Source organism: Microcebus murinus, chromosome 7, assembly GCF_040939455.1.
Source record: "Microcebus murinus isolate Inina chromosome 7, M.murinus_Inina_mat1.0, whole genome shotgun sequence".
NCBI classification, from domain to species: Eukaryota; Metazoa; Chordata; class Mammalia; order Primates; family Cheirogaleidae; genus Microcebus; species Microcebus murinus.
Window position 1 is genome coordinate 757,337 of NC_134110.1, and position 143,281 is coordinate 900,617.

At 50.3% G+C, this 143,281-nt stretch overlaps 2 protein-coding genes and 1 long non-coding RNA gene across 5 annotated transcripts; all 3 read right to left on the reverse strand.

Annotated features, from left to right (window-relative positions):
• Window positions 1-49,126: 49,126 nt before the first annotated feature.
• On the reverse strand, window positions 49,127-92,970 carry MTHFS (methenyltetrahydrofolate synthetase). Of its 3 annotated transcripts, none has more exons than XM_076004686.1 (3): window positions 92,715-92,970; window positions 80,601-80,862; window positions 49,127-49,574 (listed from the first exon to the last, which is right to left on the reverse strand). In XM_076004686.1, exons 2-3 carry the CDS (start codon window positions 80,806-80,808, stop codon window positions 49,333-49,335), a joined length of 450 nt encoding a protein of 149 aa, XP_075860801.1. In that variant the 5' UTR covers window positions 80,809-80,862; window positions 92,715-92,970; the 3' UTR covers window positions 49,127-49,332. The 3 variants fall into 3 exon arrangements, with proteins under 3 accessions (XP_075860801.1, XP_012607693.2, XP_020144676.1); XM_012752239.3 differs by lacking the exon at window positions 92,715-92,970 and adding an exon at window positions 88,089-88,327; XM_020289087.2 differs by lacking the exon at window positions 92,715-92,970 and adding an exon at window positions 81,172-81,894.
• Window positions 92,971-98,648: 5,678 nt separating this feature from the next.
• LOC142871889 (uncharacterized) lies at window positions 98,649-100,013 on the reverse strand. The gene is made up of 2 exons (XR_012920061.1): window positions 99,094-100,013; window positions 98,649-98,980 (listed from the first exon to the last, which is right to left on the reverse strand). It is a non-coding gene; the product is annotated as an uncharacterized LOC142871889 (long non-coding RNA).
• Window positions 100,014-104,052: 4,039 nt separating this feature from the next.
• BCL2A1 (BCL2 related protein A1) lies at window positions 104,053-108,925 on the reverse strand. The gene is made up of 2 exons (XM_012752231.3): window positions 108,084-108,925; window positions 104,053-104,325 (listed from the first exon to the last, which is right to left on the reverse strand). The coding sequence occupies exons 1-2, from the start codon at window positions 108,882-108,884 to the stop codon at window positions 104,224-104,226; spliced, it is 903 nt and encodes a 300-aa protein (XP_012607685.2). The 5' UTR covers window positions 108,885-108,925; the 3' UTR covers window positions 104,053-104,223.
• Window positions 108,926-143,281: the final 34,356 nt, after the last annotated feature.

Here is a 143,281-nt window from a genome sequence, read left to right on the forward strand (position 1 = left end):
GCACACGCACGCACGCACACAGAGCTGCTAATCCGCCCTGCAAAGACTCGAAACTTCTTGCTGATGAGCTCAATCACGTACAGAAAAGTGCTTGTTCCTTCCTCGGATGGTAGTTTTCATGAGCGGCCAGGCAAAGCCGGATGCTCAGCTGTGGGGCTTCTTTGAAAAGAAAAAATTGGCTTCTGATTGTACATACATGAGAATGAACCAGGGATGTATATTCTATACGCCGCATTTGCATATGCAAATCAGAGCAGCGTCGATTAACTTCCCTCTCCCCAGCAAAAGCGTGGTTGGAGAGGCTCGGTCTGATTAAATTTAAATATCCACAAACACCCACAGCTGTCTCTCGGTAAGTTAACGGCTAGAGTGTCCGATTGCATCAGACAGAGAGCCGTCCTCACACCTATGTCCTAAAAGTGGACTATGCGTTCAATGAATTTATCTTCTCCTCCTAATGAACTTGAAGTGGGGGCTGGCTATCTCGTCGTTGAAATCCGCGTTCAGCCACGTACTCAACGCATTCTTCGTGGACTCACCCTGCGGGGACCGGGCCTGTGCTTTGTGTGCTTCTTGCCTAGTAATCAGGGCAACTGAGAACATACCTTTTGCTTCATGGTACCCAGCGGGGAGGGCAGGATCTCCATCCCACAAGGTAGGAATAAAAGAGGCTGCCTCTTTTCTGAGTTGAAGACAACAGACCTCTCACCTTGGAACCAACCTTGGGAGTTTGACCCCAAGCTCTCGGACTCTCCCTCTCTTTAACCGCTTCCCCCCAACCCTGCTGCACTCCACCTGCCACGGGGATAGCTAAGCCCACAGCAAAGAACCTGGGCTTCGGGAACAGGTCATCAGCGACAGATGTGTGGAGACCCGGGAGGAGAAGGCGCAGGTGACACCTCCCTGCTATCTCATGTACCGTGTTTCCAAAAAATAAGGCAGGGTCTTCTATTTATTTTCCCTCAAGAAGACACCCTAGGGCTTATTTTCAGGGGATGTGTCATTTTCCCCTCAAAGCCTCAGCTCGCGGCACGCACAGGACGGCTGGGACCCGACAGGGGGAGCCGACCTTGTTGGTGGGGCTGCCCGCACCTTTCCGGTCACCTCTGGGGCAGCAGCTGTCACGACGGGGCGGATGGGAAGGGCTGCTCGTGTTCTTTCCCGCTCTGAGACAACACGGACGGGTTGTGCAGACGCGCTGCGCAGCCACGCCCGTCACTGGGGCTGATTTTCGGGGTGGGGCTTCTATGGCGCACATGCTTGGACATCCCGCTGGGGCTTATGTTATGGGTAGGGCTTATTTTCGGGGAAACTCGGTAGCAAGCTAGGATTTCTGACTTAAGCGGCACCCACACAGGACCAGTCTAGCTCAACTTTCACGTAACAAAGCTGCGCGTTGTTTGTGGGTTGCCGTGGACCCCCAGGTTGAAGGCTAGGTGACCAGAGCGTGCCCAGACGGACCACGTGTGCGACCCCGGGCAGACCCTAAGAGCTCCAGGCCGGGAGCCGGGCCTGGATTGAGAAGTGGAGCCCGAGTGGCAGGGTCCAGGATCCCGTGAGATCCAGCCTGCGGTCGCCTCCTGGCAGGATCCAATCGGAGCACACCTCTCAGCATCCCCCTCATCGCAAGATCCAATCAGATCGCGCCTCGTTGCCCCGGGCTTAGAGAACCCCACAGCCCCCAGCTCCGGAGACAGACGTGAGCATTTCCTGCGTCTCCCTGCCAGCCGACGCCCAAGGCAGGCTGGTGCCGTGGCGCCGGCTCCTGGGCACTCTGGGCAGCCAGCCCCCCGACTGCCTGGAGGCAGAGACATGCAGCAGCAGGGCAGTGAGAGAACAGAGCCAAGCGGCCTTGGTGTGGGGTCGGGGAAGAACACCACACGGGTCTGACTGTGCAAACAGAGCTGCGGGTCCAGGTCCCCAGCCGGCTAGCCCCGAGCTGTCTCCAGGAAGCTGCCGAGGAGACGGAGGGACAGGTGTCCTCCTTGTTTGCCCGGCCGAGGCTGCCACGAGCCACAGTCCACGTGTCCGGCAAGGCCACGTCGGGCAAAGGGGAGGTGGTGGGGGAGGCGCTCACCAATCCCTCCAGACACACAAGAGCAGGAGAGGAGCCCAGTCCTCGCTCCTTGTCCCCCAGCCCTCCACCCCCGTGGGTGCTACCACGGAAACGTTCCGGGATCCGCCAGATCCGAGGGGACTTTTCCCGCCCTCGGGGCACACGCCCTCCTGGCAGCACCGGCAGTGTGGCCTCCCGGCCGTCTGCTTCTTCGCTCTCTCGCTCTCTCTCTCTCCAGCGTTCTCTCGTCTTTCGTTCCTTCCACATCGCTTCTTCAACAGGTGTCTCTGAGCACCCACGCCGTGCCGGGCACGGAGTGAGGCCCTGGGAGTGTGGTGGTGAGGAACGGCAGGCGGTATTCCAGTCCTCCTGGGACGCGCGCTCCGACGGGAAAGCCACCCACTCTCCGAATAACCACGCAAGTAAAGGCCAGACCGCAGCTGCAGCAACTGACTCACCAAACAGGGAAACTGCGCAGCTGGGTTGTCTACACCAGGGAATCCAACTTACTCAGGGAAGCCAAGTCTTCCCCCCCAAAACCTGGTGCTGTCCGCTGAGATCCGAAGGATGGGGGTGTTAACTAGGGGGACGGGGTGAGGAAGGGCGCTTCAGGCGAAGGGACCAGCCCCTACGAAGGCCAGTTAGCAGAGGAGATGTGGGGAGCCTAAAGGAAGACGTCTTGGGTCACTTTCCCCAGAAGCAGAGCCTGGACGTGGGTTCGGATGCATGCGATTTATCAAGGGGTGCTCCCAGGAGAAGGGGTGAGGGGACACGGAGGAGCTAAGCAAGGACGTGGTCTCAGCGGTGGCACCAGCCTGGCGCCAGCCCGACCCAGGGGGATCCTGAGCGGGACTTACAGCAGAGCTGAGGCAGGGGGAGCAGCCTCTGCCCTGCCTGGCTCCTGCATGAGCCGGCCGCTGGCTGCGGGCTCCCCGGGGGCAGGGGGAGGAGAAGACCGTCAGGCGAAGGAGCTCCCGTGACCAAGGGCAGGTCTCCAGAGAGGGGCGGCTGCCAGCCGTTAGCAGCTGACACCCACGGCGGCTGGCGCACAGGTGCCCCAGCCCTGCAAGGAGACTCTGAGCAGGACGCAGCGGCATGGAGCACCGGCCCGTGCAGCCAGACCCCGAGCGTAAGGAGGCTCTTCTGGGTCTGGGCCCTCAGTGTTCCCCTCCCTTGACCTACATCTTCTTCCCTGTAAAAGCTCTTCGTGCCTCTCTGGCCCATTCACACGCCGTGGTTATTTTTCCATCTTTCGGCTCCCGGGCTGGGGCTCACTTCAGATACAGCCCGGCCTCCGCCCAGCTGCAAGGCCCTGGGGCCACGTGTCACCACCGCTCCCAGCCTCCACCCAGAGAACCGCAGCAGCAGAAGTCGAACTCAGAGGACACCAGGTTGCCCGACGGGTCAAGAGAGAGACGCCGAGGCCAGGGGTCAAAATAAGGCCGATCGCTCACCCGGGTGCTAAGCCGGGGGCCACAGAATTGGGAAACAGAAGTGTCAGAGGGGAAGCCAAGGAAGGCCCAGGGGGAGTGAGGCTGGTCTGGGGACTAGCGGGACAGGGAAGCGTGGCGTGGGGTGGGGTGTGGCGAGGCAGGGGCAGCCCTGGAGAAGCAGGTCCCGGGAGCCCCTGGCGCCGTCCACACGCCAGGACCCAGGGGCTACGGCCGGGCACGCGGAGGCTTCACCTTCTCCACGGGCTTTTCACGGCGACTCCCACGGAGCTCACACTCAGTTCCGGGAAACAGGTTAAACATAAAAATTCATCAGAGAATGGAGCAGGCACCAAAACGGGGGCGGGGGGGGGGGGGACAAAGAAATGTTAGGACTTTTAGCTTCTTAGAAAAACCACTGCACATATATTAATACGTAGAAGGCACGGTACAGGTGATCAGACTGCTCACGGTGATCTGTGTACCGGAATAGAGAGCCCCAACGTCTCAGCCCTGTCGCCATTCAGTCTGACTCTCAAACCAATTTCCTAGTGCCGCATGTACGGAGCAGGACAAATATAGCAGCCCTGTTGTTGAAGGGCTGTGCTCAGCTTTGCAGACTTTATTTAAACAGTGCTCTCACATAGATCTTCTCTCTAATCCTCCCAACAGCCCATGGGAAAGTATAATTATCTCCATTTTACAGATGAACAAACTAAAATCTACCGAGTTCACCCACGGGCACCTGGCAGGCTCTGAATATAAACTCAGATCTTCCTTCTGACCACAAAGGAGCGTCTGCAACAGAAACATCGGATCGCGCATGTGCAGATGGAGTTTGCTCCATTCAGATATTCCCTCTGGAGACAGCAAAGCCCTCTTCCTTAGAGACAGCTTAGTGAACCTGACGCACCGTCTTCTGAGTATTCCCGTTGTGGCGGGCAAGGTCTCACGTGGAAGGGTGGAGCTGATTGCACGCTCAGTCCCTGGGAGGAGGGCCGGCTGGCGCAGGGGTCAGGGTGGGTCACGGAGCACGCTGTCTTTTCATGTCTGCCCAGCGCCTCTCTCTGTGGAGGCTCAGACCCTCCCCACCTGCACAGGTGCACCTGCTGGGCCCCGAGCGCAAGGTGGTCGCCCACTCAACGCTGCCTCATCTTTCTGTCTGGTGTGTTCGGCCCCCAACGTGGGTACCATGGCCCAGGCAAAGCAATCTAGAACACCTCTATGAGATTCAGCGTATGGGTGTTAGAGAAAAAGGTCTCTCTTCTTTTGGACCGTGGATCAGCTTCCTATAGGTCCTGTGACAAATCCAACCAGCTTTGTGGCTCGAAACAACTTGAACTTACTTTGCTAACAGTCCTGGAGGCCAGAGGTCCGAAATCAGTCTCACTGGGCTGCAGTCACAGTACGGACAGGGTGGTTCCTTCACAAGGCTCTAGGGTGGACTCTGTTTCCTTGCCTTTTCGGGCTTCCAGAGGCTGCCCATGTTGCGTGGCCTGTGGCCCTTTGCTCCACACCAGGCGTCCTCAAACTACGGCCCACAGGCCACATGCGCCCAGCTGAGGACATTTATCCGGCCCGCCGGGTGTGTTTGCCGCCGCTGCCTGTCCTGCTTAGCGGCCGACTCGTCCCGGGCCCACGGTGCGCATGTGTGGAATGTGCACCGCTCTCTCCAACGGCCCTCCAGCGGTCTGGGGGACGGTGAACCGGCCCCCTGTCTAAAAAGTTTGAGGACCCCTGGTCCATACCTTCAAAGCGCCTCACTCCACCTTCTGCTTGGTCCTCCCGTCCCCTCCGTGCACCTTGGACTGTCCTGCCTCCCTCTTCCAAGGGCCTTTAGGGTGACGCTGGGCCCAGCCAGACAAGCCAGGACAATCTCCCCGGCCCAAGACCCTCAGCCACACCTGCAAAGGTTATTTTGCCAGGCAAGGCGACATGCATTCACAGGGGCCAGGGATGTCCGGGACACGGACACGCTTCGGACACTCCAGACACGGACATGACTCTGGCTGCACAGACCGCAGGTGTGGGGGCTGCCTGTGGCTACAACAGCCATGCTAAGAGCGCTTGACTGTGGCGTATGGGAGGGACGGGAAGGACAACAAATAAGAGAGATGGAGAGAAGAGCAGAGAGACAAAGCTGACAGCATCTTCAATCTTCTAGATTCAGCTGTCCCCCGCAGAACGACAGAATGGGAATTCTGGGCTGCAATACAGAGACAGTCTGGGTGGGGAACGGTGTGTTTAACGCCCCTGAACCCAGCTGAACCCACGGCCACCTGCACTCTCGGAAATCCAGGTGTGTTTTCGGCGTTTTGGTAATTTGTAATCATTTTATGGGCACATATCTTTATAGGGTGCATGTGATGTTTTGATTCAGGCGCACAATGCGCATTAACCAAATCAGGGTCATTGGGGTATCTGTCCCAGTTGTGTTTTTGTCACTAAGCAATTAAAGGTGAAAAAAACACCACGTTCTGGTGGAGAGGGTGTTGTGATACCAAGAATAGACACTGATTTTCTTTAAAGGAACGTGCCCTGACCCCAAAGCTTGTCCTCAGAGACAAGCGCAGGGGTGAGCACTAAAATAGCCACTCGGGTTTTGGAAAAGGGCACCTGGCATCCCAAGGTAAGCACGGGAAAATGATACTCATTTGGAAAGTTCCGTGTACTTGTGATTTTTCAAGCCATTTACTGTTCCGTGGAACTGATGCTCATTGTTTCTCCCCTCGCCCTTTAATTCATCCCTAGAAAATGCGTCCGTGATGTGTTCTCAGGGACCCACTGCAAGGTCACCGCTGATCAGACCAGGGCCATGCCCACCCGCCTGAGCAGACTGAATTCTCCTGCAGGCACTTGCGACTGGGCTCAGAGCTGCAGGCGGGAATGAGATGGTGCTCAGAGAGAGAGCCGGAGAAAGCTGGCCTGTGAGGAGAGGGACGATGGGAACACACAGAGAAACACAGGTCTGGAGGCCAAAGAGCGAGAAAGAGAGAAAGAGAAAGCAAGCAAGTGAAATCACATTTTAAGATTTGGGAAATCTGGGCGAAGTGTATCTTAGAATTATTTGCACTATTCTTGCAATTTTTGTATAATTTTGAAATTGTTTTAAAAATTTTTGTTTTTTTGAGACAAGAGTTTTACTCTGTTTCCCAGGCTAGAGTAAGTGCCGTGGCGTCAGCCTAGCTCACAGCAACCTCAAACTCCTGGGCTCAAGCGATCCTCCTGCCTCAGCCTCCCGAGTAGCTGGGACTACAGGCACACACCACCATGCCTGGCTAATTTTTTCTATATATTTTTAGTCGGCCAATTAGTTTCTTTCTATTTTTATTAGAGACGGGGTCTCGCTCTTGCTCAGGCTGGTCTCCAACTCCAGACATTGAGCGATCCTCCCGCCTCGGCCTCCCAGAGTGCTGGGATGACAGGCGTGAGCTGCCGCGCCCTGCCAAAATTTTTTAAGTTTCAAAAAATAGCGTAAGCAATGTAAACACCGCAAGTAAAATGCATTGTTGAGAAAAAGAAAAGGGGAGCAGACCAGAAGAAAATATTTTCACACCGTCTACCTGGAGGGGTGGGGGATGGCTATCTAGAGATGCCCTTGCCAGATGAATGGTGGGAAAGGAAGGGTCTGGGCTCCGGGTACAGGAGGGACGGGCGCAGCTCAGCTGTGGTTTGGAGGGAAGGTGCAGAGCACCCCCGAGACCAAGAAAACTGTGACGCAGAACAGGAGAAAAAAAAAACACATCAGCAAAGACCAACCCCGGGAAGCTCAGAGCCCAGCGAAGGGCCGGCGGGGCTCGTTCCTCCTCCCCACACCCTCCGTCATCAGCGGGGCAGCTGCTTGGAGGCTTTTCCACCCCCAGGAGCCCAAGCCTGCTGCAGCCACCGAGCTGGGACCTTCCTGAAAGCAAAGCATCGGGCTCCCAGCGCGCCGCCCCCGCCCCTGTGGCATGCGCCCAGCCCACGCGCCCCACCAGCCCACCCGTGACCACAGCCCGAGCGGACAAGGCGTCACCATGCGGCTCCCCTGCCGGTGGGGACCCCTGACCATGCCAGGGAGCTCAAGCCCTTTGGCGTTGGCATCACCCATCGCACGCAGATGGCCCCCTGCCTGCCCAGCCCGCCGGAGGCCCCGGAGCGTGTGCGGTCCAGAGTCGAACGTCCCCTGCGTCCAGGGAGCGGACCGTGGAGTGGGGCGTGGTCCGTCCTCCTCCCAGACTCTCCTCCCCGCCGCTGCTGCGCCCACGGCACCCACCAAGGCTTCCGCAGAGAGGGGCTCACACCTTTGCCCTCGCGCACCTGCAGTGGCCAGGGCGCTTGGTCTGGGGGTGCCCCTCCCCCGGCTGACACTTCCCAGGGACGTCTGCGGGGTAGAGCAGGGGGAGGTACAGACACCAAGGATCCCACACCCCAGCACTCAAGGGGGTGCCAGGGCGCACGAGGGGACACTGGGCCGGGGACCCAGGAGGCGAGGGGGCCCACGTGGGTGGACCTGGCGGGAGAGCGCAGTGTGGTCCGAGCTGCCAGCAGCCCGGTGGGCGCCCATCCCCTCCAGGAAAGCCCGCTTTCGGACTGGGGCGGGAAGTCCGCAGTCCGTGGCACCATTGCTCAGCGAGTGACCAGACACTGGAGGGAGATTCTGGGGGCAGAGGTGCCCAAAACTAAGCTTCACAGTTGATGGAGAAATTAAGTCTTTTCTGGACAAGCAAACACTGAGGGAAATTGCCATGCCCAGACCTACATGCAGGACATACTCAGAACTGCGATATACGTGAATCAGCACAGCAGATACCCAACCAGGGTAAAATCACCTTAAAAACAAAAAACCCTAAAACTCACATCTCTTATAAAACAATAGCACAAGAGGGAAAACAAAGCAACGAGGCCCTACTCAACATGATGAACAGATAAACATCCCACATATCAATTCTATCCCTCAATGTTAATGGTCTGAATGTTCCTCTCGAAAGACACAGGCTGCCTGAGCGGATGAAAAAACACAAGCCAAGTATCTGCTGTCTCCAGGAAACACATCTAGACCACAAGGACACACACAGACTCGACATGAAAGGATGAAGAAAACATTCCATGCAAGTGGAAATCAAAAGACAGCAGGCGTAGCCATTCTCGTATCAGATAAAATTAACGTTAAACCAACAAAGGTAGAGAAAGACAAAGAGTTTAATTATATAATGGCAAAGAGAGCAATTCAACAAGAAGACATACAGTCCTAAATACATATGCACCTAACACACAAGCTCCAAGATATGTAGAGCAAATTTTACTAGACCAAAGAAATAAATAGCATCATCATAATTGTTGGGGATCTCAAGACACCACTGTCAGAGTTGGAAAAAATCATGAAAGTGGAAAATAAATAGACAAACAATGGACTTAAACTGGAATCAAATAGACCTAACAGACAGTCACAGAACATTCTACATGAAAACTACTGGATATACATTCTTTTCAGCACATGGGACATTCTCCAAGACAGATCATACCTTAGGCCGCAAAACAAGTCTCAACAAACTAAAAAAAAAAAAAAAAAAAAAAATTAAAAACATACCATGTGTCTTATCAGACCACACAGGAATAAAACTAGAAATCAATCATAATAGAAACACTCAAACCTACACAAAATCATGGAAATTAAACAACATGTTGCTGAATGATTACTGAGTCAAGAATGAAATTAAGATGTAAATCAATAGATTCTTTGAACTAAATGACAAAGGAGACACAAGCTATCAAAATCTTTGGGACACAGCAAAAGCATTCCTCAGGGAAAATTCATAGCCTTAAATGCCTACATCAAAAAAGACAGAAAGATCACAAACCCTCAACAAACTAGGCATAGAAGGAAAATATTTCAAAATTATATAACAAACCCAAAGCCAACATCATACTGAATGGGGAAAAGTTGAAAACATTCCCCCTAAGAACTGGAACAAGACAAGCATGCCCACTGTCACCACTTCTATGCGACATAGTGCTGGAAGCCCTAGCCAGAGCAATCAGGCCAGAAAAAGAAATAAAGGGCATCCAAATCAGGAAAGAGGATGTCAAACTATTGCTTTTCACTGACACTATGATCTTGTATCTAGAAAACCCCAAAGACTGCATCAAGAGACTCCTGGAATTCATAAATAAATTCATCAAAGTCTCAGGTTACAAAATCAATGTACACAAATCAATAGCATTTCTATATACCAATAACAGTCAAGCTGAGAGTCAAATCAAAGACTCAATGCCATTCACAATAGCTACAAAGAAAATAAAGTACCTAGGAACATACTTAACCAAGAAGGTAAAAGGAAGAACAAACCAAACCAAAGCCAGCAGAAGAAATAACAAAGGTCAGAGCAGAACTAAATAAAATGGAAACAAAAAAATAGAAAGGATCAAGGAAACAAAAAGTTGATTCTTTCATAAGATAAACAAAATCAACAGACCTCTTGCTAAATTAACCAGGAATAAAAGAGAAAGGAACCAAATAAGCTCCATCAGAAATGAAAAAGGAGACATGATGACTAATACAACAGAGATACAAAACATCATCAGTAAATACTATGAAAATTTCTACACACATAAACTATAAAACATAGAGGAAATGAACAAATTCCTGGAAACACAAAACCTTCCAAGACTCAATAAGGAATAAATAGAACTCCTGAACAGACCAGTAATGAACAGTGAGATTGCTATAGTAATAAAAAAAAAAACCTCCTGACAAAAAAAAAAAAAAAATCCCCAGACCAGATAGATTTATATGCAAATTCTACCAGAATTACAAATAAGAGCTGGTAATTCTACCAGAAATTGTGCCATAATTTTGAGAAGGAAGGAATCCTCCCCAACTCATTCTATGAAGCCAGCAGCACCTTGATACCAAAGCCAGGAAAGGACACAACAAAAAAGAAAACTACAGACCAATATTCCTTACGAATGAAGATGCAAAAATCCTCAACAAAATATTAGCAAATAAAATTCAACAGCACATCAAAGAAATTATCCACCATGACCAAGTCGGCTTCATCCCAGGGATATAAGGATGGTTCAACATACATAAATCAATAAATGTGTTTCACCACATAAACAGAAGCAAAAGCAAAGACCACATGATCATCTTAATAGATGCAGAAAAAGCATTTGACAAAATCCAGCACCCTTTCATGATAAAAACCCTCAACAAACTAGGCATAGAAGGAAAACATTTCAAAATTATATAACAAACCCAAAGCCAACATCATACTGAATGGGGAAAAGTTGAAAACATTCCCCCTAAGAACTGGAACAAGAAGGTAAAATATCTCTACAAGGAGAACTATGAAACACTGACAAAAGAAATTGCAGAGGACAAAAACAAATGGAAAAATACATCATGCTCATGGGCCAGTAAAGTCAACATTGTTAAAATGTCTATATCACTACCCAAAGTGATTTACACATTCAATGCAATCCCCATCAAAATATCAAAATCATACTTCACAGATCTATAAAAAATAATACTATGCTTTGTTTTTGAGCAGAAAAGAGCCCAAATAGCCAGAGCTATCTTAAGCAGAAAGAATAAATCTGGAGACATCACATTTGAACTATATAACAAGGCTGTAGTAACCAAAACAGCATGGTATTGGTACTAATGTAGAGACATAGACCAATGGAACAGAATAGAGAACCCAGATATAAAACCATTTACCTAAAGCCAACTGATCTTTGACAAAGCAGACAACAACATACACTGGGGAAAAGAAGCCCTATTCAATAGATGGTGCTGGGAAAATTGGATACCCACAAGCAGAAGAATGAAACAGGAGCCCTATCTGTCACCACTCACAAAATTAATTAATTCAAGATGGATAAAAGACTTAAATGTAAGGCATGAAACCATAAGAATTATAGAACAAGATGTAGAAAAAAGTCTTCTAAATATCGGCCCATGCAAAGATTTTATGACTAAGACCCCCAGTGGCAATCACAGCAACAAGAAAAATAAATAAATGGGATTAAACTAAAAAGCTTTCGCACAGCTAAGGAAATAATCAACAGAGCAAACAGGCAACCTACAGAATGAGAGAAAATATTAGCAAACTATACAACTAATAAAGGGCTAATGTCCAGCATCTACAGAGAACTCAAGCGAATCAGCAAGAAAACATCAAACAACCCATTAAAAAGTGGGAAAAGGACATGAAAAGAAGCTTTTCAAAAGAATACCCAGACATTGGTCCCATAAACATATGAAAAAATGTTCCATTTCACTAACCATCAGGCAGCTGCAAATTAAAACCACAATGAGATATCACCTCACCCCTGTTAGAATGACTTTCATTAAGTCCAAAAACAATAGATGCTGGCGTGGATGCAGAGAGAAAGGAACCGTTATACACTGTTGGTGGGACTGCAAATTCGTACCACCTCTGTGGAAAACAGAATGGAGATTCCTCAGAGAACTAAAAGTAGACCCACCATTCAATCCAGCAATCCCACTACTGGGTATCTACCCAAAGGAAAAGAAGTGTTTTTATCAAAAAGACATCTGCACTCGAGTGTTTATCGCAGCACAATTTACAATTTCAAGGATGTGGCATCAACCCAAGTGCCCATCAATTCATGAGTGGATCAATAAAATGTGGTGTATGTACACCATGGAATACTACTCTGTCATGACAAAGGATGAATGAATGCCTTTTGCAACAATCTGGATAGAACTAGAAACCATTGTCTCTAACCAAGTGAAGTATCTAAAGAATGGAAAAACAAACACCTCAGGTACTCGCTATTAAATTGGAGCTAACGGACGAGCACACATGTGCACAGAGGGAAGTAAAGCTCAGTGGAAATCAAGCAGGGAGTGGGGAGGAAGGGAGGGACAAAGACCCTCCTAACAGGTACAATAAACACTATTTAGGTGATGGGCACGCTTACAGCCATGACTAAAGCATGACAAAAGTGACCCATATAACCAAACACATTTATACCACCTTTATATTTTGAAATTTTAAAAAACCCATAAAACTGATAAAGGACTTATATCCAAAATATATAAAGAATACTTATTTAAATGATAGGAAGAGAATCAATCCCAATTTTTAAAATGGACAAATAATTTTACTAGTCACCTCACCAAAGAAGATAAACAAGTGGTAAGTACATGAAAAGATTCATTAGAGACATGTGAATTAGAACCACATTGAGGCCGGGCACGGTGGCTCACGCCTGTAATCCTAGCACTCTGGGAGGCTGAGGTGGGCAGATCACTCAAGGTCAAGAGTCCAAAACCAGCCTGAGAGAGACCCTGGCTCTACTAAAAAAAAAAAATAAAAATAGAAATAAATTAATTGACCAACTAAAATATATATATACAAAAAATCAGCTGGGCATGGTGGCACATGCCTGTAGTCCCAGCTACTCGGGAGGCTGAGGCAGGAGGATCGCTTAAGCCCAGGAGTCTGAGGTTGCTGTGAGCGAGGCTGACACCACAGCACTCACTCTAGCCTGGGCCACAGAGTGAGACTCTGTCTCAAAAAAGAAAAAAAAAAAAAAGTGACCCATGTAACCAAACACATTTATACCACCTTTATATTTTGAAATTTTAAAAAACCCATAAAACTGACAAAGAACTTATATCCAAAATATATAAAGAACACTTATCCAAATAATAGGAAGAGAATCAATCCCAACCTTTTAAAATGGACAAATAATTTTATTAGTCACCACACCAAAGAAGACAAACAAGTGGTGAGTACATGAGAAGATTCACTAGAGACATGGATTCACTAGAGACACTGGACACACGGCCCAGTGTCGACTGTAGTGGACAGCCACAGATGAACCCGCACAGCCCAGTGTTGACTGTAGTGGACAGCCACAGATGAACCCGCACAGCCCAGTGTTGACTGTAGTGGACAGCCACAGATGGACACACACAGCCCAGTGTTGACTGTAGTGGACAGCCACAGATGAACCCACACAGCCCAGTGTCGACTGTAGTGGACAGCCACAGATGGACACACACAGCCCAGTGTTGACTGTAGTGGACAGCCACAGATGAACCCGCACAGCCCAGTGTTGACTGTAGTGGACAGCCACAGATGGACACACACAGCCCAGTGTTGACTGTAGTGGACAGCCACAGATGAACCCGCACAGCCCAGTGTCGACTGTAGTGGACAGCCACAGATGGACACACACAGCCCAGTGTTGACTGTAGTGGACAGCCACAGATGAACCCGCACAGCCCAGTGTTGACTGTAGTGGACAGCCACAGATGAACCCACACAGCCCAGTGTCGACTGTAGTGGACAGCCACAGATGGACACACACAGCCCAGTGTTGACTGTAGTGGACAGCCACAGATGAACCCGCACAGCCCAGTGTCGACTGTAGTGGACAGCCACAGATGGACACACACAGCCCAGCGTTGACTGTAGTGGACAGCCACAGATGAACCCACACAGCCCAGTGTCGACTGTAGTGGACAGCCACAGATGGACACACACAGCCCAGTGTTGACTGTAGTGGACAGCCACAGATGAACCCGCACAGCCCAGTGTCGACTGTAGTGGACAGCCACAGATGGACACACACAGCCCAGTGTTGACTGTAGTGGACAGCCACAGATGAACCCGCACAGCCCAGTGTCGACTGTAGTGGACAGCCACAGATGGACACACACAGCCCAGTGTTGACTGTAGTGGACAGCCACAGATGAACCCGCACAGCCCAGTGTCGACTGTAGTGGACAGCCACAGATGGACACACACAGCCCAGTGTTGACTGTAGTGGACAGCCACAGATGAACCCGCACAGCCCGGCGTCAACTGAGGTGAACTAGAACCACGTCGAGATACACCCTACATGCTCAACAGAACGGGCTAAAATTAAAGACTGGCAATACCAAGTGTTGCTGAGGACACGGGATACTCGAAACTGTCCTACGCTGACGGCAGGAATGCAAAACGGCACAGCCACTTAGGAAAAGTCTTAAAGCCTCTTATAAAATTAACCATGCGCTCACTCTATGGCCCAGCGGTCCTGCTCCTAGACGTCGACCCATGAGGTAGGGAGACCTAAGTTCACACAAAGGCGGGAACTTTATTCAGAAACGAAGCCCAGATACCTATCACCTGCCGAACAGATAAACGAATCCTGTCTGTGCGAGGGAATACTACTCAGCAATGAAAAGGAGGGATCGCTGACGCGTACGAGAGCATGGGCGGCTCTCAACAGCACAACGCTAAGTCAAAGAAGTCGCACGCCAACAGATATGTAGAATCGACTTACATGGACTCTACACAAAGCAAAGCCATGACGGAAAGCAGATCGGTGATACCAGGGACCGTGACGGGGGGACCGGCTGCCAAGGGGATGTGGGGGTGACGTAATCGTTCAGCATCGTGATCGTGGTGGATGCACACCGTGTGTCCTTGTGAGAGCTCATCAGATGGCAGTGTTTGAACTGATGTATTTTACTGTATGCAAATCATTCAAATAAACTGACGTTTAAAACTGACTTTTAAAAATCCTCTTCTCCCACAGTGCAAAGAAAACATCCAGCCCCCAACACAGAGAAACTAGCCGTTTTCTAGCCCTTTGAGAGAAGGAAGGAGAAAATACCTAACTTCTCTACTAGGCCATCCTGCCTCACTTATAAAACAAACATCCCCCTTCAGCTTTGTAAGTGCACTGACTTCTCTCGCGTGTGACCCGGAGAGCTCTAACATATTTTTTATGGGAAAAGAAAGTTTCTTGAGTAACTGAGGAAGCCGACACTACCTGGACACATGATGCCATGAGACGTTCCGACACTGCGCGCGGATGGCCGCGCAGATTTTCAGCCCGCCGTCTTCCCAACACCGTCCCACGCATGCCCGGCGCGGCCCGCCACCTGGCCTGCACAGAGGCTACGCGAGGATGCCCAGACCCAGCCTCCCGGCAGGATGGTCTCAACATCCACTCTGCGGTGAGATGGAACAAGTTAACCACTTCGGTACCAGCATCGACTGTAGTGGACAGCCGCAGATGAACACGCACAGCCCGGCGTCGACTATAGCTGACAGCCGCAGATGAACGCGCACAGCCCAGTGTCGACTGGAGTGGACAGCCACAGATGAACACACACAGCCCAGCATCGACTATAGTGGACAGCCACAGATGAACCCGCACAGCCCAGTGTTGACTGTAGTGGACAGCCACAGATGAACACACACAGCCCAGTGTCGACTGTAGTGGACAGCCACATATGAACCCACACAGCCCAGTGTCGACTGTAGTAGACAGCCACATATGAACCCACACAGCCCAGTGTCGACTGTAGTGGACAGCCACAGATGAACCCACACAGCCCAGTGTCGACTATAGTGGACAGCCACAGATGAACCCACACAGCCCAGTGTCGACTATAGTGGACAGCCACAGATGAATGCACACAGCCCGGCGTCAACTGTAGTCAGCAGCCACAGACAAATGCTCACAGCCCAGTGTCGACTGTAGCGGACAGCCACAGATGAACACACACAGCCTAGCATCAACTATAGTGGACAGCCACAGATAAACATGCACAGCCCGGCATTGACTATAGTGGACAGCCACATATGAACCCACACAGCCCAGTGTCGACTGTAGTGGACAGCCACAGATGAACACGCACAGCCCAGTGTCGACTGTAGTGGACAGCCACAGATGAACCCGCACAGCCCGGCGTCGACTGTAGTGGACAGCCACAGATGAACCCGCACAGCCCGGTGTCAACTGAGGTCAATAGCCACAGATGAATGCACACAGCCCGGCGTCAACTGTAGTCAGCAGCCACAGACGAATGCGTACAGCCCAGTGTTGACTGTAGTCAACAGCCACAGACAAATGTGCAGAGCCCGGCGTCAACTGTAGTCGACAGCCACAGACGAACACGCACAGCCCGGCATCGACTACAGTCGACAGCCACAGACGAACGTGCATAGCCCAGCCACAGATAAACGCGCACAGCGACTTTAGCCGACAGCTGTGATATGACTTTTCTAATTTTTCATTTATCAAAATAAAAGTGTGAACATTTAAAAATAACGTCATGAAAACATGTATGCACATGTTACCTGTTCTGATTCACATGACAAGCAAAGCCGCCTGTAAAGGAAAACACGCTCCCAGGGCTCTCAAGCTTTCCCCGTCACACGAGAGCAAGACGGACGCGCCGTCAACGCGCAGCGCAGACCGCCGTGCGGACCGTGAGTGCGGCTGTGGGCGAGGCTTCGCGGCGGTGGGCGCCGGGCCCGAGTGGTCAAGCTCGACTCTCTGGGACGGCTCCACTGAAGGAGCAGCCAGGACCCCGTGCGGTGAGGTCACCGCGGGGCGGCCCGTCCTTGGGCTGCGGCACTCGGCCGGCTCTGCGTGTTTCCAGCGAAGGCACAAACAGCAGAGCCCGGTGCCCGCCTGACTCCCAAGGGCCGCTGAGCCGGCGGCCGCTGCGTCCCAGTGCCCGGCGCGTGTGACAGCTCCGGGGGAGCACAGCCCTCCTCCCCACGGTGAGCCCACGCCGTGCGTGCTCAGAGCAGCGGCACAGCCAGCCACCGCGCCTGGGCCTCGGCGTGACGGCTGTCACGGCGTCACGGTTCCCCTGGACGCTGGGAGTTGCCTCCAAGACCACGGCCAAACGTGTAAGGGTCTGTATGGTGACAGACATAATGACCAGACAGAAAGGGCCTAGCAGCTCCACCGTGCAATTTTAAACCTCAAAGTGTCAAACACAAATAAATAAATGAACCTCCTCGTCTTACTTGGAGAAGCTGTCACTACCCCAGCCTCCCTCGCGGCCCCCTCGGTGGCTGGGCAAGTGGCCCTTCTTGGCTGACAGGGCCTCATTCTGTGCCGGTGCAGGGGTCTGGACGGCTTGGACAGGAGGCTGGTCCAGGTGACCAGAGTCTGCAAGCTTGAGGGTGTGGAGCCGGGTAGAACATGCCTCACTTACCGCTAGTTTTTGTTGTGTTTTTTTTTTTTTGAGATAGAGTCTCACTCTGTTGCCCAGGCTAGAGTGAGTGCCGTGGCGTCAGCCTAGCTCACAGCAACCTCAGACTCCTGGGCTCAAGCGATCCTCCTGCCTCAGCCTCCCGAGTAGCTGGGACTACAGGCATGCGCCACCACGCTCGGCTAATTTTTTCTCTATATATATATATATTAGTTGGCCAATTAATTTCTTTCTATTTATAGTAGAGATGGGGTCTCGCTCTTGCTCAGGCTGGTTTTGAACTCCTGACCTTGAGCGATCCACCCGCCTGGGCCTCCCAGAGTGCTAGGATTCGTTAGTTTTTAATTAGGAAATTGCACTTGCCCGTATCAGGTTTCTGCCTGCCTGGGTCTAAGCGTGCACCTGGCACTCGAGAGTCCGCGTGAGTCTCTCAGGACGTGTGTGAACACTCATGCCCGACTGTCCGCACACTTCTGTCTAAGTGCGGGTGGTCCCAGGGTGTGACCACGTCCTTCGCAACCCGGGACCTCCCGTCAGAGTTGTCCCTGCACCTCCACCTGCGTGGTACTGCGTGGGCAAGGCCGCGTGGGGCACGGCGACAGAAAGGAAAGTGCTCTGGGCAGCAGACCAGGGCTCCGGCTGAGTAGCTGTTCACCATGAGACAACTTGCTTTACCTCTCTGATACACCTCTATTTCCTTCTCTGTAAAATAAAGATAAGCATATTTAATCCACCAGGTTCATAGGAAGACTGGATGAGCAGACTTGTGCAGAAGCATTTTCAGAGTGTTTATTACGTAGCAATAACAATAATAATGGGATAGTGCAGTATTAGGTACCGTGTTTCCCCGAAAATAAGACCCACCCATAAAATAAGCCCCGGCAGGATGTCTAAGCATGTGCGCCATAGAAGCCCCACCCCGAAAATCAGCCCTGGTGACGGGCGTGGCTGCGCAGCGTCTGCACAACCCGTGCGTGTCGTCGCGGAGCGGAAAAGAACACGAGCAGCCCTTCCCATCCGCCCCGTCGTGACAGCTGCTGTCCCAGAGGTGACCGGAAAGGTGCGGGCAGCCCCACCAGCAAGGCCGGCTCCCCCTGTCGGGTCCCGGCCGTCCTGTGCGTGCTGCGAGCTGAGGCTTTGAGGGGAAAATAACACATCCCCCGAAAATAAGCCCTAGGGTGACTTCTTGAGGAAAAATAAATATAAGACCCCGTCTTATTTTCGGGGAGACATGGTAGCAATAGTGCTTTAGTTTGCATTGCTCCAAAAGCAGAACCTGAAACAAGGCTTCAAGGTCCAGAGGTGTGTTTGGGAGTGAAGGAGACGGGGAAGGGAAGTCCCTCGGTGAAGGGTGGCTTATCAAACCCGCTACTTCATGGGTGACAGGAGCTTCACCCCCACGGGACACTCTGGGAAATGGAGTGGAATGCACTCTCTGGGGTGACCCACCCCTGAGGGAGTAGACGGAGGCACGCACAGCGAGGGGCTGGCGGTGAGCCATTAGTCTCGGCGCTCGCAGCCTGCTGTATACACGGTCCAAGAGCCGCAGACCTCGTGTCTGGAACGTGGCCAGCTGGCGCCGAACCCCAGGCACGAGGGCTCCGAGCGGGGGGCCTGCCAGCAGCCGCTTCGGGGCCAAGACCCGAAGCACCAAAAAGCTGTGCTCCACGAGCAGAGAACTCCACTCCGGGCCCGGCCTGCCCTCCAAAGCAGGAAGCGCAAAAAGGGCAACCCCAGGAGGAAGGTGAGCCAAGAAGGGAAATCTTGGAGGCCTGGCTGCATGCTCCTCTCTCCCATCGTGTCACGGAGATGACGACTTGCGAGGAGCTGCTCTCTCTAGACCTCGCGCTCAGTGCTGCAGACACAGTGTCAGACAAGACGGGCTCCACCGGCCCTCCCGGGGTTCTCGCGGGGACGCTCAGCTCACACCAGCACAAAACAAACAGGCAATTAAAACAGCAATGCACGGCGAGTCCCTGTTAGTCCACGGTGAATGGGGGTTAAGGGGACGTCAGAGAAGACTTCCCTGAGTGACACTGGAGCTCAGCCCTGCACTCTGAGGATGGGGGGTGGCCAGGTGAAGGGCGGGGAAATTCCGAGCAGATGGCCTTGCAGGTGCGAGGGCCCCGGGGCGGGAATGGGCCCGGCACCCTCGCCCCCCTGCGCTGGGGAGCAGGGAGGCTGGAGAGCCAAGGCGGGGTCACCCCACGCCGTCGAGAGACAGGAGAAAGACAACGGATCTCATCCCACCGTGTCTCCCCGAAAATAAGACCGGGTCTTATATTTGTTTTTCCTTGAGAAGACACCCTAGGACTTACTTTCAGGGGATGTGTTATTTTTTTTTTTTTTTAGGGATGATACAACCATCTACATTTATTCAAATAGAGTGAAGTCGTCTTGTTCTGGAACATCACCCTCACTCTCCAGACCCCGAATCCCATCCTGCATTTCTTGCGACTCTATTTCCTTTAGAGCCGTTGATCCCAGTCTCTCATGTTGAGCACTAGAGCTCTCACGGGGCGGATGGGAAGGGCTGCTCGTGTTCTTTCCCGCTCTGCGACGACACGCACGGGTTGTGCAGACGCTGCGCAGACACGCCCCCGTCACCAGGGCTGATTTTCAGGGTGGGGCTTCTATTGTGCAAATGCTTAGACATCCTGCTGGGGCTTATTTTATGGGTAGGGCTTATTTTTGGGGAAACACGGTAAGTGCCAAGTGTGCCACGGAAGGGGTTAAAGCAATGGAGTGACGTGACCCGATCAAACTTGAATTCGGGAGAGCTGCGTGTGGAGCCCGGGTTCCCGGGCAGCTCTGTTGCCAGAGTTCTCTGAGCCTCGCCTGGTGCGGAGCTCTGTGACCAGCAGGCTCCTGCGGGAGCTGTGAGGGGCAACGCAGGGCACGGGCCACGCTCCGGGAGGCTCATACAGGGAGGCTCAGAAGAGGTGAGCAGGGACCCAAAAGTCTTCCGGGAGGAAATAGCGTCTGAGCCAGGCCTTGGAGCAGGGGTGGTGCTAGAGCGAAGGGCTGGTGTGGAGAGGGTCCTCCAGGCCTGGGCCGGCAGAGCAGAGGCAGAGCGGACCAGCCAGGTGTCCTCTCTGCCTCCCCAGGTGGCGGTGCCGGGCAGGAGGCGCTGAGGGGCACGGCTCCTCTACCCGTGCTGCCGCCACATTCCGCTTCTGGCTGCCAGGGCCAGGCCCGGTGACGGCTCGCACACCTGGACCAGCAGGGCCCAGTAACTGGTCGAGTGCCTGGACTGCCTGCCCAATGCCACTGGGGCAACGTGGTCACTCCGGCTGAAGAGCAGCCACACCCGAGAGGCAGCAGGAAGCCGCCGAGGGCACAGCCGGGCACGTGCTGGGGGAGCTGGGTGGTGTCACCTGCCCTCCAGTCAGTCTCACCCCGGCCCCACTCAGACCCAAATGCAAACACACACACACACACACACACACACACACACACACACACACACACACACACACCTAAAACTAGTTTTCTGTTTGGGAATCACAGCAAACCTGTGTGTGTGTGTGTGTGTGCACGCACACGCATGCACATACATGCATACATGTGTCTGTGTGAATATGCATCTGAAGTGTCCCTAACTGCGCCCCATGTCAACATGCACGTGAATGACCACAGCTCACATCCCCTGAGTTCTCGCCACATGCTCTGCTGGCACTTGAATGGCCTTATTTGATCTCCAGCTTATCACTAAGAGTATATTGTTGTCCTGCTTTACAGATGGGGAGAGCGTGTGTTTGAATAGTGTCCTCAGTGGATGTGAGCTAGACACCTGCCTGTGTGCAGAGTGACCTTTCGTTCCTAGAATCCCAAGCCAGGCACTGACTCTTAGAAAGATTTTCACCTTTGCTCCGGTCACGTGGCAGAGACGAGAAGCCAGGACTCCCAGCGTGAGCGTGCACCCGCCCCGCCCAGCACCCAACCCCCTCGCTCTCGCGGTGGGACGAGCGTGGCATTTATCTCTGGAAATCTCCCTGTCCGAGGACCGGCACGGATTCTCATTATTCATTCCTGAAGTTCCCCCCCGGAACACCCTTTTCTGGAGCCGCTCGCTGCCCGTGAGCTCCGCGGCTGAGCCTCATAAAAAGGAGAGTGCAACGCAGCTGTTTCCAACCCCTCAGCTACTCTAAATCTTACTTTCCGTCTCCCTCTGTCTGCTTTGCCTCTTGTAGAGTGTGTAATTAAGCCAAAAGAGGCCGGAAAAACCCCCTTCTAATCAATAATTCACAATGTTGGTCTCCCGTGCCTTTTTTAAAATATTACAACTCTCTAAGTCAGGCATTCATGAATTTTCCGGGATGGAGTTCTATGCAGGACCACCAAAGTAGAATTAAGTAGTCTTTGGGTAATTATGTGTTTTTTAATTATCCCCCTTTTTTTCCTAAATAATTTTTTCCTAAAAAATTTTTCCCCTTTTTTTTCTCCCCCCAAAAAAAAAACAGCCAGAAAGAATTCTTTATAAATAAAGAAAAATGCTACGGCCTCATGAGTTGGTTATTTGTAAAGCAGATTCAAATGAAGGTACAAATTAGAGGAGCAGAAAACATTTTCGGTATTTGCTGACTCAAGAAACACCTATTTAGAAAGAGGTGAAAATAGTTCAAGCACCATTTAAAAACTCCTGACGTGGCATTTCAGCTTTATAATGAGCGCTACTGAGGTATGGTCTCTCCCTCCCCCTCTCCCCCTCTCCTCCCTCCCCCTCTCCCCCTCTCTCCCTCCCTCTACCCCCTCCCTCTCCCTCTCCCCCTCCCTCTTCCTCTCCCCCTCCCTCTCCCCTCCCTCTTCCCCTCCCTCTTCCCCTCCCTCTCCCTCTCCCCCTCCCTCTCCTTCGCTCCCCTTCTCCCCCTCTCTCCCTCCCTCTCCCCCTCTCTCCCCTCCCTCTTCTTCCCTTTCCCCCCTCCCCTCCCTCTCCCGCTCCCCCCTCCCCTCCCTCCCCCTCCCTCTCCCGCTCCCCCTCCCCTCCCTCTCCTTCCCTCTCCCCCTCCCCTCCCTCTCCTTCCCTCTCCCTCCCTCTCCCGCTCCCACTCCCCTCCCCTCCCTCTCCATCTCTCTCATGCCGGCCTCCTCCTTTCCCCAGCCCCTGCCCCGCATCTCTTTCTTCCAAGCGGCTGCAGAGCACCAGCTCCTTCCTAGTGGCTCAGCTACACCGTTCTCTCCACCTCTCCATATTCTACTCCAGCAGGAGCACCCTGGTTTCGTTCAGCATGGCCATGTGTCCAGCTAAAAATACCTCCCCAGTTCCACTGCAGCCAGAGGTGACCAAGGGGACCCATCTGGCCAATGAGATGTAAACAGAAATCCACCCTGCGGGAATTTACAGAAAACAAAACTTATTCAGCTGGCATAGGCTGGTGCCTTTGCCGTTCTGTCTTATTCCTGCCTGGAATGTGGAAGTGACGACTGGAGGAAGAGCAGCCATCTTGCAACCATGAAGATAGCACCCGCATGTTAAGAATGGCAAAACGGAGAGCCACTCCTCACCCTCCAGAAGAACCTGGACTCCTGGGCTCCTAGTTTCTCCCGTAAGTAGCTGCACCAGTCCTGAATAGGCTTCTTTAGGGTGCTCGCCACCTGTGAAAACTAACTCGAATGTGTGTTCAAGCCGTTGTTAGGTGAGTTTCCTGTTACATACAGCCAATGCAAGTCCTAAACGACAGGCATTGCTACATATCAGGACACTCATGGAGCCAACCGAATCATCCCAGTTTGCATGAGCACCCCTCTTTCCGACCCAGTGATTTGCTGACTCACTGTTCTGCGGGGAGGCTTCAGGAGGACCTAAGTGGGAGCCTCACAGAGAGCCTGCCCTGCACCCACTTAAAACAGGAAAGCACAATGGGTGCTCCTGCAGGCTGTGAAAACGGAATTGAATAACACGGTTCCTAAAAGCCATCAGCTCAGTGGCTACAGTGAAAACCTTCTGTGTGGCTCGAGCCCCAGCTCCTCAAATCCTTGCTGCACCAGCAGGTCTAGGTGACCCAGCCCCCCTGAGCTCACCTGACCTCATAGCTCCTGACACGGATGATGGCCGCTCCTTTGCAAAGCCGCTTCAGCACGGACTTCCTGCTTCTTCCTCGTTGCACTGGCTCTTCCACCCCAGGCACCTACTACCTGTCCCTCTCCTACCCCACCTGTTTGGTTGATTTCCACAGGACACAGGCTGGGTGCCCTCTTTTTAACTCTCTCAGTGACCTCCCCACGGCTGCATGCTCACCTGCGTTCTGGTGACTCAAGCGTTAACCTCTAACCCCCCTCCCTTCAGAACTCCAGCCTCTGACACCCAACTGCCTGCTGACATCTCCACTGGATGTCTCGTAGTAATCCCAAGCCTGGCATGTCAAAACTTAAATTTTTATTGAAATAAAATTGCAAATTAAAACTACAATGAGGTACCACTTCACACCTATTAAGATGGCTATATAAAAAAAAAAAAAAAAAAAAGGGAAAATACCAGAGCAGTCAGGCAAGAAAAGGAAATCGAGCGTATCCAAATGGGGAAAGAAGAGGTCAAACTATCACTCTCTATTGATGATATGATCTTATAGCTGGAAAACCCCAAAGATTCTGCCAAGAGACTCCTGGAATTGATAAATGAATTCAGCAATATCTCAGGTTTACAAAATCAATGTACACAAATCAGTAGCATTCCTATATGCCAACAACAGTCAAACTGAGAAGCAAATCAAAGACTCAGTACCTTTCATAGTAGCTCCAAAGAAAATAAAACACCTAGGAATATATTTAACCAAGGAGGTGAAAGACCGCTACGGTGAGAACTACAAAAGCCTAAGGAAAGAAATCACAGAGGATGTAAACAAATGGAAAAACATATCATGCTCATGGATTGGCAGAATCAACATTGTTAAAATGTCGATATTACCCTAAATGATTTACAGATTCAATGCAATCCCCATTAAAATACTAACAGTAATTTTTACAGATCTAGACAAAATAATTCTATGCTTTGTATGGAACCAGAAAAGACTCTGTTGTAGCCAAAGCAACCTTATGCAAAGAGAACAAATTGGGAGGCATCACTTTACCAGACTTCAAGCTATACTACAAGGTTGTAGTCACCAAAACAGCATGGTATTTGCACAAGAACAGAGACATAGACTGATGGCTCAGAACAGAGAACCCACATATAAAACAATCCTCATATAGGCATCTGATCTTTGACCAAGCAGACAAAAACATATACTGGGGAGAAGAATCCCTATTCAATAAATGGTGTTGGGAGAATTGGATAGCCACATGTAGAAGACTGAAACAGGATCCACTCTTCTCGCCACTCACAAAAACTAATTCATGATAAATAACAGACTAAGGCATGAAACCATAAGAATTCTAGAAGAAAATGTTGGAAAAACTCATAGATATCAGTCTAGGCAAAGAATTTGTGAAGACCACCCCAAAAGTAACCACAGCAACAATAAAAATAAATAAATGGGACTTGACCAAATTAAAAAGCTTCGGCACAGCCAAGTAAACAATTAATAAAGTGAATAGACAACCTACAGAATGGGAGAAAATATTTGCATGCTACATATCTGATAAATGGCTGATAACCAAACTTTACAAAGAACTCAAGCAAAATAAAAAAAAACATTAAAAAGTGGGCAAAAGACATGAACAGAAACTTTTCAAAAGAAGATAGAATACTGGCCAATAAACATGAAAAAATGCTCAACATCTCTAATCATCAGGGAAATGCAAATCAAAACCACAATGAGTTACCACATAACCCCAGTGAGAATGGCTTTTATCAAAAAGTCCCAAAGCAAGAAATACTGGCATGGATGTGGAGAGATAGGAACACTTACACACTGTTGGTGCAAACTAGTACAACATTTTTGGAAAGTAGTACAGACATACCTCAACAAACTAAAGGTAGAACTACCATTTGATCCAGCAATCCCACTATTGGGTATTTACCCAAAGGAAAAAAACGTCATTTTTTCAAAAAGACACCTGCACCCGAATGTTTATAGCAGCACAATTCACAATCACAAAGATGTGGAATCAACCCAAGGGCCCATCAATACATGAGTGGATTAATAAAATGTGGTCTATGTATACCATGGAATATTACTCAACCATAAAAAACGGTGAACTGATACCTTTTGTAATAACCTCTACGGAACAGAAGACCATTGTTCTAAGTGAAGTATCGCAAGAACGGAAAAACAAACACCACGTGTACTCACTACTAAATTGGGAACTAATTGATCAAAACTTAGGTGCACATTTGGAAGTAAAACTCCTGTTTCAGTCAGGGGCCAGCAGTCTCTACGCAAGGACAAAGTGGATCCTCCTCCTGTTACCCTCAGTCACCCACCGACAGAAGTTGTGCTTTTCACCCCGTGACTTGAGGCTCCTGGTCTGGAGGTCTTAGAGCCAAAGGGGGGGGAATGCTTCTCCAGGGCATGCCATGGTGACTGGACTGATCTGAGGCTGAGCCCACCACCCCGACACTCTGGGCTCTTCCTGCCCCAAGTCAACAAGCAACAGGGCTTACTGCACGGGCTGGAATGACGGGTCCTGGTTCCTACGGGTAAAATGGATTGGTCCTATGCAATAGGATGCGGAGGAGCATGTCTGGAATTCAGGAGATCCTCTGGGGTGCCACTTAATACTCCTAGGTCCCCTGGTTAAAGTTAGTGGGGAAGTACACCACCACAATGCAGGCAGGACTGCCAATGGCCTAAGCCAGCGGTCAGCAAACTGCAGCCCACAGGCCGAGTCTGGCCCTCCACTTATTTTTGTAAATAAGGTTTCACTGTAACACTGCAACACCCAGGTGAGTAGTTGAAACAGAGAATAAACGGCCCTCAAAGCCTACATTTTAATGTCTGACCCTTTACAAAAAAGTTTGCTGATTCCTGCTCTAGTGAGACCTACCACCTGGGGTGCTTGCGGAAAGCAAAGGAAATACCGAATGAGTAATGGGTAAAAGTAGTTGTAAATACCAGCTATGACCACGTGACCAGTTTGCAGAAATGAGGGTTATAGTATTTACGAGTATTTCTTTCTCACGTGGATGAAAATGCTTGTATGTTGGAACCACAAATGTATATCCCCTTATCTGCGCAGCTGGGTTAGTAGCAGTTACCCTGGTGCCTCACAGCATTTTAACTCCCAGGTATCAAAGGGGAGGTGGGAAGCAGCTAAGAGAAAAGTAAACATTACCCCCAAGACAGAAAGGGATTGTACATCCTCTTCTGGAGAAAGGGCTAGCTGTGTTTGGTCGTGTGCGGCTTGGCCGTGTCACATGAAGTTGCTGCATTTATCTGGACACTAAGCGTGGTTGACAGTGGTACGTGTGGGTGCCAAGTCGACAGCAGTGGACCACAGTGACTTTCTGACGTGCCGACTACATTTCCCAGAGCCCCCTGCCCGCAGACTTCTGGTGGGGCAAGGCACAGGCAGATCACGGAGAGAGATCACACACACGGCCTCTGGTCTGACTCACAGCCAGGCCTGCGGCAGCTCCGCCTCCCACAGTCCTGCACCAGGTGCTCCCACCCCTGCACCAGGTGCTCCCACCCCTGCGCCAGGTGCTCCCACCCCTGCGCCAGGTGCAGCTGCGTAGCTCCAGGAGGAAGGGCCCAGCCTCTGCAGAACCCCACACCGCCAAGGCCAGAGGCTAAAGAACTGACACCCCTCTTACCTTCCCAGCCGCCCGGGCTGCGGGCTTCGCGCTCCAGCACCAGACGCAGAACGTCCAATTCCTCTAAGGAGTCCTGTGACAAACCCAGGTGTACCTGTGCCGGACTCCCGGCCCTCCCACGCCCCTGAGCCAGACTGACGCCCCAAGTGTCCACCACCTGCAGAGCGCGCTTGAAGTGGGGGCGGACGAGGAAGAGACTAGAACTATACCTGTGTTACATTCGAGATCCACAGGGCCGCAGGACAGAGAGACAGAGTCACCGAGGCTGTGATTATCAAAAGGAGTTTTACCGTCTAGCTCGAGCTAGGGTCCGAGCCCCCAGGGTGCCAGCGCAGTGGCCTCTTCTCCGGGCAGGGACCCCTCTTTGTGTGATAGCCCCTTTTATAACTTAGTTGTTTACACACTGGTCATGCATCTGCCCCCGATAGGCCCTAACCTGTTCCAGGTCCTCGCTGAGAGACTCCGGTTTCTGCTCTCTTTGTCTTTTTCCTCTGCATCCCATAATGTACCCATAATGCCTTGCGGTTAGCAGACAAGCAGTAAACAGAAGCTGGAAGGTGTCTATTGTCCTAATAGCCCAGTATCTTACACCTGCAGCTCACGTTATGACGCAAGGAAAAGGGGCTCAAACAGCTCAAACAGAAGGGAAAGGACGGTGAGGGCTGCAAACAGGCGTACACGCCGTGCTCCAGGGGCGTGGAAGAGCCAAAGGCTTTGGAGACAGCCAGGCCCGAGTTACGATCCTGGCACGGTCCCCACCAGCGTGTGACCTGGGCAAATGTCACCCGGGGACTGTCTGAGCTCCTGCCTCTGCCCTTCCTGACAGGGAATTCTGGGGAAGGGAGATGGCTGTCGGCGGTGGGGAAACGTATCAGGAGAGGGTTCTCATGCCACGCCGTGACGTCTCAGCTGGGCCTGGCGGGAGCCTGGCTCCGCACGGCAGTTTCCACCTGTGCAGAAGGAGTTAATGCATTCCGGCGGGGTACGGTGGGAAAAGGTCAGCCGCAAATGCTCCAAAGCAGTCTCATGGAACAGCGGGCTCCGCCCGTCTGCTGGAACAAACTGGCTGGGCGCTGTGAGCCTTAAGCACCGCACATTCGGCGAAATTATGACTCCCACGGGGCATATATTGCATTTTTCTCAAGGCCGAAATGAAAAGATATACAGTACACTGTATACATAGACTTATTAAGCCGGGGAAAATATCAGAGCAAGTTTTGCTGTTTATGGAAGATCAGTGATAAATCAAGCTGTATAATCTGCAACTGACTGTTTCATTTGTTCCTTAATGTTCCACTGATCTTTTGGAAATGAAGGAACTTCACATAAAACAAGTAGTTTGATGAACTTTAATCTTACCCATAATTGGATAATAAAATTGGGTATGTTCAGTAATTAAAAGGATTGTGATAAAAGAGTCGATCTGTAGTTTCACATTGAGCCTCTTCCATAAATAAACCAAGGAGTTCAGTTCAGGACACATTAGGAATCAGAAAACAGCCCGGCGGGCAGGAAAGCTACTTCTTTGTTGTTGTTGTTGTTGTTGTTAGAAGAAAAAGTATGTATGGAGGAGACAGACCATGTCAGTGAGGGTTAATAGTACCACCTGGGGAGCTTTGAGATAAAGGCATCAGTTTTAAAGATTAGGCTTCGACCTGTTCGTGAGCAGGAAATAAACTGCTCAATTTTTTACTTAAGTGAGTTCATTTTTCCAGGTTATTTCTAGACGGGTCCATCTATTACACGTTCTCCTTTGCTGCTCCTTTTACATAAATGCAGACATGCCACTTGCACGACAGTCTGCATGTGCCCAATCTTTGTTTCTGGCCTTTCCAGTAATGCCTGCCATGCCTGCTTCTAGCCTTAAAAAAAAAAAAAAAAAATCAGGTCTCTCTTTTGCTCGGCGAAGGCCTGCTGACGGGCTCCCGCTCTTTCTCGGGGCCTCCACGCCCCAGAGTCCGACTGCCAGGGCCCTGAGCTGAGCCTCAGCAAAGCCACCGCTCCCAGGACACCCCTCGGGCTCCAGCGGCGCTGCAGTCACTGTTTTCTGGCTTCCCCACTGCTTCTCTTGGGCCTGTCCCAGGCCTGGCCCTGCTCTGCTACCAACCTCCCCATCTGCAATTGCCAGCTGCCCCCCAGACTCAGCCACTACGCCAGGTCCCTGGCCAGACCACTCCGGTTCCCTCAATCCTCTCGGGCCAGCGGCCCTCAGGAAGCTTTCCTCTGCAGCGCAGCTCATGAAAGCACGGGGAGTTTCTCGATTACCAGCTGATGACAAAATAGCCAACAGCCTGCAGAGCACCGATCCACAAGGTGCAGGTACAAGGCCAGCAGAGGGACCGGCAAGCACGGAGCAGGCACGCGTGCCCTCACAGGGCAAGGGCCGCCTGGGGTTACCGGTGAGGCAGCGGCCCCCACAGAGCGGAAGCGGCCTGCCCAAAGCCTCGCAGAGAACTCGAGGCGCCTCCGGGACCAGACCGCAGGCCGGTCTTCCTACATGCGCACGGTCAGTATTCATGCTTTTCTTCTTTTTTAATAGTCATGTTTCTTAGATTTTCGTGTGTGATAAAACACACAGAGACAGCCACGGTAGCATTTTGGTATGTATTCTTCCACTGATTCTTTTTTTCTATGCTGTTTTTCCTTAACCCACAAAATGCAATTATTGTGATCTACTGCTTTGTAACCTAGTTTTTTAAGACCTTGTACGTTCCTCCTCTTTAAACATTTGTAAATGATTTTTTAAATGGCAACAGAACATACAATTGGCATAAATGTGCCAGTCCCCTTATTGGATGGCTGTACTTCACTGGGTAGCAGCAGTTATCGCTTTTTTTTTTTTTTTTTGAGACAAGGTCTCTGTCACCCAGTCTAGAGTACAGTGACACCATCACAGCTCACAGCAACCTCAAACTCCTGGGCTCAAGCCATCCTCCTGCCTCGGCTTCCTGAGTACCTGGGACTACAAGCATGTGCCATCACACCCTGCTGATTTTTTTATTTTTTTGATGGGTTCTTGCCATGTTGCTCAGGCTGGTCTTGAACTTCTGGCCTCAAGTGACCCTCCTGTCTTGGCCCCACAAAATGTCAGGATTACAGGCATGAGGCACTGCGCCTGGCCCAGTTATCACTATTAAAACAGCCCCGTGCTGAACATAGTTGTACACAACTTTTTGCAAACAGCTTACGTTATTTTATTGGGATAAATGCCTGAAAGTAGAGTTGCAGGGCCAAAGGTCATGGAAAATTATAAGATTTTTGTTACATTTTGCCAATTTGCTCTCCAGAAAGACTGAAAACTTACACCCTCCCAGCAGCGGATGACTGTCCATTTCCCTGCATCAGAGCCTAAACTTGACATTGTTGTTCTGATTATTTGTATCACTCACATGGTTTGAATTTACGTTTATGAAACGTGAAATTAAATATTTCTCATATACATTTATGGCGACTGTGTCTTATCTCCTCCGGATCACCTGCTTATGTCCTTTGCCCCTTTCCACTGGGCATGCGTCACTGTTTTCCTGCTGATGTGGGGGGCGTCTACTGGGCGGCCCGTGGGTTAGGTCAATCAGAGACCTCCGGAGTGAGCCAGAGAGGGCGAGGGGAACTGGTCTTGCCAAATGGCCCGGAGTGAGGAGTCTGACCACTCTGCCCTCTCGTCTGAGCCCCACATCTGCTGAGAGGCGGCCCCGGAGACGGCTGTGGCAGTGAGCCGTTGAGAGACAGCGTGTGAGAAGAGTTAACGGCAGCCTCTGCTCTGATTCTGCAACGGGGAGAGAGACGCCAGTGGGGGGGGGGGGTGAGGTGAGGAGGAGACGAGTAAGAGACAGGAAGTTAGTGCAGGAAGTCTCAGCAGGGGACTCAGCAGGACAGCGGGGTGGAGCCCGCAAGGGTGAGAAAGGGTATCCTGATGAGGTTCAAAAGTACACTCTGGTCCTACCACTGGTGGTTGGCATCGAACCTAATTTAGACATATGCTCAAGCAGGCAAAGCAAACCTGCATTAGAGGAGGAAGGAAGGGAGGTGGCAAGTGACTTCCTACGACTCCTGGGCCACACAAGTCCCTGATCCCCGGGTCCCTCCCACAATATTCCTCTGCCTTCTATGCCGAGAAAGCCATTGCAAATTAATGCGCCTCTAAGAAGCAAATCACTTCCTCTTAGACCGAACTGTTGGCAAAAGACCAATCGTTTTTCATCTCTGATTAAAATGTCTATGGAAGAAATGGGAAATTAATTCAGCAAAGGAAGCTACCACTCATGGAGCTGCAGAATGCAAAATAATAAATTTGGAGGCAGCGGTAAGAGGCAGCGTGCCCGCCCTCTGTCGGAACGACGGGCTCTTTCCCGCCTGTCGGTTCACTGGGGACGTGGGGTCACTGGGAATGTGCTCAGGCAACCAGAGCAAGAAGATCCTAAAACAGGCGTCCTCAAACTACGGCCGAGGGCCATATGTGGCCCGCCAAGGACATTTATCCAGCCCGCCGGGTGTTTTTGCCGCCGCTGCCTGTCCTGCTTAGCAGCCGGCTCGTCCGGGGCCCACAGCGTGCATGTGTGGAATGTGCCCACACTCTCCAACAGCCCTCCAACCGTCTGAGTGACAGTGAACTGGCCCCCTGTTTAAAAAGTTTGAGGACCCCTGCCCTGAAGAGCCACCTGCTCAACACTCCTCATGTGCACCTCTGTCAGATGCACTTGCTGGAGCTGAAAATCACCAGCCTTTTTTCTGGAAAGTCTGGTTCAGTACATCTTGGGTAGGACCAGAAAAATCAACATTTTTAAACAAGGGCCTTGGGTGGTTCTTATGATATGGCAAGGAATTGATTTTGTCCAGCGCATCTCACATTAAAATAACCTGAGGATGGCCAGTTGCGGTGGCTCACACCTGTAATCCTAGCACTCCGGGAGGTCGAGGCAGGAGGATCGCTTGAGGTCAGGAGTTCGAGATCAGCCTGAACAAGAACGAGACTCCATCTCTACTAACCATAGAAAAATTATCCGGGCGTGGTGGCGTGTGCCTGTGGTCCCAGCTACTCAGGAGGCTGAGGCAGGAGGGTCACTGGAGCCCAGGAGTTTCAGGCTACAGTGAGCTACGATGACACCATGGCACTCTAGCCTGGGTGACAGAGCAAGACTCTGTCTCAAACAAACAAACAACAACAACAAAAAACCCAATTACCTGATGAGATTTAAGAGACATTATCAAAGAGCTCCATTTCTGCCTTTGACAGACTAATGTGTACAGATCGACTCTACTACCAAGAACAAACAGAAATGCTGAACAAAATATTTTTTTAAAAAAACAAACGGCTGGAAAGCCTCAGAGAGCGATCACATGCAGTGTGGTCTTCGGGCACTGAGATCCCAAAGAGAAAGAAAACACAAAAGTGAACCTGGTGCTGGGCATAGCTTCTTGCCTTGAAGTATCTGCTGAATCTTAAGAAACCGTAAAAGCCGAGCAGGGTGCCTTGCAGAAACCGAGCGGTGCGGCAGCCGAGGGGAGGAGAAGTGAGGCAGAAACTGGCTTCGGGAGGCTGACGGGAGCTCCGGCTTCCCCGAGGAGGAGGGCCTGTGCACACCCCCAGCTTTCGGAAGGAACTCCGGAAGCCTGGGAATGAGGACGGAGCAGAAGCAGACCAGTGTTTACAGAGAGGAGAGCCTGGCTTCAGCCCTGCTCAACCCCAGACTGGCTACAATAACCTCCCCACCCCAACTTCCAAAAGCAAAAGTAAATCCTCTCGGGAGCAAGACAGCATCATCCAAAGCCTTAAATTCTCTCTTCGATTTTTCATACACAATATCTGAATTCACTCACACCTGCAATCCTAGCCACTCTGGGAGGCCGCGGTGGGCAGATTGCTCAAGATCAGGAGTTCGAGACCAGCCTGAGCAAGAGCGAGACCCCCGTCGCTACTAAAAATAGAAAGAAATCAATTGGCCAACTAAAAATACATAGAGAAAAAATTAGCCGGGTATGGTGGCGCATGCCTGTAGTCCCAGCTACTCGGGAGGCTGAGGCAGGAGGATCGCTTGAGCCCAGGAGTTTGAGGTTGCTGTGAGCTAGGCTGACGCCACGGCACTCTAGCCCAGACAACCGAGGGAGACTCTGTCTCAAAAAAGTAAAAAAATTTTTAAAAATCTGAATTCAACAAAAAATTACAATTTTAACTTTAAACAAATTACAAAGTAGGAGATGTGAAAGGCCAGTAATAACCAAGAGAAAAAACAGACACAGAAAGAGATCCAAAAAACTGATGTTGGAATCTCACACAGAGACTTTCAAAATAACTGCGCTTTATATATGTCCAAGAAAATGAATTTTAGCAAAGAATTAAATTCTATTTTAGAAAAATCAAATGAAAATTCTAGAACTGAAAAAAATATAGAAATTAAAACTAAGAGCTTGAGAGACGGGCTAATAGCAAAGGCGGCACGGCTGAAGACAGGATGGACGGTTCAGAGCCGGGGCGGCACACGCTGGAAGAGTGGAGGGGACAACGGATGGAAACACGGCCGGGGGGACAGCGTCCAGGACACCACGGGACAGGGCCTCAGGCCGTCACTCTCCACAGGTGCGCTCCCGAGTGTGCTGGCCCGGGCGGGGGCGGGTTTCCGTCCTGCTGTCCTTGGGAAGACTGTCCTGGGCACTGTCCGCAGGGCGCCGGCCGCACCGGGCAGGGCCCCCGGGCAGCTGTGAGGCTCAGTCTGCAGGCGACCCCGTGCTGGGGCCTGCAGCTCCTCCGTGTTTACCTCCGCCAGCCCCCGCCCGCCCAGGCGAGCGCATCCTCCGTCCACCATCCCCACGGCCGACAAGCCCCACTTTATTAAACGGCTCACCTGGCTGCACTTGTTTTTTTTTTAAAGAGCATGAGCAGCCGTGCAGTTATCTATAGGTTTTTCAATAAACTTGGAAATCTGATCATCTCATTCTATGAAATTTCCCTTCTGGTGGCTGATGTTGATGGAATTTTTTTCCCCCGCTCTTATCTAAGCTTTAATAAAAGCCTGATGGATTAAATGGTAGAAAAAAAAACCCCTCTTACAGGTGATAATAACGGAGGGAGGACAAATTCTGGGCGAAGCTGTCAAGAGACTGAATTGCGGTGCAGAAGCCTCCCCTGTCCCTGAGCCACCTTCCCCCTCACCGAGACGTGGGGGTGCTACCCGCCGTCACCCCTGCAGCAGCTGCCCTCAGCCCAGCGTCCTCAGGTGGCTTTCTGTAACGTGCAGGAATGTTTTGCAGCCCCTTATCCCCTGGAAGAAAGTTCCTATTGTGCTGCCTTCTACCAGGCGACATCTTGGGGATCTAATAATCACGTGGGAAAGAACTTCTTTTGCAGACAGGCCTCTCTCTCTGCTCAAGGTGGAATGGGGGTGGGGAGACCAGAGGGGAGGGGAGGGGAACAGGGGTGGGAGAACAAGACAGGGGTGGAGGGAATAGAGAGAGAGAGAGAGAAGGGCAGAGAGACACAAGGATAAAGGGGAGAGGAAGGGGGATAAATGGGGAGAATGGGCATGTCCGGTGATTGGACCATCTGCAGAGCCCGAAAAGCAAGAAATGCAGCCACGTGGTGAATGACAGGAAGACCTATAAGGAAGCCAGGAGACACCTCTGGTTTTGGAGAGTGGTCAGAGTCCAGCAGAACAGACTAGGACAGGTTGAGTCTTGTAGCTTCACAACCAGAGAGAGTTGACCCTAAAGGGCATTCCTGAGTTGAAAAAGAAACCCCGGCTGGCCCAGCCTTGGTTAGAAGGTGCTGATTCCTGCAGACCGGACCAGAGGGGCAGAGCCAAAGCAGCTGTCCTTACCCCGGCCTGGGCTCCCCGGTGGGTGGCCTGGTGGGACCTCAATGGCAGCCTCTCTGGCCCTGTGAGGACAGCCTGGCGTGCAAGCAGGCACAGGTCCTGAAGGAGAAACCAAGGCCCAGCACCACAGGAAGGGCATCCTCTCCCCAGCTTTCCGTCTTGGGCCCCTCCAAATCTGCCACATACCCAGTGAGACCTGTGTGGGCTCGGGCACTTGAGGGAACTCAAGCAACCAGGCCCAAATGGAGCTGGTGGCTCCAGGACCCAGGAGAGCCCACTGTGAGGGTGCCAGAGCCAGTCTCCCCTTCCCCAGCACTCAAATTAAGGGGCATATGCAGGGCATCAAAAATAACATGGGCTTTACAATCAGAGAAGACTTGGTTCAAATCCTGAACCACCACTCACCTGGAATATGACCGTAGCCTCAGTTTCCTCTTCTGTAAAATGGGTATAGTAATATCTCAGTGTTGAAACAGCTGGATATGGTAATATATATAAATATAGGAAGTAGCTATTCCATGCTTCCGCTTTCCTGGCCCTCTCGCTCATGCGAAGGACTTTGGCGAAAGTCACACTCCCGTCCCCTTCCCCCTCTCCCCTCCTCCTCTCACTCCCCCTGCGCAGGCTGGTGGTGAGTTCTACAGAAGGGACGGAGCGTGTTGGAGTTGGCCCCCTCTGGCTCCTCTCCTTTGGCTCTGACTCCCCACAGGAGGAGCGCTCCGTGCCACGGCTGAGCTCCCGCCCATGGGAGGGCCAGCGGGTGCCGGGCCAGCTGTGCTCACGAACAGTTAGGGGATGGGTGCGTCTGATGCAGGAGTCTGGCACCAGGAAGCCGTGTATCTAAGCCACAGCCACCAGTCCATTAGTGACCCTCCCGATCTTCTGCCCTAACCCCATCTGACCCCTCTCTGTCTGTCTCTCTGGCGGCTCTGAACTCAGAGGAGGAAGAGAGTGATATTTGGCGGCTCCTGGTACACAAAAAGCACGCGCTTGAAGCCTACTACCATTTCCCTGAAAATAAGACAGGGTCTTCTATTTATTTTTCCTCAAGAAGATACCACCCTAGGGCTTATTTTCAGGGGATGTGTGATTTTCCCCTCAAAGCCTCAGCTTGCAGCATGCACAGGACGGCCGGGACCCGACAGGTGGAGCCGGCCTTGTTGGTGGGGCCGACCACACCTTTCCGGTCACCTCTGGGATAGTAGCTGTCACGACGGGGCAGATGAGAAGGGCTGCTCGTCTTCACCACTGCGCCACGGAACGCACGGGTTGTGCAGATGCGCTGCGTAGCCACGCCCGTCACTAGGGCTGATTTTCGGGGTAGGGCTTCTATTGTGCAAATGCTTAGAAATCCTGCTAGGGCTTATTTTGTGGGTAGGTCTTATTTCCAGGGAAACACGGTAGGTATGCATCCCCCACGGGCAGGGTCCTTCCACCAAACCTGGCAGAGCTGTGGTTACCTGCGGCCTAGCTGAAGGCACCTACCCCTGTACAAAGCAACCCCAAATGAACAAGAATGGTCAGCAGGCCACAGACTCCCATGTCAGTGAGCACCCTGGCGGACCTTGGAAAAAATGTGGAGGGTTTTGTTTCCAACTTGCCTCTGTCCCAGGGTCTTGATGCCATCCTCTTCTTTGTCAATGCGTGACCTTAGGTGGGCCACCACATCCGCTGCTTAGAGCCCCCGCCCCCAGCCAGCACATTCGACTTCTTCCTCCAAGGAAACTCGGGATCCATGGTCTAGAAGACACACACGTTGCTTCTCCGTCCCGTCCACTGCTCCAGGTAGTTGTAATCGCACGGCCCTGGCGCCCAGTCTCCGTTCCCTCCTAGGAATCTGCATGTTGACCAGAGACCCCTCGGCAGCACCATGGAAGGTTCACCAGTCTCCACCACTGAGATCTCTGGGGCTCCCTGCTCTTTGTCCTTCCTGAGGCCTATGCTTAGTTCAATTCTGCCAACTCCCCGGAATCATTCTGCCATAGTTCAAGTTCCCCAGGAAACAGACTGAGCTGGAGATTTGCCTGCAGAAAGTTTGTTGGGGAGTGTTCTCAAGGACAACTCCTGGGAGGGAGGGAGGGAAGCAGGACTGGGCAGAGAGAGGCTGGGAACTGAAATGCAGTTGTGCATCATACACAGGCCTGAGTCAGTTCCCCGAGGGAGCTGGAGCTGCGGGGCCCTTCAGAGGCGCCCTGCCTTCGAGCATCGGGGCCAGGCCTTTGTATCTCCACAGTGAGCCCAGGTATTGGGTGTAGGCTGCGACCAAGAAGGGGCTGTAACCTTGGGCGAGGTTGCTCTCTTTAGCCAAGGGCAAATGCAGGGAAGGCCTCAGCTCTGAGCTCCCAGCAGCCCATATCCTGGCAGCTGGGAGAAAACACACCTCGGTCCTAACGAGGGTCAAACACACGGTCATAAAGTAATCTCGGGCTGCAGACTCAACTTACCTCCTGCTCTTAGAGAGCCCCCTTCAACATCTGAACAATGCTTACCTGTCCATCTCTTATCACCCCTCACTCAAAAACCAGAACAAGAACACGGACCCTCATCAACGGGACTCCCGTGCAGGCCGTTAGCAGCTCGGGGTTCTGCAGGCGGCCTGTGCCTGTCAGCTTTCACTTCCAATAACGACGTGTAGAGAGGTGTCATGTGACACTTTTTCCTTTTGCTGGAGTGTTTTCAGTGTCTCCGAGGCGGGGACAAGGGAGGATAAGTATCCCTACATTCTAAAGAGAAGTATGTACGTGTTATTTTCAGACTGTGGCCCCCAGAAAGGCAGCACCTGGGAAAAGGAATTGCATGCAGAATGTCTGTCTTGGGACGTGATCCCAAGACACAGGAGAGAGGGACGGAAAGAAGGACACAGGAGGGAAGGCCAATCCGAGGGGGATTACCCAGCTGGTCACCGCCATGGGCCCAGGGCTACCAGCCTGGTGACCCTCCTAGGATCACAATGCAGAATTTAGCTCAGAGCCTTCTGCCCAAGCGTTGGAAGAGGAGAGAGTTGATCCACTGGCTCCTGATCTGCACTGGTCAGGCACTGCCCCTGGGGGTGTTAACCCCTCACACTGCCAGGGCTGCTGTGCACCAGTATGACTAGGAACGTGCCTGCAAGGGTCTCACTCAGACACAACATGCCCGGGGGGAAAGGTGTGGAGGTGAGGAGAGGTGCTGTCTGGCTTCACCTGGATACAGCCAGTTTGCTGCACCAATGACTGGAAATTAAAAAAAAAAAAAAAGGATGTAGGTGCAGGACAAGAGGCGTCCAACACACACATCCAAGCATGATTTACCAACAGGTAGCCAGAATGGTTCTCTGACTAGCCACCACTGCCATCCTTCTTCAGGCTGTATTAGAAAAGGAAAGAGATTAAGCAGATTCTTTGAAGAGGGAACTTTTAAGAGTGCTGTGTCATCTTCCTTCCCTCCCCACGATTTCCTGCCACCACTTCAAGACAAGTAAAGTTGCTTCAGAGCATGAATGTGTTTGCCAGAAGAGATATTTACCCCCTGGTGGAATCAGACACGCTGGTGCTACCATGGGGTCTGGCAAGAGGGCAGCAAGAATTCCTGGGAGGACCTGACACGTGACTTCTGGCATCTGGGGAGGCAGCAGAAGTCTGAAGTTGTGGGCTGCCTGGAGAAGCCCTCAGGAGCGAGGACGGACAGCCAGGCAGCAGGTGACACTTCCGGTTTGGTGGGGCAAGCATGCAGCCAACTAGCCAAGTGGTCACCCCGAATGGAAACCAGACTCAGCTCATCCTTACAGGACCCTGGCCAAGAGCACTGCCAGGGAACTCCAGGGGTGTACTTCCAGAGGGCAGGACCTGAGCAGGGGCAGGCGGAGAACAGCTGGGGAGTGGTGCGGTCTATGCAGTCCCAGCGGAGGTTCTCCAAAAACCCACAAAGCAGCTCCATGAAAACCCGCTGGGCACTTGGCACACCAAGAGCACTGATTCAAGCCAGCTCTGCCCTTTTCTGCACCTGTCAGGGCAAGACAAGTGTCCACACCAAGATAGAAGAAAGGTGTAGCCCAGGGGAAGTGAAATACTACACGAGACCCCTGCCCACTGCTGAGCTGGGAGAGGAGGGAGCATAAAAGAAAGAAACACGCACAAACTGGATGGGAGAGTGGAATTTTTATTTAAGACTGAGCTGAACATTTTGATCCCTGAAAATGCAACTTCTTTTTATAGCTGAAAGGTGATCGAAAATGAAAGGATCTTCCCAAAACACGTTCTTGGGCAACGAAGGGAGATCCAAAAGATGTGAAGAATAGAGTTAGTTATTTCCTGATCGTACCTTCCAGGATTGAGCGTCGACCCTGAAACTGGATGTTAGCACCTGGAGGACACGAGGCCTGTGGGGCCTGAAGACACTCCTCGAACCTGCCACACACCTGCAGTAAGCCACCGGCTTGAGGGCTTACAGCTGCTCCACCCTGCGCAGCTGTGGTGTCCGAAGCCAGCTCCGCCGGCCAGAGAGAACCTGCGCACCTGTAGACAACTGGATGTGTGTGATCTTCATGGCTGGCAAGAAGGCGGCTCCAATTTAAGCTGGGCTGCGGCACATCTGCCTCTGGCACTGGCCTACTCTCACATTAGACCGACCTCCGGGCCTCGGACTTTAGATCCCCTGTAGAAGTGTTCCTCTCACTTTAGCATACATAAGAACACCCTGGAGTGTTTGCTTAAAATGCGAATTTCCAGTTCCCTACTCCCAGAGATTCCGATTTAATAGCTGGTCTGTAGAAAACAGTCTGAAAAATAGTGCCTTAGAAAACACTGCTGTCCAATAGAATTTTCTGCAATGATGGAAATGTTCTATCTCTGCACTATCCGATACAGTAGGCACTAGCAAAATGGGGCCATGGTGCAGTTAAAATATGGCAACTGGGACCAAGGAAGTGAGTTTTAAATTTATTTAATTTTAATCGATTTAAATTTAAATAGCCAGTGTGACTAGGGCTACCACAGGGGACAGTACAGCTTAGAACCTCGCTCCTCAAATGGGCAGCAAACCACCAGCGGCAGCAGCAGCAGCAGCAGCATTACTTAGACATTTGCTGGAAATGCAGAATTTCAGATCCCACCTCTTAGACCTACTGAACCAGCACCCGCATTTTAACAAGATCCCCAGGAGGTGATCCATAGGACAATAAAGTTGATACTCAGTTTCTCGAGAATTTTAGTACATCATTGAGATTTCCCATTCCTGAACCATCCAGTATCTGTTAACACTCTCCTCTTGTATAGACCAATTTTCATATTCAATTACATAAATTGAAGGTAATACCTAGCATTACTGGTAACTAGCATTATTGGTCTGAAGGACATAAAAGCTGTACGTGTGTGTGTTTACCTGTGTGTGTGGGAGAGAGAGACGGCAGCAGGGAGGGACTTGAGCGAGGCTGTGGCTAGGATGGAAAAGGTCCTACGTGCAAGCTAAAGTTCTAGACCCTGCTCTTTTTGAGCAACAGAGAACCATCAAAGGCTGTTCAGCGGGGAGGTGGAACCAGAAGAGTTATGCTTTATGAAGACAACACGTGGAAGTATGAGGCGGGCCTGGAGGAGCCGGCCACACAGATAACTAGTCTCCACAGTCCACTGGTGCTTATGTTAAGTACACCTACAGGGAGTGGAACTTGCTGTCTTACCTTACCCCTAGATTTGAGGAATAGCAAGTATTTAGAACTTACAGCAATGTGTCTGTTTATGTGGTCAATAGCCACAGTATCCCAACTCAGATCTTCAGAATAATACAATATTCTTTATCTCTAAGCTTGCGAGGAAATGAGACTTTTTGCATTTCAATCCTGAAGAGATTATTTCTTGGTGGTAAACCAAGTGTTAGCCATAGACTGTACCAAGCTCTTTGGGACCTGACTCACCATGGAAACAGCTGTTTGCATTGAAAGTATACTTTTTAGACACACCGTTTTAAGACTGGAAGTGTAAGTAGGACAGTCACAGGGCACATAACAATCAAAACAATGAAATACAATGGATTTTCCTTCAGAGATCTTGCTCACTGGTATTGATGTCGTCTGTTGTCATAAGCCACCACAATGTTAAAATGAAAAACAGCTACAATTGGTGGTAGGAAGCAGGAGAAAAGTAGGAGACTTAAAAGCATTTCTAGGCTGGGCGCGGTGGCTCACGCCTGTAATCCTAGCACTCTGGGAGGCCGAGGCGGGCGGATTGCTCGAGGTCAGGAGTTCGAAACCAGCCTGAGCAAGAGCGAGACCCTGTCTCTACTATCAATAGAAAGAAATTAATTGGCCAACTAATATATATATAGTGGTGCATGCCTGTAGTCCCAGCTACTCGGGAGGCTGAGGCAGAAGGATCACTTGAGCCCAGGAGTCTGAGGTTGCTGTGAGCTAGGCTGACGCCACGGCACTCACTCTAGCCTGGGCAACAGAGTGAGACTGTCTCAAAAAAAAAAAAAAAAAAAAGCATTTCTAGTTTGTTGTGGAGCCTTGGAAATCCTTTCATATACTCAGAGGATAGGTCTAGGTCAGCCAGGGGATGTCTGAAAAGAAAAGATCGAAAAGAAAGGAATCTGTTTGTTGTTTCCTAGGTGATGGGTTCTTAAAAGCACCCTATTCCTAAAAGAACAGCGGGCTGGGTGTGGTGGCTCATACCTGTAATCCCAGCACTTTGGGAGGCCCAGGCAAGAAGATCACCAGAGGCCGAGACTTGGGAACAGGCCTCGGCAATATAGTGAGACGCCTGTCTCAACAAAAAACAAACCAGGCATGGTGGTGCACGCCTGTAGTCACAGTTGCTCAGGAGGCTGAAGAAGGAGGACCACTGGGCCTGGCACGGTGGCTCACGCCTGTAATCCTAGCACTCTGGGAGGCCGAGGCAGGCGGATTGCTCGAGGTCAGGAGTTCAAAACCAGCCTGAGCAAGAGCGAGACCCCGTCTCTACTATAAATAGAAACAAATTAATTGGCCAACTAATATATATAGAAAAAATTAGCCGGGCATGGTGGTGCATGCCTGTAGTCCCAGCTACTCAGGAGGCTGAGGCAGGAGGATCGCTTGAGCCCAGGAGTTTGAGGTTGCTGTGAGCGAGGCTGACGCCACAGCACTCACTCTAGCCTGGGCAACAGAGTGAGACTCTGTCTCAAAAAAAAAAAAAAAAAAGAAGGAGGACCACTGGAGCACTGGAGTTCGAGGCTGCAGGGAGCTGTGATGGTGCCACTGCTCTCCAGCCTGGGCAACAAAGCAAGACACTGTCTCTAAAAAAATAAATAAAAATTATAAAAAAAATAAAACTTAAAGAATAGCACTTGACCCAAACACTGTGGGCAAGATAAAAGCCTCAGCCAGAAGACAAGAAGGCTCGTCCTGGGACAGTGGGGCCAGGAAGATGAGGGGCCGGGGGGACCAGCACCAGCAACAAGCTAGACACACGCACAGTCTGTGCAAGCTGTGCACAGTCAGCACAGCCCAAGAGGGGCCTGAGGAAGTCCGGGGCCCTGCAGCTCACGAACAGTCTCCAAGCAAAGTGACCAGGGAACCTCACCCTCTCTCTGTACTGCTAGGAGTACGAGCTCTTAAAGCAATGGTCTCCAAACAGGATGACACACCCCAGAGACGGGGTCAGGTGATCCACTGGGGTTTGGGAAAGAGAAATTAGAACCTCAGTTTATATTTACCTTTTATCTTTAAAAGACAAGAAATTGTGTTTTTGCTAAAAGTTAAAACTCAGATCGACATCGGCCCCTCACCCCATCTGCATGTCCGCAGGCCTCAGGCCAGGCACAGTCTGCGAGCTGTGCTCGAGGGGACAGGAGTGGGATAGCACTGGGGGGATGAATGCTGTCAGCATACTGGGACGCACTGTAGGTCTTTGCATAGTCCCAGGCACAGGGACCTGTTCTAGCAGTTTTTACTAAACTAACCCTCTTACACGGGACAAGTCGCTGAAAAAGGTTCTTGCAAAGAACAGCAGACCAAGGATCATTCTAACACAGGCCAAACATCTCAAAGTAAAAAGCCGAAATCCAAAATGCTCTGAAGTCCGAAACTTTTTGAGGATCAACGTGATGCTCAAAAGAAATGTTCACTGGAGGATTTCAGATTTCAGATGTTTGCATCTGGGATGGTTAACCAGTAAGCATATAATTCAAATACAGGCAGTCCCCAGGTTACAGACGAGATACGCTCCTGAGAATGTCTTTAGGTCAGATTTGTATGTAGCTCAGATCCCTGATGAACAGTGCACATACAGTAATAATAATAACAACAGCACTATAATGGCTTATATGTGGCAATAATAATATAGTGTACTGTAATAATTATGCTTTTAATTCGAACAAACGGTACATAAACTCATATAAAAAGTTCAGATAGGAGATAGGAGAAACTTCAATAAAAGAATATTAAAAGTTAACACTCACCTAACGCTGCATCAGTGTCTTTCTTATTGGAAGGGGCACCTTCAGGTAAGAAGGTGGCTAACGTTCATCGGAAGACGAAGATGGAGATGGTGCCAGGGAGGATGAGGTGGGTGCTGGAGAATCGAGATTTGATTCTGTTGTGGGGGGAGAGGAACTTACCACTGAAATTGGTTTCTTGGAAATGGTATCTAGGGTTGTTTGCACAGCCTTTTTCTTTTTTCATCATAAATGGCCCTGTAGCAGCTAATGTTCTCACTAACTACATGGTAAACCTTTGTAAACTACTCATTGTTAACCTCTGAAGCTTAGCAAATCCTGCTTCAATGAGAAGAAAAGCTTTGGCTAATTCTTTTATAGTGAACTCTCTGGGATGGATTTTCTGATTCTTTGTGTTCTTGTGTTTCTATCAGATGCTTCTCTATGAGACTAGCGGCTGGGTAAAGATGCAATGACAGCTTACGCTATGCAGGTTTGTTTATATGCGCAGAAGAAGCTAGTTCCCAAATTATTAACTTAATTATATGATTATAAATGATCTTGTGGGGAGCCTTGAGAGCCCATTCATAAGTATGGAATGCCTTAAGTCAGGTTGTCTGCAACCCAGGGACTGCCTGCATTCAAAAATCAAAAACAAACAAACAAACAAAAAAGGGCCGGGCGCAGTGGCTCACACCTGTAATCTTAGCACTCTGGGAGGCCGAGGCGGGCGGATCGCTCAAGGTCAGGAGTTCGAAACCAGCCTGAGCAAGAGCCAGACTGTCTCTACTAGAAATAGAAAGAAATTACTTAGCCAACTAAAAAAATATATAGAAAAAAAAATAGCTGGGCATGGTGGCTCGTGCCTGTAGTCCCAGCTACTTGGGAGGCTGAGGCAGGAGGATTGCCTGAGCCCAGGAGTTTGAGGTTGCTGTGAGCTAGGCTGATGCCACAGTACTCTAGCCCAGGCAACAGAGTGAGACTCTGTCTCAAAAATAAATAAATAAATAAATAAAAATTTTTAAAAAATCTGAAATCCAAAACACATCTGGACCCAAGATATCAGACGAAGGATACTCAGCCTGTAATGCAAGCAAAAGTGAGCACTGATAGCAGATACTTCTGTTCTTGGTGCAAGCTACTCATCAGCCATACGACAAGGAAAACACATTAAGATTTGCCAAGAAGTCAGCCAAAAAATTTGAAATTATCACAAAGACTTTCTGAAGTAGGTATCTGTGCCCAGTGTGGTTAGTGATGAACCTCACCCCTTACCATACTCAGTGAGAAGGGTGACGCCATCCCTCTGAGCAGGGGCCGTAGATCCAGGCAAAGATGAACCTCCACGCTGCGCTCAGCAACAGCAAATACCACGAGACGCTAACTCGAACACGTGTCACAAGTAGTGTTCACTACATATAATCATAAATGTTTATACACCTTTTACACTTTTATAAACCTTTTCTCAATAGCAAAAAACAAAAAGGAATATACCTTTAAAAAATACTTGTTCTTCATGCCACGGAAATATGGATTAAATACTAGTAAAACAATTTAGAAAAAACAAATCCTGATGCATCTTTTTGTCAGGAAGTACCATTAGATGACAAGTAGGAAATACTGCTGACAATCCGAAGAAGTGCAGGAATAAGTTTTCACGTGGGAAGTTGGCTAAAAGAAGAGATGTTTCCAACATATTCCATCTTATAGTAAGACTACAGGAAGATATTTAAGCAGAGATGAAGTTGAGAGAACATATTTCGCAAAATAGATTTACCTTAAAAACTCCTCAGCATTTTATGTGCAAACTACTTAAGTCCAACCCCTGATGGAATGGCTACTTTGACTGGAATTTTTTTAAAAAAGGTAAGTGAGGGGTGGATTCCACATTAAGAATTCAGCAATAGCATTGCTACATAATTCATAGGCAAGAAATGCCCCAAGTGCTGAGGGCATCACTAATGTGAATTTTATAAAATTAAGACCTTTAGTATATAGTATAATAGAGTATTTATAATTCTTTGGGATGTAATAGGAAATACTCATGAAAAATACTTTGATTTACCTAAATTTCTCTGATTATCCCAAGGCACATACTTTTAAAACATCTGTAAACCTAAAGATGAGTTTTGCATATATTTTTTACACAAAGGCAAGTGTTTCAAATTTTCAGACCTTTCTGAGGCTTTAAATGGCCACCAGCAAATTGCTACTTAAGCAGATACAGTCAAAAAAATAAACACACATAATTTGAATCTTCAGGGTGAAAGTTATGTTTCATCAATGAGACAGGAAGGAACTACTTTCAGAAAGAGACTCGTGACATAGAAAAAACATACTGAAAATGGCTATTTGGAAATGTTCTCATCATTACATGATTATGTTGGCAGAAACTATGCGTGACACCAACAAACGCTTTCACATCTACAAAACTAAAAAACTTGCAAGCAGAATTTTTCTAACTTGGTTTAAAAGCTTTCGAAGAATTTCAATAAGTTTGAAGCTATTTGTTAACAAAGTAAATGTGCAGCATCTTCAGATTAATACGTAAAAATGACAGATTCACATCAAGAAAACAGATACTTACTAGCCAGATTTCGATGGAAAATAGCTTTGCAAAATTGTTAAACAGGATTGAAAATTTCAGTAAGACAGTGGCACTTCCCCTGGGCCTGCTGTCTCTGGAAAGGCTCTTTCTCACTACAAAAGCCCTTCAAACCAAATATTGAAACAAACTGAAGTTAGAACCAGAGTTCTGAATCATTCAAAAAATATTAAAATAACGTTTTCAAAAACAATAAATTTCAAAAAAATTTCAATACATTGCTGTCTTTTAAAAAAAATTAAGTATATTATAAATTCACATAATATATTCTATTTCAACAGTATATAGTGTCATCCTTTTTGTGTATATAACGCATACATTCTTATGTAGCATTTATACTATTCAAGCACATAAATAAACCTGTATTTGGGATGGGTGCTTACAGGGATTGGCAACCACCCTTGAAAGGGCAGGAAAGAAGATGACCAAAAAGCAGCAAAGAAAGAAAACACTAAGAAGTTAACGTGACACACACACACGGAGCAGCAGTTAACGCGACACACGTGTACAGAGGAGCACAGCTTACACGACACATTTAGGGACTGGCGGAGACCACTCGACTCAGTCACAGAAGACTTGTTCTGGAATAACCCCACGCTGGGACAATGCTGAGGGACAGGACTCAGCAGCACACAGCCGACACAGAGACAAGCACGGGCACGGAGCAGCAGGCAACACTCACACTGGTTCATTCCTTCATCAGGAATTCATCGGCTATTCGTTTTGTGCGTCCGCGGTGGGCATGAGAGTAAGCCATGAATTTGGCCCAGAATCCGCCTCTGAGGAGGTTGTAGGCTAGTAGAGGAATTAAGCATGTAAACATATGATTAAAATGCAACAGGAGCAACTGAATTTCAATGATCTCTGCAAGAAAAAAAAAAAAAAAAGCTGGGACCAGGAACTGAGCTTCTGCAACAAGCCACCCATGCCTGGACATACCTACCAATCTCTCTCTTAGCCACTAGGACTTTGTGATTAACCGACTAACTATTCCTACCGATAGCTGGACTAGAACCGTATACACTTTACTTTCTAGTTAAACTAAGCACAGTTCTACAGAAGGCACAGCAAACAGACCTATGTTGGGCTCTGATATATTTTCAATCCCCCAATACTAACAATTGTTTTCGTTCAGATCTAGTTGCTATTTCTTTTCTCCCCAGGTTGCCCCCCGACCCGAGACCCTCGTCATTCTCGCTTCGTGTTGGCATGCACGGACGTGCTTGACTCCCGGTCCCAGGCCTTGTCCTCGGCCTCAGCTTGTGCCCTGATCGCAGTTACGGCGCTGTTGTCACTTTCACTGCCAGGGCATTTTCCCCCTTGCACAAAGACCATTGCACAAAGACCATTCTGCACTACTGACCACTGGGGAGTGGTTCCCTCCAGGTCAGAGACCCTGTGGCCTTCTGACACTCCTGGACCTCGGGACCCTGCGTTTCCTGGCCACTCAACTCTGCATTCTGTCTGCACTTGAGGAGCTGGGAAGAGTGGTTTTTAAATGTTCTCCTTACACCGAGTTCCACAGTGCTAAACTTCCCAGACCTACAGCAGTGCAGAAATTTTGCTGTTTAACCATTTCAGACCGACAGTCGTGTCAGCTATGCCAACATCCACCCTAACCTTATGGCTGAAGTAACACCTAACGAGAGTTGTAATGAGTACAACAGTGTGACTTCATAGCTTGTAGGAATTCCATTTCTTGTTGTCTATATTATAGTGTACAAATCCATTTTTAGCCCAATTGGTATTTTTAAAGTGTTTTTTTGTGCATAAAACATCAAACCATATGCTATTCTCCAAAAAAAAAATGACAGATCTGTGTTTTAAATAAAACACTTCTTGAATGTATTCAATTAACTAAAAAAAAAAAAATTATCAAACACCCACTGTTATGTCTAGCTGTCTGTAAGTATGGAAAGTATAAACATGACCCCTGCGCTTCAGGGTGCAGAGTCCAGGGAAGGGAACAGACGTGACGACTAATAACTGACACGCAGGACAACACGGGGAGGTCAGGGCAGGAACGAGGGAAGGGACACTAACCCGCCAGGGAACACAGAGGGAGACGACCTCACCGAAGAGGTAATGCGGGAGCTGACCTTGAAGGACAAACAGAAGTTTTCCAAAAGAAAAAAGCGCATTTCAGACAGAGGGAAACGCAGGCCTACAAACTGCAAAAAGCAGAGAAGCCTGCAACGCTCAGTCAGCGGCACAGAAGGAGAACACGGGAGCGGGCACGGAAGAGGCTGGAAAAAGACAGGTGGGGCCTCTTTTCAGGGGCTCCGTACACACAGAAAGCATCTGGCTGTTGCCCAGGGGGGCTCTGAACAGCTGGAAGATTCCAGTCGGGCGCTTCGTGATCAGACTTGTACTTTACGAGATCACTTTGCAGCTTGAGAAACAAATCTGAGGGCAAGACAGAAGGCAAGGGAGGCCAGGCAGGAGATTCTTGCCTGGCTCGGCTTAGAAATGCCGAGGAGCTAGACAGACAAGGAGCCACAGGACGACGGAGAGGAGAGGACAGTTGTAAGAGGCTTTTCGGAGGCAGAATCAAGGGGACCCGTGACGGGCTGGGTGGGGGTGTGAGGAGGAGCGCCGTGTCAAGGAGACTCCTGGCTTTCCGGTGATAGCCACGTCCTCCCCCCACAAAATTACTGCTCCCTAGCTGCGATGCCATCTGCCAGCTTTCAGCCCACAGCAAATCTCATTTCCAAAGCAGAGCCACAAGTAAACAGAAATAATTCCCAACTTATACGATATCAGATCTTAAACTCATAAGGGGCTGACACACGGAACAGCAGCTATGGGAACCAATCAGCTGGGTGAAAGTATTTGAATCATAAAAGGTTTCCGTCCATTAACCACCAAAAGCCACCAAGTGTCAAACATAAAATTTCAGGGTAAGTAAATGAAGTCGGATGAAGTGGGATAATGTTCTCAGGGAACTTTGTACCCAAGGCAAACACTAACAAATCAATTAATAATCACTGAGTCTCCTACACCTGCCAGAGACGGACCAGGTCATGACGGGACACATGAAATACAGTGCCCACTCCCAGGGAGTTTACCTTCCTGTCGCACCCTGAGTCAGAGCACAGCTCCTCATAAATATTTAACTTGAACTGCAAAGCAGAAAGATCAACTTGTCACATTAACACCAGGAAGTGCAACTGAAAATCATATGGTGATAGCTTCTATTTTAATTAATATTCTACTGTTCACACTTCTATTAATTTTTAAAGATAGCTTTCTGTTAGGTATTTTATAATCACATTTTAAAATCACAGTCCATTTCACATTAATGTGCAATTTCAACTCATTTTTGACAAGGCAAAAATGCACATATTTTGTTTTGCTCTCGTATGAAATACTGATTATTCAGCTGCAGTCATCTGATGTAACACGTTGAGGAGTCTTCATAAAGGACTTCATCTACCTTCATGTCATTTTCATCCACGGGGACCTGGGGGCAAATCTGTTCTTTGAAAGCCAGGGCCAGGGTATAGGGCTTCACGTCCTGGTGCTGCCCACAGCGCTTCAGGTAGGTGTCGTAGTAGCCCTTGCCCCTCCCTAGCCGGTTGCCGTGTGCGTCAAAGCCCAGACCCGGCACGAAGATGAGATCAAGTCCCCCTGCAGAAAATAGGAACACATTGAAGAGGATTAAAGGCTTTTGAAAGATCACTTCAGGATGCAGTGTTTGTTTTTTAATGACATCTATTCTTTCTCTGATTTCTAAAGAAATATATGATCGCTGTAGAAAATCCAAAAAGCATAGAGTTGGGCAGAAAAGGAAATAAAACTTACTCAGTAAGCCCTTCATGACATTCTTCCAGCACTTCTTATATATCTATATCTGTATCTGTGTATGCAGATAGACAGATACATAGATAGATAGATATCTGTACAAAAATGCCAGATTCCAAGGCCCCACCCCTGCCTGGTTAAACACAATCTCCAGGGATAGGGCCTCTGCTTCTTTCTGAGCACCCAGGTGATGATTCTACATACCTGCCGGGTGTGGGAATCAATGCCCCAGGGTAAGGATGGTTGGAGGAGTAGAAGATCAGAGAGGAGCCAGAAAAGACAGAGCTGTTCTCAGTGTCAGGGAACAGGGCGGGAGGCTGCTCTTGGGAGTACCAAGCAGTTCACTTCCCTCCCACTGGACAGGCCAGGCCAGGCTGTGGGGATTTCCAGATTGACACCAGAGCAGGATGTGAACTACTGAGGGACAGTCCCATGGTACAAGGTGGGGCCCCATAACTCGTCCTATAGATGGAACCCTCTCAAGTAATGCAGGGACCAAAACTGGCCCTGGCATCACCAGGGCAGAACAGGCTGCTGGTGCTCAGGGTACAAGGCAGGGTCTTAGAGACTATAAAAACCCAACCATAGGCTGGGCGCGGGGACTCATGCCCGTAATCTTAGCACTCTGGCTGAGGCTGGAGGATTGTTTGAGGCCAGAAGTACGAGACCAGCCTGAGCAAGAGTGAGACACTGAATCTACTAAAAATAGAATTAGCTGGGTGTGGTGGTGCACATCTGTAGTCCCAGCTACTCAGGAGGCTGAGGCAGGAGGCTTGATTGAGCCCAGTAATTTGAGGTTGCTGTGAGCTACGCTAACGCCACAGCACTCTAGCACTCTAGACAGATTGAGACTGTCTCAACAAAACAAAACAAAAACAAAAAATGCCACCACAGTGAGGGTGTGTGGAGATCCCAATAAAGGAGGCAATACAGCTCACCAGATGAAGAACCCCCATGATGTTACGAGCCCAGAGAAGGGTCCTCCAGCCTCAGCAAGGAGCATGAGGTGCCAGTTCCAGCACAAGAGCCACATTACAAGTCCTACCCAGTGGCCTGCCCCGTGGCCCTCCTGACTGGGCCTTGGCCTCCTGATGTCTGTTCTAGGGGTCTCTGGGTGACCCACAACTTACCCATGGACTAACCACTCATGCAGCATTGCTGGCAAGAGTAGGAAGCCACGAATTCTCGGGAACAGTGTCCTCAGCAGAGATGTTTACACTGCCCAGCCCCCACTGTCAGCAGCTGTGCGGACTGCCTACAGAAATGTAAGGAGAGCTCAGCTTCTCTCTGGCTCCTAGCGTACACTTGTCAACCCCTGCCTGCCAAAACCCAGCAGAGTATGTCTCAGATTACAGCAATGACCTTCCCATGTAAACCTGCTCGTCTATTCCAATGCCAACTTGCTAAAAGGTGCTAGTCACCGGCCTCTGTCCTTCCTCCTCGTCTCTGTCTGGCTCACTTGTCTCTCTTGGGGCTGACAGTGGCCTGCGCGCTTGGGTTTTGCTCCCTCGTGTCCTCTGTTGCCAGAGCACTGTCAGGCTTGGAGTCCTCCTCGGTCTTCCATAGCGAGAGCACACACACACACACCCTCCCTAGCATTCCTGCCTCTTTACAGTATGGCAAGGCGTTTCGTAAGGTCCCCTGGGGCACACACAGTCTCCTCCCTTCAGGAGATGGCAGTTCACTTAACATAAAATTACACGCCACACGTAATATCCATTCCAATGCCAGGCAGCAGTCTCCGCCAACTGCCCACAGAGCAACAGGGACAAGTACTGGAGCCCTGAGCAGAGGGACGGCAATTCTCGCTGGGTGGTCGGGGAAGAGTTCAGAGGGAACTTGTACGTGACCTGCATTTCAAAGATCTGCCCGAGCTGGGTCTGGGTATTTTTCAGGAACCAAAGGGAGAGTGGCAGGAGCAGAGCAAGGAGAAGGGAGTGGGAGCCGCTCACTCACTGGGGCAGAGGCTCACGCCGAGCAACAGTAGAAGATGTGAGCCGAGTGTTCCCCAGGGAGGGGCACGGGGCTCAGAGACCCCCTAAAAACACGATAGCTAAAAAGCAAATAAGCCAATTTAAAAATGGGCAGAGGGCTTCAACAGACATTTCTCCAAAGTAGATATACAAATGGCCAACAGGCATGTGAAAAGATACTCAACATCCCCAGTCATCAGGGAAATGACAACAAAACCTCACCTTGCACGCATTGGGGTGGCCAGTATCTAAAAAAAGAGAAAATAACAAATTTGGGGGAAGATGTGGAAAAACTAGAACCCTTGTGCACTGTTGGTGGGAATGTATGAATAAAATGGTGCAACCACTTTGGAAAACAATATGCAGGCTTCTCCAAAGGTTAAAAATAGAACTACCATACAATCTAGCAATCCCACTTCTGGGTACTTACCCAAAAGAATCGAAATCAGGGGCTCAAAGAGATGCTGCGTACTCATATTCTGTATTACTCAGATTCTGTATTCCAAGACACAGAAACGACCTAAGTGTCCCCTGATGGACACCTGGCAAACGCAACGTGGAACATACACGCGATGGAGTGCGGCTCAGCCGTGGGGAAGACAATTCTGCACACGCAGCGCATGGATGCATCTTGAGGATACACCAAGTGAAGTAAGTCACAAAAAGACAAACACTGTGTGATTCAAAAGTAGCCAAACTCTCGGAAACAGAGAGCAGCACAGTGGCTTCCGGGGGCAGGAGGTGGAGGCAACGGGGGGCTGCTGTTCACCAGGTGGAGAGTTTCAGTCACGCAAGACGAAAAGTTCTAGAGATCTGCTGTACAAATTGTGCTTTTACTTCAGTACAAGTGTCGACTACAGTCAACAGCCACCGATGAACCGAGCGTCGACTTTAGCCGACAGCTGTGATACGACTTTTCAAATTTTTCATTTATCAAAATGAAATTGTGAACATTTAAAAAAAAGTCATGAAAACATATATATATATATATATATATATATATATATATATATATGTTACCTATTCTGATTTACATGAGAAGCAAAGCTGCCTGTAAAGTAAAACAAGCTTTCAGTGCTTTCAAGCTTTCCTCATTATGCAAGAGCAAGACGGACTCGTCGTCAATGCGCAGCACAAGCTGTCGTGCGGACTGTGAGTGCCGGCTGTGGGCGAGGTGCCGCGGCCGGTGTGCACCGTACCAAAGTGGTTAAAATCTTTTAGGAGGGTAGAACTCACATTACATGTTATTTGCCACAATAAAAAACAAGGCCAAAAGAGAAGGCAGGAAAAGAGTCAGGATTTCACAGGAATCAGTGCACAGGAAAGAGAAGGCAGAATTCAGGGAACATACACATTTAGGCAGTTAGAGGAAGACAATGAAGGAAGGAAACAGAAAGGTAAGAAAATAACATTCTCAAATCCCTTGTTAAAATCAATCCTGCTCCCTGTAGTCCTGGTACTCCCTGTGCTCTGACCACAGCTCTCCCTGCAGTCTGCCCTGCACTGCAGCAGACTGTATGTCTCCGTCCGCCCTGCCAGAAAGAAAGTTTCATAGAGGGTCATAATTTTTTACCAAGTCATCCTTCATGCTTGAATTGTAATAGAATTCGAGGCCAAAGTAACCCTGAAAAGTAAAGTATTTTATCTGCAGAATGGATCAATACTGGCATGTATCCCTATTTTAGTAACTCCAAAGAATACAGCTTCGGATCAAGGAGGCAACATTATGGGGCAAGAAAACAATAAAAGCATAACCTTATGTGACTATGTGTTCAAAGTGAGCTCTACAACTGCTAAGCAAGAAAGAGAATGGCTGCGGGTTCTCAGGTAGCAAAGACTCTGAAATGGTCCCCCCAGATGGGCTCCTGACATGCTGTCTGGGGTGTTGCTGGCAGACCCCTGTCCACAGCTTGCTACCCCTGCTCCCTTCAACCACACGGTCCCCTGCCGGCACTGCACTCAGGTCCTCAGGATACCCTTCTCGTCTGCCCGGGCTTCTGCTATTCGGCGAATTCCAGTGTCTTCCTGAGACGCACGGTGTACGCCTTGCTTAACTTCACCCATTTGCTGTCAGCCTTGACGTTCTTCCCGTGCCTTGCTACCATTGCCGCACGCTTCCCCCACCCCACCCCACACACCTGGGGCTGTCCACGCCTCAGCAGCACCACGCCCGGTGCTCTTCCTCCCCAAAGCTGAAGGGCCAGCGGGGCGTGAACGTCACGTATGGGCTCAGCAAGTTTCCCTTGCACATGCTGGTCCCACTAACAGAAGTAAGCCCCGGATCCACGCTCACACGTCACAAGGTCAGAACTCAGTAGAGGAAACAGGAGGAAAACCCTCAATCCACACGCACGTTCTTTACTGGCTTCTAGCAGGGCTCTACTTTCAAATCACTGAGGGCTCGCTAAGAGAACACTGACATCAGCACAAGTGCAAGAAGAGCCGACCCCCTTGGTCGCGTTTGCTCCTGTGCACACTCCTTCACGGGCGCGGGCCAGCACAGAACGAGGCCAGCAGAGTCAGGGCGCCCAGCTGCACCAGGATCACCCCACGGCATTCAGAAAGAGCTCTCTGGGAGTCGCAGGACTGTTCTGCAGAGTCGTGGCTTGCGGGTGTTTTTCTCCATGCTCCACTAGCTTCCTAATGCACTCCTGCACTCCAAAACGCCAAAGCTAACCTTTAAAACTCACCCGGCCCCACACGCTGTATCTGCTCACAAACATCTTCTGTCTTTTCGTCGGTGCTGGCTCTGAAACAGCAGCCCCATGGGGAGGCAGTCTGGCGTGATGATTGGGGGCATGGACCCTGAGGCTACCTATCTCTTAGCTGTGTGACCATGGGTAAGTCACCACCCTCTCTGTGCTTCAATTTTCTCAACTGTAAGTGAAGCTGATCATGAAAATTAAATTACATAATGTTTATAAACTCCTCAGCAAAGTATCTGTTTATGTTAATTACAATTATTATGCTAGCTTTTCTTTTTTAAAGAAATGTCAAGTACTATTTCTTGAACCAGCTGCCAGGGAAAGAGGTGCAGTTTCTTCAGTACCTCAAGTATCTCTGACCAGAGCTTTTACCTTACCTTAAAACTGGCTTTTACACATTCTCTCAGCTTTAGGGTTCAGCAGAGCCAAAGAGGGAAGAAGAAAACTAGGGGAGAAGGGGTTAGAGAATAGAGGTTAGCAAATTTTTCCTGTAACACATTGACTGCCACACCAGAAATTTTTTCCTTGTGGGCCATGGTGTTTTATTATGAAAATAGAATAAAAACTTTGAAAACAAAACAATCCTTTCTAATTTAATGAAAAAATTGTTTTTTACTGTTTTCTGTCAGTTATATGCAACTTGAAAAACAGTTCTTGCAGCTCCCAAGGTGAAGAGACATGAGTTACATATGCTTCACGAAAGTCCCGGACTCAAAACTAGCATGAGTTAAATACAACTCACATGGCAGTTAATGTGTTAAAGGGCCAGAGAGGAAATAACTTAGGCTTTGTGGGCCTTAGGGTCTCTGTTACAACATAACTGCTGAGTAGGGTGAAAGCAGCCACAGAGCTATACTCATAAACAAGTGAGTATAACTGTGTCCCAATAAAATATTATTCACAAAAACAGGTAGGGGGCCAGATGTGGCCCATGGGCTGCAGTTTGATGAATATAAGGAAAGAGTATTTCAGGAAGAGAGGAGCAGGAACAGTGTCGAATATGACAGAATGGACAAGAAACATCTACTAGATTTAGCAGCCAGGGAACCAGCGGGGCAAGGACAGTTTCAGTGTGGTGATGGGGGCAGGTGCTGAGCTGCAGGATCTTCACTGAGTGGAAAAAAAAGCATAGGAAGCCGGCCTTGAGAGAAAAAGAGGAAAGAAGAGTCTGCAAATGCCTCACTCCTCAGCCCGAAGTCCGAGGCACCTTCACAAACCATCTCATTAACCCGCACGGAGTCAGCAGCTGAGCCACCAGCACCTGCAACAATGCCCTGATCCCCGAGTACAGTCGGTACCGTCCAGACGACTGTCTTTGCCCCAGTGCTAAGAGAAGGCTGAAAATAACAAGCGTCAGAGCCCAGGAGATACATACAGCTTTCCACTCCACTTCCAACTCGTACAGTTCTCACACTTCTTTTTCCTTCTTTTCAACTTCTGTGTCATGGCCGTGTCTCCCAGAAGCTCTTCTTCAGGAACTTCATGACTCAGTAACTCTTTCCCCAGTTACCCCCTTGCACTGCCGCCAGAGCTCTGAATGTGTCATTCTGAATGTGTCCTTTCTCCTCACAGTCCACCTGGGCATCCCATGCCTGGTCCCAATCCATCCTAAAACGCAGCGTTCATCCTGACTCCCCAGGCTCAAAAACTTTTAGTCGCTCACCACCTATTTGCACCTTAAAGATAAGGTGCACATTCCCCATTGCACATTCCCCGTAGCTGGTTATGCAGCACCTGCTGCAGCCCCCGCCCCCACCCCGCTGCCTCTCCACACCTCTCCCACTACGCTCCAGCAGTCCCAGGGAAATGGATCGCTCCTTTCTCCCACAAACCCACCCTGTGATTACCCACCTGCGTACCTTTGCTGCTGCTGTCTGTGCTGTTCTCCACGCCTGTGAGGCCCTCCTACGCTTTCTGTTAACTTACCTAATTGTGACAGCCACAACATAACAACCCCAGATAAACTTCCATCGAGCCCTCCCATGTGTGCAGTCTGGTGCGACCAGCTCTCATCCTATACCTCAAGAATGCCTGTGGTCCACTGAGTAGTCAGAATCCTTCTCCTTTCCTTTTGGGAGCAGAGTTTTTGTCTTTCCCCAGAGAGATGCTGAGCTTAGTTCTATTTACTATGAAAAAAACTGAGAGTAAAGGATATAATGAGTGGTCCCTCGCCATACTTATCTTAGTTTCCTGACTATATCCAAGTAGTGACCTGTTCAGACCATCCCGTGGGACATCTAATTCTTAACCAAGGTCTAGCTTCTAGGAGAGAAGAAACTAGCACAGAAACTAACATTTAAGTGCCTATAATGTGCCAAGCACTATGCTATATCCTAGGGATAGAAGGATGAATAAAATCAGCTGGTCAGTATATCTACCTGGTGAGACAGGAGGGTGGGAATTATTGTCCCCATTTCACAGATAAAGAAACTGATGCCCAGGGAGGTCAAATTACACCCCAAGGTCATTCAGCTGGTAAAACATGAAGCTTCTTGAAGCCTTGCTGTCTCAGGTGAATAATGACTCAACAATATACTGCTCCTACTGCCAAAGACACACCTGAGATTAAGCAGAGAGGTGGATGAAACACAAGGCCATGCACCTTCGAGGCAGTTAAGGAGTGGGGTTGAGCGTGCAGCTTCTAGACAGGTGGCCTGGGTCTGAATCCCAGCACTCCCACATATTAGCTATAAAATACCAGTCACAGTTGCCTTCACCTAGATCTAGGATGGATAAGCATATTGCGATGTAAACAGTCTCTGAGCTATTAATATCAAATGTCAGCTTAATCAATCTCTGTGCGCCTACTCCTCAGGCCACGCAGCTGACTGCAGAGAGACACAGGCACTTCCACCCAACACGCTTCAAAAGCACGAAGAAGCTGAAATCCTAAAATAAAACACAGAACCAATAATTCATGATAGCTCTGTGGCAGAACTCTCAAAAATCAATACCATATGCTTTGAACTCATTATGGTTGCCTTAGAAAGAACAGATTGAAGCACAACCCTCTTGAATCACTATTGATAGTAAAACAGTACAGAGCATACAAGGTAATAAACAAAACCCTTTATGTGACTGCAGTAATAAAATATATTCAACTTCTGATTATATACAAAATTGGGTTTTTAAAAAATGTATTTCCCTACAAATCCATAACATGCTTAAGGAGCAGTCAACTAACGGTGTAACACAGACTGCTAATTTTTTTTTTTAATTACATTGCTGATGCACCTTCACTCTTTCTGCTGTGTTTGGTCACAACATATTTTGGCCATTTTAGAATATCCATACCGAATCAAACACACAATAGTAAGAATCATCTAGTAAAGACATGATTATCACATAACTGATCACTTCTGCATCTGTACTATAAAATCCTTTCTTTTAATACAGATATTAATGTTTGCACCAAATTACAGCGGCAGTGCTTGTTGTCATAGGAGCGTCGAAGATGAGTAACCAACGCCACAACCACGTAAGGCAGCCCTTCTCCTAGTGTCCCTGGGTGTGACGGGTCGTTCTGCTAATCAGTTAACAAGGCATTCAGAATATAAGACAATCTCTGGGTGCCTTATACTTAAAACACAGGTGTATTATGAGTTCAAGGTTTTCATTCAACCCACGAACACTAACTATGTGTTTAAATGCAGAAGTAGGAGGTGACAGGAATTTAGACTCTTCCAGGTGAAGCCGAAAGCAAAGAAATAACCTGAACCCTATGTAGTGACCTGGCTGCTGAGGCTCTCCCCCACAGCCTCTCCTCCCACCTAATCCAGAGCCCAGAAAAACATCCAGGACAACAGGCCAGAGGTGCAGCTAAGAGGGGTGATGAGGACCAGTAATCCTTCCTTCTGCAATGCTGCTAACAGCCCTCTAAGGCAGGGGTCCTCAAACTGGGGCCCGAGGGCCTCATGCGGCCCACTGAGGACATTTATCCAGCCTGTCGGGCGTTTTTGCCGCCACTGCCTGTCCTGCTTATTAGCAGCCGACTCGTCCCGGGCCCACAGTGCGCATGTGTGGAATGTGCACCGCACTCTCCAACGGCCCTCCAACGGTCTGGGGGACAGTGAACTGGCCCCCTGTTTAAAAAGTTTGAGGACCCCTGCTGTAAGGAGTCCTCTAGAAGGACACAAAAGGGGAGTGGTTGCCTCTGGAGCAAGGGATTGGGGAACAAGGACTTAGATGGGGATAATTCCAATTTTCACACTATTCTTTTGTATGGTTTAAATTTTTACCAGGTGCACATAGAACCAGGTTTTTTAAATTATCAGCCTTCTAGCATGTCAAGGACAAGAGCCTTGGAGACAGCCAAGCACAGCAGGTGAGTGTGCAGGCTTCTAGAGAGAATGCCTGGGTGTGCATCCCATAAATACCACTATTAGCTAGGAAACATTAGTCAAGTCACTGAGCTTCTCTTTAAAATCCAATTTCTTCTCCTTAAAATGGGAATAATGCAACCTTCTTTTAGGGACTAAATAAATAAAGGAGGTGTAAGTGTGAAATAATTGCTAGCCATATTAATTAACCTGAGGAATATGAATAATGCCTATTCTCTTTCTGCTGGCTCTGAAAGTTATTTCTTTACTCATAACACTAACGCTCCAACAGAGTCATGTAGATTTCCTATTAGCCCAAACCATCCAGGGGTGGCCTAGCTTTCCACTGCCACCTGCCTCCTGCCGTCACTAGAATCAGGCAGGCGAGAGCTGTCCATGAGAGACCGCCCAAGCCCTGATCAGGGCAGCAGCCACGAAGGCTCTCTGAAGTATGCAGTCTCTGAAACAGGTGTGATAGGAAAGCATTCCTCCATTACAAATGGCCTTTTCAGCTGGACACAGTGACTCACGCCTGTAATCCCAGCACTCCGGGAGGCCGAGGCAGGAGGATTGCTCAAGGTCAGGAGTTGGAAACCAGCCTGAGCAAGAGCGAGACCCCGTCTCTACTATAAATAGAAAGAAATTAATTGTGCAACTAATATATACAGAAAAAATTAGCCGGACATGGTGGTGCGTGCCTGTAGTCCCAGCTACTCGGGAGGCTGAGGCAGGAGGATCGCTTGAGCCCAGGAGTTTGAGGTTGCTGTGAGCTGGGCTGACGCCACGGCACTCACTCTAGCCTGGGCAACAGAGTGAGACTCTGTCTCAAAAAAAAAAAAAAAAAACAAATGGCCTTTTCCTTTACAAAAGATCCTTTGAGGAGTATCTATTTATAAACCAAAAAATGGAGTGTTTTTATGACCGTTTCAGCACTTTCAGCCAAGCGCCAGGCACCATGCTGAGCACGTCACAGACACGACTTCATTCGATCTGCCCAACAGTTCCGAGAGACAGACATTATTATCCCCTTTATTCGAATGGGGAAACCCGAGGCTCAAAGAGATGATATAATTCCCCCAAAGTCATGCAGCCAGTAAATGCAGGGGCAGGGTTTGAGCTCTGGTGCCCTGCCTCCAGTGGGATGTGGAAGCTCTCTGTTCCTTGCCTGCAGAAGCAGGGCAGACGGGGAAAGTTCTGCGGGTCTGCCTTGGTGGTGGAGTGCGTCGAACTGGACGCAGCATTTCTATCAGTCAGGTCAGAGCCACAGTGAGGGACAGACGGCGCACTCAAACTGGGGAAGTGAGAGAAGCTCAATGAAGGGATAACTCCAAGGGCAGGCAGGGCTCAGAGGAAGCAGGAGAGGTGGAGCACACCCCTGCAGTCCTCGACCACCACTAAGCCTGAGGTGCAAGGGGGGAGGTGGGGAAGGCAAGGTTACAGGCGCCCAAAGAGCTGCAGTAGGAGGGGTCGCCTGGCAGGAGTGTGGACAGCACAGTGGGGGTGGGGGTGGGGTGGGGGGTAAACACCCGCCCCCTTGCTCTCCGGCACACTTTGGCCGTCACTGGTGCCTGCTGATACAGTCCACAGAGGTTGACCTTCCTGAGCAAGTGGAAAAACAGACAGTGGGTCTGGAGGAGGACAAAAAAGGTCAAATAAAGGCATCCAACAAAAAACTAAAATATCACTATTATCAGTGGTTACTCCTGGGTTTGGGGATTTGGGTTTATTTTTAATTTCTTCTTTATGTCTTATCTTTATTATGAGACTAAAGCTATTTTCCTTTAGAAAAAGAAATTTGTTTACGAATACTCAGAAAAACTCAGAAAAATCTCCAGTCTTCTTTTTGAAGACATACTTCACACTTGTTAGCTATTTTCTTAAGTGTGCTTTTTATTATGTCTTAAGGCTAGCATGTTGTCTAGAAAATAACACCGAAATTGTAAGTTGGAAGGCAGTAATACTTTGATTTACGTTATTTTCTCAGTCACCACCACCCTCACCACCAACTGTAACTGTGTACGAAGGACAGCAAGCTACGGTGCTGAGAACCAAAGGACCCACTTTATTGCAGGGGCTTGCAAACTATAGCCTGTGGGCCAAACCTGGCCACCCCCTGCTTTTGCAAATAACATTCCACTGGGACACAGCCACGCTCCGCTCCGTTTCACACTGAGACAGAGAGTTAAATCATTACAACAAGACTCAGTATTTACTACCTGGCCCTTTACAGAAAAAGCTTGCCAACTCCTACTTTAGAGCATTTAACATAAGGTTTTAAAAAAAAATCTATACATCAGCTTACGCTATAGCAGCAGATATTGACCAAAATAAATCTTACTGGAAAAAAATAATCTGTCTTTACAGCAGACACGTAAAAATGTTTTGCAGAAAATGGGACCAGTAGCAGCAGCATCAGCTTAATCCAAAGGCATTTTCTAAATGTTATATTTATTTTTGCTCTGAGTTTGGGATACTTTCACTGTTTTTAATAATCAGATGGACCTAAAAAGTAAAACAAAACAGAGAACTACAGAACTTAAGATTTTTCAATAACCACAGGCAACTTCTGGTTGTCAATTTTCCTCATCTGTGAAATGGATGGACATAACTCTTCCAACTTCTCAGATCTCCTTAGAATCAAAGCTTAGTGGCTCTGAGAATTTTAAGGACAATTCCCTGTTTATGTGTGTGACACAATCAAGAAATAAATTAAGCCAGGCACAAAAAGACAAACACGGTATGATTCCAATTATATGAGGGCTCTAGAGTAGTCAAATTCACAGAAACAGAAAGTAGAATGGTGGGCGCCAGGAGCTGGAGAAAGGGGGAAAAGAGAAATTATTCAATGTGTATAGAGAGTTTCGGGTCTGCAATATGAAAATTTCTGGAGATCTCCTATATAACAGTGTAAATATACTCAACACTACTGAACTGTACACTTAGAAATGGTTAATATGGTCAATACTATGTTATATGCTTCTTCACCTCAATTAAAAAGAAAGAAAGAAAGAAAGAAAGAAAGAAAGAAAGAAAGAAAGAAAGAAAGAAAGAAAGAAAGAAAGAAAGAAAGAAAGAAAGAAAGAAAGAAAGAAAGAAAATTAGGCACTGGGGGGAGAGTTTCAGGGACAGTCCATCCCATGTCACAGGTTCATGTGAAAATGTACTCATGAAAGAAGGAAAAGCCGGCTTTACTCTTGAAAGCAATTGTTTTTCAACAATTGAGACACAGAAATATAAGGGTACTCTTGGAGCTATTTCTATTTTTCTCACTTTTTGAAGATGAGCTGTGAAAGTCATTATTCTAAATAATTATAGCACTGCATGATTCCTAAGCATTGAGAGTTTAGCAAAATGGAAACTTCTCCCTGGCTTCCGCCATTTGTTTTACTGAGACATTAAATGAGCACTTGAAAATCCTGCAGCCCTTCTGGTTCAGTACATTTGACTAAAATAAAATTACACAGTACATTATATTTCTTCTGCTTGCTCTCTTCTTCCACGCCTAGGAGAGTGCATAGTTCGGCTAATATGAGCCTTTGCCGTCTAGAACAAATTCTATTACCACAAGCCTATGATAAAGTAACCTATTACGCTGAAATAACAGTACCTGGATTTTACATAACGTCCTTTTCCAATGAGTTCTAAGTGCCTTTTCCACTCCAACTAGCCTTGTTATCTGCTTCAATAAGTCTCCTTCTGTTGAATGAGAAACTTACTCTTGAAACCTGTAATGCTCCCTAAAACCTGCTGGAGAAGCCTGACAGGTAAAAGGAAGCAGAAAAAAAATCCCTGGAGATTTGCACCTCAATTGAAATGTAATGGAATCAAATCAATAAATAGCTATTACTAATAACTCACTACATGGAAAGCCCTATCCAAGGGACCACCGAGAACACAAGAGGTAAGTAACAATCCATGCCCTCCGGGGCTAATAATAACCTGGGCAGCTAAAAATGCACCTAATAAGCTGTATGTAGGGAGATGATCAGATAACTGTGATAAGGGGTAGAGTCATGTAAGTGCCAAGGTGCTAAGTAAAAAGGGAGAGAGCTGTATTCCTTTGAGAAGGAGGTTAGGCCCAAGGATCCTCACTAAGGAGGTAGCCTATTGCAGGGGCAATGCATGAGCAGGGTCCTTGCAGGTTGAGCCAGGGAACCCACCTATCAGCTTCTTAGAGGAAAACTCCAGTGGCTACAGGGAGCCAAGCGGAGTCTCTGAGAAAATCAGAACCCACCAGCATGTGGGAAGTCACAGGATGAAGCTGAGATTCCAGGAGAATCAGTGAGTAGGGTCTTTTCTGCCATTTTTAAAAACTCTACGTAAAATATTCCTGTCCCGGTTAAAACAGTTTCGTTCCTTATAAAATTTGTTACAAAATTGTTTGCCATTCCCACATTCTGCCAACAATATGTAAAGAGGCCTCCTAAGGGAGCCCTACTGGCCAGGCCTCCCGGCTGCAAACAAGCCCCTCGGCTCCAGACACCAGTGGGTTATGCCCACCACCACCCCCACAACGTACCCAGCTAGAACCCTGGATTGCCTTTAAAGCTTTTAAAAATCTTTAGAAGGAGCAGCGTGAGGAAGTTCCTTTGCAGAAATGGAGCTGCTCTGTACCTTCATTGTTGCAGTGATTACGCAAGTATACACGTGTAATAAAACTGCACAGAAATGTACACACACATATGTATACATACATGAGTACATATAAAAACCGGTGCAATCTGAATAAGTTTGGGAAAGTGAACCCAGGACAATTTCCTGGTTTTGATATTGTCTGCAACTTTTATAAGATGTTACTATAGAGACAAGCTGCATGAAGGGTACACAGGACCCCTCTGTACTTTTTTTTAATAACTTATTACTGTATTTCTAAATAAAAAGCTTTAAAAAAACCTATAGAAAAACATCTCATACTCTGACCTCCAACTCAAAAAGTCTAAACCCAAACCAACCCCAGTCTACCCTTAATCTTGCCTTCCTTTGATTGCCCTTAAACTCTACACTTAATAACCCGCCCCTGCTTACCCTCACGAGGAATCCAGCCCCACAGTGTCCCACCGTTGCAGTCTCTGTCCATGTAAGTCCCACCCTTCCTTCAAGGCCCGGCTCACAGTCTCTCCTTCACCATCACGGCAGTCGCCACGGGATCTCCCACACCCAGATCCAGTGAGCCTGGCGTCAGGCGTGTGGTGGTGCTCACCACACGCACTCCGGGAGGGTCCCGCCTCCCCGCTAACAACCAAGTGGCCCACGCCCCTTTCCTATGAGAAGATTTTGATAGGGTGGAGTCGGCTGGTTAAAGGAAAGATATCTCTTTGAAACTGATATTTCGTCCACTTTATAGTTTTGTCAGAAGCTACCCCTAACATCCCCCTGGCTCCTTTGCTCTGGTTTGTCTATTAATCATAACATAGAACAAAAAAAAATTTTTTTTTGCATTACTTGATTATTTATTGGAAAAGATTATAGATTCCTTGATAGCATTTTTGACACAGGTGGAACTGAATGGTCTATATATATAGTTTCTCTGAAACACGCCCAACTTGGGTGTGCAGAGAGGGCATGGGAGCTGCCCCGCTGGTATCATACGAGCACTGAAACGTACGACGACATCAAGGACCACAGTCAGGGTGGAGAACAGGACACTGTATCTATCAAAGGTCACTTTCACATCCAAGAATTCTACATTCGGGCAACAAAAGTCAGCTGTTTTCAGTGCATTTTATTCAATTACTATTGCAATCCAAGAATCTAACATCCTTATTAATAAAAATTTTTAAACACATACCTACCCAAACAAATTGAACAGCTTGTGCTTCCCTTTTTCCAAGATATAACTTCTACATCAGACAATATATCTTTATTCTCTGTGATTTTGGTGACTATCTTTAATCAGTCTCTTAGGGAGAGAGTGTCCTTTGGAAACAAGAACACCTAGGTTTTCACCTAACTCTGCTGACTGTGTGGCTTTGGACAAGTCATTTCCCATCCATGCATGCTGCCTTATCTACAAAACGAATGATTAATTCAGATGACCTCCACATTCCTTCTAGTTCAAATAATCCCCGGCGTGCTGATTAAATGACTCAAGGACACATAAATTCAGGAGACTGCAGACAAAACCACCACCACAGACCAATAAATCTGTAAAACACTGGCCTCTGCTGGAAACTCAGAATATTACTCAACCATCCAAGAAAGAGCAGTCTTCAAAAACCTATTATTCTTGGATACATCATTCTGAAAACATGTTATCAAGGACGCGTGTTTCTTATGAAACTGAATTTTCTAATATTTGATTTTATCAAACTTAAGAACGTTTGAAGAAACTAACTTTAAAATTACCTCAGACACTTCTGGCTCCATTTGGAAATTGAGCCTGTGTTCCCACGCTATGCTGTACAACAAACACCAACTTGGAAATATAATGGAAAAAATTCCACCCCCAATAACAAAAACAGATATAAATCGATTAGGAATACATTTAGCAAGAACTGGGCAGAAACAACACAACTAAAAGCAAAAATATTTACAAAGGAACACAGGAAAGGCTCTGAATACATGGGGAGGCACAGCATGTTCCTGAGGAAGACTGACTATTCCAAAGAACTCCATTTCCCCCAAATTAATCTACAAATTAACACAATTCCAATCAAGATGTCACAGGGATTTGGGGGAAGAAGCTAACAAAATTATTTTAAAGTTAGTGTTAAAAATGAATATTTAAGAAATTGCCAGCTAAATTTTTCAAAATAAGAATATTGAGGCAGGACTCATCCTACCAGGTATTAAAATCCATTAAAGAGCCATTACACAGCGATATTAATCAAAATACTGTGGCACTAGTTTTAAAACATGCAAATGGAACAGTGGAAAAGACAAAAACATTCAGAAACAAACCCAAACATATACAAGAATTTAGTTCATGAAAATGGTGACATTTCAGACTAGCAGGGAAAGGACAGATTATTCACTAAATGGTGTTTGGACACCTGGCAATCACTTATAAAAGGTACATTCCCTTCCTGTACATCAATATAAAGGATTAAGATTTTAATATTAAAAGACATAAAATACTAGGATAAAATGAGGATTTATATAATCTCAAGAGTGAAGAAAGATCTCCTAAAAATGAAGCCAAAGGCAAAAATCTCAAAGGAAAATATTAACAGATTTTACTAATAACATTTTAAAACATCTGTATCCCCCAAAACAAAGACAGACACAAAATAAAGAAGAAAATCTTAAAGATGGACAAAAATCATTTGCAACATTTATTAAAGACTAATGGCTAATGTTTTAATATATTAATAATTGTTACCAACCAGAAAGAAAATACCAAAAAAAAAGATAAATTCCCCAAAAGAAATGAGGCAAAAAATAGCACTTTATAAAAGATGAATTAGAAAGGTTAAAAAACATATAAAAGCTTATATATTTTTACATTTTCCACAATGAGCACATTTTAACCACTTTAATTTTTAAAAGAAACAAGGAGGAAATTAAAACAGAATCGAAGAATTATCCTTTGATTGGTGCTTTAAAACAAAACCAGAAACAGTGATAAAACTAAGTTTTATGTTGAAAATTAAGCAGCAGGGTCATAAGATGCCTCCGTGAATTTCCTCTGAGAATGTCTTTTTAATATAATGGTGAGGTTCCCTGTTACAGTGTACCTTTTTTGAGAAACTATTTTTAAAATATCGTATTTCCTCCTGATACAACCTCATGGCAAACTACTGTGTGTAATTAAAGACTTGGCTCAGCCACAGCTGCCCTTCCCAGGCCTCCCAGACACTGCCAGGCAGACAGCTCCCCGCCTGGGCCCAGCGCACTCCGGGCACATCCCCCTGTGTGATCCTCGGGACTGAAATCGCCAGTTTATGTGTGACAGTCACCGACACTCTCATCATCATCATCATCAAGCGTTTATTCTTCGGTACGTATTGGACTAAAATCTTTATGTAAATTTCTTATTTAATCTTCAAAAACATCCAGTGAAGCAGCTATGATTACCCTCATTTTCCAATGAAGGACGAGAGGCTTAGACGGAGGGATTTACTCATGTCCAGATGGTACGCAGCAGAGTCAGTAACTAAACCCAGCTCCATCGGAACCCAAAACCTGCACCTGAACCCCTCCTCCCCGTCCCTCACCATACCCCATCAAACCCCGAGCCCCTCTGGCCAGAGACCACTGTCCCTTAGCCATCTTTCTGTTTCCAGAGCACCACAGGGGGCCTGGCACATCACAGTTGGTCATTAGTGCATGGTCATTCGTATTTTGATCATTCATTCATTCAGGGAAAGGTCAACACACTCTCGTATGTTGGCGATGAGTACATAAAGTGGCATAGCTTTTTTTTGTAAAGGAATAGGAAGACATCTATAAAAATTTAGAATCCATAGCCATTCCACTAACAGCCATTCCACTGTCCGCTTGTGCGGACATCCTTCCTTCCCACCACCAGAAACACATAATGTAAGTAACATCGTCCTTTCCCTCACAGCATTTTTCATTTTATCTGTTCAACCTACAAAGCGTACATGAGAGAAGCAAGTCTTATCTGGAGACAAATTAAATCTGCTTTTACTGATGGTTTATCACTAACCGAACCTGCAGCTAAAAATACGTAGTTAATTACTAGTCTGGAAAGGGGAGACTGGGAACGCTGACATGTGAGCAAGTGGCAGGGCAATCCTTACATTTCTAATGTCCTACCCTCATGGAGCATATCAGCCCTCCGGACAGACTGCCATGCCCGAAGGCACCACTCCTTGTTCCAGCCTCCCTTCCGCATTTTTCCCTGCCCTTCCTACAGCAAAAGCACAGGCACGAAAAACTGCCTTCATCTGTAGTCTCTTAATTCTAGCACCTCGTTAATACCTATTTCCCTATACTTAAAGATTCTGTTTTCTCCTTTTAGCTAACCCTTTCCAAAGTTATATTTATGGTTCCTTTCTACTTTTATAAATTAGGCTAGTCTAGAAAATAATTTCAAAGACATTCAACCTAGAAATGCTGAATGTTTGTCCAACCTCATCTGGAAGGGAAATGAATATGGGTCTGCCCCATATTGGCCAGAAGTTAACTACTTCTACAAACAAACCAGGCTCCCTGTTTGTAATCATGGGGCTCACTTCATGACCATGCTCTGATGACTCCTGAATCGCATGCCCTACGTCCTGACCTCCAGATCTACACAGCCAACTAGCTGCCCACCAGCATGTGCTGGAGGCCCCAGAGCCACCTCCAGCAGGATCTATCATCTGCCCCCAGCCCCCACCACTACCTGCTCTCCCTCCTGCATTCTCTGCCCCCGTTAGCATCCGCCCAGAGGGCAAAGCCAGACTGTCCCTCGACAGCCTCAAATGGTCAGTCACCAAGGCCTGGGGACTCCACATCCTGCCTGCGTCAGAACTCATTCCATCCTCTCCGTGTCTAAAAGTGGCCATCACTTCTCATCCGTTCTAACCCATCAGGTTCCCAGAGGATGCCCCGCTCCCCGCCTCTCTGGCCTTCATCCTCCCCAGCCTGTCCTCCTTCCTGCAGGCACAACACAGAACAACCTGTCCAAAATACAGAGCTGGTCATGTCCCTCCCTAGTTGAAGCCTTTCAATGATTCCCAGCACCTACAGAATGAAGTTCAAACCCCAGGGGGCGCGACCTCCGGCCCCAGCTCAGCCCATGGCATCCACCAAACCGCAGCCTGCCTTGAGCTAAGTGCAGTGAGGCTGCTGGCCGCCCACCTGAACATCGCTTCCCTTTTCCTCCTTAGTAGCAGAACCAGGACTTTATTCAGGAGGCCACGAATCCCACTGCAGGACTACATTTCTCACCTTCCTTGGCAGCTACGTGTGGCTTTGTGCCCAAGTTCTGCCAAGGGAGACTTACAAGGTGAGGGATGCTCTCTTCCCCCATCACTCTATTTTCCTCCTGCTGCCTGGAATTTGGAGCTGAGAGCTGAAGCTTGAGATGCCACGCTGGACCACAGGGCAGATGTGCCAAGATTTGTCCCTGATGACCACGGGGCCTTCACAACAGCCACAGACTATTAATACTACTCCCCGACTTCTTTCCCGAGTACCCTACTGTTACTTTGGGTTTTTCTGCCATATGCAGCCAGATCTAACTGATCAGTGCGGCAAGCCCCCGTTACCCACACCCACTGCACAAGGTGGCAGCACAGAGGGACAGTGTGCCCTCCCGCACGGGCATGCCTTTGGGGAGAGCAGACCTGGCAGGAACTCCCGTCTCTGCCTTTTACTGCGGCATACCCATAAATAATGCTCTCTCTGAGCCTCACATTCCACATCTGTGAAACCGGAATAACAATACGTAGTCACCATGAGTAATAAGCTTACATATGTAAAAGCTTAATGCTTAGTACTTAGTACACTCAAAGGGTAGCTACTAATAATTTATCTGTGTCATTGCCTCTGTACAAAAAGTTCCTCGGGAGACTACTGCCTCACTTTCTAATCCCATCAGGATTAATGTCTAGAAACTGAGCTTTTCATAGTTCTTTGCATACTTCATGATGCTTCTTTCAACAGAGCACAACAAACTTGACTCTTATAAACAGGACCAAGGATTATGACAACTTAGTGTCCCTGTTCCTGGCACAGTGTCACACATAGTAGGACTCACAGACTGTATCTTGTACAAATGAGTGAACCCATAAAACACTGTAGAAAGGACAAGAAAAAGGCAAAGTGTATAATAAAATTGATTACTTGGGCTCAGTTGCTGATTTTCACTTACCTAATTCTGTTTTCTTTTTGGTAGATGGAATACAGGGTATTTTTATGTCTGGCATTTACAATTTTCTAAAGTAAAAACAAAACAAACAAATAAAAAAAAAAAAAAAAACCACCCAAAAAAGTTAACAGTTTATTCCAGGCAAATTTCCAAATGTTGTGATGTGTTTTCTGTTTGTTTCAGGGGGAAGGGTTCATAGTGAAAGAAAATACTGCAGCAACCATTTGCAGATAAATCCAAAATGTTATCAGTAATGTAACTCCCACCATTACAAAGAAAATCTTGATTTTTAAAAATACATCATTTCTATTACAAGAAGACTAAGTGCAAATGTACCTGAACTTGTACAACTGTCATTATTAAAAAATAAATCTTAAAATTCAAGAGAAGGACCTCAGCACACATATTTGACTTCCTACATTCCCAATGAAATGAACAAAGGAAAATAAATCCGGGGAAAATATCTACTTACTATTAGAAACCAGAGAAGGATGCCATATCCATGTCAGAAACTTTGAGGTATTTCTACAAGATATAATTTACAAAAAAAGGGAAGATGATAATGAGTCACATGCTAAAGAACAGTCTGCCTTGGGAACAGCCAGAAGAAACCGACTGCAAGAACTTCCATCAAGAACTTCCTCCTCAGCCAGGAGGAGCAGGTGTATACATAACAAATGGTCTCTGGGCAGCAAGCAGCCAAGAAGCAGACCCTTCTAGGGCCTTGGACATCTAGTGCAAAGTCGATTTAATGGACGAGGCCGGCTCAGCACTCATCCCAGCTTACCTGCAGTGCAGTGTGCTCAGCAGAATGTGAGCGTGGCCACGACTCCTAGCAAAGGCTCCACTCTATGGAGCTTCTGCCCCTGAAAATCTGGGTCTATGCAGCAAACAAACAACTATGCAGAAAACAAACTCTTCATGCCGTGGTGAAGTTCCCTCCAGCAGCTGCTGATAACAATCCCTTGCTCCCTTCTCCCCTCAGTTTACCAAAGCTTTCATCAAGCCAAATAAACTGCAGCAAACTCATATCCTTCCCTTCTTTCTCTCTCTGGGCCTGCACACCAACCACATAATCTCTTCTTTCTCTCTCTGGGCCTGCACACAACCACATAATCTCTTCTTTCTCTCTCTGGGCCTGCACACCAACCACATAATCTCTTCTTTCTCTCTCTGGGCCTGCACACAACCACATAATCTCTTCTTTCTCTCTCTGGGCCTGCACACAACCACATAATCTCTTCTTTCTCTCTCTGGGCCTGCACACAACCACATAATCTCTTCTTTCTCTCTCTGGGCCTGCACACCAACCACATAATCTCTTCTTTCTCTCTCTGGGCCTGCACACCAACCACATAATCTTTAACAGAGCCCATCAGAAGCATCAATACAGGACAAACCTAAACTTCTTTCAGATGAGTGAAGAGAGAAAAATCACTATAGTCTGAAGTTTTAGAAGTTTAAAAAAGGATGAGGAACAGGAGTAGTTTTGCTTGTGTGAGCTATGATGGCATCTAAGAAGCTAAAGGCTAAGAACAAATCCAGCAGGAGAAATACGTACAGCCCTTATGCACAAAGGGATCTGTGTTTTCTTCCTGAGAGGCCCTGACCATGGGTGCAGACCACTGTTTTGAGCCCAAGGGTTTCCTTTTATCATAAGTTTCCCCCCTCCCCTGACTGTCTCTTACATCTTCCTAAGATTTTTGTCCAAACAGTCACTCTGAAGGAAGAGTTTAAATCTATCCTTCCCAGAGATAACCCAGTGGCATTTGAAAACAGCACTGAGAAAGAGAGTCCTGCAGAGCGCGTAAGGTGAAACCTCTTGCCAGGAGCTAGGATCTGGGCAGAGCCCAAGGACAAAAAGGGAGCTGATGGGGACGCTTCTCATGGGAGGATGGCAGACAGCAACTTCATGCCAGAGCCACGCAGGCTCCAGAAAGACTCCAGGCGTGCAGGGCCTCTGCAGCGGGAAAGACCCGGACCGCGACCTCGTCAATGAACACGCACACACAGGAACCTGAGGGCTCACCTACAACCTTCAAGACTTATATTCTCAAGAATTGCTAGCGATAGAAATATACTCTTTTGGCCGGGCGCGGTGGCTCACACCTGTAATCCTAGCACTCTGGGAGGCTGAGGCGGGCAGATTGCTCGAGGTCAGGAGTTCAAAACCAGCCTGAGCAAGAGTGAGACCCTGTCTCTACTAAAAATAGAAAGAAATTAATTGGCCAACTGATATATATAGAAAAAATTAGCCGGGCATGGTGGCGCATGCCTGTAGTCCCAGCCACTCGGGAGGCTGAGGCAGGAGGATCACTTGAACCCAGGAGTTGGAGGTTGCTGTGAGCTAGGCTGACGCCATGGCACTCACTCTAGCCTGGGCAACAGAGTGAGACTCTGTCTCAAAAAAAATAAAAATAAAAAATAAAAATATATATATATATATACTCTTTTGATATCAAAAAGGCAAATTTTCAAAACTACATACATCAACAATTTATGTTACTTCCCATAGTTTACTCCATCCCTCAGCCTGTACCTAACTCTCCTCTCCTATGAAATACAGTTTCTGCAGGATAAAGATAGTGTAATATATCTTTTAGATATTCCTATTCAAGGTAGCTTAGGTATATTATCAGGGCTACCATCACTATGTTTGTCTTCTTTATTTATTTACTTTTTTCTTTAAGACAGGGTCTCACTCTGTCACCCAGGCTAGAGTGCAGTGATGTTATCTCATTATAGCTCACTGTAGCCTCAAACTCCTGGGCTCAAGCGATCCTCCTGCCTCAGCCTCCCAAGTAGTTAGACTATAGGTGTGCACCACCACGCCTAGCTAATTTTTTATTTTGGTACAGATGGGGTCTCACTGTACTGCCCAACTGGTCTTGAACTGCTGGCCTCAAGTGATCCTCCCCCCACCTCAACCTCCCAGAGTGCTGGGATTATAGGAGTGAGCCACTGAGCCAAGCCTATTACCTTTCTCAAATTAATAAGAACTTGAAAGTTAGCAAATTATATAAATGAAATACAATTCTTGGTTGATTGCCATCATCAATTAACTATTGAGGTGATTTTAGAAAACCAAACTCTCAATGGCTCTTCCCAAAGAAATAAAATTGTGTAGCAAAAATTTAAAAATAAAGAGCCATTGAAGTTTTCTGTATGCCTCTATATGTATATTTCCATATGTCACATGTGACAAATTTATAAATCATTTTTATCCCTTATTGTTTAATTAGATATTTTTCTTATAATCCATCTAAATCTTTTTTTCTCTTATAGCATGTTATAGCCACCAAATTCAGAAATACTTCCAAACATTTTTTAAATGTAGATAAATGAAGAGTGCAAATAAAAAAAATGTAATATTGGTCATAAAAACCAAGAGAAGTTTTCCAATCAAATTTATTAAAGATGCCTAGTCATTAATGAATTATTAGAGCTAGTGTGTATGTGAGGCATAAATTTCTAAGTAGAGTTCTAAGAAAATTTAGCTTGTTCTGCTTGTTCTTACTTATGGACAATTAATCAATACAAAACTGATTTTGCAGTCATAATTAGCATAAAAAACAAACATTGATGGATTACGTGCTATTATATTTGCATTTTGTTGCAGTTATTATCAGTCATTCATTCATCATACGATTATCAGGCATGTACTTTTTTTTTTTTTTTTTTTTTTTTTGAGACAGAGTCTCGCTTTCTTGCCCAGGCTAGAGTGAGTGCCGTGGCGTCAGCCTCGCTCACAGCAACCTCAGACTCCTGGGCTCAAGCAATCCTCCTGCCTCAGCCTCCCGAGTAGCTGGGACTACAGGCACGAGCCACCATGCCCGGCTGATTTTATATTATATATATTAGTTGGCCAATTAATTTCTTTCTATTTTTATGGTAGAGACGGGGTCTCGCTCAGGCTGGTTTTGAACTCCTGACCTTGAGCAATCCGCCCGCCTCGGCCTCTCAGAGTGCTAGGATTACAGGCGTGAGCCACCGCGCCCGGCCAGGCATGTACTTTTAAAAAGATACTTAACTTAATGAAGAAAAAGATGGTAATTCACGTTCCCTGGTGTACTGCTCTGAGCCCAAACACACCAAGGAAAATGTCTGCCGACTATGTACGTGTTCCTCCAAAGGGCAGGAGGGCTGCCGGGTGAAAGTCACATGAAGGCATAAGCATAATACAGAGAGTAACTTTCTAACGTTTTATAAAATGGTCTATAATGTAAAGCGTTTGTTTCCCTGTTAAGTGGTGAGCTCCTAATCCCTGAAAACAGTAAAGCAGGCGTCCTCACACTACGGCCCGCGGGCCACGTGCACTGTTTTTGCCTATTTGTTTTTTTACTTCAAAATAAGATATGTGCAGTGTGTATAGGAATTTGTTCATAGTTTTTCTTAAACTATGGTTCGGCCCTCCAACGGTCTGAGGGACAATGAACTGGCCCCCTGTTTAAAAAGTTTGAGGACCCCTGCAGTAAAGTTTTTAAAAAAACCAAACCTTTCAAATTACGTATGTGGGGCGGAATAAAGTACTCCAATGACACGAAGCACACTGAGGTGTCATAACACAGGAAGAAATGCAAAGGAAGGAGAGCTTAAATCTGACTAAGAAATCTAAGACTTCTGGAGGAGGCCACATTGAAGCTGGACCTTAAGGGATGATTACGATTCCAACAGGCAGAGGAAAAAGACGGAAATTTAGGGTTGAGGAAACTAAAAGAGTAAAAGGCAAAGAGACCATCCCAAAAAGAAAAGGGGGTGGGAAAATATCTTCTCCTCTTCCTTGAACCTTGCTACAGAATCGGGGCCTATTTTCCAGGCAATGAAGGCAGAGTGTCCAAGTGGCGGAGTCATGCCATCTAGCTGAGTTTTAAGGTCGCTCTGGCAGGAATCTGAGGCTGAGAAGGTAAGTGTTTGAAGACAGATGACCTGTTCGGAGGTCACTGCAACAACCCAGGACAGAGAATTCAACCCCAGCGTTTGCCAGAGTCACTCGAAGCAAAGGCAGAATTTCATCTACTGGCACGGCTTCCCTGAAATCGTCTCTTGTCCTGATTTTTCAAAGGCAAAAACGCTCTAACTCATTTGTCTGGAAAGAAGAACATGTTATATACTCACTTTACCCCTCAAAAGTGAAAACACAGGATTTATTTTGAGGAAGGAACATCCGTCCTGTGGCCTTTCGGAATGCTACAATGAAGAAGTTTAAAGGGGTGTTTTCACTGCAAAGGGATTCAAAGAAACAGATGCCCCTGGCTCTTGCCCACAGAACAGATGAACGTGTTTGAGGCTCCTCCAGTCTGGGGGTTAGAAGTTCCCTGAGCCCGCCGCAGGGCTGCTCCTTAACTCCTGTGGACAGAGAGACAGAGACAGGGACTGACGCAGAGAGTCAGAAGACAGGGAATGACAGAGCTTCTGGGGAGGGGAAAAGGCAGTGAGGAAGAAAAAGCATATAAACCCACAGTGGCATTTATTCACACACAGGTTTCCAGCATCCTAGCTTGAGATTTAAGGTTAAGAATGAACTTAAAAAGAATTTATTTTTTCTAATTCAAATTCCCCTTAAAAATTCTGCCCTTTCTCTGAATTGAATGTATGTAGAAACATTCATAAACCTAATAGACATTTTAATGTCTCAATTAAAAGTAATAAAATAAAAATTGAAATGGAAAAGTAGTTTAAACACCTGAAGTTCTGTAAGTAGAGAATTTTAAGTCACCTGGGTTAGTCCCTTTAAAGATTCTTAAGTGTTCAATAGTACTTTCAATGAGTCATTATGCTTGAATAGAACATTTAGCAGGATGGCCCATCTTGGCAAGAACAACAGGCCATAACCCCTAAGGAAGCATCTTTTAATCTTAATGGGCTGGGAGTTAACAAGAAGTAAATTACCACTCTCTGTAATGAGGATATATATTCTAAAGTTGCTGCTGCAAAAGATGAAACAGACAATTCTGGAAAAGGTCCAAGGAAGCCTATCATGGGTGCACTTATCATTCAAACGAAAGGCCCTGTTATAAATGAAAGCAGTAACTGTTCTTCCTGTGTATTTGGTGGAAAGCAAAATAACTGAAAAAAAGCTTAACTTCACAACCAGTGTACTTTTAGATATACGGGACTCAGTACAATCTCTTCCTTGGGAAAATATGACAATGTTCCCATGAATACAATTACCAAGAGCACCTGTTTCGTGAATAATGGCTTTAATGCAGCATGCTGTCAGGACAAAGAAAGAAAACCCGGGTGGCAAAGCAGTCTTAATGAACGAGGTGTTAAGAAAAGAAATGGCACTTCAAAGGGCACTGGAGTGGAAAACAGAACTGGGTGACCTTGCATCACCAACTGCCTGCGTGTCCCTGGGGAAGTCACCTCATGGGCCGCAGTTATCCCATTGGAAGACAAGGAAGATGAAATGAGGATGCGGAGGGTAAGGGTTTGCTCTACCTCCCACAGTGCCTAACACAGGAGGCAACATTCCCAACTGTCCGGAGATGAAGGTCACCCCAAATTCTTGCAATGCCACGCCAATGGAACAGATACGAAGAATCTCACAACCACAGACAAAGGACTGCCCTGAAACTGGAATCAGAAAAGACAGGTGATAAAAACATTACAAACAAAAATCTGGTAACACCTGATAACTGGACAGGTGGAAAAGAGGCAAGGATAATTCCACGCTCACAAAGTGGATACTAACAGAAATGTGGAAAGCACAAAGAGAATGGGGTAAGAATGAATTTAGACATGTTGAAATAAAAAGACAGTGGGACATCCAAGTGTTCAACAAAAGCTGAAAAAAGGTAAGAGTTCAACAAAAACCTGAACAGGACAGCACACGAGAGAGAGCCCTGCAGCCCCCTGCACAGACCTGCCCCCGTGAGGACAGCAGGCTGGTAACTCCACGGGGCTGAGGACCAGGCTGCACCATTTCCTGCTATGTCCTCCTTGCACGTCGCACAGACTAGGTGCCCAACGAATATCTTCTGGATAAAGTGTTCTCATCCAATCCAGATTTCTTCAGCCTGTCCTTAAGGATATTACGACTCCGTCAAATACCTTGAGGAAATCCAGACCCACTACCTTTACTCTGTCCTTACAGATGCCGTGCAACCCTAGCACAGAAAGAAATGAGGTCAGCGTGAATTACGTACAGTGAGCCCGTCGTCGCTCCCACAAAAGTACTGACCGTGAACAACCTGGAAGGGTTACGGACTCTGTCCTTGAAAGTGCCCCATTCAATTACTTTAAAATGTTTTGGCTGGGGACTAGAAAGTCTTCATTATCATCATTTATTTAAGCTACCCACACATAAATTCCCAAAAAGCCTCCAGAAAGGTCAGAAATTAAAAATCAGCACTGACAAAGCTATGACTGCAAAGTGCCTGCTATATTCTATGAATTTCAGAAATGATTGACAGCACAGGTGAATTTGATTTTTCACTCTCTCAGGATCCATTCCCCCCTTGCTCTGGAAACAGCATCTATTTTTCCTGTGGTGAGTCACTCCCACCCTGCTCTCAGCTCAGTGGTTTGAGTATGGCCACAGAGGCAGACATATGACCTGGTCTAAGTCAGTCAGCACATCCTTCCTCCTGGTCACAGAGAATGGGTCAGGGGGTGGGAATATAAGCCCCAGGCCTGAGTCAGCCAACCTATTCCATGCCCCTGGCCACAGAGATTAATTTTAGGACGGCCACTTGGGTCAATGAGAGTCAGGAAAAGCATTTTACTGGGACTGTGAGAGAACAGACTTGCTTTTTTTCCTGGGACTGCTAGCTTTAAGGGTGCCATGGAACCTGAAGCTGCCATGGGCCACCGTGTAGCACCAAGAAAAGAAGCCAACATAGACAGAGGCAGAGTCAAAAGGCAGAGATAGACTGGCTCCTAATGACACTGATCCAGCCATATCTAAAGCTAGCCCTTTTGTGGCCTTTTCAGCCTCTGAGCTAATAAAATCCTGTTTTTGTTTAAGCCAGGCTGAATGAGATTATATACTTGCAACAGAAAAATTCCTGGCTGATCTAATTGCCCAAGCATCCCTCACTTTGAGGATAAATTCAATAAAGAGACAGATCCTCTGTTTCATTTACCAATTTGTTTTTTTGTTGTTGTTGTTGTTGCACATATAATATAAGAATAGCCCATGTGAAATTTTTGCTTAGGAACTTATAACTGCAGCCGAGGACACCAAAGCTCAGTCTTTTCTAAGCTGCGATAACGTAAGCAAACCAGAAAGATAAACAGACTTCAAAGGCTACACCAAGGACAATCTGAGCTCTGATCAGCTTGTCCCAAACACGGTGAAGCTAGATCTATGCTTTCGCACTGAAATTGCCACACTCTAAGCTGCTGATGCAGGCAGAAATCCACAGTGCAGAGGGCGGTGCTACGAGACAACAAACAGCAGAGACTGCCCACTCGAACATTTCCATAAGCAACGGCAGAGGCCCTTGGCCCCTAGACCGCAGGTTTGAGGACTGTGGGTATGATCCCCTATTTCCTCTGCAGCCCAGGTTGCAAGCATCTACGAAGAAAAACACATGGGGGAAAAGCCACTTGCACCACAAATACAGCATGAATAAATGCTATGGCGGAGATAAAAATGAACAATCAGGTTTTTTTGGTAGACTGTTTTTCTATTCAGGACCAGCCCCTGAACTTTTGTTTTTAATATTCGGTATCTTTTCATTTGACACTTACATTTGCCATGTACTACAGGTTGGGACGTTATTTTTACATACATTTCCCCAGCCAGAGTGTGAGTCCCTTGAAGTCAGACTCTTATCTTCCCAGAGCTAAAACAGTGTCTGACACAAAGTAGACATGTGATAACATCTGCCGAAAACTATCAGAAAATTATCAAAACGTTAAAAACTTGGCTAGCAGGAGTTTGAGGTTGCTGTGAGCTAGGCTGACGCCACGGCACTCACTCTAGCCTGGGCAACAAGCGAGACTCTGTCTCAAAAAAAAAAAAAAAAAAAAAAAAAAAACCTTGGCTAGCAATGAGTTTATCATACAATGCCTTCATAATTCTGCCTTCCTTGCTTAAAATTAGTAACAATTACCATTTACTGAATAGCTCATATACGCCAAATGGTGTGCTAAAAAACATACATAAATGATTTAGCTCACTTACTTGGACTGAGTTTACCCTAACCTGGAAGCGCAACTAAGTTAAGGAGGTCGTGCTTCTTCTTACCCTCCCTTTCCACTGCTGTCCTTGAGTAAAAACAGCACAAATGCCATGGAGGTTCCAAGTGACACATTTTAGCTCAACCTAAGGAAGACATTCCAGAAGGGACAGCGCCCTTTTAAAAGGCATGGGCTGCCTCTAAGGAACTGATTACCAGAGGACATCAATCACCAGGCTTGTTATGGAGACAATGCGAGCATGGGAGGAGCTGTTGACATACAGTCACCAGAAGTAGGGAAGTGTCCTGGCCTCCACCCTTAAGCCTGCCAGGCTGGAGAAGTAGCTGCATTAAATCTGAACAATGCCTGAGCCTACAATGTCCTGTTTTTTCTTATCTATAAGCCATGGCTACTCCTCAAAACATTCTGTACTCCCTTATTGTCTCACTGTCTTAAAATGCTCACAATTTGAAGCAAAATGAAGGAGCTCTATCATGCCGACATCCATATGGTCTGCTGAAGCAGGACACGAAGGAGGCAGGTCTGAACCTACTTTTGGTGCCTAAACTCTAGCAAAGCCCGGATTGGATTCCATAGGGGAAGTGAAAGTAACAAGGTAGAGACTCCCTCTACTACTATGATTCCTTGACCCTGATCCTTCCCACTCCACCATACTGATTTTAGGGTCTGTGCCGCCAAAGCGAGTATAATCGTATTGATTGTATAGGTTATGGTGTTACACTGAAAGGAGCAGAAATTGGAAGAAGGCCACAAAAAGTGGTGCTGGGGCTTCTTTGCAATCATATAAATCTTAGTCAAAAATATATGCCTCTAAGACAGGTCTGAGGTATTACATTAAAAAATAGTAACCTTAGCTAGTTTTGCTTTCACCTCTTTGCTTGATAATGAAAAAAATCTCCCAAGCAGCTATCGGCTGGAGAAAAAAGCATGCATAAAGATCAAGTAGTAGAAAAAAGCAAAACAGGGTTGGGAAACAGCTATTCAGAGCGGCTGGAACTTAGACTATGAAGTAGGGGAATAGAAAGATGTGAAAATGGAAAGGAGGAGGACCAGGGTCAGGAAGAGCCGTGTTAGGGCGTGTTTACTTCAACCTAAGGGCACGAGGAAGTCACTGAAGGGAAGGGGGAAAGCACAGAAGTAGCAGGTTTTGCGTTTTAGAAATCTTGTTTCAATTACTGTTAGACACTGGATTGAGAGGGAGGAGAAGATGCAAGATGTGGACAGGAAGAACAGTTAGGAGGCTGTTATGGTAACCCAGGCGAGAGAAGATGGCAGCTTAGAATGCAGCAGTAGCAGCGGGCTGGAGAGAAGTAGACAGGTGCAATAAATATTCAATAAATACAATCATCGGGACTTGGCAGTAGACCACACATGGGGCATGACAGAAAGAGAAGCGTCCAGGAAGATCGGGAGATTCCTGGCACGGTCAACATGCTGGTGATGCCAGGCACTGAGATGAACACATGGTAGTTGGGGCCGAGGGGAACGTGATTCAGTTTGGAACTTGTTGAGTTTGAAATGCGTGTGTGGTATCCTAGCAAGGATATCCAGAAGGTAGTTGTTAGGTCTGAAATGGAAATACAAATGTTCGCTGGCATTACTAGCAGTACACTCACTGGCACACAGACCATAGTTGAAACCACTGAAAATAATTACGTTATTCAGGGAAAATGTATAATTCAACTCACAAGGTCAGGGCAAGAGTCTAAGAAGTCAACGATACCGTGATACCTGAGTGTTACAGCTTACACCTCCCAGCTTGCAAGAAGGCATCACATCCCAAGCCAGGGAATGTGGGTGTCTTGGCATGTAAGTGAAATTCAAGTCCATCCCTGTAGGAAATGCGACTCCCACTGGCCCAAACCTAACAAGTGGATCAGAGATCTAACAACTGGTCACAGTCTGACACCCTCAGAAGCCAATTCTAACACCGTGACACTCACCTGTGGACAAGGCCTCCTCCCGCATGTCACCCTCACCGGGCTGATGAATATTCCAGGACGTTTTGGGAAGTGAAGAGATCTCCTCGGGGGATGCTAACCTCACCATGTCCATGTGATTGCTCTGGAACCGGTACCGAGGGATAAAGCAGGTCTTGCCTTGTTGGAAAATGTCCCTGATGATATCTTCTGTCTCGATTTCATCTTGCATGCTCAGAAAGATGGAAATTCTTTTGGACTTTTGATACTGACTGTGGGCAATCACCTAAAAGGGAAAGGGTGGCAATCATATTCTCCAAGATCACACTTTTAAAAACGGAGCGATTCCCCTGAACAGTCCCTCCTTTCTCTCAGCCTCCCCCAACTTCTTTAACTACCAAAACAAAGCAGAGTGACAACAGTGGGTCGGACAGCGCTGCGTCCGGAAGCCCGACTTTGAGCTTGGGACCCAATGCTGACCTCCCTGACTCCTTTACCCCTTTCTGGCGTGTCCACCTGGTAGGCTTGAGAATTCACTGTAATCATGGTGGAGACCAGGTGTCTGTCTTGAGAACCAGGCTTGACCCCCACCTACCCATTTCAGTAATCTTCAGTCATTCTACTTGCTTCTCCTGGAGTCCTTGCTTCATCTCTGAACGTTGGCTCCCACAAGCTTCTCCACGCCTCAGACTGTCAGGCTTCTTACTCCTCAACTAGACATTTGAAGCCCAGCGCAAGCCCTCACTTCTCCTAATTGGTGCAGAGCCCTTACTACATTTAGAGTTAACATACAACCTAACAATTCCGCATCGCATGAGTTGATCACTGATTGTTTCACGTGCTCTAAATGTAGCATCCCCGACCGGTCCACAAACTCCCTGAGGCAGAGAGCATGGCTTACAGTTTTCTCTTAGCTCTATCATTCCCATCCTGTTTCCTAAAATTCTTCTGTTTGAATGAATGTTAAAATGTCCACAAAGATGCCAGGTGGGAAGAGAGGATCCTGGTGAAAGAAACCACTGTTCGCTAGGCTGAATCACTCAGGCAGGAGGCTGAGATGTGCGTACCACAGAAAAGTTAGCAATCTCAGCACCTTACCCAGACTCAGACGTCAGCCCTTTAGCTTTGTTTTAAGCCCCTCCTTTTCTGTTCTTCCCTATTCTCTAAGTTAAGAAGAAAAACAAAATACTGCAAATCAGCTTACAAATATGACTGGCAGAAAGATACAGGTACAGAAGGTCAAGTTATTCCTAATGAAAAAGGAAACACAGAAATTAAGCAGATGAGAGCCATCAAACCAGTGCTAAGGAAGGAAGTGAACTACTGCTTTCTGTGAAGTTACAAAGCTGTTAGGAGGCCTGAAACAGGCAAAGGAAATGCAAGACCCAGAACTTGGGCAGGCCTGGGGCTTTTGGTATTCAAGTTAAGTAAAAGTTATATAAGAAAGTTAAGTGTCTTTCTTGTTTTCTTTAAAGCAGAATACAGAAAATCAAGAGCTGAATAAGCAGTAATAAACACCCGTTAAAATTCAGTGTGAGACTGTGCATACACATTACCTTCCTCAAATCCCATTTATATGAAAGTAAAGAAGCCCCAAAAAAGAAAATCCATTATAGCACTGAGGAGAAGACAGCAAGAGATGTAATTTATGTAAGGCAGACAGTGGATGGGACAGTATTTATAGATAAAACAGCAGCAGACCACAACACTCAGAGAACAAGGACAGGTTCAGGCAGAGTCCATTCCAAGCAACAGAGGAAACCCCACTGGCTACCAAGCCTTCATTCATAAATATGTATACACAATAAAGGGTCATCAAATATTTTGGAAAGCCAAAATACAAAATAGAAGGAGTAAAAAAAAAGGGGGGGGGGAGAGGGGAATGACCCAGCAGGAAACTGAGATAATCAAAGAATTTTTTGAAATTGTAATTAGTTTTCTCAGATAAATCTAAGAAGATAATTACACCTATAAAACAACAACAGACTGCTATGGAAAGGGAGCAATCAGAGGAGTAAGAAATAATCATTGGAAATTAAAATTGTGATTAGCAAAATTAAAACAATTTAAGAGAAAGACGTGGAGTAGGTGAAAAGGACAAAAATAGGGAAAATGAGAAAAAAAAAGTTAAGAGATACAGAAAACCAATTGAGGATTTTTTACTATCTCATTAACAAGAATTCCAGAAAGGCACAAAGGAAAAGAAATAATAAAAGATATTGTAAGGATGGTGGCGCCCGCCCCCCAGATCAAAAAGAAAAGACTCATGATATCAGACCCCGCTGAGAACCACCACACCTAGATGTCCACCCAGATAAGAAGTTTTTTTCCGATCCTGGATTCTGCAAATACCGCCAGTCCCTCCTATTTCTCTATGACCACCCAAGGTCATAATGGAAAATCCCCAGCTCTTCCCGCCAAAAGTCCCTAGCCAGGCCCAAACAGTATAAAAGGCCTCACCTGCTTCAAACGGATGCAACTTCTCAGGTCCCCCTCTATTGGGACCCAAGAACCTCGTCTAGGAGCACATAATAAAGCCACATTGTTTGGCCCCACTCTTTCTCTCTCTCTGTTTCTTTCGCTGCTTGAAAACTTTACAGACATACTAATAGATAAATAAAAAACATCAATCTCCATATTGAACGGGGACCATAGGTGCTAAGCAGAACAAGGAAAAATAATTAGAAATTAAAACTATCCATCAAATATGAGGGTAAAATACTTTCTATTGAATAAAAATTTAAAAGGGTGCCCACACCCACAGATATTTTCTCAAAAAAAAAAAAAAAAACTGAAGTTATACTCTAATAAGACAGAGGAGAAAAAAAAGAATCGCAGAAAGAGGAAGCCATTGGACTTAAGAAAAGCCCTAACTCAGAAGTGGAATGAGGAGGACCCCAGGCAATGCTGTGTAATGGGCCAGAAGGCAACCAGACCAGAGGGAGCAGTGGCTGGAGTGCTTTCAAAAAGAAGTGCATTTATTTTAACAGATAAAATGAAAAGGAATCAATTGATAAAATAAAGGCATATTCTTGTTTTGCCAAAAAAGAAAAATGAAGGCAATCAAAAACTCCTGGAAAAACACACAAATTGGAAATATGCTCCAAATAGGAATGAAGTAAGTAAAACATGCCATGATTTTGAGCAATTCTAGGGTAAAAGAAAAAATATTTGGTATTGACACTTGAAACATTCCCCTCCTAGCCACATATCCAGTGACATAAAATGATATATCCTTTCTTACCTATTTAATCCCACAAGTTGGTTCTACAGAGTATACTACTGATATAAAAAACTGTAAATGCAGTTTTCTGAAATTTCAAATTTGGAAATCAGCCACAAACACTGCTCAGTAGACTCACTGTGGTTACAGAACAGAGTTTAAATATTGTAAAGTTTGACAACGTAAGTATCATAATATAGGTGTCAGAAACTGGCAGATGCAGTAAAAAACAAAGTGAGTAAAGGCACACTAATTTACTCATCTTAATTATTTAAGGAGTCAAGATATGGCATAAAGCTGAATTTCTTTACCACATATTACTTGTCTGATAAATTCCTAAGTTATATAAAAGGTGCTGTGCCAACAAGAAGAAATATTCTTTTTTAACGAAACACATCATGTAATGCCTTTATTGAGCATTCAGTATGGCAAAACATGGCTCTACTCACAGTACGCTGATGTTTTGGGCCATGATCCATTGGTCATAAAATCAATAGCAGGTTATAATCAGCATTTTTTTTTTTTTTTTTTTTTTTTTAAAAGAAGTGAACAGGCTGATATAATCAGCATTTTTAAATGAACTATAAAATATTAAAGTACACTGTATATGGTAAGAATTGTAAAACACAGTCCTTGTATGTATATATGTTTATGTGGAGCAAAACTGTAGTTATTACTGAGTAAAAATTATTCCAATTTTTCTCCCTCCTCCTTTGATGCCAGCTCTCAGTTGTCATTCTATTGCAGTCAGCAATTCTGCCTCTACATAACCACTATTCACACCTGGAGTTTATGAATTCTAATTTTCTATGGGCAAAGAAACCAAACAGAATTCACCTTTATTTTCCCCATGCCCCTCCAAAATCTGTCCCAACTCCTACATTCCTTATGCCTCTTAATGCTAGACAGCACAGCCCCAAACTCTAAATTTTGGAATCACATGTGACTCCCTTTGCCTTCCAATATTCTCAACCTCTATCCAATCAGTTGCCAAGTCCTGCTGATTCTCATCCCACGGTCTCCCATTCACCTCTTCCCCCCCCTTCCCTGTCCATGCTCCAGTTTGCATATTTATAGCCTCTCACCTGAATTATCAGAACAGCCCCTTACTGGTCTCCCTATTTTTTTTCTTATCACAACCCATTATCCAAATGCTGCAAATATACTACTTCTTAAGGATATATCGAAAATACGAACGTAAAGCACTGAACACAACCCTCCTTTCCACCTCTCTTTAACTCTCACAATAAACCTACCAAGATATCATCCCTTCTATAGATAAGGAACCAGAGAGATTAGAAGACTTGTTCAAGGCCACACACAATTAAAAAATAATGGAGGCCAGTAGGGTGGCTCACACCTGTAATCCCAGCTCTTTAGTAGGTTGAGGCAGGAAGACTGCTTTAAGCCAGGAGTTTGAGACCAGCCTGGGCAACAGGGTAAGAACCTGTCTCTACAAAAATTAAAAAATGGGAAAATTAGCTGGATATAGTGGTGCATGCCTATAGTCCCAGCTACTCTGGAGGCTGAGGCAGGAGGAGCACCAGAAGAGGTTACAGTGAGCTACGATCATACCACCACTGCACTCCAGCCTGGGTGACAGAGCGACCCTGTCTCTGGAAAACAGGACTGAAGCCAAAATTAAATCCAGATCTGTGTAGTTCCAAAGCCGGTTATTATAAAATGTATTCTTGCCTCTGTTGCCTAAATACCCCTGCACAGGCTCCCTCGCCCCATCGCTCCCTTCGTGTAACAAAATCCATCCCATTTTCTTATAGGAAGCCTTCCAACTCCCCTCCCCCGTCACATTTCCACAACACAGGTACGTCCACCTGTGCCGTGTGTCTGGCTGCTCCGCACGGCTGTGGTCACGCGTCTGTTCCCTCTTCTAGGCTCTCCGCCTCTTTAGGGCAACAACCACCACCGTCCCTTTTTCCTCTCCACAACCCAGGCCGTGGCAAAGTGCAAACCACAGCAGGTGCTTAACACACGTGAAAGACTTAAATCGCAAACAAGAGTACGAGTCCGTGTTCGCTACGTCTGCTAGGGCACCCAAGAGTGCCTTCCTCGGGACAGCTCAAACAGCTCGGTCCGAACGGAAGCGTGGCCCTAACCCTAGCCCTAACCCTAACCCTAGCCCTAACCCTAGCCCTAACCCTAACCCTAGCCCTAACCCTAACCCTAACCCTAACCCTAACCCTAGCCCTAACCCCACGCAGACGCGTCCTCACGCACTCCGCGCAGCCGGGAGGAGCGCAGAGAGAGGCGCGCGTCTGCCACGTGGCTTCAACCCGCAGGAAGCCCGAATCCCAGAAAGTAACCGGTAGCGTGTTCCCCGAAAATAAGCCCTCCCCATAAAACAAGCCCGGTGGGATTTCTAAGCATGCGTGCCATAGAAGCCCCACCCCGAAAATAAGCCCTAGTGGTGGGCGTGGCTATGTAAATAAGCCCTAGTGGTAGGCATGGCTATGTAAATAAGTCCTGGCAGTGGGCGTGGCTATGAAAATAAGCCCTAGTGGTGGGCGTGGCTCTGGAAATGAGCCCCCAGTGCTGGGCGTGGCTATGAAAATGAGCCCCAGTGCTGGGCGTGGCTATGAAAATGAGCCCCAGTGCTGGGCGTGGCTATGAAAATCAGCCCTGGTGACGGGCGTGGCTGCGCAGCGTCTGCACAACCCGTGCGTGTCGTCGCGGAGCGGGAAAGAACACGAGCAGCCCTTCCCATCCCCGTGAGAGCTCTGTGGCTCCACAGGAGAGATCGGGCCGGTGGCTCTAAGGGAAACAGAGTCACAAGACATCCAGGACGGGACTCGGGGTCTGGAGAGTGAGGATGGTGCTCCAGAAGAAGACGGCTGCACTGTATTCGGATAAATGTAGATGGTTGTCCATACTTAAAACAGTAACACGCCCCCGAAACAAGCCCGGCGCCCTCTCGAGGGAAGACCAGCACAGGCCCCGGCCCGTCTGGGGAGACGCGGGAGCGGCGCAGTCGCGGGTAGCCGGGGAGGTTCGTGTCCCGCCGGTTCCAGGGGACACCAGGTCTGGGGGCCGCAGGGCGCCCCACGGCAGACGCGACCCTGGGAGGCCGAGCAGCGCCAGCGCCGCTCACGGAATCGCCCACACGCGGCCCGTCTTTCCCGCCGGCGCCGACAGAATCGCGTCCCGGCGCCTTCCGGGGGTGCCTCGCCACAGGCCGCGGCCGCCCCTGCCCTCCGCTGAGGAGAACGCTGACACCGCGTGGACGGACGGCCCAGGGCGGGGCCCTCGGTGACTGGGAGCCCGCGGGCCGCCTCACTCCTGCCCTTCCTTACTTCAGGGGGGCGACAGCGCCCCGGCCTGCGGCCCGAAAGTGCCCGCCCTGGGCACCCGCACCGCTCCCAGCCCCCCGTCGGAGCTCTGCGTCGCCGTCCTGACGCCGGGACTGCTCACGCCCAGCGAGGGGGCCCGGTCCGGTCCGCCCGCCTCCCGCCTGGAGCCTCCCTCGGCGCCCCACTGCCCACTGAGGCGCCCGCGACCACGGGGCCGCCCGGGAGCAGTCCGCGACGCCCGCCTGTCGTCGCCCTCGCGCCTCCTCAGCCTCGCCCTCTCAGCCTCTCGCCCCCTCAGCCTCTCGCCCTCAGCCTCTCGCCCCCTCAGCCTCGTTCCTTCACCCTTTCAGCCTTGCCCTCTCAGCCTCTCGCCCCCTCTGCCTCTCGCCCTCTCAGCCTCTCGCCCCCTCAGCCTCTCGCCCCCTTAGCCTCTCGCCCTCTCAGCCTCGTTCCTTCACCCTTTCAGCCTTGCCCTCTCAGCCTCTCGCCCCCTCAGCCTCTCGCCCTCTCAGCCTCGTTCCTTCACCCTTTCAGCCTTGCCCTCTCGGCCTCTCGCCCTCTCAGCCTCTCGCCCCCCCAGCCTCTCGCCCCCTCAGCCTCTCGCCCCCTCAGCCTCTCGCCCCCTCAGCCTCTCGCCCTCTCAGCCTCTCGCCCCCTCAGCCTCGCCCCCTCAGCCTCGCCCCCTCAGCCTCTCGCCCCCTCAGCCTCTCGCCCCCTCAGCCTCGTTCCTTCACCCTTTCAGCCTCGCCCCCTCAGCCTCGCCTTCTCGCCCCTTCGCCCTCTCAGCCCGGTCCTCGCCAGCCCCGCCCCTCCCTCCGCCGGGGCACCCAGGGCGTCCCCACATCCGCCACAGCACGTGCGCGCGCCCCGGGGGACGAGCGCGCGCCGAGGGCCTGGCCTGCGCCTGCGCGGACCCTCGGCCGCAGCCCCGGGGCGTTCAGGCGGGCGTGGGTCCGCCGTGGCCCGGCCGCCGGCGTCGCGCACCTGCTGCGTCAGCAGGCGGGACTGGCGTAGCCGCTCCTCGGCGCTGAGCGCCCGCAGACGCTGCTTCAGCTCGGCCCGCAGGCTCTGCTTGGCGCCTCGCACCGCTGCCGCCGCCATCGCTCGCCGGAACCGCCCCGGCCCCGCCCCCGGCTCGGCCCCCTCCGGGCCGCGCCTGCCGGGTCCGCCGAGCCGGGGTCGGGCCGGGCGAAGGGCGCCCGCTTCCGGGTCGCGGAGCCCGCCACGCCCCCGGGCACGCCCCCGCCGCGCCACGCCCCCGCTTTCCCGCCACGGCCCTGGCCCCGCCCCCGCCCCTGGGCCCCGCCCCTTCCCGCCGCGCCACGCCCCCGCTTTCCCACCACGGCCCTGGCCCCGCCCCTGGGCCCCGCCCCTTCCCGCCACGCCCCCGTCCCGGCGGCAAATGGAGACGCAGCGTCCGCCCTGGGCTCCCGCGGCGGGAACTCGGAGGCCGGGCCCTGCCGGGAGGGTCACGTGACGGGCGCCGAAGCCGCGTGCGCGCGGGCTCACAGGCGCTCGGGAGGAAGGGGGCGGCGGCGAGGGGGGAGGTCGCGGACGCGGGGACCGGTCCGGGAGCGCCGCGGTCTCCCCGGGCGTCCGGCCGGGCGCGCGCACCTGGATGGCCTGCGCGGCCAGGTGTCTGCCGGGCTGCGTCCCTGTGCCGGCCCGTCCGGCGTTTACCTCAGCAGGTGACGCGTGCGGCCGCGTCGCGCGTGTGGGCGCCGTCTGCGCGCCGTCCTTTGGGCACGGGGCCCGGCGAGGCGCGGGCCGCGGTGCCTGGTCTGGAACGCGCCCGCCGGCGTGGGGGACCCCCGCTTCCCGCGGGCGCCTTCCTCTCGCGGTTGCGGGGGTCCCCGGCCCGGACGCCGGGGTGACTGGCCCGCCCCAGGCCGGCCACCGCCTCACCTGTGGGGCGCCGAGTCCTCAGGTGAGTCGCCCTGCGCCCCGCAGGCCCGGAGTCCGACCCGCCGCGCCGTCCCCGCGGGTCCCGGGGCTCCCCGCTGCTGCAAAGGCTCTTCGGAAACGCATGGCGAGGAAGTGGGGGCGCGGACAGAGCGTTTGACCTGGACGGCAAGGAGAGAAGAGCAGAGCTCGTGTGCCTCGACTTACCCCCACAGGCTGCCACCCAGCAATCCAGTGAAAAGGAGAGAGGGTTGATTTTTCAATGGCCCCAGGTACTAGACTTTTAAATAATTTCAGGCTGGAACTTAAGAGAAAAATGTAGCGCGTTTATGGGAAAATGTAGTGAGTTTTATGTTATAAATTTTACAGTGGTTTGTGTAGAGAAGCAAGCGTTCAAGAATAGCTAGGGAAACACTGAGAGACCACGAGAGACCGCCCGCCCGTCCAGATACTGAAACAAGCTGGAAACCCTGTAAAATTAAAACAGTGTGGTGACGGCACTGGAGCACACACGTGGGCCAGTGGAAGAGAGCAGAAAACACAGAAATAGACCCAAAGCCGCATGGGAATGTAGTGTATGCTAAAGATGTTTTCTCAGATCACTGGGGCAAATGTGAGCTTTTTAGTAAATGATTCTGGGACAACTGGATAGACATTTAAAAAAAAATAAGTTCATGTCCATTCATCACACCATTCATAAGAACTACAAATGGATTAAGGATCTAGTGTAAAATTTGAGACTATACATGTAAAAAGAAAACAGGACAATTCCTTTTTAACTTCAATTAGGGGACAGAATTCTATGACTCAAAATTCAGAGGCAATAAAAGATTGATAAATTTGATGACATAAAAGTATTTTAAATTTTGGTGGCCAAAACAATACACAAAGCAAAAAAACAGTTGACAAACTGGGAGAAAATACTTGCAACATATACCAAAGGACTAATCTTGCTCATATATAAATGTTTTAGTCCATTTTTGCTACTATATCAATGCCTGAGACTAGGTAAGTTATAATGAACAGAAATATTAATATATTGGCCATGGTTCTAAGGGCTGGGAAGTCCAAAATCAAGGGGTTAACATTTGTCAAGGACCTTCTTGTTGCGTAATATTATGGTGGAAAGTAGAAGGGTAAGAGACAGAAAGAAAAGGGAGCCAAACTTGCCCTTTTATAATAAAACCACTCCTGAGATAATAGCATTAATTAATTCATGAGAGCAGAGCTGTAATGGCCTAATTACTTCTTCAAAGTCTTGCCTCTTAATACTGTTACAATGGCAATTGAATTTCAACATGAAATTTGAAGGGGACAAACATTCAAACCATAGCAATAAGAACTCTACAAATTGAGATGCAGGACAATTAGATAACAAAAACAAAAAAAGGCACCCAGACAGGAATGAAAAGTAAAACTATATTCACAGATGGCATGATCTTGCATATAAAAATCCTAAGGAATCCACAAAAAATATTAGAACTAATAAGTGAGTTCAGCAAAGTTGCAGGGTGCATGATCAGTATACAAGTATAGCTCTTCCTGCCTGTCCTCAAACTGGGACATCAGCTCTTCCTGATTCTGCAGCAGCTGCCAGTGTTCAGACTAATACTGGGACATTGGCTGAACAGATTTTGTGCTTGCTAACCTCTCTAACTGTATGAGCCAACTCCTTATTCTATAAAAAAGAAAAATTTCATTTGCAATAGCATCAAAAAATAATTAGGAATAAATTTCACAAAAGAAGCATTAAACTTATACTATGAAAACTGCGAGGCACTGTTGAAAATAATTAAAGAAAACCCATATAAGTAGAAGGACATCCCATGTTTGTGAATTAGAAAACCTAATATTGTTAAGATGGTAAGGCTCCCAAAATTGATCTACAGAGTCAACACAGTCCCTATCAAATCTGGCTTTTTTGCAGAAATTAATAAATGGATCATAAAATTCATATGGAAATGCAAGGAATCCAGAATAACCAAAACAATCTTGAAAAGAATAGAGTTGGAGAATTCACTTTCCAACTTCAAAAGTTGCAACAAAGCTACAGTAATCAAGACAGTGTGGTCCTGGCTTAAGAATTTTCAAATAGATAAGTAACTGGAATAGAATTGAGAGTTCAGAAATAAACCCTTACATTTAAAGTCAATTGATTTTTTTTTTTTTTTACAAGAATGCCCTAGACGATTCTATAGGGAAAAAAAAAATAGTCTTTTTCAACAAATATTGGTGGGACAACTGAATGTCCACATGCAAAAAAAGGTACTTCAAAATTTAACTAAATTCAAAATTTAGCTCAAAATAAATAAAAGGCCTAAATATAAGTGCTAAAACAATAAAACTCTTAGAAGAAAACATGGGCTTAAATCTTTATCACCTTGGATTGGGTAATGGTTTATTAGTTACAGCACCAAAAACACAAGCAATAGAAGAAAAAAACAGGTAAATTGGACTTCATCAAGTTTTAGTACACTTATGCATCAAAGGATACTATCAAGAGAATGAGAATGCAACCTCTAGAATAGGAGAAAATATTTGTAAATTATGTAACTGATAAGATACTTATTTCTAGAATATATAAAGAACTGTTGTAACTCAGCAATAAAAAGACAATTCGATTTTAAACCATGCAAAAGAATTGAATAGACATTTCTTCATACAAACTGTATAAATGACCATTAAGCACATAAAAATATCCTCAACATCATTAATCATTACAGAAATGCACATCAAAGCTACAAAGAGATAACACTTCACACCCACTACAATGGCTAGTTTTTAAAAATTGGAAATAATAAGGATGCAGAGAAATCGAAACCCTCATACTCATGGGAATGTAAAAGGATGTGGCCACTTTGGAAAACAATCTGACAGTTCCTCAAAAAGTGAAATATAGAGTTACCATATGACCCAGTGATTTCACTCCTGTCTATATACATAAGGCAGGGGTCCTCAAACTACAGCCCGAGGGCCACATGCGGCCCACCGAGGACATTTATCTGGCCCACCGGGTGTTTTTGCCTCGGCTGCCTGTCCTGCTTATCAGCCAACTCATGCCAGGCCCACAGTGCGCATGTGTGGAATGTGCGCTGTGCTCTCCAACGGCCCTCCAACGGTCTGAGGGACAGTGAACTGGCCCCCTGTTTAAAAAGTTTGAGGACCCCTGACCTAAGGGAATAGAAAACATGTTCACACAAAAACTTGTCCATGAGTGTTCATAGCAGCATTATTCACAACAACCAGAAAGTGGAAACAACCCAAATTTCTCTCAATTGATGACTGTACAAACGAAATGTGGCATATCCATACACTGGAATATTACTCAGCCATAGAAAGGAATGAAGAACTGGCATATACTCCAACATGGATGGACCTTGAAAATAGTATACTAAATGCAAGGAGCCAGACACAAAGCCCGCATAATTGTGTGATTCCATTTGCAGGAAATGTCCAGAACAGGCAAATCCATGGAAACAGAAAGTCTATTGGTGGCTGTCTGGGGCCGGAGGCACCTGGCATGGGATACAAGGTTTCATTTTGAGATGATGAAAATGTTCTGGAGTTAGATTGTGGTGGCAGTTGCACAACACTGTGAATATACTAGAAAAACAACAAACTGTACATTGTTGAGAGGGTGAGTTTAATGGTATGTGAATTGTATCTTCATAAAATGGAAGAATGGGATAAAAGAAAACATACACATACCTGCTCAGTTTGGGGGGAAGTGCAGTGAGCACAAGCCAGGTGGCCAGAGGGCTCCAGTAGACATTTCCTATTCCAATGAGTGGGTGAGAAAGAGTAGAAGGGGTGGGAGAACAGGAATGCAGTGACAGTGAGGACGGGAGCGACGTTTTTCTGAGTGTGCCTTTGTGTGTCACGCTGACTCTCATGGCATACACGTAGTGCACGGCCAGCCAGGACGTGGCAGCCAGCCCGAGTAGAGCACCGGCAGGCAACACGCCAAGTGAACCACATCACGAAAGCTAGCAACCACAGCGAAGTGGGTGGGGAAGAAAAGAACTCACTTACGTAATTTCGGAAAATTGCATTTTCACTATATAGCATGAGGCTAAAAATAAAAAGAACTGTATTACAAATGTTTTATTCTGATTAGCACATTTATTTTTCACAGGGGTATAAATTAGCAATTGTGAAACTACTTTGTCTGTGTATGTACTTTATCTGTGTTCTATAATTTAACAAATAGGTAAATTTATTGTGGATAATGACAGCTAGGTTTCTCCCTGTTGGAAAAACAAGTTATAAATAAGGAAGGGGAAGGCTAGGAGGACTCCGGTGGTGTGAGACTGGAATCAGAGGTGTCAGTATGAACTCATGGCACTTAGTACACACACACACAAACACACACAAATGGATTGATACAGAAATACATAATTTTTTTTACTAGCTTTGTTTGTGAGAGGACCTAGAAATAATGGCACCCCAGTAGCTATGAAATCCAGCATTGAGATCAGGTTTCTAAATATCATTCTCCAATTTAAAAAAAAAAAAAAAAAAGACTGGGCTTCTTGGAGAAATGGTTGATTCTAGAGTTGGGGCAGGGAAAATATGAGATGCACCCGGAGCATCTTGGTGCCACAAAGTAAGGACACACTCGCGAAGGAAGGGAGCCAGGCGCCAAATCAGAGTTCCCGACGGCTGGTACTGGGACAAGTTGAACAATGAAATAATGATCATCTTACAGTATAACCCACAGAATAAAACAGATATCCATTAGTCCACACTGATATGAATAAATAAACAGGAGAAAAGAGACATGCTTCCAATTAATATGGAAGGAATAATGGAAATAGAAAAATCACCATTGGACAAGCACTGCAATGGTAACTGCTTCAGGCAAGAACTGCTGATAGAGGCTGAAATTCATGGGTGGAAGAATGGTGAGAAACGGACATCTTCACAATCTCAAAAATATTTCCCCACAAGATACTTAATGGTGAAGAAACCTAGCAGGTACCGCCTTACCCAAGTCATCAATGTTAGCATTACCAATAAGGAGACATGTTTCCTCTGATGTATGCGCTGGAACGGAGACAACTTTATTTCTGTTGTCCTCTTGCCAGAAATGCATAACCTCAATCTAATCACGAAAAGCCGTCTAACCCAAATTGAGGGACATTCTACAAAACACCAGACTAGGCTGAGCACAGTGGCTCATGCCTATAATCCTAGCACTCTGGGAGGCTGACGCAGAAAGATTGCTGGAGCTCAGGAGTTCAAGACCAGCCTGAGCAAGAGACCCCGTCTCTACCAAAATAGAAAAAAATTAGCCAGGCATGGCGGCACCTATAGTCCCAGCTACTCAGGAGGCTGAGGCAGGAGAATTGCCTGAGGCCAGGAGTTGGAGGTCACAGTGAGCTATGAAGATGCCACTGCATTGTAGCTAGATGACAGGGCAGGACTCTGTTTCAAAAAAAAAAGAAAAAAAAAATCAGAGTAGTGCTCAAAGGTCTCAAGGTCTTGAAAGACAAAGACTGAGAAAATGTCATCAATTGAAGGAGACATGACAGCTAAATGCAATTTACTTGTCCCCTGTTAGCTCCTGGATCAGAAAAAAAAATCTGAATAAAGTGTGCAGATCGATTAATAGTGTTACATCAGTGTGAATTTCCTTATTTGGATAATTGTACTATAATTATGTGAGTTGTTAATGTTGGTGGAAGCTATATGAAGTATACTATTTTTACACTTTTTCTGTAAAACTAAAATTAGTTCAAAATAAAAGGTCAAAACATTAAAAAAAAAACTGTTAACAAAATAAATAAACTTTGTGAAAGCATGTGACAGGAGAAATTATCCTGTGAAAAACTGACAAATTTTAGTTGACCCCAAGTGTAAGTCAAGAAACATTCATCTGCCCATGACGGCAGGCTGCTCCCTGGTCTCCTGCAACCTGGTCACACCACTGCCAGACCTCGCTCCTTGCAAAGACACACTCCGGTCTTATCACCACCTCTTTAACACATCAACTGACACAATAGAAAACATTTTTTTTCCCTTGGGGCCATGGTGTTTTATTATAAAATAGAATAAAAACATCAAAAACAAAATGATCCTCTCTAATGAAAAAATCTGTTGTTTTTTTATTGTTTTCTGTGTGTGAGTTACATGCATTTAAATTGTCAATAACTATTATAATAATAAGAACATCAACAAGTAAGATTTTCAGGAACCGACAGCAGTGTTTTGCCCACTGGACCACGTAATGTGTATGTTACATCGTGTCAGCGTGAGTTCCCTGCACACCTCGCAGCTCCCAAAGTGAAGAGATGTGTGAGTTATGTATGCTTCACGAGGCCCCAGGATCAAAACTAGCGTGAATTAAATACAAGTCACATGGCAGTTAATGTGCTAAAAATTGCTGTCAGTCAAAACTCATCATGGGTTAGGCTAGGCTCTGCTCAGCCTGGATCCAGACCACTTTTGCAGCTCTGCCTCTTACCGCTCGTGACTCTGGGAATCCGTTTTGGTCACCAGAATCCCTCCTAGGAAAGCACCATGGGTGTGACTTTTTTTTTTTTTTAGAAGAAACACTTCCATAAGCCACATGAGATGAAAGAAACACTTCCATAAGCCAATGTGGCTTTTTGTAGAAGGCCCCCTGGGAAGGCCAGCAGCACAGGCCACGGACCCCGAGTGGGGAGGCCCGGCGCCGCAGGACTGGGGGCGTTCCCTCCTGTGTGTCACGTCGGCTCTGAATGGCGCTGGACCCCGAGCAGAACCCTCCACGGGAAAAGCAGCCTCGTCCAGCCCGACACAACTTCGATTCTCTCGGGGAAGAGTCGTCCTCATCCACCTAAGTCCTGGGATTGCACTTTTCAAAGCACGAGCGAGCGTGCCTGCAGGTACGTGCCAGCTAGGAGTGCAGCTCCTCGGGGTCCGAGTCCCCAGAGAGCTCTGTGGGCCTGGGGGCAAGGGGGCCCTCATAACTGAGGCGTCCGCATCCCTGTTACCCCAATATCTTTGATCCTCAGGAGCTGTCTCTGTCTCCTCCTGTCCCCAGGCTGAAGTGTGATCCAAGCACCCGAGCGCCTGGCGGGTCCCCATCACACGCACACGCGAGACGTCCCGCCCAGTCCCAGGACCGAGCACCATCCTGGCTGAGGAGCCCAGGTCCTCTCTCCAGCCCGAAATCAAGATCCCGAACCGGAGACTTGGTGAGGTGAGAGGGGCCGGACGCCGAGGACAGAGGGTGCCGGACGCTGGCGGGGGCTTCTCGAGGAGGGAGAGACGGCGGCTGCCCCCAGAGGAGGCCGTGACAGGCCGTGCCAGCCACGGGGGGAACGTGGACTCTCACGCCAAGCAAGGGCAGTGACGCATGTCTTCTCACATTTCAAAGCCGCCCTGCCGGGAGTGACCCTCGGCAGGGAAGGGGACGGGCAGGAGACCGGATAGCAGGTCACTGTGGCGTCTGCAGAGGAGGCCACAGGTGGCCTGGGCACAGCAGCAGCGAAGACACACCTTTTTTTTTTTTTTTTTGAGACAGTCTCGCTTTGTTGCCCAGGCTAGAGTGAGTGCCGTGGCGTCAGCCTAGCTCACAGCAACCTCAAACTCCTGGGCTCAAGCGATCCTCCTGCCTCAGCCTCCCAAGTAGCTGGGTCTGCAGGCATGCGCCACCATGCCCGGCTAATTCTTTTTTTCTATATATTTTTAGTTGGCCAATTAATTTCTATTTATAGTAGAGACGTGGTCTCGCTCTTGCTCAGACTGGTTTCGAACTCCTGACCTCGAGCAATCCACCTGCCTCAGCCTCCCGGAGTGCTTGGGGTTACAGGCGTGAGCCGCCGCGCCCGGCCACAAAGACACATTTCGGCCACGAAGACACACGTTGATGAAAGAGGCAGGTGGCCCTTCCCGACGGATCTCGTGTGCGCAGGGAGAGAAAGAGGAAAGCCGGCAATCTACGGGATTTCCGCCCGGGTGGGTAGAAAGAGGGAGACGCCCTCCACTGAGACTCGGGAGTTCGCGTTCAGGAGTGTGAAGGTCAGACGTCGGGACGTGCACGCCGTGAATGGGATGTGCTTGTGAGGCGTCCAAGCAGGGGACGCCCGGCCGGCGGGGCAGACGCGAGGGGGTCCGGGGAGAGGCCTGGGCTGGAGAGAGGACCTGGGCTCCTCAGCCAGGATGGTGCTCGGTCCCGGGACTGGGCGGGACGTCTCGCGTGTGCGTGTGACGGGGACCCGCCAGGCGCTCCGGTGCTTGGATCACACTTCAGCCTGGGGACAGGAGGAGACAGGGACAGCAGCCAGTGACACGGGGGAGAACCAAGAGGGAGTGGCGGCCCAGAGGTCACGTGAAGATGTGTGCAAAGGGCCATCCGGTGTGTCAACAAAGGTCACATCCAGAAAGCTGAGGGCTGAGAATCCATCCCTGAACTCAGCAGCGGGGACGAACGTCCGATGGGTCGGTGTCCCCGAGAGGGACAGAGGAGGGGCCGGGGACAGCAAGTGCCGACGGCGCTCGGAGGAGCTTCCCGTGAAGGGGAACTCAGAGGCTGCGTGTTCCGCGTTGTTTTGTTCCTCTGCTCCTGCCCCAGGAGAAACCGCAGCTGGTCTGTGTGCGGATGCGGCTGCCCGGCAGAGAGGGGACCGTGGGCGCAGAAGTGACGCCTGTCCCTGCCGGGGCCACGGGGGGCCGGGGGCAGGTCTCAGGCCAAGCGCAGGGTCGGCCTTGGAACCGCCCGCGCGGCAGGAAGGAAGACACGCGGTGTGCACGCAGAGCGGGCAGGTGGACAGGGCGGCGGCAGATCACGCGGGAGTTCTCAGAGGAGCGGGAAGCGAATTCAGTGGAGACTGCGTTGCAGGTGCTGGTGACACCGCGCGTTCCCCTGTGTTCACTCTTCTGTTGCAGGAACAGCACAGCCGTGTCCATCTTCCACTCCAAAACAGTTGGAGGGAACATTGGTCATGAGCTGGGGCCTCGTGTGAGTCAGGAGGTAAACACAGCCCCAGGCCCGGTCTGGAAAACGCCACCTATGGTACAGGGCACGTGAATCCCAGAAAACCACCAGCGCCGTGGAGAGGCGATTTCGCCCTGCCCTGTCCTGGCGGTGTGACTCTAATAGCACCTTCCAGCAGAAATAACCACATAGGCCGGGCGCGCTGGCTCACGCCTGTCATCCTAGTACTCTGGGAGGCCGAGGCGGGCGGATTGCTCGAGGTCAGGAGTTTAAAACCAGCCTGAGCAAGAGCGAGACCCCGTCTCTACTAAAAATAGAAAGAAATTAATTGGCCAGCTAAAAATATATAGAAAAAATTAGCCGGGCGCAGTGGCTCACGCCTGTAATCCTAGCACTCTGGGAGGCCAAGGCAGGCAGATCACTCAAGGTCAGGAGTTCGAGACCAGCCTGAGCAAGAGTGAGACCCTGTCTCTACTAAAAATAGAAAGAAATTAATTGGCCAACTAAAAATATATTTAAAAAAATTAGCAGGGCATGGTGGCGCATGCCTGTAGTCCCAGCTACTTGGGAGGCTGAGGCAGGAGGATTGCTTGAGCCCAGGAGGTTGAGGTTGCTGTGAGCTAGGCTGACACCATGGCACTCTAGCCCGGGCAACAGAGCAAGACTCTGTCTCAAAAAAAAAGAAAAAAGAAAAAAGAAATAACCACACGGAGCTCCAGTTGTGAGGAAAGGGTCTGTTTCATTTTCCAGTTCTGCGGGACGTCACAAAGCACCACTTCCCTGTCAGCAGCTGTGCACCCTTTGCAAAAGGTTCCGGGGTGCAAGATAATAGCGGGCAGTGCAAGTTGGGGCAACGCTCCTGGGAAGACACCCAACCACGGAGGGCGGGTACAGGTGAGGGAAGGCGAGGACACCCACCTGGCCACCAGAGGCCCTCACCAGCAAGCAGCAGGGGAACGGGTCTCGCCAGCCGGCCATACAGTTGCAACTTGTGAAAGGGAGGGGAAGGAAACAGAGGGTCTGGGTGGCACCCTGTCTTCAGGAGGAAGTGCTGCAAGAGGAGAGGCCCAGCCAGTGAGGACCAGCCGGGGCTGGGAGGCCACTGGGAGGTCAGCGGCTCTGCTGACCCACTTGCCCAACTCTCAGCTCCGGCAAGCTCCTTACCGGCTTGAAGGCTGTTTCTTCAATGGTGTTAATGAAACAGGGACAATATCTACTTCAGAGGGCCGTCATCACGATTAAAAGAGATCGTGCCTCTAAAGCTCCTAGTGGCCGGGCACAGGGGCCCATACCTGTAATCCCAGCACTTTGGGAGGCCGAGGTGGGAGGCTCACTTGAGGCCAGGAGTTTGAGACCAGCCTGGCCAATATAGCAAGACCCCCGTCTCTACAAAAAAAAATTTTTAAATTAGCTGGGTGTGGTGTCTTGTGTCTGTAGTTCTAGCTACTGGGGAGGCTGAGGCAGGAGGAAGGCTTGAGCCCAGGAGTTTGAGGCTGCAGCGAGCTGTGATCATGCCACTGTACTCTAGCCTGGGTGACAGAGCAAGACCCTCTAAAAACAAATAATTAAAGTTCCTAGCACGTGGGAAACAGCCATTATTCTCTTCCATGCTGCATTAGTCTGTTGTTTTCTGTTGCTTGTAACAAAATACCTGAAACTGGGTAATTTCTAACGAAAAGGAATGTAGGTATTTCTTGCAGTTATGGAGGCTAGGAAGCTGAGGGTCGAGGGGGTGCATCTGCTGAGAGCCTCCTTGCTGACGGGGACTCTCTCAGCCCTGAGCAGCACGGCCTCGCACGGAGCAGGGCCCACTCCTATAACCCCGGCAGGCCCCGCCCGGGACGACCATTAATCCCTCAATCCGAGAGCAGATGAATCCATTCACCAGGTCAGAGCCCTCGTGACCCAATCACCTCCTACAGGCCAACTTCTCAACGCCGCTGCCCCCGGGGAATGGTTTCGAGGTGAGTTTTGGAGGCAACCTTCAAACCACGGCGCTCGCTGTCCCTGAGAACGTGATGTTCCGCCTCACCCAGCTCTGTTGGTTCCCTGCTCCCAAACCAGTGGATGCTCATCACCATCTTTTTCTTTTTTTTTGGAGACAGAGTCTCACTCTGTTGCCCAGGCTAGACTGAGTGCCGTGGCGTCAGCCTCGCTCACAGCAACCTCACACTCCTGGGCTCAGGCAATCCTCCTGCCTCAGCCTCCTGAGGAGCTGGGACTACAGGCACGCGCCACCACGCCCGGCTCATTTTTTCCGGTTTTTTAGTTGTCTGGCTAATTTCTTTCTATTTATAGTAGAGAAGGGGTCTCGCTCTTGCTCAGGCCGATCTCAAACTCCTGAGCCGAAGCCATCCTCCTACCTCGAGCCGCCACCGCGCCGGGCCGATTCCCGTCTTCTTAAAAAAGACATTTGCTGTGCTCTCCCCAGGCTCGGAAGCGGGCTCTGAGCTCAGACGGCACGCGGAAACAGCCGGGGTTCCTGCCCGCACGCAGCGCGGTCCCGCTGGGGAAGCGGATAGGCCGATTGTGAAGCCACAGGAGCACACCACTGTCACCGGGATGTGGCGTTCCGAGAGACAAAACAGGAGAACGCAACCTGGCCGGGGAGGGCGTCCCTGGAGAGGCGAGCTTTGAGCCCAGATCCGAAGGACAAGAAGCAAAGCCAGGCGGGGAGGCAGAGGGCTCAACGCAGGGGGCAGAGTCTGTGGCGGAAAGTGCTGGAAACAGCCCGGCGGAGCCTGGAAGAGAGACAGCCCCTCCCCCAGGAGGACACAACTGTGCCAAGTGTCAGGAGCCACGCAGGAGGCTGCCAGCTCGGCTTCGCTCTGCGGCGGCCCTGTCCTCCCAGGTGACGAGGGGAACAGAATGGCGGTGCTGCGTGATTGTATTCGCGGCGCTGACAACGTCCCGCTGGAAACCCGCGTCTGGAGCGGCTTGTATTTCTCTCGTTCTGTGCCCTTTCCTTGCAGAAACAGTTTTCCAACTCAGCTTGATTGAGGTGTTAGCTATCTACAGTACAAGGCACCAGTTGTGAGTGTACGTCCCTGTGAGTTTTGACAGCTTTGTACGCCCACGTAAGCACCGCGGTCAAGGTGTGGAGTATTTCATCACCCCAGCCCCTCACGGCCAGTCCCCCAGTCCACGGCCAGTCCCCCAGTCCAGCCCCAGGCAAGGACTGGTCAGTTCCTGCTACTATAGATTAGTCCTTTTAGTTTCATATAAATGAGAAAATACACTATATACTCTTGTGATTGGCTTTTTCTGCTCAACATAACGTTTTTGAGATTTAGCCATTCTTTCACATGCCCATTCCTTTTCATTGCTGAGTAATATTCTATCATATGCATATTCCAACATTTGTTTAGCCAACTCACCTGTTGATGAATACTCGGGTTGTTTCCAGTTTGAGCTATTATGAATAAACCCACTATGAATAGCAGAGTAGGGGCATACTTTTTCATTTCTTTCTTTCTTTATATTGATTTGTTTATTTATTTTTAGGTATGGTCTTGCTCTGTCACCCAGGCTGGAGTGCAGTGGCAGGATCATACCTCACTGCAGCCTCTGACTCCTGTCCGCAAGTGTGATCCTCCCGCTTGAGCCACAAGGACGACTGGTACAAACCATCACACCTGGCTATTTTTTAAATCTTTTAATTTTTTGTAGAGATGGGGCCTGGCTATGTTGCCCAGGCTTGTCTCCAACTCCTGGCCTCAAGCCATCCTCCTACCTCAGCCTCCCAAAGTGCTGGGACTGCAGACCTAAGCCACTGTGCCCAGGTGTTTTCATTGCTTTTAGGTAAATAACTAAGTGTGGAATTTCTACAGTTCCTACTGTAAATGTATGTTTAACTTTCTAAGAAATTTCCTAGCTGTTTTCCAAAGTAGTTGCATAATTTTACACTGTCACCAGGACTGCAGAAGAGTTCCAGGTGCTTCACATTTTCCCCAAAGCGTGGCTTTGTCAGTCTTTTTCATTTGAGCCATTCTGGAGGCTGTGTAGGTCTCTCACTGTGGTTTTAATTTGCATTTCCCTGATGTGACTAATGGTAAATTCTTTGTCAGATATTATTATGGTATGTATTATCTCCCATTCTGTGGCTTGCATTTTGATATACGTTTTTTTGCATCTTTATTGAGATAGAATTCAAACACCCCTTGTTTGAGTTTTTAACATTGTGTCTTTTTAAGAGTAGAACTATAAAATGGTGATGCATTCTATGTTGCCAATTTTTTTTATTTTCTGGTTCAGGCTTTTTGTGTTCCAGATAAGAAATCTTTGCCTATGCTAAGGTCGTGAAGATTTTCTCCTCTATTTTCTTCTAGACGTTGTATAGTTTTAACATGACGTTTAGGTCTACGATCTGTTTCGATTTAGTTTTTGTGAATGGCATGGGGTAAGAGTTGAGGTCCACAAAACTTTGTTTAGGTAAGTTAAGAAAACACGCAGCAAGGGACGGTTTAAAAGACCAGTCACAGAGCAAGCCAGAAATGGTCACTCTTTCCCAATGTCACGTTGCTAAAGAGGTCATTGCACTGTGCAAGCCAGAGTCTGTGGTTTCTTGTGCAAAGGTATTCCAGGTAATAGCACCCGTATACACTCTTCCTGCTACGGCCATTGGGACTGTTCATCCCCACCACCCAGCTCTGATCAGCAAAAACATGAATTAAAAGCAGCTGAGGTGTGGGTGAGGCACTTGGCGGGAAGAGGTAAAAGAAAATGTAAAGTCGTACCCTGCCTGCAAAAGACGAGAGGCCCAGGGGCACAGGCCGGTGGATCTTAGATGTGATTTCATAAGGAAGCCAAAGCTGCCTCGGCCAAAACTGCTGCCCTACTGACTTGCCCAGTGTCCTAATCCCCGCCGTTAAGAATCACTCGTGCAGGCCGGGCGAGGTGGCTCACGCCTGTGATCCCAGCATTCTGAGAGGCCGAGGCGGGAGGATTGTTTGAGCTCAGGAGTTCGAGACCAGCCTGAGCAAGAGCGAGACCCCGTCTCTACTAAAAATAGAAAGAAGTTAATTAGACAGCTAAAAATACATAGAAAAAATCAGCCGGGCATGGTGGTGCATGCCTGTAGTCCCAGCTACTCGGGAGGCTGAGGCAGGAGGATCGCTTGAGCCCAGGAGTCTGAGGTTGCTGTGAGCCAGGCTGACGCCACGGCACTCACTCTAGCCTGGGCAACAGAGTGAGACTCTATCTCAAAAAAAATAGCATCACTCGTCCAGGTAAAGCATTAATTAAATTAACCGAAGGCCCCTGTGCAGATGCACGCAGCCTGAGAGGGGCGCTCTGGTTTCCTTGTTGGATCTATCAACAGTTTCCCGGGAAAAGATATGGAAATGCCAGCCCCTAGGGAGGGCTCGAGGTCATGTTGTGGGAGGAAGAGGCAAGACAGGAAGGTCTAGAGCAAGGTTTAGCGTTCCCCTATTGCAATCAGATCTGCTGACCTAAACGTTAGAACATAGGGTCTAACAAAAGATGATCAGTTTCTAATTTGTGAATTTTTACCAAAAAAAAAAAAAAAGTGTAGCAATAGCTCAACATGGAATCATTTCCCTAAATGCCTTTGTTCAGACAACCCCAGAATATCCTGCCGTGCCCATCGACCTCACAGCGTGCCAGTGAGCAAGGGCTGGGAGGAGGACCTGAGTGGGAACCCCCAAGCAGCCGGGCAGGTGGTGAGGACTGCATCGAGCCCGGGCCGCCAGCCGTCACCCACCGCAGCGAAGCCCAGTGACCTGGAGCGACGTCTTGGTGACAGGTACGGCTTCAGGAAAGAATCGGCGGTGGTGCAGAAAAGACTCGACCTCCCTGGTCAGCGCCCCTGATTCCATCCCTGTCTCCCTCGCTGAACTCTGCCCTTTTGCTGGATTTCCAGGCACACCCCAAAAATTAAGACACAAGTTGACGACCTTCCTAGTCATCGCCCCTGATTCCATCCCTGTCTCCCATGCTGAACTCTGCCCTTTTGCTGGATTTCCAGGCACACCCCAAAAATTAAGACACAAGTTGACGACCTTCCTAGTCATCGCCCCTGATTCCATCCCTGTCTCCCGCGCTGAACTCTACCCCTTTGCTGGATTTCCAGGCACACCCCCAAACTTTAAGACACAAGTGGCATAGAGAGAAAAACACAATTTATTCATTAAAATGAGGACGAAGTTTTTGTCACTCTGGAAAGTCGAGTTTCGTCACGGAAGTTGCTCGTCAAAGCGGCCGCACGGGTCAGCAACAGTTCCCGTAGGGGCCGGGGACGTTAGGCCGGTCTCGCAACACGGGGCGTCGTTCAGGTCAGTAGTGGAGGAGAGACAGCACGCCACAGACCTTCCCCAAGACTTCCAGAAAAGTCAGCCAGGCAGGCCTGGGTTCAAACTTCTTCACGAAGCCGTGCTCCTGTGAGATAAAGCATTGAACAGTTTTAAGCCAGTGGAGACCTTTTGCTGGAACAATAAGCAAAGAAACTTTCATTTAAATAATGTAAATAGCCGGGTGCGGTAGCTCACGCCTGTAATCCCGGCACTCTGGGAGGCCGAGGCGGGAGGATCGCTCGAGGTCAGGAGTTTGAGGCCAGCCCGGGCAAGAGCGAGACCCCGTCTCTACTAAAAATAGAAAGAAATTAATTGGCCAACTAATATATAGAGAAAAAATTAGCCAGGCATGGTGGCGCATGCCTGCAGTCCCAGCTACGCAGGAGGCTGAGGCAGGAGGATCGCTTGAGCCCAGGAGTTTGAGGTTGCTGTGAGCGAGGCTGACGCCACGGCACTCTAGCCCGGGTGACACGGTGAGACTCTGTCTCAAAGAAAAAAAGAAAAAGAAATCGACCTCTGCCTGCGTGTGACGTGTGGAGTGCTACTCAGGGCCGCATGATGTCACGCCCTAACGGAGGGAGGAAGTTGCTCCCGTCTCCACTTCCTCTCCCCTCCCCCTCCCTTACACACTCGTGTGTTTCCCGCACATCCTACGTGTGTGTTCGCCTCACTGCTCCCTTCCTAGAACCTTCCCAGACCCCGGGTTTGGCAAGCACGACGGGGCCCTCTGGAATGAGTTTTATTGTTATGACAAGGCTCATTGTCTATCGTGACCGGACAACGAATGTGTCATCTTGCGCACACTCAACTTCTCAAGCAAAGACGGTGAACAAAGGGAAAAAGTTGGCCAATTCACCTAGATGAAGATTAAAATAAAAAAACTAAAAAAAAAATTAAAAGAGCTGCAAAACCAGGGAAATATTTATATTACTATGAAAGAGTTCATTGGGATGGAAGGGAAAATCATCCAACCCGAAGCAGTTAAAAAGGAAAAGGCCGTTGTAAAAAAAAATAAAAATTATAAACAAGTATATATCTCAACATGACTAGCAGCTACAGAATTGTGCATTTCTAACACGATCTTACTAGTTTTTAGGCCTATTAAATTGACCTGGTTATGTGAAACCTATTACCCCCAACATTGTTCTGAACAGAGCCAGCCAGTGCTGGTAAGGTGGCTGCGGCATTCCACGGACACGACGTACTCCAACACGCGTGAGAGGTGTGACTACGCCCGTGTCTTACGAACCAGGCACGCCACCGTCGGGAGCTTGCTGTGAGGCGGTCTTCTGAAATGCGGGGCGGGTGCACTGGGGGAACGTAGCCCTGATCAGTACTGAGGCGTTATTCCCAAGAGGGGAAAACGGGAAACAACCCACATGTCTGAGAACTGGGAACTCGCTACGTGAATTGCGATGCAGCATCCCCTGTGGACGTTAGAAATGCCGGCACGGAACGCGAGGCAGCGCGGGGCATGTTTATAACGTCGAGTGGAAAACTCCTCCGTGTACCCGAATTATCACTGCACACGGTGTATGCATGGGAGATCTGTTAAGGTACTGAGAGTGACTTCTTTTTCTTTTCAAATATAGTCTTTTCAAGTATATTTCCTTTAATGACGCTATTTGTACATCTTTAAAACCATTATATACAAATAAAAATTCCATATCCTATCAGTAGAATTTTTTTAAAGTACAGAGTTAACAAAAGTTTCGAACTTTTTACATATGAAAAAAACTAGCCAGTTCGGATGCCTTACAGAAAAATTAACATTCAAAAATCATAACTCCATACTTGGTTTTGTGACTAAAGGGGAAAAGTACTTATTTTGAGAGTTAGCAAAACCCTAACCATATCAGAGACCATTAAAAATTTCAAACAACAGATTTACCACACATGTTGCATGAAACCTACAGTTTTAAAAGATAACCATCAATCTAGACGGTATCTGCCACATATATAAAAATATTTTGTATCCAGAATACTCAAAAAATGCCTACAAATCAATACAAAGAGACAAAATAATAGGAAAATGGGCAAAGCCATATAAACAGGCAATTCTCTGAATAAGAATTTCAAATGGTCAGTGAACATAGGAAAAGATGCTCATTGTAAAATGGTGCCTCACCTTACTAATACTCAAGGAACTGAGAGTTAAAGCAAAATCGACTAGGTAATTTTTTTAGCCCAACAATTTGGGGAAATTACGACGGATGCCACACCCTAACTAACGTCAGCGGCTGAAGGGGGAGGAGGCTGGGGCCTCCATGGGGCTGGTCCTGGGGGTGTGACCTGGAGGAGCCGCCTTGGAGGGCAAAGGTCAGACACATTTAAAGGGCAGGTGCACCGTGACTGGCAACGCCACAGCCCACACCCACCCTGGAAACACGCACATGCACACGGGCAGGTCTGTGGGGCGGCAGGCACTGCCTGAAGCATTATGTGTGACACAAACTCTGGAAATCACCTAGATAACCTATCTGGCCACGTCTGCGCCCAGCACCTGGCAGGGCCTCCCCACGGCATTTACCCACAACAGAAGTATGTATAGCACTCTTTAAAACGTGATTTTAGATATGCTTAGGTGGAGGAAAAAAGTTTGCAGAATAAGAACCTTGTACTATTTTTACATACACAAAAATATCTTACAAAGAAATGTTCTGCATGTTTTCTATGCATATATTGCACAGCCATGTTTTGCATGTAAGATAATAACTGGTAGCAGTGGTTACTTCTCGGGAGGGGTGAGGGCCAGGATTGGGGGTGAGGAGAGGGTCTACGGGAACATAAGCACTTTAAAAAGTAAGCATTAAGCACACTGGAAAATAAAAGAAAGAAAGCAAGGGCAAGCACCCATGCACCCAGCTGTGCCCAGGCCCCTAGATAGTCTTGGTTTTTTGAGGCACTGATATTAGAGTGAATTTTTATTTGAAAATTCTTTTTTTTTTTTTTTTTTAAGACAGAGTTTCACTCTGTTGCCCGGGCTAGAGTGCCATGGCGTCAGCCTAGCTCACAGCAACCTCAAACTCCTGGGCTCAAGCGATCCTCCTGCCTCAGCCTCCCGAGTAGCTGGGACTACAGGCACGCGCCACCACGCCCGGCTAATCTTTTCTATATATTTTTAGTTGGCCACTTAATTTCTTTCTATTTTTAGTAAAGATGAGGGTCTCACTCTTGCTCAGGCTGGTTTCAAACTCCTGACCTTGGGCGATCCTCCCGCCTCCAGCCTCCCAGAGTGCTGAGATTACAGGCGTGAGCCTCCGTGCCCGGCCTGAAAATTCTTGCATAAAAGTTCTTGCTAGTGGTACAGCACATTATTTCTTATCAACAGACTTTAACAGCCCAGAATTTGTTATATTAGAAAACTGAAAAAAAAAAAAATCAATTTGCAAATGGTAAACTTGAAAAAAATGTATACCTGTCTTTTGCAACCTGATAAATCCCTAACTATAACAGCACCTAATAGCAACTCTTCCTGTGCACAGTCTACGTTGCCATGACAACCGTAGCCAACGCTAAGCACCAGACGGGGCGTCCGCGCTGTTGGTTCTGCAGGTGCGCTGGCGAGGTGCTCTGCCAGTCCCCAAACCTCACTACGGTCACCTGCACCGTTGGGAGTAAAAACCGGAAACACGAGTCTTTCCCAATCCTAAAGTTCTAGGGCTCGTTGGAAATGAAATGCCCTAGAAAGCATAATTTTATTTTGGAAATTAAGGCAACCCGCCCAAGGAAAATAGTATGCCTAGGCAGGCGCCTTGCCGTTGTCTTGATGAGCAGAGAAACTACGAATTCCTATTTCGCAGCAAAGAGCAACGAGGAAACGTTCCCACCACGCACACATACCCAGCCTCCGTTCTGCCGAATCCACTCTCCCGTGTGGCTCACTACGAACTCGGCAATGAGGTGAGAAATCTGCTTGCACGCGTCCGGGTCCAGGGCCGCCCGCTCCCGCAGGAGTCTCTTGGTGAGGACGCCTCCGAACGCAAACACGGTCACGACCCTTCCCCAGTTGACGACGCCGTCCCCGAACTCCTGCTCCATCACGCGACTGAAGATGGCTCTGGCCGTCTCTACGGAGGCGACGTTGAAATTGTCCAGGCACGGTTCCAGTCTCCTTTCCACTTCGTTTTGGACAGAGGAGGCCACGCTTCGCAGCACCCGGGACGCCTCGCTGGGGCCGGGGCCGGGCTGCGGCGCCCGCAGGACATGCTGCAGGTAGTCCTGGGCCAGCTCTCGGGTGAATTCGAACTCGCAGCCCGTCATCTTCCGCCCGGCGGGGAGCAGGGTCTGGAGCTGCTTCATCCGGACGTGGCGGGTGAGGCAATTGGAAGCTCGCCCGGGGCATGACACACGGTGACAGATATGCGGGGCGGCAGGATCTCTGCTTGCATCATGCTGAAGTCCCCTTCCTCCTAGACGCCGTCCTGCGTAGGCTGTGTGTGAGAGAGAGGAAAGCACCAGAGAGGCCACTTCCTCATCCTGCCATGCGTTCAGCCTCAGCAGCCTTCGGTGCAAAGATATGGAGAACTCGAGCCCCTTGCATGTTGCTGGCGGGAATGCAAAATGAGTCACCCCCTGCGAGAAAGTTCGGCGGTTCCTCGAAAAGCTAAATACAGAATCGCCAAAAAGACCCGGCGGTTCCATTCATACGTGTATGCCCCACGGACACCCGAGCACTCCCACACAGATGCCCATGAGCACTGTTCACAGTAGCCAAGAGGTGGGGAAAAACTCAACGGTTCACCAGCAGATAAGGGAACAAACAAATTGTGGGGCATTAATTCAGCCCTAGAAAGGAGTGAAGCGTGATGCAGGCTGAGGCAGGGATGAGCCTCAGAGGCACCGTGTCAAGAGAAAGAAACCAAACACAGAAGGTCAGGAATTATGTGACTCTGTTTCGATGAAATGCCCTGAACAGCTCAGGACACAGTGGGCCGGGTGCGGCGGCTCACGCCTGTCATCCCAGCACTCTGGGAGGCCGAGGCGGGCGGATTGCTGGAGGTCAGGAATTCGAAACCAGCCCGAGCAAGAGCGAGACCTTGTCTCTACTAAAAATAGAAAGAAACTAATTGACCAATTAAAATATACATAGGGAAAAAAAATGAGCCGGGCGTGGTGGCGCATGCCTGTAGTCCCAGCTACTCGGGAGGTTGAGGCAGGAGGCTCGCTTGAGCCCAGGAGTCTGAGGTTGCTGTGAGCTAGGCTGATGCCACGGCACTCACTCTAGCCTGGGCAACAGAGTGAGACTCTGACTCAAAAAAAAAAAAACAAAAACAAAACCAGCTCAGTCCACAGGGACAGGTGACAGGTGACAGGTGGCGGGTCTGGGGTGCTGGAAGGTGGCAGGGGTGAGGGGCAGCAACTGCTGGCGGGACACAGCTGTGCTCTGTCCGTGAAGACTTTTCGGAGGAGCGAGAAGGGGTTTCTTCGCAGCATTGTCAATGGCCAGACGCCACTGAACTGCGCACTTTGAGATGCATATGTGAATTTCACAGCAGAAATGCAGAAATTCATTGACGCCACTGAACTGTGCACTTTGAGATTCGTATGTGAATTTCACAGCAGAAATGCAGTCCAGAAAGCAAGTCAGACCAGTGAAAACTTGGAGTGAAAACTAGAGAACAGCCTGGGAGCGGGACAAGGGTGTCTCAATGTCGAGGTGGCAGAACCCACCCTGATGCTTAGAGCAACCGAGGAAGGGTGAGGTGAGAAGGGGGAAGGAGAAATCACCTCCTTCGATCTTCACCTTCCATTTGCTCTAGAGTTTCTGACCGAAACAAAGCTCTGGTCTAAGGTGGCCATTTATGTTCTTTTCTTTTTTTTTTTTTTTTGAGACAGAGTCTCGCTTTGTTGCCCAGGCTAGAGTGAGTGCCGTGGCGTCAGCCTCGCTCACAGCAACCTCAAACTCCTGGGCTCAAGCAATCCTCCTGCCTCAGCCTCCCTAGTAGCTGGGACTACAGGCATGCGCCACCATGCCCAGCTAATTTTTTCTATATATTTTTAGTTGGCCAATCAATTTCTTTCTGCTTTTAGTAGAGACGGGGTCTCACTCTCGCTCAGGCTGGCTTCGAACTCCTGAGCTCAAACGATCCTCCCGCCTTGGCCTCCCAGGGGGCTAGGATTACAGGCGTGAGCCACCGCGCCCGGCCTACAATTCCTATTCTTGAGGTGGGTGAACCATCCAATGCACAGATCAGAAACTGTGGGACCAGGGAGACCCCTGGGCTTGCAGAGCCTGGACTCCGCCCCGGCCAGACCTTCCTCCCTGGCGCACGGCCCGCCCCGCGTCTGTGCTCAGCTGTGGAAGGAGGCAACCCAGGCCGGCCACGGAAGGCTGGCGTGAAGTCCAAAGCGATGGTCCGTGAAGACTGCCCGTGGCCGCGCCTGGTAAAGCGCAGGTGCTCAGCCAGTGCTAGCTCCCGTCGTGTTCATGAGCCGGCGTTCGGGAACTTGCCTTCCCAGCTGCCTCTTCACCCAACAAGTGTGCGATTTCATAAGTGCGCAGTCTGGAGTGAGATGCGAATCTCGCCGTGTTTAGCTTTGGCAGCGATTCTGAGAAACAGTTTGCAGTGGGTGGAAGGAAAAGCAGACAACTCCCGGGCCCTGGAGAAACTGAATTCCCTTTTTTTTCCCCCCACTCCATATGGAGCGAGTTGGAGTCTTTGCATCAGTGTCTATGAACAGCAGCAAACAGAAAAAAAAGGCTTTATATATAATTTGCATTTCTGAACTACCGTGTTTCCCTGAAAATAAGACAGGGTCTTATATTTATTTTTCCTCGAGAACACACCCTGGGGCTTATTCTCAGGGGATGTGTTATCTTCCCCTCAAAGCCTCAGCTTGCAGCACGCACAGGATGGCCGGGACCCGACAGGGGGAGCCGCCCTTGCTGGTGGGGCTGCCCGCACCTTTCCGGTCACCTCTGGGACAGCAGCTGTCACGACGGGGCGGATGAGAAGGGCTGCTCGTCTTCTTTCCCGCTCCGCGATGACACGCACGGGTTGTGCAGACGCGCCCGTCACTAGGGCTGATTTTCGGGGTAGGGCTTCTATGGCGCACATGCTTAGACATCCTGCTAAGGCTGATTTTATGGGTAGGGCTTGTTTTCGGGGAGACACGGTATCACCATAGGGTTAGAGAGGAAGAGAGAGGTGCTAACTAATAAGGTGGCAGCCGGGAAAAGGCCCCTCGCAGACCTGCTGGGGGAGCAGGACTGACCCAGGGCCAGCCACTCGCTGTGAACCCACCTGTCACCTTGCACCGGGGCCCCCCCGGGCTGCTCCCAGCCAGTGACTGGGAAAAGCAGGGACACCAGGGCCCCTTCCTGCAAGTCACCTCCTCTGACAGGTAACTGTGGTTCAGCGATTCCCCATCGGCTTTGCGAAAACTTCCTTAGACTGTGCTGCTGTCAAAGACCACCCCCACCCCATCTTCCTTCCTCCTCTCCCAGCCCACCGGCCCGGCCCGCGTGGCAGTCTGGCAGCCCTCCGGCCTCATTTTCCCCCAGAAAATCTCCTACACACCAAATCCCCTCACGTCTTCTTCCTGGGGCGCCCAGACTGACGTGAGGCCTATACAGGAAAAGTTTCGCGCAGACCTGTGGTCAGGCCACTTCTCCACGATTTCCCCCCAGGGAAAGTTTTGCCGAGCCCCCTACGCGGTGCCGGCCGGGCCCCGGGAGCACGAAGCCAAGAGCAGGCTGCTTCCCTCCCGGGTCAGCTGTGGCCACAAGACCCGGCCGCAAGGACGGGAAGACCCAGTGTTCTCCCCTGACAGTCCCATGGTGCTGAGCATTTCAAAAAATAAAATAAAATAAAATAATAGAAGCCTGGTGTTTATCATTATTTTTTAAATTTTAAATAATTTATTCTTCTTTATTGTCCTTTTTTTAGTCAGGAGAATTTTGCATTTCCAGAAGCCTGGTGTTTAAAAATTGCGATTAGGCATCCTATTTAGTCAGGATCTATCTTTTTCCCAGTGCCCAAGTGGGCCCAGGGAAGGCGGGTAGTCGATCTTCCTCCAATAAATGAGATGCGTCAACATCATACCTGGGCCCTACCGTATTTAGGGCTTTATGTTTCTGATCTTCTGGATCCCAAAAGAAGTTGCTTTAAAAATTCTTACATTTTGTGGCCTGCTTTAGTTCATTTGGGGGCGTTTCCAAACAATCACTTTTCAAAGATGAGGTGGGAGAGAGAAAGAAAAAGTCCTTTCCAAAAAATAAAAAGGAGGTGGAGGAAGAGGAGGAGAGGAGGAGGAAGAGGAGGAGGGGAAGGAGAGGAAGAAGAATCCTATCTCATCTTTGCACTTGAAGTGCAGAAGGCTGGTGTTCGGCAGGTGGAGGAGGTGTGAGCCAGGTGCGAGTACCTGACCGTGACCAGGTGGGGACCTGGGGGTGTCACCTCTCAAGGCTGCCACGGACTGAGGCTGCACCCCACCCCACCCCTGCCCCGGCCTCAAGTACAGGCCGGTAAAGACCAGCTCATGACTCCGCTCCTCTGAGCCGCTCTATCGACAGGTGCGTGAAGTGCATGGTCCACCCCACGTGGACCTGGTCCGCGGCCACGTGACTCTGAGGTTCTGGGAAAACCACGTGTGGCCTCATGAGTCGTGGTGGAAGGGCGTGGACAGGTTGGGGAGGGGTGATGTCGGAAGATGACTCCCCACATCTATCTGTTCACTCTTAACAGGTGTCTGTGACCGGACAGAGATTTCCTCTATGCTTGTTTCATCTAGAAGTTTCTACCGAAGAAGCGCGTGAAGCCCTGGCTGGGGCCGAGGGAACTACTGGTGTTTGTTGTGGGATTAACACTAGGGAGACTATGAATCACCCTAATAATCAGTTACCGACTTCTCGCACTTGTAAAGTGCTTTGGACATCGCTGCTGCCATCATCACACACGTGTATGTGAGCTACAACCTCATGGGTAACCCACTGAACTCACACAGACTGCCACATCTATACACGCGTGTTTCAGTTACCCACCGCTGTGCTGACAGACCACTCCCCAGAATTTAGCGGCTCAAAATAAAACTCACGTATTTTGCTCCTGAACCTGAAACCTGGGCGGGACTCAACGGGGATGTCTGGCCCCTACTCCGTGGTGTCTGGGCCCAGCTGGGATGATGACTCAGACAGCCGGGCTCGGCCCTGCCCAGGGGACAGACAGCAGCGGCCACCACCAGGGGGTGAGAGTTGCGGGGGACAAGGCCTGAGGCCACCTGGCTTATGAGCAGCCAGGGCAGCACCAGCCCTGGGACAAGGTGCGTGACCCCAGAGAGAGACGGCTGAGGGCAGCTTCCCTTTTCCCCAAAGGCGGAACCTGGAGGTGGCGGGGCTTCGGGCTGTTTGGGGGCAGGAGGCTCAGGGGACCGCCCTCCCCCCCCCCCCCCGAGTGCCGTTAGCCCGGCGGAGCTCGTCACGGTCACTTCCCTATTCTCCCGGGTCCTGACCGGGGCAGAGTGTCTGCAAGAGTGACCCGACTGGAGCACGAAGGGGAGGGAATTGTGCACCAGAGCCGCCTGCGTGTCCCCCCGTCCCCCCACCCTGGTCCCTCGGGGCCGAGACTCGGTGCTCAGAAAGCACAGTGGGGACAGTCCCCCGCCCCACCCCCGCCGGGAAAAGCCAGGGCCCCGTGGGAAGCGGCTTCCGGCGGGAGCTATTCGAGGAGACCGGTTTCCGGGAAATTCTGTGAGCGCAGCCTGCAAGTGGGGTTGCAAGAGGGGTTCCCCCCGTTTCCCCGTCCTGTCTGGAGCGAGGTTAAGCGGGCAGGGGACAGACAGAGCGCCTGGCCATGAGCCAAGTTGCCGCGCGGCGGGGAGGGAGGATGGACATGTCGGCAGCCTGGCTGGGGGGCAGAACGGGTCGCAACGTTGCTAAGAAGAAGGAGGAGGAAGGGGCGGGAGGAGGAAAGGCAGGTGGGCGGTGAGAGTGGGGGGTCCCACATGAGACACAATGCCTGGGTGCCACCGGTCATCCCGTCACTGGTTTGTCCTTCCTCATCCTCCTGCACACCCCACGCCCTGTGCCGCCGCTCCCCTCCTGGGGTCTCACTGCACTGTCCAGCTCGGAGCTCTCCAAGGGCTTCCCACTGCCACGAGGAGGAGCCCAAGCTCCCAAAGGCTCTTCCTGCCGGACGCAGCCTCCCCGGCCGACCCACCTTCCCCTCCTCCCGTCCCCTGCGGGACCGGCCGGGACACCAGCAGGTGCCTCCTGCCTGCAGCAGCTTGTCTTCCTGCTGCCCCTGAAGGACCCGGCTTCTCCCTTTCAGTCCTGCGACCTCACATCTTCCCCCATCTTCCAGGCCCAGCCGGTAGAGCCTTCCCCGTTCTCCCCCCCAGGAAAAGTCCCTCGGGAGTCTGCGCCCGTGGACCGGCAAGACGGGCGGGTCTCCTGTCCGCCGCCGTGCCACCCGGGACCCTCTCTGCACCCGGGCGGCTCCGCTGGGAGCAGGACGGTCTCACTCATCTTGGCTCCTTGCGCGGGTGCGGTGACTGGCGTGTGCAAAGCACGGTGGGCGGCTTTCTGCCGCCAGCGACACGCAGGGTTTTGCAGATGGCTCGGTCTACGATTAGGCTGATACTGCGGCTAAAACTATAGGAACTTTTCTGTTGAATTTTACCCAGCGACCCAAAAGCAGAATTTTCCTTTCTTTCCGACACTGTCATCCAGGGGGAAGTACAGAAGAGAAGCCCATTTGAATAGGACCTTTAAGTGACTGGGAACTCGGGCTTTCCCCCGGCCCTGGACGCAGCCAGCCGCAGAGGAGCCGACAGCGCGAACAGAGAAGCAGAAGTGCGCGGCGGGAGTGGCCAGTGAGATGGGGCCCCGGGCAGGGCTCTGCTGGAGTCCCGGCAAAGTGCAGGGTACGGGCCACCACCCCCCGCCCATGGCTCAGCAAACTTCCCTGGCACTTGCCACGCGCCAGGCCCTGGCGGGCTCCGGGGAGACGTCCCCAGGTGCTCACGGTGCAGTGGGCTGTCACACAAGTCGCCTGCAGTCCACCTGCACGATCACGGGGAAGTTCAGGCTGGAGGGAAAGAGGCCTTCCCGGGGAGGCTGGGGCACACGCCGGCTCCCAGACGGACAGGGTGCCGCCAGGCAGAGAGCGCGGCCCTGGTCAGTGCCCACAGGTGTGACTCCTAAAGGTGTTCTGGTGAGGCTGAGATACAGACCCCAGGGCCGCGGAGAGGTTGCGAGAGGTGAGCAGAGCTCACGCCGCAGCCGCCTTGTGCTCGGGGTCAGGAGTTTAAAATAAAAACAACAGGCCGGGCGCGGTGGCTCACTCCTGTCATCCCAGCACTCTGGGAGGCCGAGGCGGGAGGATCGCTGGAGGTCAGGAGTTTGAAACCAGCCTGAGCAAGAGCGAGACCCCGTCTCTACTCTAAATAGAAAGAAATTAATTGGCCAACTAATATATATAGAAAAAAAAAATTAGCCGGGCGTGGTGGCGCATGCCTGTAGTCCCAGCTACTCGGGAGGCTGAGGCAGGAGGATCGCTTGAGCCCAGGAGTCTGAGGTCCCTGTGAGCGAGGCTGACGCCACGGCACTCACTCTAGCCTGGGCAACAAAGCGAGACTCTGTCTCAAAATAAATAAATAATAAAATAAAATAAAATAAATAAAATGAAAACAAGAACCTCTGCAGAGTTTTAAGCAGGCAGGAGAGAACACGGTCAGACACGTATTTTATTAAGGTCATTTGGACGGTGGTGTTTCTCATGCATGGTTCCTGGGGAAACCGGAGTCAGGAATAACAACAGATTCCTTTTCAAAAGCAACTGTGTTGAGGTGCAATCTGCAAAAGTAAAATCTACCCTCTGTAAGCGCACGTTTCGACGGGGCTCGACGGTGGTAAATACAAACGCAATCATCCCTGCAAAGACACAAAGCATTCCCGCCGCCTCAAAACGTGCCCCAGCCCCGTCCGCCTGCAGCCCGTCCCTCCCCGCCCTGGCCAGAGGCGGCCCTCGGTCTGCCGTCACGGCGGGTCGGTTCCTCCCGCCCCGGGATGTCACACGCGTGGAATGAGCCCGCGTGTGCTCTGCTGTGTCCGGCTGCCTCGCTCAGCGTGCGGGTTGTGAGCTCCGCCCCTGCCGGGGACCGTGTCCGCTCCTCTTCCTCGCAGAGGGGCCTGTCCTGGTGTGACCGCAAACCGAAACTCAGAGCCGGACACCAGTGGTCAGTCCCTCAGCAGCGCGCCCAGCGGCCTGCAGATGGGCGGCTCTGCCCGCCCGGCTCTCACCGCGTGGGCGTGCGGTCTCACGGAGAAGGCGGGGAGCGCAGGTCCAGCCACGGAAGCTCCGTTCGGCTCTGGGCTTGGGTCGGATCTGCCAGCTCCCCACCCCCAACCCCGTGGACAAAGCAAGTGGGTATTTGCAGAATAGTCCGGACTGCGGCCCTGGACACCAAGAAAGTCCCTCCCTTGGTAAAGAGAAGCAGGTCTTTACTGATGTGGCCACGGCAGCGGACGTTTGTCTGTCTGTCTGTCTGCACCCTTCCTCCGTTAGGCGCCGTGCTTCCCTTTCTTTGGATGAATTCTCCACGCACCTTCTCAATCGTGAGGTTCCCGTTGCAGGTACCGGGTTTGCCGTGAACCCTCCACCCCACTGGTTGGGGGTGATGGGTCCGGGGGTGGGCGTCTGACCCAGCCAGAGCCGGTCAGGGCTGTCACTCAGATTTTTTTTTTATTTTTTGAGACAGAGTCTCACTCCGTTGCCCAGGCTAGAGTGAGTGCCGTGGCGTCAGCCTAGCTCACAGCAACCTCAGACTCCTGGGCTCAAGTGATCCTCCTGCCTCAGCCCCCGAGTAGCTGGGACTACAGGCATGCGCCACCATGCCCGGCTAATTTTCTTCTATATATTTTTAGTTGGCCAATTAATTTCTTTCTATTTTTAGTAGAGACAGGGTCTCACTCTTGCTCAGGCTGGTCTCCAACTCCTGAGCTCAAGCAATCCGCCTGCCTCTGCCTCCCAGAGTGCGAGGATGACAGGCGTGAGCCACTGCGCCCGGCCAGATTTTTAATCTTGATGGCACAGCGAGGACGATCCCCTTCTCTCCAGCACGCGAGGTCTGGACTCAAGACCCGGGAGCTCTAGCGGCCGTTTCCCATCCGGCGGAGGAAGTCGCTGAAAGTGAATGAAACCCGGGCGCAGAAAGGAGAAGTGATGACAGAGAGGGAGGGGTCCCGGTGGTCTTCAGGTCCTTGGTTTGAACTGTGCCGTTCCGTATTCAGGTGCCAAGACGTCTCAGAGTCCTCCCCACAGATCCTTTCCCTCACCTCTAACCAAGGGCTTCCGACAGTGTGTTTATCCAGCACGGTGCCGTGAGAGCAGGCTTTGGCTCTACTGAGAAAATTCTTGAAAGAGGGTTAAGATAAAAGACTCCTGAGAAAGGCCGGGCGCGGTGGCTCCTGCCTCTAATCCCGGCACTCTGGGAGGCCGAGTCGGGAGGATCATCTGAGGTCAGGAGTTCCAGACCAGCCTGAGCAAGAGCAAGACCCCGTCTCTACTATAAATAGAAAGAAATTAACCAAACAACTAAAAATAGGAAAAAAAAAAAATTAGCCAGGCACAGTGGACTACAGGCGTGTGCCTGTAGTCCCAGCTACTCGGGAGGCTGAGGCAGGAGGATGGCTTGAGCCCAGGAGTTTGAGGTTGCTGTGAGCTAGGCTGACGCCACGGCACTCTAGCCTGGGCAACAAAGCGAGACTCTATCTCAAAAAAAAAAAAAAAAAAAAAAAAGCTGGGGAGAGATGAAACAAAAATGAGCAAAATGTTGGGAATTTGCGAGGCTGAGAGAGGGTCACCTGGAGGGTCATCAAACTACTGTCTCTCCTCTGCGTGTGTTAAAAATTTTCCAAGATAAAAACACTTTTCAACAGATAGGAGCTCCACTGAACGTGGGCGTCTCTACTCCTCTGTTTTCCGGCCCCCTTGGGAGGCGCCTTCTTTCCAAAGGAGACTCCCTCCCCCGCCCCCGCCCTCCCCACCCACGGCCCGCACCAATCCTGCTGCTCCAGCATCGCGGGAGCTTGGGGGTTTCCGGAACCTTCTATCCCCACTTCCCATTTCTCAGGTCACTGGAACTAGCACGCGTGTATGCATGTAAAAGTCACAGACAGGCGGCGACTGGAGAAGACTGGAACTCTCGTCCACGCCATGGGCTCTGCCCAGGGCCACAGCCCCTGTCCCCAAAGCTGAGTCTGGGTGCGGATCTCTGGCAGGTGCACGGGAGTTGAGGGTCAGAGGTCATTTCTCCCCGTTCCGAGCGTGGGCTGTGTTTGGTGGCGCTCTGGGCACACGAGGAAGCCGAGGGGCTCAGCGTGGCCTGAGCTCAGAGCATCTCCTCACATCCGGCTGCCGCCGCCGGCGAACTGCCCACCGTGCAGGGTCCCTGCTGGGGTCCCTTAGCCAGAGGGAGCCGGGGCTGCTCCCCTGTCCACCCCGAGGGCCTGGCTCCCCTGCGGAACGTGCCCGTCAGCCCGCGAGGAGCAAAGCCTCCCGGGGGAGATGCCTGAACCTCTTCTCCACTCACAGAGGGGCCTGCAGGATTTTGGGGACTCAGACTCAAGCCCACACAACGGGGGGCAGCTCCAGCCCACCTGCCCTTTCCGCCTTGGTCCCCTCCCTCCTGCCAAGCCCCCGAGGGCAGCCCGGGCTGCCGGCTCCTGTCCACGGCCGGGGATCACAGGTCTACCGGGCATCTCTGACCACAGGCCCGCCCCACGTGGCAGCTCACGTGGCCCGTGGGTCAGGTTGTCATGGCCAAAGCAACAGTTCAGGATTTGCCAGATTTTCCCTATTGTGGGGTTTAAGCAAAAACACCCAAGAACTTTGACCCGAAGAGCTCAGCATTTTCTCTGGGCTGGGAGCAGGGCGTGGGGGCGGGGGAGGGGGCGGTGCCCATATAAAGTGAGTTCACTCGGCACCCCCCACTGAGTGTCACTGAACCCTGCTGAGCACACAGCACTGGGGGGGGGGCTGAACATGGAGAAAAACCAGCCAGGGACCCTGTCCTCCAGGGTCCCAGCCTAGAGTAAGCCCCAATAAGACATAGACATAAAGAGCACAAGTAAAATAAAATAGGAAGCAGTGAGCGTGAAGGTAGTACGTAGGTGATATGAGCACTGTTTAAAGGGAAAAATTATATTCGCTGAGTATGGAGTACGTGCCAGGGATATGCTGAGAATTCTGCAAACCGCATCTCGTTTAAAGTGTGTAAAGGTATCAGCAACTGTGTCACACAAGAGGCGGCCTACACCCAGAGCTGGGAGGTCACACGGCTGGTCAGCAGCAGGGCTAGACTCAGACCCCAGGACCCTGAAACTCCAAAGCAAACAGATCAAAGTGTAAACTGGGCTTCAGTTCATGCAGGGATGTGCGTGAATAGACGCGACCATTCGATAGCTCTGTTTATCCTAACAAAGTGGGTGTCAGTCTCATCACAGACCCTGGGTCACGGGGGGCCTGCGGTTGCTGACTGACCCTGGGTTATTGGGGGACCTGCTATTGCTGGCCGCACCCTGGGGGCCAGGGTGTTATTGGGGGGCCTGATGTTGCTGGCTGCACCTTGGGTTATTGGGGGTCCTGCCGTTGCTGACTGCATCCTGGGTTATTGGGGGTCCTGCCGTTGCTGACTGCACCCTGGGTTATTGGGGGTCCTCCCATTGCTGGCTGCACCCTGGGTTATTGGGGGTCCTGCCGTTGCTGGATGCACCCTGGGTTATTGGGGGTCCTCCCGTTGCTGGCTGCACCCTGGGTTATTGGGGGTCCTCCCATTGCTGGCTGCACCCTGGGTTATTGGGGGTCCTGCCGTTGCTGACTGCATCCTGGGTTATTGGGGGTCCTCCCATTGCTGGCTGGACCCTGGGTTATTGGGGGTCCTGCCATTGCTGGATGCACCCTGGGTTATTGGGGGTCCTCCCATTGCTGGCTGGACCCTGGGTTATTGGGGGTCCTGCCGTTGCTGGATGCACCCTGGGTTATTGGGGGTCCTCCCGTTGCTGGCTGCACCCTGGGTTATTGGGGGTCCTCCCATTGCTGGCTGCACCCTGGGTTATTGGGGGTCCTGCCGTTGCTGACTGCACCCTGGGTTATTGGGGGTCCTGCCGTTGCTGGATGCACCCTGGGTTATTGGGGGTCCTCCCATTGCTGGCTGGACCCTGGGTTATTGGGGGTCCTCCCATTGCTGGCTGGACCCTGGGTTATTGGGGGTCCTGCCGTTGCTGGATGCACCCTGGGTTATTGGGGGTCCTGCCGTTGCTGGATGCACCCTGGGTTATTGGGGGTCCTCCCATTGCTGACTGCACCCTGGGTTATTGGGGGTCCTCCCATTGCCTGCTGGACCCTGGGTTATTGGGGGTCCTGCCGTTGCTGGATGCACCCTGGGTTATTGGGGTCCTCCCATTGCTGGCTGGACCCTGGGTTATTGGGGGTCCTGCCGTTGCTGGCTGGACCCTTGGTTATTGGGAGTCCTCCCGTTGCTGGATGCACCCTGGGTTATTGGGGGTCCTCCCGTTGCTGGCCAGACCCTGGGTCATTGGGAGTCCTGCCGTTACTGGCCGCACCCTGGGTCATTGGGGGTCCTGCCATTGCTGGCTGCACCCTGGGTCATTGGGGGTCCTGCCGTTGCTGGCCGGACCCTGGGTTATTGGGGGTCCTGCCGTTGCTGGCCAGACCCAGGGTCCCCGGGGGTTCTGCGGTTGCTGACCAGACAGGCTGTCCCCACCCAGGAGCCCTGTCTGCTGCCTCCATAGCCCTCCGCGGGCGCCACCTGGTGTTCGCAGCTGGGACTGCAGCAGCAGAACCTTCGGGGCCACGAGCCCCTCCTCCTCCCCTCCCCCTCCCCCTCCCTCCCCTCCCCCTCCCCGTGCTCAACACGGACCGGAAGACGCGGTGGTCGCCAGCGTCAGAGGCTTCGCTTGGAGCCCGGTTTTGCAGAACAGATCCTCTCAACGCAGGGGCCTGTTCTGCGGAGTCTGCATCGTGTCCAGGGCGCACGCGTGGCCCGGAGGCGGCCGGTCCCCACCCCCACCCCGGCTGGACGGAGAAACCCGGGGTGGGAGACGCCTGCACGTGCGAGGGGCTGCGCTTGCTGCATGCGACCCATGCACGCGGTGCCGTGAGCAGGCCCTTGTCGCGACAGCCCTGGGCTGGGCGCTGCAGGTCGGGCAGGGGACAGGGGGCCTTGCGTGGCGCACAGGGCAGCGAGGACACGGCCAGCGCGGGACAGTCGCCGTCCCAGGCGCAGGTGCGCGCCCCGGCGAGCTTGGGATAGGTCAACTCTTCCGCTCAGGCACCCAGGAGTCAGCAGGTGGAGAGGGTAAAGACGGATGGCACACCTGGGCAGGGGGTGGGGCAGGGGAGCGAGAGCTGGGGACCGCGAGCATGTCCAGGGCAGCAGGTGGAGAGAGGTAAAGGCGGATGGCCCACCTGAGCAGGGGGTGGGGCAGGGGAGCGAGAGCTGGGGACCACGAGCATGTCCAGGGCAGCAGGTGGAGAGGGTAAAGACGGATGGCACACCTGGGCAGGGGGTGGGGCAGGGGAGCGAGAGCTGGGGACCCCGAGCATGTCCACGGCAGCAGGTAGAGAGAGGGTAAAGGCGGATGGCACACCTGAGGGGGGGGAGCGAGAGCTGGGGACCACGAGCATGTCCAGGGCAGCAGGTGGAGAGAGGTAAAGACTGATGGCCCACCTGAGCAGGGGGTGGGGCAGGGGAGCGAGAGCTGGGGACCGCGAGCATGTCCAGGGCAGCAGGGTCCAGTCTGCGACCAGAGGAGGGAAGGCCACAGGTCGGCAGGGGCAGGAGTTCCAGGCTAGGCAGGGCAACATAGCGAGACCCCATTTCCTTAAAAAAAAAAAAAAAGCAAGGAAGTGGTTTCTATCGATGTTTGGAATTATGGAGGGAGGGATTGTCACTAGAAAAAGGCCTTTGTCATCATGGGGAGCTGACATGGGAGTAGGCGGTGCTGCAGTGCTGGGTACACGCTCCTTCACATCTCAGTGTGGGTTACGTAGACATTTGCTTTATAATAGTTTATGGAGCTGTGAGCTTATGTTTATACACTTCTCCAAGTGAGTGTTACATTTCACAATTAAATTTTTTTTTTTAAAGTTAATTTTTTTTTTTTTTGTAAAGAAGTTTAGGCCGGGTGCAGTGGCTCACGCCTGTAATCCTAGCACTCTGGGAGGCTGAGGCAGGCGGATTGCTCGAGTCAGGAGTTCGAAACCAGCCTGAGCAAGAGCAAGACCCCATCTCTACTCTAAATAGAAAGAAATTAATTGGCCAACTAATATATATAGAAAAAAACTTAGCCGGGCATGGTGGCGCATTCCTGTAGTCCCAGCTACTCGGGAGGTTGAGGCAGGAGGATCGCTTGAGCCCAGGAGTTTGAGGTTGCTGTGAGCTAGGCTGACGCCACGGCACTCACTCTAGCCTGGGCAACAAGGCAGGACTCTGTCTCAAAAAAAAAAAAAAAAAAAAGAGGCTTGAAATTTAGCAGGAAGACAAAGAGCATACAGGACTGGACCAGGTGGAGAAGGGCAGGAGGGCTGACGGGGGCGGGGGGCTGTCTGGTGGCCCCACAGCAGAGAAGGCCCAGGAGGAGACAGAGCCGGGAGACAGGTTGGGGCCAGGCTCTGAGGGACCGTGAACGGTGCCACCACCTGAGACTGAAAGCTGTGCCCCCATCCGGGCACCCGGCCGAACGTGCACAGGTGTGAGCTGCTCTGCTGCAGGAGCGAAAGTCGGTTTCTATTTGCACAAAGCTCCACCTCCTGGAAGGTTCGGTATCTCCTTGTGTTGTTGTTATTATTATTATTTTGCTGTAATTTGGGAGCTTCTTCTCACACTGTGAGGATGTGGGACTGGACTCAGGAGGCTCCTCTGAATGACAGTGTGGCCCCGTGCCTTTTCCTGGCACCAGACTCCTCAAGTCTGGGCAGGGGCGTCCTCCGCTATGCAAATCTATGTAAATGTATGCACATCTATTCAAATGAGCGGGCTCTGGAAGAGGAGCCACCACCCAATCGTTGGCTTCGCTGCCACCCCCGCCAGCAGCTTTGGCGCACTCTGTGCCTGGGAGGTCGTCCCAAACGGCACGGAGGAGTGGCCGCGCCGTGCTCCTGCCATCGCCCTCACCGAGGCGGGGCCGACATGGCAACAGGGCTCAGCACTCGTGGTCAGGCGGGTCTCCCAGGCGGGCGGGTCCCAGCTGCCTCAGATACGAAAGGTCAGGCTGCGTCCACCAGAGGTCAGGCTGCGTCCACGCAGGCTCCATGGATGACGTGTCGGACGCGAAGTCTCACAGCAGATGCCAGGGGTCACGGGCCCAGTGGCAGGGCTCCTCCTCCCACTGCACACCCTCGCAGCTCAGTTCTTCACCCCCGGGTTCTTGGATTGGCTGTGTGTCTTGAAAGACCTCCTCCCGTGTCATTAGTGAGTAAGAAAACTAAACATAAACAAACACCGTTCCAGTGAGCGAGAGCAGGTGAGCATGCAGGAAGGAGGAAGTGCTGCCCTGTGACCCATGGGCACCTGCCCGGCTCCCTGCTGCCCTCCTTTTCCTGTGCTGTGGTCCCCAACCCATCGGCAGGCTCTCCTTTGTCCCAGGCTCCAAGACGGGGGCGAATTAGGGGGTCTCAGGAGCTTCGAGGGGCTTCAGCAGCAAGGCGGTCCGGCTGCTGGTCCCTGTGTCATGGAGACCGGCGTCTCTGTGCCTGGGTCTCTGCCCTGGTAACCTGCCCGGCCCCCGCCCTCCAGGACCAGGGAATCCTGCCTGGGCCTCAGACAGTGCCAGCCCTGAACCTCCCGTTCCTGTTGTTGTCACTGGGGAGGACTCTGCTGTTCCCGGCAGGCTCTCCGGAGCAAAAGACACAATACCCAGAGTTTGTCTCCGCTCTCAGTCTTTACTGGGATTGAGGGATGCAGAAGTGGGATGTTTATGCCGCAGACGAACGACAGAATCCAGCTGCCCGGCCGACAGCACTGTCTGTCATGCTTACGTCAGCCATGCTTTTTGCCGGCACATTCCAGCCAGCTCTGGAATGTCAGGACGCAGCTGTGATGTGAGTCAGTCAAGCTGAGATGTTGACAAACAGTGTCACAATGCACATAGGGACGTGTGTGTCCCAGAGATCAACCGCTCGCAGGAACCCCCCCTGTCACCTGCAAACACCCTCCCTGGTCTGCAGGAGCCAGGTGCCCGGTGGGCACGTCTAGCTGTGGGTTCTCGACCCTTTCAACCTGCCCCACTTAGCTGGAGTTAATTGCTCCACGCTCAGCCACGTCACAAGAAAAGCCAGAGGTGACTGTCACTGTAGTTCAAGAGCTGGCCCCTCCCACTTCCACGCACGAATGCATTTTTGCATGACATTTAGGAAAACGAGGATTAAGTGGGTCAAAATGAAATTCGGTCACGTGTAATTACCATGCAAGGGAAAGAATGTGACTCAAAACTATTATGATTAAAAAGGTGTCCACATTTGAGAGTTAAAGACCTTCCATCAAGGGTAAATCCTCTTACATGTGGGTTATTATGGCCCCAGGGCCTGACTCAAACCTCAGCAAAGGTGAGCAGGATGAAAAGCTCATCTGAGCTTCAGTCCTGTCAAACCCTGGACCTCGCTCATGCTTTTGTAGCTCCTCTCTCTCACTTTGAGCCCTTGGGCTTTGTAGCTCTTGAGGGTTTGGGTTGTTTTTGTTTTTTTCTTTTGTTTTAGCTCCACCCTTTAGAGAGGGCATCATTTTAATCACAGATAATGATTCTCCAGCTCCCATCCTGTAGTCTTCCCGCCATTATTATCAACTACTTCTCTGCAAACGCTTGGGGCGTAGATGTTCTTCCCTCCCCCCACCTCCCCTCCCCCTGCCCCTGCCCCCACCCCCATGAGGAAGCAGCCAGGGACTGTCCTGACACCCTGAAAGGGAATAATCTCAACACATACAGGCTTTTCTCGTGGCTTAAAATATGTGTAAAGTTTTCCAGCGGCAAAAGAAACAGACAGAGAGATAGAGTGGGGCCAAACATCGTGGCTTTATTGTGAGCTCCCGGGCGAGGTGCGTGGGTCCCAAGGGGGGGGGGACTGAGAAGTCACGTCCGTTTGGAGGGGGTGTGGGACTTTATACTGTTTGGGGCCGGCTGGGGACTTTTGGCGGGAAGAGCTGGGGGTTTTCCACTGTGACCTTTGGTGGTCATTGAGGAATAGGAGGGGCTGGCGGTATTTGTGGAATAATCCAGAAACCAAAACTTTCTTATCCGGGTGGACATCCAGGTGTGGTTGTTCTCAGCGGGGCCTGGCGGTGGTCCTTGGCGGGTCTGGTCTCCTGAGCCTTTTCTTTTTGATCTGGGGGGGAGGGAGCCTTGGAAAATGAAGTGATAAAAAAGGCTTTGTCTGTTACAGTGGTTTTGGGGATGCGTTCGCCATGCGTCACGTTTCACATCTTTACAAAGACCGGCCAGCAACCCACCCTGCAGAAACGGAGGCGCGGGACCTGCCCGGCGCTCCCCGGGTCCTCAGCCTCCGGAGAGCGGGCGGCAGGGTGGACAGCTCCCACCGAGCTCCCCCCGAACTCAGGACAGACAGGCCCCAAGGCCCAAAGCGGTGTTGAAAGGCTGGAGGCAGAGCCAGAGAGCCGGCGTGCGGGGCCAGGGAGGCCCCGGCAGGGCTGAGCAGACTGCAGAGCGCGGAGGCCGGAGAGGCTGGAGGTCAGACTCCAGGAGAACGCCCACGGGGCAGGTCGGGAAGCAGGGTCAGAGGCCTCCGATCCTCCCACCTGTTTCGGGCGAGTTCTGTATTTCCACACCCACAGGGCTGCTTGGAATCCCACAGCACCAGAAGTCCAGGTCAGCTCCGCAATAGGTGAGGACCGAGCACCTCACGGCACGGAAACCCGGGCGGTGCTCCGGGGAGGACGCCCGAGGACTGTCGGACAGCGCTCCTGCCACCGCGTGTGGTCTCAGCCTGCTTGCCTCGTGCTTGCCCGCCAGCAGCCGCCTTGGCCAGACACAGCAAAGCACCGCGGTTATGAACAAGAAGCCGTAGCGTAGGGGTTCAAATCCCAGCTCTCCTGCTGACCAGTCGCCTGACCTTGGCCAGGCTACTTAACCACCCCATGACTCGGTTTCCCCATCTGTAAAACACGGATAATAATGGCACCTATTCCACAGCATGAGTGTGAAGACTGCGTGAGTTAACACACATGACAATCCCACAACAAAGCCTGAACATAGTAAGCACTCGGTAAATACTAGCTATTGTTGTTGTTGTTGTTGTTATTATTATTTTGGAGACAGAGTGTCACTCTGTTGCCCGGGCTAGAGTGAGTACCGTGGCATCAGCCTAGCTCACAGCAACCTCCAACTCCTGGGCTCAAGTGATCCTCCTGCCTCAGCCTCCCGAGTAGCTGGGACTACAGGCATGCGCCACCATGCCCGGCTAATTTTTTTCTCTATATATTAGTTGTCCAGTTAACTTCTTTCTATTTATAGTAGAGACGGGGGTCTCGCTCTTGCTCAGGCTGGTTTCGAACTCCTGACCTCAAGCAATCTGCCAACCTCAGCCTCCCAGAGTGCTAGGATTATGGGCGTGAGCCACCGCACTGGGCCTGCTATTATTATTGTTATTTCTGCTGTCCTAGCTCAGGGTCTGGCCTTTAGAATCCCCCACCTAATTGTTTTTCCTCTCCAGGATCCTCCAAATTCCTATCCACAGTTCTTTACCTCTGTGGACCAAAAGTCCTTATTCTCTCCTTTTATCTTGCACTGGCCCCAGGGCTTCTACCAGGAAGAACCTGCTCACTTTACAAAAAAGCCAGCCCTGCTCATAAACTATAAAATTAAAAAAGTGATAAATTCGGTCCCATGAGAGTTAAAATATTCAAAGGGCACATTAAGAAAATGAGAAGACGAGTCGCAGATTGAGAGAAGAAAGTCACCGTGAATATACGTGGCAAAGGGCCTGTATCCAGAGCACCTGTTAGTAACGAACAGCTCAGTAACAAGAAGACAAGCAGCCCCGCTTTTAAAAACAGGCAAAAGGCTTAAACAGGCATTTCACAGTAGGTATGTAAATGACTGAGGAACAAACGAACAGGGTACAACGTCACATCAGTGGACAGGGAAATGTAAAATAAAACCGCATTGGCCGGGCGCGGTGGCTCACACCTGTGATCCCAGCACTCTGGGAGGCTGAGGCGGGCGGATTGCTCGCCAGGTTAGGAGTTCGAAACCAGCAAGAGCGAGACCCCCGTCTCTACTATAAATAGAAAGAAATTAATCTATATAATTATATAGATTAATATATATAGAAAATATATATATAGAAAACATATATAGAAAATATATATAGAAAATATATATAATTATATAGACTAATATATACAGAAAAAATGAGCCGGGCATAGTGGCGAATGCCTGTAGTCCCAGCTACCGGGAGGCTGAGGCAGGAGGATCGCTTGAGCCCAGGAGTTTGAGGTTGCTGTGAGCTAGGCTGACGCCACGGCACTCACTATAGCCTGGGCAACAAAGTGAGACTCTGTCTCAAAAAAAACCAAAAAACAAACCAAAAAAACACCTCATTGAGGGACTTCTACCTCCCGATGCCCTCTAGAATGGCAGAAATAAAAAGACCTACGAGGACTGGGACTCCCCGCACTGCTGGTGGGTGCGCAAAACAGCACAATCACGTCGGAGAAGAGTCCTGGCGGTTTCTTGTAAGGTTAAGCATAAACTTACCAAACACCCTCACAACCCCACTGTCAGTGTTCTACTCGGGGGAAAGGAAAGTGTGTCTACACAAGGAAGCGTATTCAAATTTCCACAGCAACTGCACTCATAACAGCCCAAAGCTGGGGACAGTCTCCATGTCCCCGGACAGGGGAGGGAGAGACAAAACGGCACCAGCACGTGTGGGGGAGCAGTCAGCAGTAAACAGGGACAGGCTGCGGACACAGGTGACACCAACGCATTTTTTGAAACATTGTTAAGCAGAAGAAGCCGGGGCAAAAAGGTCCGTACTACCTAATTCTGCTTGTACGAAATTCATGAACGGGCACGACTGAGCTGACAGTGGCCCACAAAGCAGATCAGTGGCTTGCCGGGGACAGGGCACAGGAATGGACTGCGTGGGGGGCTTTTTGAGGTGGCGGAAACGTTCTGTATCTTGCCTGTGCCGGTCGCCGTCACTTGGGGGGGTTTACGCTTGTAAAAACTCACTGAACTGAAAAAAAACAAACCTCGCCAAACAGTGTGCTTAAAATGGGTCCATTTTATTGTATGTAAATTTGACCTCAGTAAAACTGATTTTTAAAAATAGCCAGCCCGTTTCTTTAGCAACAGAAAAATTAGCTCTGCGTGCCTGGGGTAACCGGCGCGGGGGGACTCGGGCTGGGGAAGTTAGGCAGCTGATTCTTTTCTAAATAGACTGTACTGTTTAAGGTACCGTGTTTCCCCGAAAATCAGACAGGGTCTTATATGTAGTTTTCCTCAAGAAGACGCCCTAGGGCTTATTTTCAGGGGATGTGTTATTTTTTTAAGGACGGTACGACAATCTACATTTATTCAAATAGAGTGCAGCCGTCTTCTTCTGGAGCATCATCCTCACTCTCCAGACCCCGAATCCCGTCCTGAATGTCTTGCGACTCTGTTTCCTTTAGAGCCACCAGCCCCGATCTCTCCTGTGGAGCCACAGAGCTCTCACGGGCGGATGGGAAGGGCTGCTCGTGTTCTTTCCCGCTCCGCGACGACACGCACGGGTTGTGCAGACGCTGCGCAGCCACGCCCGTCACCAGGGCTGATTTTCGGGGTGGGGCTTCTATGGCGCACATGCTTAGACATCCTGCCGGGGCTTGTTTTATGGGCAGGTCTCATTTTCGGGGACACACGGTAGTTTGGGTCCACAGCAAGACTGAGCAGAAGGTGCAGAGACTTTTCATCCCACTCTCTGTCCCCCGCAAACATCTTCCCCCGTGTCTGTGTCCCACGCCAGGGCGGCACCTCTGTTGTGTTCGAAGAACCTACAGGGGCACGTCTCTGCCGTCCAGAGCCACAGTTTACAGTAGGGCTCGATTTTGCTGTGGAACATTCTGTGGGCAAACGCATGATGACAGGCGCCCACCTCTGTGGCATCGCACGGAATCGCTTCACCTCCCTGAAAATCCCATATGCTCTGCGGGGGGCGGGGGGGAGGTCCCTCCCTACCCACCCCACCCTCCTCCTGACCTCCGACAGCCACTCGCCCTTTTACCGTCCCCCCAGTCTTCCTCTTCTAGAATGTCCTATAGCTGTAATCACACAGTTACATGTATGGCAGCTATTCAGATGGGCTGCTTTTGTTTAGTTATAGTTAGGGCTCTCCTTGTCTTTTCATGGCTTGATAAACCATTTCTCTTTATTGCCGAACAGTGTCAAGTCGTCTAGGTTTATTTAGCCCTTCACCCACTGAAATAAAGGGCATGCCACCAAGTTTTGGCAGTTATGCGTGAAGCTGCTATAAACACTCACATACGGGTTTTTGTTGTGGACGTAGTTTTTAACTCATTCGGGCAAGTTTCTAGAAGCGCAGCTGCCGAGTCGTAGGATAAATCTACACTGAGCTATGTTGGTGAACCCTCTTTCTAAGTGGCTGCGCCATTTTGCATTCCCGCCAGCAGCGAGTGCGAGTTCTTAAAACTCCACATGCTCTCTGGCATTTGGTGTTGTCAGTATTTCGGATTTTAGCCACTCTGATAGGTAGCAGTATCCCACTGTTGTTTTAACTGGCAATTCCAGCCCAAGAACTTGAGGTGCCCATGAGACCCTGGGCAACAGAGCGAGACCCTGTCGATTAAAAAAAAAAAATCCTATAATACTAGCACTCTGGGAGGCTGAGGCGGGTGGATCCTTTGAGCTCAGGAGTTTGAAACCAGCCTGAGCAAGAGCGAGTCCCCGTCTCTACTAATGAACAGAAAGAAATTAGCTGGACAACTAAAATATATATATAAAAAAATTAGCCGGGCATGGTGGTGCATGCCTGCAGTCCCAGCTACTTGGGAGGCTGAGGCAGGAGGATCGAGTAAGCTCAGCAGTTTGAGGTTGCTGTGAGCTAGGCTGACACCACGGCAGTCTAGCCTGGGCAACAGAGTGAGACTCTGTCTCAAAAAAAAAAAAAAAAATGGCAATTTCCTGATGACATGTGATGTTGAGTATCTTTTCATAAGCTTCTTTGCCACCTACATTTCTTTGATGAGGTATCTGCTTAGATCTTTTGCTCATTTTTTAATTGGGTTGTTTGTTCTTGTAGAGTTTTTAAGAATTTTTTGCACGTTTTGGATAACAGCCCTTTATCAGACATGTCCTTTGTGAATATTTTCTCCGAGGCTGTGGCTTGTCTTCTCGTTCTCTCGAAGGTGTCTTTCGCAGAGCAGAACTTTAAAAATTTTACAGAGTTCAACTTACCAATTATTTCGTTCATGGATTGCACCTTCGGTTTTCTACCTAAAAAGTCATCACGGGGGAGGGGGAGGAGGGGACGGGTACATACAAACATAATGGGTGCAGTGCGCACCATCTGGGGGATGGACACGCTTGAAGCTCAGACTCCGGGGGGAGGAGAGGGGGGGGAAAGGAAACACACGCAACCTAAACATTTGCACCCTCATAATCTACTGAAATAATAAAAAAAAAAAAGTCATCATGGTACCTGATGTCACCTAGATTTTCTGCTGTCATCTTCCAGGAGTTGGATGGTTTTGTATTCTACACTTAGGTCTATGGTCCGTTTAAAATTAATTCTTGTGAAGGGTATACAAGGTCTTTGCTTAGGTTCTTTTGTTTTGTTTTACTGTGGTGTTCCAACACCGTTCGTTGAGAAGAACCTTCGCTTCTCTGTTTTGCTTTGCTCCGTAGCAAGGATCAGTTACTTGAGGCTATGTCTGGGCTCTGTTCTGTTCCGTTGATCCCTTTATCGGTTCCTTCACCAATACCACACAGTGTGGATTAGTGTAGCTTGAGGTCAGGTAGTGCCAGTCCTCCAACTTTGTCCTTCCCCTTCAGTGTCACTCTGGCCCTTCCGGGTGCTGTGCCTCTCCGAGTAAACTTTAGACTCGGTCTGCCGACATCCAGAAAACGCCTGGCTGGGATTTTGAGTGGGACTGCGTTGGGACTACAGATCAGGTTGGGAAGAGCTGATATCCTACCAATGAATATGGAATATCACTCCATTGATTTAGTTATTTTATGTCTTTCATCAGAGTTTTGTAGTGTTTCTCATATAAATCTTATACGTATTTTGTCAGATGTATACCTAAGTCTTTCGTTTTTGGAGGTGCTAAGGTAAATGGTGTTGTGTTTTTGATTTCAGGTTCCACTTGGGATATAGGAAGTTGATTGACTTTTTTGTATCAACCTTGTGTCCTGCAACCTTGCTCAAATTGCTTATCAGTTCCAGGAAGTTTCTGTTGATCCTTTCAGATTTTCCACCCAATCACGCGCTCTGCAAACAAAGACGATTTTGTTTCTTCCCTCCCGACTTTCTTTTCTTATCGCATTAGCTACGTCTTCCAGAACAGCATTAAATAGGGGGGCTACCAGGGAGAGAAAATCAACAGTCAGTTCTTTGAAAAGTTCAATAAAACTCGATAAAATTATGCACGTATTAATTTTAGATCTTTCTTCCCTTCTCATACATACACTCAATGCCACGCGTTTTTCTCTGAGCACTGCTTTTGCCGCACCCCGCGAATTTTGCTAAGTTGTATTTTGATTTTCATTTGGTTCAAACTATTTTTAGATTTCTCCCGAGATCTCCTCTGTGACCACGTGCGTGTTTAATCTCTAAGAGTTTGGGAGATTTTACTGGTGCCTTTCTGTCACCGATTTCTAGTTGAAGTCCAGTGTAGTTTGAGAGCAAACATTGCACGATTTCTACTCTTCTCAATTGGTTGCGGTGTGTTTTGTGACCCAGCGTGCGGTCGCTCTCGGCGGACGGAGGGAGCCTGGGCAGAGTGAGCCGCTGCCGTTGTTCGGGTGAGGGTCTGTGGTTGTGACTCAATGCCCCGCTCACTGATGGTGCTGTTAATTCGGCTCTGCCCTCGCTGATTTTGTGCCTGCCAAGTCTGCTCTTGTGTCTGACAGAGAGGGCCGACGTCTCCGGTTATGGCAGTGATTCATCCGCTTCTCCTTGCAGTTGCATCCGTTTTTGCCGCATGTGTTCGGACTCTTCATTGTCAGGTGCCCACAGGTTAAGAATTGTTATGTCTCCTTGGAGAGCCGACCCCTTTATCATTTTGTAATGACCTTCTTTGTCCCTTCTCTTGACCTGAAGTCTGCTCTCCGTGAAATCAATACAGCAACTCCTGCTTTCTTTTAATTAGTGTTACTGGTTTTTTGGGTTTTGTTTGTTTGTTTGTTTTTGTTTTTGAGACAGAGTCTCACTCTGTTGCCCGGGCTAGAGTGAGTGCCGTGGCGTCAGCCTAGCTCACAGCAACCTCAATCTCCTGGGCTCAAGCGATCCTCCTGCCTCAGCCTCCCGAGCAGCTGGGACTACAGGCATGCGCCACCACGCCCGGCTAACTTTTTTAAATATGTTTTTAGTTGGCCAATTAATTTCTTCCTATTTTTAGTAGAGACGGGGGTCTCGCTCTTGCTCAGGCTGGTTTCGAACTCCTGACCTTGAGCGATCCTCCTGCCTCGGCCTCCCAGAGTGCTGGGATGACAGGCGTGAGCCACCGCGCCCGGCCCTCCTCTAGCTCTCCCTGCTCCCAGCTGGCCCTGGTGCTTGTCTGACCCTGTGGTGTGACACGCCCCTTCCTTAGGGACCTTTGAGTATAACAGACTGTCTTTCCGATGGCGCCGTGTCCTGACCCGTGGCCTTGCTGGACCTGAATAATAATAAAATGTATGTTGTGAAACTCACCTTTAGGCATCCACCCGTTTAAAGAACATCTACTCCGGCCTCTGACATTCGGGCATCATTCCAGCCATCTGGGATCCTGTGATAAGCAAATCAGACACCGGAGCTGCCTTTAGGAAGTACAATCAGGGCAACAGACGTGCAGCACATGATGACCCAGATAAACATATAATTTGAAAATATGGGCCGGGCGCGGTGGCTCACGCCTGTCATCCCAGCACTCTGGGAGGCCGAGGCGGGAGGATCGCTCAAGGTCGGGAGTTTGAGACAAGCCTGAGCAAGAGTGAGACCCCGTCTCTACTAAAAATAGAGAGAAATTAGCTGGACAACTAAAAATACACAGAAAAAAAATGAGCCGGGCATGGGGGCGCATGCCTGTAGTCCCAGCTACTTGGGAGGCTGAGGCAGAAGGATCACTTGAGCCCAGAAGTTTGAGGTTGCTGTGAGCTAGGCTGACACCATGGCACTCTAGCCTGGGCAACAGAGTGAGACTCTGTGTCCAAAAAAAGATATTAATTAGTTCACAGAATCTCTGGAAAGATAGCCGGGCAACATAGTAAAGACCAGTGTCAAAGGTCAGGCCACAGAGCTGTCGCTGTGGACACAGATGTAGGATTCTGGACCTCGGAGGTCGCCGGCATTGCACGCTGCCTGCTGGGGCTGGAACAGGGCGGGCCTTGCTCCTGCCTCCCTCGCCCGGGTGTGGCTGAGTCTCCGGGGCACTGGCTGGCCAGTCCAGGTCTGGGGCAGAAGTGTCCAGAGGGTGGTGAGGCCACGCGCCCGCCGCGTCTTGGCCCCACGGAAGTCTGACAGAGTAAGAGTCGGGCATTCTCAGCTCCACGGTGGGAGGTAGCTCCGCCTCGTCAAGCTTGGAAAAGGGTTCAAATAATAGATGACACTCTGGGGACCAAGATGGCACGGGGGAGCCACAGAGGGAAGGAGTCTGGTTGCCTAGGCCACCACGTCACCACGCTGGCCTGGGGCACCTGCACTGGACCGTCACGTGGACCAACGCAAAAATAAAATAAAACCCAAACTTCTATTGTGTTAAACATTGTGGCGATTGTTTCTTAGGGCAGCTAGTCGTGTTAACTGCCAGCGTGGCCAGAAATAATCTCGGATTTCTCCCGCAGTGCCTCGACAGATACCTCACATTCAGCAGGCCGTCCCTTCATCCTACACTCCCAAACTGGCTCCTTTTTGTGCCCCATCTCCCTGGCCCTCAGTCAGACCCTGGCTGTCACCTTGCTCTCCTCCCTCTGCTTCCTCCCTGACGCTCAACCAGAGACCAAATCCTGCAGATTCTCTCCTGTCAGTTCCCTCCTCTGCTTTCCCACGGAGGGGCCAAGTGCCTTGGCCCACTCACCAGTTCACCAGTTCATCATCTCTTTTCTGCCCTGATTGCTGCATCCTAATTTGTCCTTGCCTTCATTCTGTCATCTCATTGATGCATTCATCCATTCAACCATCCATTCGTCCATCCATCCATCCATCCAATTACCCATCTATTCATCCATCCATCCATCATCCATTCATCCATCTATCCATCCATCCATGCATTCATCCATCCATCCATCCATCCATCCATCCATCCATCCATCCATTCAACAATCCATCCATCCATCCATCCATCCAATTACCCATCCATCCAATTATCCATCTATCCATCCATCCTTTCAATGATCCATCCTCTATTCATTCATTCATCCAATTACCCATCCATCCACCATCCACTCATCCATTCATCCATCCATTCAGTCATCCATCCATCCATTCAACCATCCATCCATTTATTCATCCATCCATCCATTCAACCATCCATCTATCCAATCATCCATCTACCTAATTACCCATCCATCTATTCATCCACTATCCACTCATCCATTCATCCATCCATCCATCCATCCATCCATCCATTCAGTCATCCATCCATCCATTTGACCATCCATCTATTTATCCACCCATCCATCCATCCATCCATTCAACCATCCATCTATCCATCCAATTACCCATCCATCCATCCACCATCCACTCATCCATCCATCCATCCATCCATCCATCCATCCATCCATTTGACCATCCATCTATTTATTCATCCATCCATCCATCCATCCATTCAACCATCCATCTATCCATCCATCCTTCCAATTACCCATCCATCCATCCATCCACTCATCCATCCATCCATCCATCCATCCATCCATCCATCCATCCATTCGACCATCCATCCATTTATCCATCCATCCATCCATTCAACCATCCAATTACCCATCCATCCATCCACCATCCACTCATCCATCCATCCATCCATCCATTCGACCATCCATCTATTTATTCATCCATCCATCCATTCAGTCATCCATCCATCCATTCGACCATCCATCCATTTATCCATCCACCCATCCATCCATCCATCCATCCATCCAACCATCCATCTATCCATCTATCCATCCAATTACCCATCCATCCATCCACCATCCACCCATCCATCCATCCATCCATTCAACCATCCATCTATCCATTCATCCATCCATCCAATTACCCATCCACCCATCCATTCATCCATGAAACCTTCCGTCCGTCCCAATCATCCAACCCTCATCCATCCATCCACCCATCCACCCATTTAATCTATATTCATCAAATACAGTACCCTGTGCTGGAGAGTGTAAATACTATAATAAATGAGTCCATGGCAGAGATGACTGGGGAGACCAGCACTCGTGAAACAGCCTCACTAATAAACACGTAATTACAGGTGCCATAAAAGAGAATTATGAGTCCCCATGAGAACATCAGCATGGGGCCCAGAGGCCAGAGAAGCCTTCCCCGAGGAGGTGACCTTTGACCTGAAGGTCAAGGGATGGGGGGACCAAGACCTTCCCCGCAGAGGAACAGTGGGCTCTGAGGTAGGGAGGAGCGGGCCACGTGTGGGAGGCAGAAAGCCCAGCGAGGTGGAGGAGGCCGTCTTCTTCTTATCCTGGTGTCCCCAGGCCCGGCAGGACGCCTGGCACGCGATAGGTGTCCCGGCAGTCTGCCGACGGGGCCAGCGGATGGGCGGAGGAGAGCGGGACGGGTGGTGGAGACAGGACAAAGAGGCGAGGCTGCAGTGCATGGCGCAGCCCGCCACCGAGAGGCAGCGCTTGCGGGTCTCCCAATGCAGGTGTGCCCGCCGCCAAGCCCTGTGCACCCCGGCCCCGGTGGGCACCTGCCACACTGCACGTGGCTGGCTGGGTAGTGCCTCCCTCCTCCTCCACAGCGAGCCCCACAGGAAGCTGCCGTGTTTACCAACAGAGCCGGCACCCAGCCCACTGCCGCGGGAAGCGTTGCCATACATGTTTAATGAGCCGGTAGGCACAGGAGGCAAACACCCAGCATCAAAGCCAGTTGGGCAAGAGAGGGTGGAGCTGGCAGTGATTCAGGAGTTGCCGGCGCCAGCCGTGGGCACGGGAGGGGCTGCAGCCAGCGCGGCACGCACCACACCGGGGGCGTGCGGCAGTCGCGTCTGGAGTCCAGCCCAGAGCTTGCGGAAGTGAGCAAGGAAGCGGCTGCAGGGACTCAAGGCGGAGCTGCAGGGCGGGCCGCGTCAGCTGGGAGGTGCCGTCCTTCCGGCTGCTCCCGGGGGCCAGGTACACACCTGTCAGGTCACCTCATGGCCTGGAAAGGAGGCACCCACACCTGACACCTCACTGCTTCTTTCGCTGCTGTGTGGCTCTGTGCACGCACACCTGTGTGCACATGTGTGTGCTTGTGTGTGTGCACGTGTGTGCATGTGTGTGGGTGTGTTCATGTGCGTATGTGCACACACATGTACATGTGTGCATGTGCACACGCACGTGCATGCATATGTGAGTGCATGAGCCCATGCATGTGTGTGTGCGTGTGTGCATGCATGCATGTATGTGTGTGCATGTGCATGCACGCCTGTGTGCATGTGTGTGTGTGTGTGTGAACTGAGTTCCCCTGACACACGCACCCCTGGGGGAACATCTGTTTCTATCACACTCTGCAGCCTGCCAGTGCCAGCCCCCGGCAGGGGGGAGTAAACGTGTGCGGGAGGGTCGGCCGGCCGAGCAGAGGAGGCTGAGCCTGGCAGCTGTCCGCACAGCTGCCCGGGGAGCCCTGAACAGACGGAGCCTCGGCCGGGAGTCGGCCACACGCCCCGTGGACGGCCGTGAGTTGTCGTCTGGAGGCTGCTGCCTGCCGGCTGCCTGGACGTCCTCCGCGCCTGCCGGTTTGACTCTCGCTTTGCCGTGCGCCCTCCAGAGTGGCCCTTCCACCCCTCACGCTGCCCGCCCGGCTCACACGCTCATCCTGACCCGTTTGCCGCGTCCCGGCTGATGTGCTGGAGACCAGGTCGCCAGGCCGGGGCGCCGTGGGGTCTGGTGGGAAAGACGGACGGACGGCCAACACTCCCACCCAGAGTGGCGGGACGCAAAGCAGCAAGGGACACGGGGGCAGCCGCTCCAGCGAGAACAACCTATGTTTGACCTTAAATGTGTTTCCTGAATCCACTTCCTCACCTCCGAGTGACTAAGGAACCAGAAGCGGAGGTGTCTGGGTCAGGGACGCCGCCAATTACTCGTTTCTCAAACACCTGCTGGCCGCGTGGCCCTGCCAGGAGCAAACGCCAGCCCCGGGGCATCGCCGCCTCCCGGGGTCAGGCCGGGGCTGGGGTTGGCACCTGCAGCGACGCTCGCTCGGGTCGAGACGGCTCCTCGCCCTTAGCGCTCCGGACACCCATCCCCGGGCCCCGCCACTCTGTGCTAGAGGGCTGTCCTGGGTCAGCGCTGAGACGGAGCCGTCCCTGCAAACTGGGACGGCCGGGCACACAGTCCGCGCCCGGCTGCACTTCCTGGTCCGGGCACATTCCAGGGCAGCTGGCGTGTGCCAGGCCGTGGCGGGAGAGGCGGGGACTGCTGCGGGGAACTATCTTGGCCTGGGCACCCGCCTCTCTGCCGTGGCGCCCCGCCAGCCCTGCGGCTCAGATCCGGGCCACTCGACCTGCTGACTCGGCCGCTCCTCAGCGGCTGACTCAGTCCCGATGGAGGCGGGACGGGCGGCCCTGAGCCCAGAGGGAGGGTGGAGACCCTCCTGCCCTTGTTCCCTACTCTGTCCCTAGCAGCCGGCTCGGGGCCGGGACAAGCAGGGGCTGAGATGCCCGAGCGGGGGCTGGTCTTGGTCTCTGTCTGGTGCAGCTCAGATTGAAGCCTCTGAGCTCCTCCTCGAGTCTCCTCTGTTGCTGCTCACACACACACGACACCAAGACCCCAGGGACCAGCCGAGAGAGCCCCTGCTGCCTGAAATCCCGTCCTCTTCCACTGTTCCCCTCCATGGGGGTCTCTAAGGCTGCCCAGGCCCCCCAGGCCAACAGCTGACTGCTCCCTGCCCCCTCTCGCCCTAAAGTGGCTGCCTTGTGCCTGCCACTTCCTGGCCTGGTGCTGGCGTTTCCCCCTCCAGGCAGACCTCCAGGGTGTCGTCTGAACTGGCAGCTGCCTAGGCGAGGATCCTGGGTGTGATCTAGCGTCGGCCCTCTGGGAATCTGAGTGCCGGCTGCCCCGAACCTCTGAGCCGTCGGCGAGACCTGACCACAAGGACAAGACCTGTCCTGGTCACGTCCATCAGCCCCCGGCAGGCGGTGCACTGCAATCAGGGTAACGCGAGGAAGGCTATTTACCGTGTTCCCCCGAAAACAAGACAGGGTCTTATATTTATTTCTCCTCAAGAAGACACCCTAGGGCTTATTGTCAGGGGATGTGTTATTTTTTCTAAGTACGGGACAGCCATCTACATTTATTCAAATAGAGTGCAGCCGTCTTCTTCTGGAACACCATCCTCACTCTCCAGACCCCGAATCCCGTCCTGAATGTCTTGCGACTCTGTTTCCCTTAGAACCACCGGCCCCGATCTCTCCTGTGGAGCCACAGAGCTCTCACGGGCGGATGAGAAGGGCTGCTCGTGTTCTCTCCCGCTCCGCGACGACACGCACGGGTTGTGCAGATGCTGCGCAGCCACGCCCGTCACCAGGGCTGATTTTCGGGGTGGGGCTTCTATGGCGCACATGCTCAGACATCCCGCTGGGGCTTGTTTCATGGGTAGCGCTTATTTTCAGGGAAACACAGTACAAAAGGACTAGTTGCCAGCTTGGGTGGGACACAGGGGACCTCAGAGACGGCGCGGTAGCCGTGGAGACCTTACTGCTCAGGCTGAAGGACCAGGGTACAGCGGTCGGTAGTTTCGGAACCCACTAGTGGGGTCCCGCATAGAAACCGCCTATTAGAACCAGGCCTTTCAAACACACCGCCAACCCCAGACTCCCCCGGTGCCAGGGTGGGCCGGGGCAGCAGTGGGCTCTGGAGGAGGGGGTCCCCGGAGCCCGTACGGGGTGCAAGCCGGTGCCAGGGTGGGCCGGGGCAGCAGTGGGCTCTGGAGGAGGGGGTCCCCGGAGCCCGTACGGGGTGCAAGCCGGTGCCAGGGTGGGCCGGGGCAGCAGTGGGCTCTGGCGGGGGGTGGGTTCCCGGAGCCCATACAGGGTGCAAGCCGGTGCCAGGGTTCCAAGAAGCAGGGAAGCCCAATTCCATCACCGGGTCTGAAGGCTGAGTTTGGGGCTGGGCAGGGGCAAAGCTTGAGGGATCGGGACTCCGGCAGTCACCGCAGGAAGCCGGCGCACGGGCGGGCCGGGCGCACACGCAGCCTGGGAGGGTCCCCGAGCCTGAGATGCATGTGGGGGGGGGGCTGCAGCTGTGCTTGGGCTCTGGCCACGGCTGGGACCTGTTTCGCGCCCCCCGATTTCTCCGTTGCCCCAGACCCAGGATCCATTTCCTGGAGGAACGGACCCCCTGTCCTTCCCGCACCAGGAGCTCTTCCCGTCCTTGCCAGCTCAGCGCGTGACCCTGGCCAGTCCAGGTCCCTTCTCCAGGGCTGGAGCCTTTTCCCTGCCCCTCCCCCGCCCACTGCCCAGTGAGTCTATGATGCAACCTTCGTGCTTCCCAAACTGTAGGGTGCCTGGCAGTCCCTGGGGACCTCGTTAGAACCACAGCGCTGCATCCGCAGACTCCGTGGGCTCAGAGACGCCGCACTTTTTTTTTTTTTTTTTTTGAGACAGAGACTCACTCTGTTGCCCAGGCTAGAGTGAGTGCCATGGCGTCAGCCTCGCTCACAGCAACCTCAATCTCCTGGGCTCAAGCGATCCTCCTGCCTCAGCCTCCCGAGTAGCTGGGACTACAGGCATGCACCACCACGCCCGGCTGATTTTTTCTATATATTTTTAGTCGGCCAATTAATTTCTTTCTATTTTTAGTAGAGACGGGGTCTCGCTCTTGCTCAGGCTGGTTTCGAACTCCTGACCCTGAGCAATCCACCCGCCTTGGCCTCCCAGAGTGCTGGGATTGCAGGCGTGAGCCACCTCGCCCAGCTGACACTGCAAGTCGAACAGGCACTCAGGTGACCCTGATGCTGCCCGTCCACAGGCCACGTTTTGAGGAGCAGGTCTTGAATCTGGTGGTGTTCAAACTTTGGTTGGAATCAGAACTTGGAGCCCGAGGTCAAAGCACAAAGGCCAAAGCGTGGGCCTCAGTGGGCCGTACCGGCTCTGCAGGGGTTCTCACACGGGCCGGAGCTTGAGAACCATTGTTGTAGTGCCCGGCTGATCCCTGGGTGCTGCGGGTGGTCGGCCTGATCGGGCGGCATGGCTGTCACCTGCCACCTCACCAGGGTCTGAGGCCTCAGCACATCCGGCTTCTAGGACCTGCTATTCCGGAAGACTCAGGGCCCCGGAGGGTGGCTTATGTTGTCACTCCTGCGATGCAGGCGGGGTGAGGCTCAGTGCCCCGTCCCCACGCACAGCGCGACCAGGAAAACTGTCCTCTGCTGGAATGTCCACTCCCACGGAGCCCCTGCCAATAAGAGCATGTCGGGCAGGACGTGCGCCCATGTGAGGGCCCCAGGCCAGGCCACAGCCAATGCGACTTCCATGGCAACACTCCCGGGGGGCCCGTGGACACTTCCGCTGCCTCCCTCCCCCTTGTCCCCCACGGCCCAGGGCAAGGAGGGCTGGCAGGCACGTGAAATAGGCTCACGTACCGTGTTTCCCCGAAAATACACACAAAATCAGAAAGACAGACCCCGCCTTTCACGGGAGGGTCAAGGCCACGGCAGAACGCGACAGCAGTTCATTGCCTAGTGGCTGAGGAGTAGAGTCAAGGTACCGTGTTTCCCCGAAAATAAAATAAAATAAGCCCCATGAAACAAGCCCTAGCGGGATGTCTAAGCATGTGCGCCATAGAAGCCCCACCCCGAAAATCAGCCCTAGTGACGGGCGTGGCTGCGCAGCGTCTGCACAACCCGTGCGTGTGGTCGCGGAGCGGGAAAGAACACGAGCAGCCCTTCCCATCCGCCCGCGAGAGCTCTGTGGCTCCACAGGAGAGATCGGGCCGGTGGCTCTAAAGGAAATAGAGTTGCAAGACATTCAGGACGGGATTCGGGGTCTGGAGAGTGAGGATGATGTTCCAGAAGAAGACGGCTGCACTGTATTTGAATCAATGTACATTTTTGTATAGTACATTAAAAAAAAATTAACACACCCCCGAAAATTAAGCCCCAGGGTGTCTTCTTGAGGAAAAATGAATATAAGACCCCGTCTTGTTTTCGGGGAAACATGGTACTTTGGTCGCCCAAAGGCAATGGTGGAAGGCTCTGAAACCAGCGTCTTGATTGACCGGAGGTCGTGGGTGGGGACCGTGAGAGGGAAAGAGGCCCAGGGGAGTGTGGGGAGGCCCTCACGCCCCTCCTTCTGCAGCCCTGAGTCCCCGCTGGGGCACACGGCAAGAATATGCCGGCTTCGTCCGGGCCCCCCCCATGGCAGCCGCCGACCGCCAAGGCCAGGACAGCGCCACCACCCAAGGCACGGCGAGGACGCGCCCGGGCTGTGGAGGGGACTCTGGCTGGACGTGCCGGCCTCCCGCCTGCCCTCGCCGCTCCAACCCAGGCGTGCCCTGTCTCCCAGCCGCAGGTCAGCGGACGCTGCCCATCCCGTGGCCGGAGCAGACAGCCACGCTGCGGCCACAGGCCACGCCCGGCCGCCGCCCACCTTGCACACAAAGTGTCACTGGGACGCAGTGATGCCGTTTATTTACGTCCTCAGGGCCCTTCGCTGGAAGTGACTTTGCCCTGCCCACCCCGGCCCAGGGGACGAGCCCCGGGCCAGCGAGTGCCCCGCCCCAGGTGTCCGCAGTGCCCAGGGGACGAGCCGCGGCCAGGGAGTGCCCCGCCCCAGGTGTCCACAGTGCCCAGGGGACGAGCCCACGTCCAGCGAGTGCCCCGCCCCAGGTGTCCGCAGTGCCCAGGGGACGAGCCCACGTCCAGGGAGTGCCCCGCCCCAGGTGTCCGCAGTGCCCAGGGGACGAGCCCACGTCCAGGGAGTGCCCGCCCCAGGTGTCCGCAGTGCCCAGGGGACGAGCCCACGTCCAGGGAGTGCCCGCCCCAGGTGTCCGCAGTGCCCAGGGGACGAGCCCACGTCCAGGGAGTGCCCGCCCCAGGTGTCCGCAGTGCCCAGGGGACGAGCTTCGCGTCCAGGGAGTGCCCGCCCCAGGTGTCCGCAGTGCCCAGGGGACGAGCCCATGTCCAGGGAGTGCCCGCCCCAGGTGTCCGCAGTGCCCAGGGGACGAGCTTCGCGTCCAGGGAGTGCCCGCCCCAGGTGTCCGCAGTGCCCAGGGGACGAGCCCACGTCCAGGGAGTGCCCGCCCCAGGTGTCCGCAGTGCCCAGGGGACGAGCCCACGTCCAGCCTGTGCCCGCCCCAGGTGTCCGCAGTGTCCAGGGGACGAGCCCACGTCCAGGGAGTGCCCGCCCCAGGTGTCCACAGTGCCCAGGGGACGAGCCCACGTCCAGGGAGTGCCCGCCCCAGGTGTCCGCAGTGCCCAGGGGACGAGCCCACGTCCAGGGAGTGCCCGCCCCAGGTGTCCGCAGTGCCCAGGGGACGAGCTTCGCGGCCAGGTAGTGCCCGCCCCAGGTGTCCGCAGTGCCCAGGGGACGAGCCCACGTCCAGGGAGTGCCCGCCCCAGGTGTCCACAGTGCCCAGGGGACGAGCCCACGTCCAGGGAGTGCCCGCCCCAGGTGTCCACAGTGCCCAGGGGACGAGCCCACGTCCAGGGAGT

Coding starts and splice junctions, on each gene's coding strand:
- MTHFS (XM_012752239.3), bottom strand. CDS start 88,205: ATGGCGGCGGCAGCGGTGCGAGGCGCCAAGCAGAGCCTGCGGGCCGAG. Junction 80,863..88,088: donor CCCGCCTGCTGACGCAGCAG/GTGCGCGACGCC, acceptor TTTCCCTTTTAG/GTGATTGCCCACAGTCAGTA. Junction 49,575..80,600: donor GGAGGAGGCCTTGTCCACAG/GTGAGTGTCACG, acceptor TATTTTCTGCAG/GGGGACTTGATCTCATCTTC.
- BCL2A1 (XM_012752231.3), bottom strand. CDS start 108,884: ATGGAACCGCCGGGTCTTTTTGGCGATTCTGTATTTAGCTTTTCGAGG. Junction 104,326..108,083: donor TTCGGCAGAACGGAGGCTGG/GTATGTGTGCGT, acceptor TTTATCTCACAG/GAGCACGGCTTCGTGAAGAA.